The sequence below is a fragment of the Dipodomys merriami genome, unplaced genomic scaffold (assembly GCF_024711535.1).
Source record: "Dipodomys merriami isolate MVZ:Mamm:240054 unplaced genomic scaffold, mDipMer1.0.p SCAF_32, whole genome shotgun sequence".
In the NCBI taxonomy this organism is placed as follows: domain Eukaryota; kingdom Metazoa; phylum Chordata; class Mammalia; order Rodentia; family Heteromyidae; genus Dipodomys; species Dipodomys merriami.
Window position 1 is genome coordinate 4080099 of NW_027204715.1, and position 141665 is coordinate 4221763.

General features: G+C 49.0%; 3 protein-coding genes across 5 annotated transcripts; 2 read left to right on the top strand and 1 right to left on the bottom strand.

Moving 5' to 3' along the window:
• Positions 1 to 3917: 3917 nt before the first annotated feature.
• Nsun2 (NOP2/Sun RNA methyltransferase 2) lies at positions 3918 to 27523 on the bottom strand. 2 transcript variants are annotated; one of them, XM_070042156.1, is made up of 19 exons: positions 27390 to 27523; positions 27162 to 27319; positions 26395 to 26499; positions 24383 to 24488; positions 23845 to 23916; positions 23152 to 23236; positions 21843 to 22035; positions 19807 to 19881; positions 17558 to 17688; positions 14832 to 14905; positions 14167 to 14297; positions 13753 to 13849; positions 10732 to 10916; positions 10384 to 10476; positions 9448 to 9583; positions 8782 to 8862; positions 8385 to 8523; positions 6353 to 6392; positions 3918 to 4709 (listed from the first exon to the last, which is right to left on the bottom strand). In XM_070042156.1, the coding sequence occupies exons 1-19, from the start codon at positions 27483 to 27485 to the stop codon at positions 4430 to 4432; spliced, it is 2277 nt and encodes a 758-aa protein (XP_069898257.1). In that variant the 5' UTR covers positions 27486 to 27523; the 3' UTR covers positions 3918 to 4429. The 2 variants fall into 2 exon arrangements, with proteins under 2 accessions (XP_069898257.1, XP_069898258.1); XM_070042157.1 differs by lacking the exons at positions 26395 to 26499; positions 27162 to 27319; positions 27390 to 27523 and adding an exon at positions 26179 to 26261.
• A 466-nt stretch (positions 27524 to 27989) lies between these two features.
• Positions 27990 to 65346, top strand: Srd5a1 (steroid 5 alpha-reductase 1). Its single transcript, XM_070042158.1, has 5 exons — positions 27990 to 28503; positions 48781 to 48947; positions 49649 to 49750; positions 55343 to 55493; positions 62696 to 65346. The coding sequence occupies exons 1-5, from the start codon at positions 28223 to 28225 to the stop codon at positions 62760 to 62762; spliced, it is 768 nt and encodes a 255-aa protein (XP_069898259.1). The 5' UTR covers positions 27990 to 28222; the 3' UTR covers positions 62763 to 65346.
• A 33830-nt stretch (positions 65347 to 99176) lies between these two features.
• Positions 99177 to 137860, top strand: Tent4a (terminal nucleotidyltransferase 4A). 2 transcript variants are annotated; one of them, XM_070042160.1, is made up of 13 exons: positions 99177 to 99987; positions 118414 to 118537; positions 119473 to 119519; positions 120846 to 120966; positions 123413 to 123520; positions 124294 to 124422; positions 127204 to 127417; positions 129239 to 129365; positions 129578 to 129678; positions 130466 to 130638; positions 131074 to 131232; positions 133332 to 133496; positions 135616 to 137860. In XM_070042160.1, exons 1-13 carry the CDS (start codon positions 99227 to 99229, stop codon positions 135808 to 135810), a joined length of 2424 nt encoding a protein of 807 aa, XP_069898261.1. In that variant the 5' UTR covers positions 99177 to 99226; the 3' UTR covers positions 135811 to 137860. The 2 variants fall into 2 exon arrangements, with proteins under 2 accessions (XP_069898261.1, XP_069898262.1); XM_070042161.1 differs by having other exon boundaries at positions 135619 to 137860.
• The last annotated feature ends 3805 nt before the right edge of the window (positions 137861 to 141665 follow it).

Below are 141665 nucleotides of genomic sequence, written 5' to 3' on the forward strand. Positions count from 1 at the left end.
GGCTGGAGCCCTCTGGCCACACTTGCAGCAGTGAATGGCCAGGGACCAGGAGCCAAGGGGCAGGTCCTGACCCAGGAAGCTCAGCTGCCCTCCCGGGCCCCAGGCTGGAGAAGTAACAGATTGCTTCCATCTTAGAGCCAACTACAGAAAGCCCAACCTGACCACTAACCTCAACCTATAGGACACTGATTCTAGGCGCCTCGCCCACGGTGCCTGCTGGACTAGCTCTGCCCTTCTGGCCACGCGGAGAAGTTCTGCAGGAAAATCCACGGACGGGCGCTTGCCATTTCACCCAGCAGGGGCAAGGCCTCGGGAAGGGCCGCTCCAGTGTGGGACAGGAGGGCCGTGTGGCCCACGCTGCCCACCCAGTGCTGTCCCCTCCCCGCAGTTCCTCACCACCACACAAGGGGCAGGCAAGCGGGGCTTGGGAGATGCGGACCCCCGTGGTCACAGAAGCAGATCCTTGTATTTCCACTCCCTTTCAGCTTTTTTACGACTTACTTGACGTCAAACCAAGATGGTCCCCATCACTCCCAAGCTCTTATTCCCATGGTTCCACGGGGCAAATGCTGCCTTCCGAAGCAGTGTCTAGAATCGCATGGCAGCCAGTGCCTGCAGTGTTTGTCCACGCATCTGTCTCTGTACCTTCACAGTCCAGAGGATCCCTGTGAGGGGTCTCTGCTGTTGGGGCTCCCTATAGCAGGGCTTCTGGGGGTGCAGAGGAATGGGAGGAGGGGGCTGGAAGAAAAAAAACAGACAGACTCTACCACCCATGTCATCCGGGCAGCAGCAAGCAGTTGGTCCTGTGCGCATTTCACTCAGCCCTAGCGGAAGGCCAAACTGCCCTCTGCCACACAGGAGAGGGTCCGCCGGCCATCACACACGCTGGTCCTGGGTGTTGGACCCATGAGGTAGGGGCGTCATCTTCATGAGGTCCAGGGCATCGCCTTCGCTGGGGCAGCTTTTCCCCCGGTGCTGGCTGAAGCCCCGAGCAGCCGCACACCATGATGGTGCAGGCGAGCTGGGCTAAGCCCGGGCTGTGGAAGACACAGCACGCCCTTGCCCCAGGCACCCGGCAGGCTGTCCTGCACAGCTGCACGCAGAGGCAGCGCCTGCCACGGGCAGGCAGACATCTCCTTTCCCACCTTGAGGACCTGTCGCCTAGCCCCCAAGCTGTCTTTGACGGGAGCTCATGTGCCTTCCTTCTGACCACCTGACTTGTTTAGCCTCATGAATCTATCATTTTAAGTACTCTGAGCTTTTTTAAAAAAGCAAGACACAGGCACGGCACGGCACTGAAAAGCATGTGATGTATCCTGCGCCCCACGTGTACCCTCCTCCCCAGAAACCAGCACTGGGAGAGCCGGGCCGGTCCCCCTGGGGACCTGGAGTGGGCGGGGTCACTGCTGGTGTTCTGCAGCAAGGTGCACCATGCCTGTTGGCACTTACTGACACCGATTCTAGACACAAGTTAGGAATTACAGGGTGGCCTCACTCTTCCATGGTTTCATAGTATGGCTGTTCCATTTTGTGGATACCTAATTGCTATGCTTGGGAGAGTACTGGGGTTTGAACTTTGGGCCTTATACTTTCTGGGCAAGCACTCTACCACTTGAGCCATGCTCCCAGACCTGTGGGCTTTAGTTTCTTTTTCACATAGGGTTGGCACTTTGTTTTTTCTAACCCAGACTTGCTCAGGCCACAAGCCCCTGCCTGCACCTCCCACATAGCTAAGAGTACATGCATGCGTCATCATACCTCACACCTGATTGAATCCATTCTCTAGTGGCAGGTGATTTCCAGGCCTCCTTTTCCAAGGCTGTAGTGAATACTTTCTGTATCTGCCTGCTCACATTTATCAAAGGAAGTGCTGCTCACTTCCTGGAAGCACAACGTCTAAACTCAAGGGTGTGAGCGCTTTTAACTGGACAGGAGTCGTCAAATGGCCAGAGAGCTTTAATCAACATGCGCCTCTTCACTCCCGCCCGCGAGGTGCCAAGGGCCAGCACGTGACGGGGCCGAAAACCGCAAAGGAGTGTAGGGAAAGAGTCCATGCCAACTCCATGGAAACAGCATGGAGTCCACCTAAAAAAGGAGCTGGGGCACAGCTCAAGCAGTCCGGTGGCTGCTTAGCAAGCTAGCAGCCCTGAATTCCAACCCATCGGGTAGTAAGAAGATGAGGGCGGGGCCCTAGGAATGAGTCCGGGAGGCTCCAGCCTGCTGACACAGGACACAGCCGCAGCCACAGCCACCATCTGCCAACTGGACTCGGAGTCTGACACAGCTCTTGTCCCAGACGCGGCCTGCAGACCTGGGAGATGAGTTTCTGCAGAGCATCAGCTCCAGGGTGTGGCCCTGGTTCCAGCAAGCTGCGTGAGTGGCGCAGAGCATATTCCACGCTGAAATGAGCTACTCGGGCTCAACTGGTGGACAGGAGACGCCTGGCGGGGCACTGTCACCCACGTGGGACCTGACCTGACTACTCCAGTGGCTAGGATTCCTCAGGGAACAATGCTGGGAACTTGCACTCACCGGCTGTTTTCATTCCTTGCATGCCTTCCAGTGGATTGCTGTGAAAACAGGTTTAGTATGCTCCTGCAGGCTTCCGCCGTAGTTTCCCTCCCTCCTTCCATTTTGAGAACCTACCAAGCATTTGCTTCTGAGACTTCTCAGAATAAACTTTCAAATGATGGCTGGCCTCGACTGGACAAATGTTTTGCTCCATGGCTTCGTGCCTGGCCAGGCTTCCTCACAGAGCCGGCCCCAGCGCAGCACACTGCTCCACAGCTCCATCTGTCCATGCGGTTCTGCGGCACAGCACACACACATAGCACACGGCACAGCGGCACACACATTGACACACACACATACACATACAGAGCAGCACCGCAGGAAACGTTCTGCTCATCTGGACTCCTCATCTTTAATATTTGGAAATCTTTGTTTCTCATCTCTTTTTTTTGGTGCCAGTCCTAGGACCTGAACTCAGGGCCTCGGCACTATCCCTGAGCTTTTTTGCTCAAGGATAAGATTCTACCACTTTGAGCCATAGTGCCACTTCCTGCCTTTTGGTAATTAATTGGAGCTAAGAATCTCAGACTTTCCTGCTCGAGCTGGCTTTGTGCTGCAATCCTCAGATACAAGCCTCCTGCAGAGTTAGGATGACAGGTGTGAGCCACCAACGCCACACTTGGGAGATCTTGTTGCTGGAAAAATACTATTTGACCAAAATCCATTTGGAAAAGTAAATCCGACTTTTGGTTTATTAAATATAAAAAGTGGTCATTCTGATGGTCGCAAATATCTTAGGAATAACCTAATTGGTCAAATTTGCATACACACACTAACTGGGGATCCTAAGCGAAGGATATTGCTCAGTTTGAAAGCACCGCTACAACCTCAGCAAACAACTACTCACTGCACTGTGCCCTGGCCACATACCAGTGAAAACAGGCCAACAGCAAATCTTCAGCTGTCAGCTTGTAGTCTGAGGTTGTTGGGGACAGTGACACTGCTCTGCTTGTAGTTGGACGTTAGCCGAGAAGCTTCCCCTGGGAACGGCCAGCATGCACAACAGGAATGCGGTGCGGGGAGGAATACAGGGTCAGGGCAGACTGGACGGCCAAGGCTGAAGCTGGGCGCTGGGACACGAAGTCCCTTCGCCCTTTTCTACGTCTGCATTTTCAAACTTGGAAATCCTGCTCATGCTAAGCTGTCAGGGCAGACCGAATCCAGAAGGGCCAGGGCTGCCCAGCTCCACTTCTGCCGTGCCCGCCTGGGACACTATCACCCCACTCTGAGGGACAAGGCCAGCAGCCCCTAATGACAGGTCCTTGTTCCAGCAAAGACACGCATGGCTTCCATCTTGCCACTTCTGTTCAGTCTTTCTGCTTCCTAGAACCAAATGAGACACCCAATCATTAACACTCTTTATTGAGACACCCAAGGATGGCCACTCCAGTCAGGAGCACCCCTGAAGAAAAGCACAAAGCTTCCACGGCCTGCGTCACAGTTCCCGACAGAGTGCAAACCCAAGGAAGTTTACTCCACCCTCCATTACAAAAGGCACAAAGTCACCCGAGGCCCCAGACGCACGGTGCATGGCTAGCGTGCCACTCCACAGCATTGCGAAGGTGACAGCGGCGCCCGGTACCAGGAGCTGGGAACGCCCCCCCACAGCGGTCATCTTAAAGACAACACAGACACAGGGACCCGAACCCAGCAGAGCAGCTTTCTGCCCCCAAAGGGCCACGGGACCCAGCCCCACTCCAGATGTCACAAATCTTCCTCTGTCATCAGCGCGGTAAGAGCCGCACAGCTCCTCCCCGCACACCCGCCTGCAGGCTTTAGAAGTACGCTTTACAGTCAGAGGTGGCTCTGGACTCGGTTTCCAACACCAAGGGAAGCGGCGGGCTCGGCGTGCCAGTCCTCACCGGGGAGGCTCGGCTGCGGCTGAGTCACCGCCTGGGGTGCTGTCCGGGGCGTCAGCCTCTGCTCGGGGCTCGGCGCTCTCCTGGGCCCCCGTCTGCCCAGGCTCGGCCGCGTTCTCCCCCGTGAGAATGAGCCCCTCCTTCTTCTTCTCTCCCAGCACCTCCAGCCCCATCATCCGCAGGTAATGCAGCCGCTCGTTCTTGGGCACGAAAGTCCGAATGGAGGCTTTTCCCCGCCAGCCGCACAGCACGATGGGGCACTGAAGGGCGTCCGGACTCCTGCAAACAAGACAAGCAGGTGAGCGGGGAGCGCGCTCACTGCTGTCTGCAGACGGCTGACAGGCACGCTCACGACCCCAAACTACTGGGGGATCCTAGCATTAGCGTGTGCGACTCCACACCTGCACACCGCACTCAGCAGTGCTGCTATTCCACACCTGTGTCCTAACCTGGGACACCGTGTCCCCTGAACAAGGCCACTTCTTCCGGTGTCCTCGCAGCTCACCAAGCGTGTCACGGGTAGGCCGTGGCTCGGTGGAGGGGGCCGCTCGCCCCGGCCTGCGCGGTGATGTGTCTCCGGGCCCACCTTAGGACACGGCCTGGTTCCTGGGCTCCTGCAGTCTTTACTGACTTCCCACTCCTACAGGCAAACTCGCGAAAACCCCATTCCCACCTCCACTGTGGAGTCGTCCTCGCCCAGGGGCTGGCGTGGGGGCTATCACCTCCCCCCAGCTGCCCAGCCCGGCCCGCTCTGGGCACACTCCAGCATTTCAATTCCTATTTCAGGGAACAGCAGCAGCTCAGCTCCACTCCCACAACCCACCGGCAGGAGTTCACACGGCCCACCCCAACACACCCCACTGGGGCATCTACCAACGTCCAGCCTCTGGCGGCTGCCCCACCTCCCCGCGGGCCTCTTCACTGTTCTCCACCCCAGCCCTCCAGACCCCACAGTGCACGCTCAGGCTTGATGCCGGCTGCAGCGCCCCTGGTCCTCTCCCCTGCGGATCTCTGCTCTAACACGAACTCCTGGCACTGGCAGGCTCCCAGGCCCAGCTCAGTCCAGCCCCCACTTGCACTTCCCCTTTCACAAATGACTTTTTTTTTTTTTTTGGTCGGTTGTGGTGTAAACTGGGCCTGGGCGTTGTCCCTTAGCTCTTCAGCTCAAGGCAAGCGCTCTACCACTTGAGCCACAGCGCCACTTCCAGCTTTTTCTGCTTATGTGGTGCTGAGGAATGGAACCCAGGGCCTCAGGCATGCAAGGCAAGCGCTCTACCACTGAGCCACCTTCCCAGCCCACAAATGGTACTTTTTACTCTACGAGGAGGCAATTGGGCTGCTAGAGCTGAGGCCTGATCCTGCCCCACTGGCTAGCTGAGGAGCTCCAAGAAAGCGACCTGACTTGGTCCTGGTTGCCAATATGCCAAGTACTGCCTCTTCCGTTAAATCCTTCCATGTGACCCAAGCAATACTTGTGAACAGCAGAACAGTGGGCCGATGGCCACTGCGGATTTGAGCTCCAGTACTCGGCTTCTGCTTCCTCAGCCCTGCCCTGCCCTGCCCTGGCTCAACACTCGATGTGGAACAGATCACACGCACATCAACTGCATCAGTGACAGAGTTCACCATGAACCTCCTGTCAGGTGACTGCTCAATACTGTCCAAAATTAGCATCAGCAAGCAACAACTGTACATTTTATTCTGCACAAATACAAACCCATTTGCCTGAACTGGCTGCGCGACAAAAACTGTTTTTATAATGATATACAACGATAGGTTAGGTGTGGACTTTTCACAAGCCTAGTTTTAGGGGACCATTCTTCAGAGGCTCTGATGGGTCAGGAAGGTTTCCAGCACCAACAATCTGCTCACCCACAAGGACAGGACACAGCACAGCAAATTAGCAAGGGTGGACAACTTACGCAGAATCCGGCTCGTATTTCAGCACAACACTTCCTTTGGCTGGAAGAGAAAGGGACAATCTGTCAAGTATTTCAACCATTGGACACAAGGGCCGGGCACAGGATGTGCTGTTTTCAATAAAGAGAACGAATGTCTTGTTTTTTTGTTTTTTTGGGGGGGTCTGAACTCTGGGCCTGGGCGCCGTCCCTCAGCTCTTCAACTCAAGGCTAGTGCTCTACCACTTGATCCACAGCGCCACTTCTGGCCTTTTCTTTTTGCTTATGTGGTACTGAGGAATCGAACCCAGGGCCTCATGCATGCAAGGCAAGCGCTCTACCACCTTCCCATCCCCATGAATGTCGTGTTTTATGTCAGGGATCCAAACAGGAAGTGAGCCCAAGGGATGAGCAACATCTCCAGGCAGAGGCCTGAGGCAAACGCCATGGACAACCTACCACAACTAGGGGCTGTTAACCAGACCGCTTAGGAGGCCAGGGATAAAACCACTGGACAATCCTCCAAATTCAACATGAAATAAACTAAGCCTCCAGCTGCCAGACAGATATAAAATGGTAAGTAACAGTCATCAAAAAGTGGCTCACACCTGTAAACCTAGCTACTCGGGAGGAAGACATCTGAGGATCGAGGTTTAAGCCAGCCTGGGCAGAAGTCCATGAGGCTCTCATCTCGAACAAACTATTCAGAAAAAGCCAGAAATGGTGCAGTGGCTCAAGTGGTAGAATACTAGATTTGAGCACAAAGAGGCTCAGGGACAGCGCCCAAGCCCTTAGTTCAAGTCCCAGGACTGGCAAAAAAAAAAAAAAGTTATCAATGTAATCCCCCTTTTGTTTTTGGGGGGATCCGGTCATGGGGCCTGAACTCTGGGCCTGGTCACTGTCCCTCAGCTCTTCAGCTCAAGGCTAGCACTCTACCACTTGAGCCACAGTGCCACTTCCAGCTTTTTTCTTTTTGCTTCTGTGGTGCTGAGGAATCGAACCCAGGGCCTCAGGCATGCAAGGCAAGCGCTCTACCACTGAGCCACCTTCCCAGCCCTCAATGTAATCCCTAATGCAAGATTTAATAAAAAGACAGGTATACATAGCTCCTTATCCTTCAAACTAATCTCTCCTTTCAATGGTGGTTCTTGCACAAGGAGATGCTAGACTCTTTAAAAGAGGGTTTGGTTTTCTGCGCTCTGCAGGTTGTGGCTACCAGAGTAAGAGAAAGGACTAGACTGGAAAGGTCTGATTGTGCAGCTTCCACCGCAATGAGCTAGACACATGCAATAACCAACTGCAAAAATGAACACGAACGAGAACAAAGACAAACCACAACAGCTCAGCAAGATTATATATTAAGGGTAAAATTGTCACCAGAGTCCTAACGACTAAACTTATGACACATAAAACCAATGACACACCCTCGCATTTCAACTGGTGACCAGAACATCTGGTGGAAGGGTGTCTGTCCACCACTCTAACAAAGCTGGCCAAAAGCTCAAGTGAATCCTCCCTTGTGAGTTGGTCTCCTGTGCCCTCCACGGCTGAGACTGAGTTCCTGAGACCTGTCTCCACCGGGGCTACCTGTTACCTAGACACAGGGATGCTGGGTGGCACCAGAGGTTTCTGGGCCAGCATCGCAGAGGAAGCCTTCAACGAGGCCTTTAATCCTCCCCGCATTCCAGGAGGTGGCTACAGAGCCCCTCTGGTGTAACTGGCTGTGTGACTGGTACACCATGCAGCCGCCCCTCGGTGCGCACTGCGGCACAGGTTCGAGGATGTGCATGCCCTCCATATAGGACAGCACAGCACTGACCTGGAGCTCCTCCTCACCTCTAGATTACCACGTGAACTGTGGTTACACTGTACTTTCGAGAGTACTGACAATCATTCTTTCCTTGAACATTTTAAATTCATGCTTGGCTGGATCTAAGAATGTGGAATGCACAGGTATGGAGCAGCTAATAGCAATGAAATATTTGGGTCAGAAAAACACCTCCAAAAGAAAACACACCCACACCAGGTTATGCCTTTATACAGTTCAACTACTTACTTAGGTCCTTGGCTTGACTGTAGGTCTCACTGCTAAGTTTTCTAAAAAAAGGGTTTTCCTGGGTCAACAATATCTTGACATCTTCCATTGATATAGTTATAATTCTCGAATTAATGAATGGATACAATGTATATATTCCCTGTAAGAACAGGAAGATGACTGCGATTTCATCCCTGACAATCAAAGCAGCCCCTCCTGCCCAGATCTGGCTCTCCTTGTGGGGGGCCCTCACCACAGCCCGCCCTCCAGCCCAGCGCCACACCCAGAGGAGCTCAATAGCCTGCACAGATCCCACAGCTGCAGCAGCCTGCAGGCCGAGAGCTGGATGGAGAGCCCCTTCACTCGCCCCTGCTTCCTACTAACCCACACTTGAGCACCTCAAGTCTTCCCAAATTACCTCCTGTGCCAACCGGAAGGCACAGTCAAACTCTTCACCATTGTTATTTCGACACCACACCTTTATCCCCGTGTTAATAACCTGCAAGAAGAAAACAAGATGAAACACACGACGTCTGGAGAACCACCAGAACAAGTTCCGCTGGTACTGAAAGGGGGCAAACTAGGCTGGATGGCACAGCAACAGCAGGGAGAGAAAAGAGGAAGGCCACCGCACCGCAGGGCCTGACCGCCAGGTGCAAACTGCAGGCACATCCTCCTGGCACCAGACACGACCAGAAGAGAAAAGACCCAATACTTCAAAAATACAACAGGTCAGCAGACGCTATCACCCACCATGTCACGTGGCCCTGACAACCCTGGAAAGGGGAGAGGGAACAAGGGGGATCAGACCTCAGCACTGTCACGCAAACATACCTGACACGCAGACCCTCAGGGCAGGCTTGGTGCCGTGCCGCACAGCCAACGGGTGAGGGAAAATGCTAAGTGCGCCAAGGAGGGAAGGGAATGAAAAGGGCTGGACAGCATAAGTGTACAGACAATGTCTGAAAGGACAGAGCACAGGGCCCAAGGGAGAGCAGGCCTGCCACCACCCTGGCTGGGCAGGCCCAGAGAAGCGGCACAACAGCCCACGGGCGCTCACAGCCGAGCCGGAGCCAGGGCCTACCTTCATCTTCTCACTGTTGTTCAGCAGCACGTTGCGCAGCTCCTTAGAAACCATGTAGAGCTGCCGCTTCTTCCCTTCTGTAGTTCGAGTTAACAGATTCATCCTTGGGAATGAAGGATCCAAAGCATAAAACTTCCTGCAAAAGGAAGCATGCTGTTTCGGATCACAAGCCTCACCTCGCCCTCCCCTTTCAGAGCCGCCATCTCTAACTGCAGGTGTTCTGCAGCATTCATTACACCTGGACCCGCCCCACCCATGAGATAGCTTCTCTCCCCATGCGACTCCAGGGTCAAGGACCTGAAACACCGGATACCTCCAACACTCGCAAGACTTTTACAAATGTAAGCAGTAACAAAAAACAAACCATCTCTCCACCCACCCAAAAAGCAGTGGAGCAGCCACTGTGATTACATGCACACTTACGCTACCCTGACCATTTCCTCTATCCTTGTCTGAGTTGCCAACCCTACCCAGACCTCCTCTTCAGTTCCTGGGTAAGAACTAGATAGGGCAGCTTTGGCCACTGGCCTCTATAGTTAAGCAGAGTTTTCTAGCTCCATCTTCTTTTCCTCTTTCATTTTAAGTGAAAGGTTGGAGTAAACAACCTTTTGATTTCATCCAGCTCTAAAACACAGTTAAAGAGAAACAGGCTTTGCACAAGTTCACACCTATAATCCTGGCTAATCAGGAGGCTGAGATGTAAAGGCTCATGATTCACAGCCTACAGGCAGAAATGTTCAACAGATTCCATTTCAAAAATAACCAGCAAAAAGGCAGAGCTGGAAATGGTAGTCTAGCAAAAGGCCCTGAGTTCAAAGTATAGGAAGAAGAGAGGGAAAAGCAAGTTGCACAGAACTAATTGTCAGTCAAATGTAAACAGTCGTACATTGCTCTTTCTACGCTCCATTTTAACAGAGAGGCTGCATTAGTCCTTACTCAATAGGTGGAAATAATGGGTCATCTTCAGGAATAAATACAAATGGATCTTCTTTAAATCCAAATAACTTCATTTTCTTGGATGGAGGAGGACTAAAACGGGATGAGAATGCAGAGACCTGGTTAGAAGTCAATACCCAAAAGACTCATCCTTTCCCACCCAGTGCTGTGTGACGGGTTCTACGGGGACCTTGCACACAAAGCTAACGGGGACCCTTCTCACCCGCACTCAGGACACAGCAAGCAGCCCACCCTTTGTGCTGTTCCCTGTGTACCACATCCTCAACCCGTCCCAAAGGCCCGGGGCCATTTAATTTCCCGGGACTGTGAGGCCCCCCATCGCCTTACCCACACACTCCATCTTTCTTGGTCTCATTCTCTAAGCTGCTCACAGCTGTCTCGCTGATGTCTGCGTCCCCAGGTCCAGTCTCTGGCTGATTCTGCAGCTCACCGGACTCTGTGAGGTTTTCCTCTGTGGGAGGTGCAGGGCTTGGCTGTGAGGTTTCTCTGTTTTCTGCAGATCTGGCCTGCACCTGGCAAAGGGGCAAGGAATAATGCACTGTCTGCTGCTGAACCAATACCAAAACCACCACATTCACAAAGTCAGCTATATGTCCCTCTAACAATGGGTAAGACCACAACAGAATGTTTTTGTCAACGGGTATCACTTTAACTCTACTTGATTTTACAACAACAGAAGTTGTGGGCAGTCTCATGAAAAGAACAGAACACATGGTCCTCTGTAGATAGTGGTATACGGTGCCTGTTCTCATTTAAAAATGCTTAATGTGCATTTGATGTAAGAGACAATGGGAGACACAGTTATCAACACCAGCCCCACATGATCAGGCTGGAGCCAAAACCAAGCACAGGAGAGATGAAAGGTAAGAGAGAAGTGCGAATGGTTCCACATATCTCTGGGGCCCAAAGATTTGTCCAGGAAAGAATAAGCTGTTTCATTTGTGTAGAATTTACACTGACTCAAAATGCTTTATTAATATTAAAAACCTCCCTACCATGCAGCAGGGCCCTGAGATCAATCTCTAGCAAAACAAAAACACACAACTTTTAAAATCATGCATCCTTTCAAATCGGTTACAAGATCAGTGCCTTTGTTTGAAGTTTCAACTCAGAACAATTCCCCATAAAGTGGAAGAGCAGAGGGTCTGGCAATGCTGCTTCCCAGAACACCCCCCCACCCCATCCTAGACAAAGTGCACCCTCCTTTTGATTCCAGCCTCTTCAATTCAAATGAGCCTTATACTCAGGAGCCACATAAAAGGCACATTCTATCCATGTGGGTCTGTGTGGCCTCAATACTAACTGGTTGTTTAACCTGCCTCCCATTGATTTCAACTAGCTAATCATGCTTCTACCTCATGCAGCACAGGCTATACCCATGCACAGGGCTAACTAAAACTCAGCCTAACTAAAAAATGGACTTAACAGCTGAGCAACCAACAGCACACTGTGTTGTGCTGAGAACACATCTAGGGCAAACAGAAGTTACAACCCAACCACACAGGGAGGGAGGCGACCAAATGTCCAGGTAGCATCAGGTGCAAGTCAATAGAGAGCCCTGCAGAGCCCAATCCAACCCTCTGCCACGGCTGGCTGTGGACCCCGAGCACAGAACAAGCCACGAGTGCAGAGGTCAGATTACATCCTGTGAAAAGCACACTAAGGTGTGACAAGGCTGTGTGAGTGTGCCGACTGGCACATGAGAGCGCAGTGGATTCAACTTCAGGACCAAAACATCATATAAGCAGTGAAAGGCAGGTTATTGTTAAAACATAGTCCTAATGCTGGGCACTACTGGCTCACACCTACACTCACAGCCACTCAAGAGGCTGAGATGACAAGGTCACAATTCAAAGCCAGCCCAGCAGGAGTGGGACTGTGGCTCAAATGGTGAGAGCAAGAAGCCTCAACAAGAAGTTCAGGGACAGCAGCCAGACCTTGAGTTAAAGCCCTAGGACACAGACATACTCACACACACACACACACACAAAACACAGCATTAACACTGATTATCAACAAAATTATGCATTTACTACGTCAAATGTAACAGTACAACTAACGTCACTTCTTTAACTGAAGTCACTGGGCATGCAGCTTATGCACATGGCTTATACTCTATTTCTATTAGGAGCACAGTGCTAAGCACTCACAGCTTCATTCCAAAGAGTTGGAACTGCCCCGAGTTAGACTGGAAGTCTGAACCAGGCATATGTAAGTTGTGCATACAGTCACAGCTATTTGGGAGGCAGTGTAACTGGGGAGGATCATGACTCAAAGTCAGGTAATGGAAAAAGTAAGCCCCTCTATCTCAGCTAACCAGCCTGACGTGGTGTGTACCTATCGCTGCAACAGCAAGGTAGGCATTGGCACAAGGATAGATATCAGAGGTCAGCCCTGGGCAAAAACTGCAAGGTTCTATCTATCAGCCAAAGGGCTGAAGGCATGTCTCAACTGGTAGAGCCAGAGAGCAGGGCTCAGAGTTCAAACCCTAGTGCCACCAAAAAAGTTCCCAAGTGTGAGTTGCAGACGCAAAGTGAGGCCCTACCTAACCTACTGCAAACACCATGAAGTTCAACAGGAAGTGAAGGGTCTTCACCATTACCAGGGAGCAGGACATAAGGTTAACCAGGACCACCTGCTCCAGAAGATGCTGAAGCCTTGAGGAAACATCGCCTGCCTTTCTAAGGCGAAATGCCATGTGTCCTAATTTCCAAGCATCGACCCTCCAAGAAACATACGTTTTTCACACTGAGACTAAGACATCAACTATCACTACAGGGAGACTCATGCAGTAACAGTTTTGGGGAGACACAGGCATATGTAAGTGGAGCTGTGAGGCCGCACGTGGTGGCCCCCAGCAAGGGGAACCAGTGGGCAGTGTGCAGTCATTATGAATGGGTCCTTCTGGGACCTGATGGCCTGTGGCCAGCTGAGGGGACATGCAGAGAGGAGGACACAGCACAGATAGGATCTCCACACTCCTAGTCTCAAGAGCAGTTTTGCAGGGGAGTGGGGCACTACAGACTGGATTGGGGACCTTGTACACACTAGGTGAGGGCTCTACCATTTGGGCCATACCTCTCGTCCCACAGCAGTTTTCATGTCTTTTCCACTGCTATCAAATGACTGATTAAAGAGGTGGACAGAATGCATTCCCCTAACACTGAGAAAAAGGCGTGTTTTTGAGAAACTTAAAATTTAGATGAGATCCCCGTGCTCGGGCTCAACCCCTCCCCTCTCACCCCAAGCCCTCCTTATTACTTCTGTGTATCCTCCACTGAAGTTAAACTTCTGCCTCAAATGTACAAAACATCAAAAGTTCTATTATATTTTTGAAAAAAGCCTTACCTTTGGTTGCCGTTTATTCCATGGCATTGAAGATTTTTTGACCAGTACTGCCACAAAGAACCCTCCAGTATTCTGATGATGCGGTAATATTCTAAGGCTGAACACAAAGAAGGTAAGAAAAGAGATAAGAGCACTTAAGAAAAGAGATAAGGAGAGATAAGAAGGGTTAATAGGATAAATGTAATGGATTACATTGTATGCACCACAGAAATGGAAACCCATTTGCACAATTAATATACACTAACAAAACCTAAAATTCATGTTTCCAAAGATCTAACCAATTCCGTTTACAAACACTATGCCACTAACAGGCAGCGAGGGCATCTCAGCTGCTAGAAAGGAGGGCCCCACATATGGGATGGCCCCTGGACCAGCCACCCTCTTCCCCAAGCCCCGCTCTTCCCACAAACTGACCACCGCTCTAGGTGCATGGCCTGTAACTTCTCCAGGTCCTTCGGTGGGAACATGGTAGGTCGGATTTGGGTATGCCGACTGTGGGGGACCTCGTCCCAGTCGGCAAACCACTGCCCATCTCTTGTCATGACCTGCAAAGGAGCACAGCCACCACCGCTCAGCACACCAGGAGCAGTGCACGCCCCAAGCATACAAAGGGCGGGGCGGGAAGTCATCGCAAAGAAAGCAGCAAACAATCTTTAAAAACAACCAAGTTCAAATACTGTCATTCCAAAAACCAGGACGGCGGCTATAAAGGAACGCTTTTCACTCAAGTTTCTTTTCCTTGATTTAAAAAAGTCTCAAGACTGCTCAGTTTAACACAGCAAATTGTTTTTGAATCCCAGTCCACAAAAAATAAAGCAGAACAGTGCTAATGGGGAGACCAACACCAAAGCTGGTTTCCACAGAAGGGATGAAGGCCAGATGACTTCCCATTAAGAGGGAAGCAGGTAGAATCAAACCATCTGTCATTAAATATAATTTGCAAATGAATTCTGAGTTGCACAACCTGATGAGGTATTGATGCCTGTTATCCAAACACCAATGCTTTCTACTATTCTTGGCTCTTTGGCCTTTCAAGCTGTCCTTGCCCATTTAAGTCTGAGTCTTTGTAGCAGGATTACCTTCCACTGAGTGACTCCAGGCATCCACTTCAGTCCTGGCAGTTCACCAGATACATCAGCAAGCTCCAGAGCACCTACACAGAAAATTAAATAAGAGGAAAAGTTGAAGAAACCAGACACTAAAATATCACACAGTATGATTCCATTCCCAGGCGATGTTAGAGAAGGCAAACTCTCTGAGTTTGGGAGAGTGGGTCAGCAGCAGCTTGAGGCTGCAGTAGGACAGGAAGTGAATGTTAATGGGTACAAAGAACCTTCTTGAGATGGACAAAATGTCTAAAATCTGGGCTGAAGAGTACTCAACTTGGTGGTTTCTAAAAATCACATACCTGAACACTTAACTGAAAATGAATGGATGCTATGTAAATCAGAGCTCAGTAAGGGTACCAGAGAGCTCCAGTAAGAATGCAAGCAGATGCTACTCTGCAGGATCAACAGCAGGCATGAGACACTGCAGCTTGATTCAGAGAACATGGCCTAACTCTTTGTTCTAGACACATTGTCAGGACTTGGGTCTTCAGACCTTTTGTCAAAGAAGCACCCAGAACCAAACTGAAACTAAGTTTTAGGAAGTTCTGCTAAAACTTCCCATCAGGACACAGAGATACACTTTTAAAACACAGTGACCAAAAAATAAATAAAAATAAATAAAAAGTAAAATTAAAAAATTTAAAAAAAAAACACCACAGTGACCACAGTTTTGAACACATTACTGTCCCAAGGGTCTGCAAGTGATACCAGCAGCTAGCTGCAAGGAATCACGTGAACAAATCAAGCCAGTTACACCCTAAAAATCTGAAGTCTAAAAAGATCCTCAAACATTCACGCAGAAAACCAGCAGTTAGATCACAAATGCTCAGAGGAACAATCCAGACAGCGAGGAAGGCCACCAAAAAGCCACACTGAGAAGAGCTGGGTTCTCAGCCAGGATGTGGATGCACCTTCCAGGGCCATGGAACTTTTCTGTGGCTGCTCACCCCTCATGCTTGCTAAAGCTGCAACTTGGCCCCACTGGGCTTCCCTTCCCCAAGGCTCTTGCTTACTTGACCTTTACACAGATGCATTGTGTGCCAGACACTCACCCACCTCCCCAACTGTTTTAGAAACGTTCCCTCCTATTGCCAAAAAGATCCACAGCTTAAGCAGAACTTGGACTCCTCCACTCTCAGGTGGAGTCTTGCTGCTAAGGCTAGTCCTTCAAAGGCTGAAGCCAAGAACCTGACTACCCAACTCCAGACAAAGACAGGTTTGTCCTGCGCGAGGACAGTTCTGTAATAAGAACTGTGAATGGAGTCGGGCGCTGGTGGCTCACACCTGTCAGGAGGCTGAGATCTGAGGATCACAGTTCAAAGCTAGCCCAGGAAGGAACATCTATCTGTGAGACTCTTATTTCCAATTAACCACCGGAAAAACAGAAGTGGTGCTGTGGCTCAAGTGGTAGAGTGCTAGCCTTGAGCTGAAGAGCTCAGGGACAGCGCCCAGGCCCAGAGTTCAAGTCCCACGACTGATGAAAAAACAAAAGAAAAAAAAAAGAAAAAGAAAGAAATGTGAATGGAAAATAGCTCGAGTGTAAGGAAAGAGGAACTGGGTAGACATGAAGTGAACTGCAAGACCTGCAAGAGAAAATAAAGAATGCCAACCACAAATGGTCACAAACCACAAATGAAGGCAAGCCCTATTGTGAGAAGAATCCTTCCTACCTGGGCAGGGCCTGGCTTCTGGTCCCAGCCACAAGCATCAAACACAAGGACAATGACATAGAGTGCTCAGGCAACAAGAGATGAAAGTGACAAACAACATCCATAACTTTCTGTCATGCACAACCAGGCCTGGCCTCTCATTCCAGGTCAAGAAAACCCCACCCAGAACCAGGGATACCTGTCTCTTTACTTTGATATTACTGTATCATAGCAAAACTCACTATGTTTTGAGCCTATGAATCAACTGAGATTTTTTTTTGCATATGAATACACTATAGGGGTTTGTCTTGACATTTCCCTACATGTACACTGCATCTTCTCTTCTTCATTTGTTTTGGTTTGGCTTTTTGGTTTTTATTTTTGGTGCTATTGGGATTTGAACTTAAAGAACCTCACATTTGTTAAGCAGGTGTTCTACCATCTGGTGACATGACATGGTCCTATCCCTTTTTGCTTTAGTTTTTTTCCAAAAAGGTCTCTCACCCTTGCCCAGATTGGCTTCCATGGCGAACCTCCCACCTCTGCTTCCCAGAGAAAGCTTTATAGCTGTGTATCACCATGAGTAGCTTCCTCTGAACTCTGACAAATTACAACACAATGACCCACAACAGGCTAATCACAGAACATGACCGCGCCTGCGTAGAGTCCTAAGAGTCCCAGAGACAGGACAGAGGGTGGTCCTCAGGACTCATGGAGACTTTTTTTAATAAGGCCAGTTTCAATTTTGCAAAGCAATTCTGGAAATGTACAGTGGTTGTACAACAACATAAATCAAGCTAATTCTGTTGAACTGTATACTTAACAAATGATTAAGAGGATAAACACTTTGTTTTGTATATCCTGCAATCACTAACAAACACTGTATCTTAAAGCCCCCACATGCCAAATAATTCAATATACGATGATGGGCCCACTGCAGGAGGCTGTTTTAAGTAGGGCATCTCATTTTAGAGGCTGTGACTCCAGAAGCACACACGCCAATGTTTAGGAAAAGGTCTGCAGGAGCACACAACTCAGCACACTGACCTTCGCTCTTCTCCAGCAAGGATGCTATGACTGCTTCATCCTCGATGGGGTTCAGCGAGCACGTGGAGTACACCATCCTCCCCCCTTCTGCCAACTGCTCCGCGCCACGCGTGGCAATCCGCAGCTGTAGACTAAGGGGGACCCCAGGTTACCACAGACTGCACACATCCCCAGAGCACACAGGCGTAACGTACTGATCCACGATGTCACACGCTATAATAAAAACCTTTCAAAGTTGCAAGTGAAGTTAAGGCATAGTTATACAAGCTGTTCTGTATCAATAAATAGCATCCATTTACATGAATGTATTCTGTCCTATTAATCTTTTTCAGTACATCAACAGGCAAAACACAAACCTGGTTAAGGTCAACTCACTACAGGAATTTCTCTATTAAAAACTTCCATCTTTGGGTGGGTGCTGTTAGCCCATGCTTTTTAATCCTAACTACTCAGAAGGCTAAGATATGAGGACCACGGTTTCAAAGTCAGCCAGCGCAGGAACATCCATGACACTCTTATCTCCAATTAACCACCAGAAGACCGAAGTGGCACTGTGCTTCAAGCTAGCCTTGAGCTGTAGAGCTGGGGACAGTACCCAGGCCCAGAGTCAAAGCCCCACGACAGACCAAAAAACCCTCCATATTTGTACAAATGTGGTTTTTCTACAGAAAATTTGTGTCTATACATTGTAAAACTTAACCTGTACACAGGTGGACCCATTGCAACAATGAGATGTACAGGACATTATGTCGAAAATGAACCTTACAACTTTGGTGCGGGGATGGGGGAAGAGATGGAAGGGATGGTAATGGGAAACAGAGGAGGCAATAATGCTTTGTAAGAAATGTACTCATGAGGGGAGCCGGCGGCTCACGCCTGTAATCCTAACTACTCAGGAGGCTGAGATCTGAGGATTGCAGTTCAAAGCCAGCCCAGGCAGGAAAGACTGTGAGACTCCTATCTCCAATAAACCACTAGAAAACCAGAAGTGGTGCTGTAAGTGGTAGAGCGCTCACCTTGAGCTGAAGAGCGCAGGGACAGCGCCCAAGCCCAGAGTTCAAGCCTCACAACCAAAAAAAAAAAAAAAGTACTCATTACCTTGCTTATGTAATTGTAACCCCTCTGTACGGTATTTTCACAATAAAAAAAAAAAAATCTTAACCTGTGCCCTCACTTCAGAAGAGTAAGAAAAGTTTAGTAAGAAAAACTATGGCCAGAATTAGATGTCTATGAACATAAACATTAGATGTTTATGTTCATATCTAATGTTTATGTTCATAGACATCTAATTCATATTAAAGAAAAAAAGAATATGAAGTTCTACAGACAGAATAATTTCACCTGCTCCAAATGAAGATTAAAAAGAATATCCTACATGGAAAAACCTCATATTACACCCAACATTAACAGACATCATCTCAATGATTTTTTTTTTTTACTATTTTTAATTATCTTCCAAATTTTGAGTATTTTCCTTATCATAAAAAAGCTATATAGGACTGGGAAGGTGGCTCAGTGGTAAAGCGCTTGCCCTGCATGCATGAGGCAGGCCCTGGGTTCGATTCCTCAGCACCACATAAACAGAAAAGGCTGAAGTGGTGCTGTGGCTCAAGAAGTAGAGCGCTAGCCTTGAGCTGAAGAGCTAAGGGACAGTACCCAGGTCCAGAATTCAGGCCCCTCATCAACAACAAAAAGCCTCATGCCTATAATTCTAGCTACTCAAGAACCTGAGATCAGAGGATTGCTGTTCAAAGTCAGCCCAAGCAGGAAAGTCTATGAAACTCTTATCTTCAATTAACTACTAGAAAACCAGAGGTAGCACTGTGGGGCTCAAAGTGGTAGAGCACTAGCCTTAAGCAATATAGCTCAGGAACAGCGCCCCGCCCAGGCCCTGAGTTCAAGTTCAAGCCCCATAACCAAAAAGAAAAAAAAAGCCATTTTAAGTATATTAAAAGGTCAAAAAACAAAGAGCTTAAAAAAAAGCTGAGTTAAAACTTAAAGAAGGTAACGATCATTTTATGGAAGCATGTTTCAAAAGTCACTGGAATCGTTAGGAAGGCCTTCTGAATTAATGCACACACTGGCAGCACACAAGCTTGGACATGTAAGCAAACTATTAGGGCCTGTTATTAACTGTCAGCCAGACACTTACTGGAGACTAAGCCCCTATAGAACGCTCGGCCACACAGCTGAGCATTCACCTCCGTAACCTATGTGTTCCAGGTAGAACCAGCTATCCTGTCACTCACCCATGCAGCTGCAGGCTGTTTAGGGTGCTCCACTTCTTCCAAACGTCAATGTTTTTTCTCATGGTGCCATCTCCACTGAGAAGAAAGTATTTATGAACTTGCAATTTTGCACAGGTAGATGACCAACGTTTAATAGGCTTGTCACACACAAGGTGAACTGTATTACAAGTACTATTATAAATACCAATTCGAAAACAATCTAAATCCTCATCAACAAACCAACTTTCTATTTCAGTTTTCAGGACATACAAACATAATTTTTATTAAAGTTATACTTAGTTTAACTTTTAATTTAAAAGGGAAGTAATGGATCTGAACAGAAATCTATTCAGTTGTTAAAAAAATTACTTCTATTTTGGAGAAACAGTAGTACCAAGAATAAACTAGTAACAGTATCCTTATTCACAGTACTTAGGATTTTGCATTTCTTCAGATTTTTTAGTATTCATGCATATGACAGAAATCTGAGGAGATCCAAGACTGAATAGGAAATGCCTATTTTGTATGTATGTCATACATATTCCCTGACTTTAGGATCGAAGTTTTTACTGGTGGCATCAGGCCAGAATTCAAAAAGTTCCAGATTCTGGAACCCTTTCATGTTCAGATTAGGAACACTCAACCTATACTAGCAAACTCATTTGTAGATCTAGGAGTACCTTGAATATGCTAATGAGAAACCTGAGTTAGTCAATAGACACTTTAATCAGAATTACATGAACAATAAGTTTATCAAAGGGTTTAAGACAGCAAACTCAATTAAGCAATTTCATTCCATTACCAATTTTTTTCTATAGTAAAAAACACTTCTGACTTTCCATTATTCTCTAACAAAAATTATTTTCACATTTTCGTGACTAGACATTACTCCCATGTGCATCTTTTACACTGCAGGCTGTCCGTACCCAACTAGGGCTGACTTTCTGTCAAGTTTCATTTCCCTTGTTGGTGCAGTCACATGTGCTGTAGTGGGAGGGTCCACCAGACAGGAATGTCCTATAGCCCTGGCTGGATGCTGGTAGTTTGTAGAGTGGAAAGTGCATTGTAACTCCAGGGTGCTTCTTACAACTAACCACTCTTAAGAGTGCTTTATTCTCACAATATAAGCTACACGTTTTTTTTCTCATCAAAAGAACATAAAGTGTTTCTACCCTAGAGAAAAAAATTACCTAAGGGTAAACTAGCTATCTGTTACCTTAAAAAAAATTAGCACATGAGTAATATTTGTCTCAGAATGGAGTTACACTCTACTTACCACGTTGCAAGGTATTTGGGGGAGTGGGTTCATTTCAGGTTTTTTACTCAAGTGTAAACTTATTTTAAGCAGCATTTCTCAGGTTATGTTGACTCAGTGCTACTCAGTGGTACCAGCTGCAATGTTCAGTTTCTGCCAGTAGCTCTGCCACTGGTCTAAACAAAATGCAATCTTCACAACAGTGCTGACAGCACCTGGGCCATTTCTGAGCTCTGGTCTCCACACATCCAGCCACTCAGGTGCTAACCCTGGGGCCTGCCTGCATGCCTTGGCACAGGTGTCTGCACCAATACAGTCTTTCCTTGCTGGAGAGTTATTTAGTCATGCTAGGGGCTATGGAGTGTGTTTTATATATAAACGCTAAATTTCTGTCATTTACTACTTAAAAATTGAAGCTCAAAAGTCTTAACTCCTAAATTTCTTTTGTTACTAAATAAATTTAGCACAAAAGTTCAATATGATTATGCATTACTCTATGACATTTTCCCCCCCACACATATTGGAAGAAAAGATGCAAAATGGTCCCAGGCAATACTCTAAAATGTAACACAGTCATCATTTATGAGTCTGCACTTCTCCTGTGCTCCTTCTACCTTTGTTAGGACCAGTGCTGCTTCACTAACAGCTCAAGTCCGTCTCTGGGTTCAGGCTCATGACATCTCTCTCTACACTGGTATGAGAATCGCAGCTCTAGTCCTGTAGTCCTGTGTGGTTCAATTTCAGTCTACAATTGATTTCCTTGTGGATTGGGAGCTTTCTGGCCTCTGAGCAATATAAATACCTGCAAGGGACATCACACAAAATTCGATCATAGAAGAGAATCTCTTTCCTTCCGTCCATATCCACTGTGAGTCTAGGGATGCTGGACGCGTCATGGTTTACCACCATGATGCAGGGACTGCTTAACCTTTTGGCCTGATGAACGAGCAGATAGCAGCGCTTGTTGTCCACATCATTAGCGATAACAAATCCCTCTGGGAATATAAAATTGTAGTGTCAGGTGATGTGCACGAGTGGAACAATTTCCTGAAATTATGAGAGGCAGTCCACCAAACTTAAGACCTGAGGTCAAGGGTTTGTACAACAATGGAAGTGGTCCCCAAAGGGAGTCAGGAATTTGAACACCCCAAAATTCCTGAACCATTCATCATTTTGTACCGATTATTTTGTTAATGACTTCTTTCCCATGACTCAACTATTAGTTACAGAGGTGAATGAGGAGATCAGGTGTAACAAACACCACAATCACCTGACAAGTGTTACAGTATTGCCAGTATGTGAGGGCTCTGCCTACTGGCCCTGGTGCTCACTCCCCACTCCCCACACCTAGAACCAGTAGGAACTTTACTAGGTACTGCCTCTGCTCATTTCTGATTTTTCCCACACCCCAACAAAAAGGCAAATATACCCAGCAACATTTATAATCAGGATGCAAAACATAAGCATAAATAGAGGAGAGAAGCTGCCCCTGTGGGCATGTGGAGGTTTCTCATGACTACTTTGGAGACAACAATTCAAATTATCGAATAAACATATTAACAAAAATATAACCTTTGAATAATGTAAGAATATACGACTTAAAAAAAAATAACTCACTTCAGCTAATAAGTATGCCATTAACAGAAGCAAGGCTGCTGGCTTAAAGGAGACAAGGCGGGCTGCAGCAAACACAGGGCTATTACTGTCTTTCTCTTGGAGCACCCCGATAAGGGGCAACGGCAGTAACTGTGGGAAAGTGTTCTCTGCAGGCTCCTTGCACCTGCAAGGGAAGTGGCACGCCTCCTGCTTCAAGAAGTGTCCAACACTGCCCAGAACTTGCTTGTTTTTGCTGGAAACTCCAACTGTAAAATCTCTTAGTACACATGACCAAAACAAAAGGAAGAAAAAGAAAAAACCCTACCATTTGATTTTCCAGAAAAATAATTCTAAAGTAAAGGTTTCCCCCAAGTAGTCAATGTGTGTGCTCAAGAACCCTTGGTTCTAGCAGGCAAAAAACATCTGGTTCTACCTTCAATAAACAGAAAGCCTGTGGCTGTCACAGCCATGCTATTGTTAAGATTGTTCCCTGTCTATAGCCCACTCAACAATACCTGGAAAGGGGACGTTCATGTCTGCATGTAGCATTTCAATTAGCTGTGTGGTCTTCGATCCAGGGGCTGCACACATATCTAAGATCTAGACAAAACGAAACAAGTGATGCTAAAAAAAATAAATATTCTAGACTTAATTTTTAGCCATACTAGTATCTTGATTGCTATTCTAAGACTTAACCATACACTTCTGCATGGAGTCAATCTGTAACATGTCATTTGACTTGTACAAGGATCTCATCGTATCTAATGTCTAGCTACCTCCACCCCCAAAACTTACTGAATCAGGGTGCGTAGGGGATGGGAACAGAATGAAATTAGTGAAAACTGACATTAGACAAGGCTGTGAATGATACTAAAAGGCAGGACACTTCCAGTCAGCATTTGTCAGCTCTCGAGGTGTGCTTCCCTTTACCCATCTGGAAAATTCAGAGTGCTGGTCTAGTATCTGCCCCTCAGCCCTCATATAACAAGCTCTCTGATTTTCAGTGTTATCTGGCCAAATAATCTATAATGAACAAATTGAAAAACTCTGGAGGAGGAAAGTTATGAGAACTACAAAATTTAAATGGGACAGAAGTATAAAAGAGAATCTAAAATACAGAGTGGAACAAGAATTAACTATATTAAAAGGTTTCGTTTCACTCAACTGGTAGAGCCGCCCCATCCCCCCCCCTTCTTCCCAGCGACTACCTTATGATGTGGCCGGACACCAAGCAGCAGTGGCGGGATCATGCTGACGGCTTCCTGACGACTGATGTTCCCCTTAAGGGCGAAAACGCAGCAATGAGGAGAGTGGGGAAGAATTTCAATCTCAGGCATTATAACAAATGCAACAGAAAAATATCACGTTTTTATACAAAACAAAAGGATTGAGAGTATCACAAAAATCTGAATTTTACAACAGTGGGTAAACAGTTGCTATCTAAAGGCAACCATTAAGAACAACCTAAATCATTAGTTAGAAAATCACGCAGGACACTGAAATATCATGTCCAATTCCTCCTAAGCACAGGGCTAAATGAGCATGTCTCAAAGGCAATCTGCTATCTTAGACACCTTAGGCAGTAAAGGAGCACCAGAGCAGAGCAGACAGAAATGAAAGCTGGTGCATATCCTCACAGGAGTCTTAACATTGAGTGTGGTGTACCTATCACTCCCAGTGACTTAATATGATGCATGCCTTGTCTACAGCCTGAAGAACACGAACAATCCAAAGATGCCTACTTACAGATTCAGTCTCGCTGACCAGGAACTGATGAAACTTTTCCAACTGTGGAGACTTTCTCAAGATTTTCCGACTTAAGTTTGTGTGCCAGGCAAGTTCTTCAGGATACCTGACCAAAAAGAAAGTGTAGCTCTCACAGACTGTAGACACTGAAGTGCTCCTTTGATAACTTACTGCTTCTACAGATTGCATGCCAAGTGAGACACCTAATTCCCTTCTTGTTCATAGCCACACTGCTCTCAAATGTAGTCAGCAACACTGACTGATGTCCCTGCCCCAGAGTAATGTTCTAACCAGACCACAGGCCGGTAAAAAGCAGGCAAGCTGGGAGTAATGAACAAAATACATGCCTAATGTTACCACAAAATCAAAGTGATGGCGAGGAAAGAGTGGAGAGTGTCTGTTCCCTGCTACAGTGGAGGCATCAGTGGAAGAGACATCACTAGGATGATCTACTTCACGTCCCACGTGGCACAAAGATCAAAAGAACAGAGTAGTTTGATACTTTGCATATCTGGGATTTTGTTAATAGCAATATTGCAGTTGTTGAACATAGGCTAGGCAGGCATTTGCCAGGTAGACCTTCCACCAGTTGAGCCACACCCCTAAGCTCTCTTTTGCTTGTCATTTTTCTAGTAAGAATATCACACTTGATACCTGTTGAAACCCTAGCTTTGATCCTATTTATGCTTCCCACATAGCTCCAATAACAGGAACTCACCACACTCAGCTTCTTTCTGGCTAAGATATAATCTCAAGAACCTTTTCTCTTGGCTGACCTTGAACTGAGTTCTTCCCAATCTCTGACTCTTGAGTAGCTAGAATTACAGACATGAGCCAATACAAAGGATTCAGCAAAACAAGAGCATAACCACAGCTTGAGAGAACAGTTTAAAAAAAAAGTTCCAACGATGCCTAGATGCCTAGAAAGATGTGCTGCGGAGTATCTGTTTCCTACAGATGCATACTGAAACCTCCTACTGGCTTAGGTGTCCTCATCCTTCTCTAACCTATTACCATACTTCCAGATACAAGTCTTAAGGAGTAAATGTCCCCAGTTAAGAGCAATGCAGCCAGTCCAGGTAAAACTGAATGACAGTCTATCTCCAACTAAGCCTGAGTATCAGCACCACTAGTGATATTTTCAAACCAGGAACTCAGAAGATTAGCCAATTAACTAGCCACTAGAGAGGTTTTAGAATGGGTCTCATAAAGGTCACTTTCTCTCAGGAAGAGCATACAAACCACAGCAGCTGAAGACATCCTCTTCCACTAATGTCACTACAATGGACAGGGCTCACCAACAGCAACCTGATGTTCAATTCATTTTACTGCAATGGTCCTTTCAAGTTTTTAAAATCAAACAATGTAGCCCATGAGAGAGTGTGCACACACATATTTTCTCCCTTCACCCTCCCCGCCTCTCACCAAGTTTCACATTCACTCTTCTACCCCAAAAATGCATTTTGTGACAGTATCTGGCTTTGATCTCACCAGTACTAATTTTATTGAACACTCAGCATTCATTCAAAAGGCATATGCCATGCACAACTGTGTTATGGACCCTGAAAATCCAATGTCTGGTGACAGAAAAAGCAAAGCCACATACTTTATGGTTACAAAGTTTATAATCACTGAAAGTTGTCTAAAAATTAAAGACACAACCATTCATCTGTCAAAAGCTGCCAGAAAGCACTTGTTCAGTTCACATCATGTAAGAAATATTTAGGATTGCTTTTTTTCATGAGATATTTCAATAACTCAAAGTTATTTTGAAATATGAAGCCAAAACAACTTACATTAGCAACTGTTACAAGTTAATTCAGGGCTAGGCACCTCCAGTTTGTGCTCCAGGCATTTCCTAATAAAGCCTGGACCCAAGGTTCACCTTCACAAAGTAGAGAAGCTAGAGGACATACCCTGGACAGGGAAGGAAACAAAGGGCTAACTCTTGCTAGAAACAAATATTAAAATCCCAAAGAAAAGCCAACATGATCAAGGATGATGGTACCTACCAACTTAAGGGCTGTGGAACTTCAACTTTCTGACCATCCACCTCCAGATTCTCCAATTCCTTAAAATACTTGTTCTTCAAACAATGAAGAATTTCTTTTGCATGGCTGTTGAAAAATAAGCAAGTTTCCCAAGGATCTAAAAAGATATAATGCACAGCATCTTCTCCAAGTTTGCGAATTTTTTTTTGCCAGTCCCGAGGCTTGTAACTCCGGGCCTGGGCACTCTCCCTGAGCAATTCTTTTGCTCAAGGCTAGTACTCTTCACTTGAGCCATCGCGCCACTTCTGGCTTTTTCTGTTCATGTGGTACTGAGGAATCGAACCCAGGGCTTCCTGCGGTGCTAGGCAAGCACTCTACCCACAAAGCCCCATTCCGAGCCTTGGACGTTAGTTCATTCAAACCAACTCTACGAGAAAGGAAATGTTCTTTGGCCACTGCCTTCTCCGCTAAGATCCCTTTGAAAACCCCGTATAGTTCGGTCACTAAAGGATCAGGCAAACACAACATTAACTCCTTCGTTCCTTACTACGCCGGCAGCCTCATCTTCACTTACACTCGATGTCGGCAACGCTTCCTACGGGGGGGGGGGGGGGGGGGGGGTCGCGGGACCGCTCGGCTCGCCCAGGCCCCGGGAGCGTGCGCAACCCACCATGCCGGCCTCCCACCCGCAAGGCTCCCTCCAGCTACACCGGACCCCCTGGGACGCCCCGAACCCGCTCGAGGCTTCCAGAAGCCCCGGAGCCCGAGGCGCGGCGCCAGACCCCCACCTCTTGTAGCCCGTGATTCTCAGCGTGGCCGGCAGCGGCTCGCGGAGCGCAGTCATGAACTGGTCCCACTCGCCGTCGGGCACGATCCCGAGCTCGCGGTAGTAGTGCTCGAACAGCTGGTTCTCCTTGACGATCTCGGGGTAGCCGCCTTCCCAGCCCTGCGGGGAGAGCAGCGTGAGCCCGGCGCAGGCCTCGGCGCCCGCCGCCGCCGCACCGCGCCCGGCCTACCGCGTCGCCGCGCTTCCCGCCGCCCTCGGCGCCGTCCTCCGCGTCCTCGGGCCGCCGCCGCTGCGGCTGCCGCCGTCCCCGCGCCCGCCGCCCCATTCCCCACGCGGCCGCGCACGCTGCTCGCAGAAAGCGGCCCGCCACGGCCGCGACGCCCGCAGGACTTCCGCCCGGGGCCCGAGGCCCCCGCGAGGACCGGCCTGGCCGAGCAGAAGCCGTCGAGAAACGTGCCAAAACGCCACAACGCGTCTTTCGGGAAGACGGAACCCCAGAAAAGAACATGGCTCACCACAGAAGGAAATAATAACTGAGAGGAGCCCCGAAAGCTCCCGCCCGCAAAACATCCCGCTCTTCACGTCGACTCAGGCAATACCGTAGACGACCTAGACAGCGCGCGTGCGCAGATAGGAGCGGGTCAGCCGCTTCCCGGACTCTGCTGCCCAGAAGTGGGCTGAGGAGGCGGGGCTGGCGCGAGGGGGCGGGGCCTGCACCAGGCGGGCGTGGCCCTCCTGGGACTCGGGCTGGCCCCAGGCGCGTGCGGACGTGAGGGGGCGGGGCCTGTCCCAGACGCGGGCGCGGCCCGGGTCCGGGGCGCTCGGGCCCGGGCTGCGCGTGGCTCCACGCTCCCCCGGGTGGCGGGCTTGGTTCTGGTCCCGGCCCCGCCCGCAGCAGGTGTCAGCCCCACCCCCCGGGGCCTGATTTCACCGCCCGGGAGGAGCCAGGGTCGGTGGCGGCGCCCGGGGACCCGGTGGCCGAGCCTCCCGCCCCTTCCCCGCCACCCTATATGTGGCCCGCCACGGCGGCCCGGGCATGGAGCGCGCCGTCTGCCCGCGACGATGGAGCTGGCGGAGCCGCACCTGCTGGACGCGCTGGCCTACCTGGAGGGCTTCTTCGGTCTCCTGGCCTTCGTGGTCCTGCAGTGGGTGGGCTCGCCCTACGGCCGCTACTCGCCGCAGTGGTCGGGGCCGCGGGTGCCCGCGCGGGCCGCCTGGCTCCTGCAGGAGCTGCCGTCGCTGGCCTGGCCGCTGTACGAGTGCGTCCGCGCGCGCGCCCTGCGCCTCGCCAGCTGGCCCAACCGCATCCTCCTGGCCATGTTTGTGCTGCACTACATGCACAGGTAGCGCCCGCGACCCCCCGCGCCCGCGGGGCTTACGGGTCCCGCGCCCCTGCACCCTACGCCCCTGGGGTCTGCGTGCTCCGCGCCCCCCTGCTCTCCCGGGGCCTACGGGTCCCGCGCCCCAGCACCCTACGCCTCTGGGGTCTGCGTGCTCCGCGCCCCCGGGGTCTGCACGCTCCGCGCCCCGAGCCCCTGGGGTCTGCACGCCCCGCGCCTCTGGGGTCTGCACGCTGCGCGCCCCGCGCCCCGCGCCCCGCGCCCCTGGGGTCTGCACGCCCCGCGCGCCCGGGATCTGCACGCCCCGCGCCCCTGGGTCTGCGTGCCCCGCTCCCCTGCGCCCCGCGCCCCTAGGGTCTGCGGGTTCCGCGCCCTCCCTGCGCCCAGCGCCCTCGGGGGTCTGCGGGTCCCGCGCCCCTGTGCCCTGCGCCCCCGGAGTCTGAGGGTCTCGCGCCCCCTGCGCACCGGCCCTGCTCCCTCGCGCCCCACGTCTCCGGGGTCTGAGCGCCCCTGCCCCTCCTGCGCCTCCCGGATCTGCGAGTCCCGCCCTCCCTGTGCCCCAAGTCCCTGGGGTCTGCGCGCCCCGCGCCACCTTTGCGCTCCCGGGGTCTGCGGGTCTTGCTTCCCCTGCGCTCTGCGCTCTTGGGATCTGTGCGCCCCCTGCGCCCCGCATTCCCATGGTCTGCGCGTCCCGCGCTCTCCCAGTGCTCGGCGACGCCGGGGTTTGCGGGTCCCGCGCCCCTTGAGCCCCGGCCCTGCACCCCCACGCCTTGCGCCCTCGCACGCCGCGCTCCCGTGGTCTGCGCTCCGCGTGCCGCACCCTGCCCGCCACGCTAGACCTGACCGGCTGTGAGGTTTCATTCAGAAATACACTGGGCTTCGTCTGGAAAAAGCGGGAGACCAGTAGAAAGGACTGAGAGGGAAGTGATAAGAAAAGAAAAGAAATGAAAAGGATTTGGATCCGGATATAGTCTCGGCCATCCCCAAATCCTGGAATTTATTCTCTCCTCCCAAAGTGTAACCATGATCGCCTCAAATCACCCCGGTCCGGTGCGGTGCTTCCTTGGTCCCGCTTCCCCTTTGGGATGAGTTTGTCTCTGGTGCAGCTTTTCTCCGGAAAGGTGACCCTACTGCAACTTGGCAACCTGGCCTACGGAATACTCTGAATTCCCTTTGTTCAGTTTTAGGGACATTAGCCTTGGCAGTGCTAAGGCCACCGGAGTGGGGGGAGGGGGTTATTGTTGTTTTGTTTTAAGCAAAGACCTTAAAACACAAGTAAGTTTCTCAGGAGTGATTTATCTATCTTTTGGAGTCTTTTGTGCATTTGAAAAAGTAATTGTGTCTGAAGTTTTCAGATAGTCTACTAATTGAGGACACTTTCTTATCCTTTGACATCTGGCCAAGATTTTTAAGCCAAAACTTGAATATTCTTATGCAGACTGAAAAACTGTTTAATCAAAAAGAATGGGCTCAAGCCGGGCGCCAGTGACTGACGCCTGTCATCCTAGCTACTCAGGAGACTGAGATCTGAGGATCGCAGTTCAAAGCCAGCCCGGGCAGAAAAGTCGTGAAACTCCTATCTCCAATGAACACTCAGGAAAACGTAAGTGGCGCTGTAGCTCAAGTGGTGGAGCGCTCACCTTGAGCTGAAGAGCTGAGGGACAGCGCCCAGGCCCAGAGTTCAAGCCCCATAACTGACAAAAAAGGGGGGGAGCTCTCTGGGCACTGGGGGCTCACGCCTATAATCTTAGCTACTTGAGGCTGAGATCTGAGGATCTTGGTTTAAAGCCAGCCCTGGCAGGGAAGTCCATGAGAGTCTTACCTCCAATTAGCCACCAAAAAGCTAGAAGTGGACATGTAGCATAAGTGGTAGAGTGCAAATGTCCTTAAGAAAAAAGCTCAAGGACCGCACCTAGTTCTGGCACCACACGTGAGAGTAATCTATTAAGCCAAGTTACTATCGGACTGCTTGATCTGCAGTGGTAGCTTGAATATCAGTTGGATTCTTCTGTCTATATCTATGAGAACTTTGTTGGAACATAAGCTCTGGAATCAGATTGCTCCCTGTGTCAACCTAAGTAGAGAGAGGTTCTCCAAGTTTTGATACAATTATTTTGCAACAATAGTCTTTGATTATAGAAGTCAATAACAAATGCATCGGTCCAAGATTCAACAAGGAATTGTTGTATCAACATCCTTCCAGATGTTATTTTTGTGTAAGGTTGCCATGCCATCCTGCATGGCTGTCATTCTGGAAAGATCTTCTGTGATAATTTTTGTTATCAGACACATGTGCACAACACTGTCTTTTCATGAACTTTATGAAACTTTATTTTTTTTGTCCCTATTAGGACTTGACAAAATGACTGCATTTTTAATCCAGAAACTTTGACCCTTCTCCTTCAGCTGAAGTCTGCTCTTTCTCTGAAAGCGCTTGATCTATCATCCTGGAGTTGGGGTTGACTGACACTTAGTTCCAGGATGGACCTGTCCCAGTGGTGGGTCTGGTCTGGTCCCAGGTTTGTGGGAAGAGGTGTGTGTGAAGTGGAGTGGTGACTGGGAATCATTGTCAACAGTTTATTACATCTTAGTCATGTTTGAAGAACACGGAAGTTTAGAAAGAGAAGTTCTCAGGCTGTTTACCTAGAGGTCATTACTAAGCTCAATTTTTTTTGTTGCATAGGTGTTGGCTACCATTTTAAAGTTTTGGGTCTGGGTTAGCATTGTTTTGTTTGTTAGGAGATATACTTCTGCATCTGGCAACAGGTACAAAGTCCAAAAGGAAGTAATATAAAACAAAACCACAGAGTGTGTAAAGAATGTACTTTGCATGACACAAAGCTCTGAAAGAAACAACTGAATTGGAGCTGGTGAGTTAACCTGCTGTACCTGAACGAGTCCAGTGAGAAGGCGGACTGTTGAGGCCTCTTGTGACCCCTGACCTGTTATCTTCTCTCAGTGAAATTGGATCGCACTTTCTTCTGAGGGATTTATGCAGGTGCAATGTATCAAATTAAATCTAACACAAACATTTCCTTATAGATTATTTAAATCAAATGTTTCATTTAGTACCCTATGACTCAGTTGAATTAAGAGGGTATTATCAAAAAGAACCATAAGAATAATTTGAATGAAAAAGTTTATGTTGGGAATGTTGCCAAATGTATCCTACTTGATGAGAGATACTATTTCTTAAGTTCTCTCAAGTTAATTGCAGTAACCACCATTTGCAAAATTTTAATTACACCTGAACCCTATAATTTAAAGAAAAATTAAGAAGGGTGAGAGTTTCATTAAGAAAAGGAATGTTGTTCCATCTTGTTGCCCTTAGCATGAAGTTGGTAAACTTTTTGTCCTGATTTGAAAATTAAAACTTTCTGTGTGGCCTGCACATCAGCCTAAGGCTTGTCCCTTGAAATTCATGTCAGGCTATTCCATTTCAGCCTTTAGGGCTTTAAGAAAAAGCTGTTCCCATTCTGAGTTGGAGAGTTGCTCTGGCACAGGGCACACGCCTGTGGACCCAGATACTTGGGAGGCAGACATAGGAAAATCTTGATTTGAGGCCACTGGATCAAGTTATTTCAAAATCCTGCTTGAAAACAAATTAATAGCGAAGCAAAAGGACTGGTAGAACACTTGCCTAGCAAGCAGGAGGCCCTGAGTTGGATTGGAGGGGGGGTGGGGGGTGGGAAGGTATGGAGAGGAGATCTCCTCCAGTTGACAGGTAAATAATAAAAGCCTGAAAACAAAGGCCAGAGGTACATTCTAATACAGCTATACGCTAGCTTTTTCCTGAAACAATGCCTATTTCTAGCAAGGTTATCAAGGAAAAGATTTTTGTTGTTGTTGTTATGGTTTTCTTTATGAACTGAGTTTGACTTGGTTACTTACATCTGTCAGCAGGGAAAAGGCTTTGTCTGTATCATGATCTTGATTCAGAATCCTTCTAGTTTTCTATGTGGTACCTAATATATCTAGAGACCTTGGTTTTACTATTCAAAAACTGGGAATTCTATACGCATTTCCAAAGAAGGCATCCAAAGCCAGTGCTTACAATTTTTATTCCAGTAAGACAAGAATAGATTCTTCTTGAATTTAGGCAAATAACCATATTAGCATAAAAAATAAAATACAGGTAATTTTTGGATATTTGAGGAACTAAGTAGAGGGGAAGGAAGCAAATGTTTCTCCCTCTGGCCACAAAAATATGTTTTACCAAATTACCAGAAACTACCGCTAGCATAAGAAAGAATTTTATATAAATCTCAAAGACAAAACATCGGTGTAAAAATAATGTTTTTAAAGAAAAAGGCACAAAGACCTGTAAATTTTAGCATATGGTAGACCTTTGTTCATGCTAGTCTTAATTAGTGGATTCTTAAGCCTTCAGCTCTTCTCTCACCTGGAACTTTCCAAGTGTTCCACTGACTTTGAGTTCTTTTTAGAACCTTACCCATGGTCTTACTCAAATGGGTTTATTGAGGGTGATGAGCATCTTAGAATACCCCTGCCTCAAGTTCTGTGAGGGGTCAGTAGTTAATGAGGGAGTTGAGTGATTTCCCACTGCCTGTAGCCTTTTCTAAGAGTGTTATCATGACTTGACATCACACCAGTAACATCAGACTTAGATACATTTTATATCCACAATATGGCCATAGCTGGGCACAGTGGAACACACCTGTAATCCCAATGACTGCTAGCAGAGGCAGGAAGATGACAAATCTGAAGCCAGCATGGACAGCCTCACACAGATAGTGTGAGACTCTACTTGTGGCTCACGTGGAACAGTGCTTGCCTAATTCAATCTTTAATACCATGAGGTAAATGAATACATAAGTAATATGTGCATGAGAATACAGTTTCTCAAAGATGTATAATCATAGGGGAAAAACAAAGGAGGAGGCAACCATACTCGATAGGAAATGGACCCATTACCTTGCTCATGTAACTGTCACCCCTCTGTACAGTATTTTTACAGTAAAAAAAGTACAAAAAAATTAAAGATGTATAATCAAAACTAGGCATTGTTGGCTTATGTCTATAATCTTAGCTACTTGGGAGGCTAAGAGCTGAAGATTGTGTTTGAAGTCAGCCTAGACAAGAAAGTTTGTAAATCTATTATCTTCAATCAACTACCCAAAAGCTGGAAGTGAAGCTGTGACTCAAAGTGGTAGAATGCTAACCTTGAACAAAAAGTGCTCCCAAGATCGGTACCCAGACCCTGAGTTGAAGCCCCAGAACTGCGTAATTTTTTTTTTTGGCGGGGGTGGGGGTAGTCAGTCATAGGGCTTGAACTCTGGGCCTGGGCACTGTCCCTGAGCTTTTCAGCTCAAGGGTATCATTCTACCACTTGAGCCACAGCTCCACTTCCAGTTTTCTAGTGGTTAAATTTAGAGTCTCATGGACTTTCCTGCCCAGGCTGGCTTTGAACCGCTATCCTCAGATCTCAGCCTCCTGAGTAGCTAGGATAATAGGTATGAGCCACTGGTGCCTGGCACGTAAGATTTTTTTTTTTAAGATGTATAATCAGACAGGCACTGGTGGTTCACTCCTATAATCCTTGCTACTCAGGAGGTCAAGTTCTGAGGATGGCGATTTGGAGCCAGCTTGGGCAGGAAAGTCTTATCTCCAGTTAACCACAAAAAAAGCTGGAAGTGGAATTATGGTTCAAGTAGTAGAGTGCTAGTTTTGAGTATAAACCTTAGGGACAGTGACCAGGCTCTGAGATCAAGCCCCAGGACTGGTGTGTGCGTGCATGCACACACACACACACACACACACACACACACACACACACACACACACAAGATGTACTGTTACTTTGTTACTTAAATTTTTTCCCTATGTAACTCATCCTACCAAACAAGTCTATCTGATTGACCAAAGGTAAGAGATGCAGCCTTTGAGAACCTGTAGTGCTTATCTTAGCTATTACCATGCCAGAATACCTAAGGCAAGTCACTGACCAGGCAAAGCTCATTGAAACTCATGGAAGCCAAGGCCTCAGGCCACGGCCAGGCTGTGTGCCTGTGGAAGTGCTCATTGTGGTGGAACAGGCACTGTGCTCCCCCAGGGCAGTGGGAAGGGAGAGAAAGCCATACACACCGGCATGTCTCAACGACAGCACAGTCCAAATGGCAAACTTGAAAGTTAATTCTAAGACATAAGGATGTCTTTAGAACTTTGGCCTGTGAACACTGCCAGTCAGTGAAATTGGATCATGGATCATTATGAAATAAGTCATTTTGTTGTTGGTGGTGGTGGTCGTCGTCATGGGGCTTGAACTCTGGGCCTGGGCGCTGTCCGTCAGCTCTTGAGCTCAAGGCTAGCACTCTACCACTTGAGCTACAGCGCCACTTCCAGTTTTTTGGTGGTTCATTGGAGATAAGGGTCTCCCGGACTTTCCTACCTCGGCTGGCTTTGAACCGCGATCCTCAGATCTCAGCCTTCTGAGTAGCTAGGACTTTAGGCATGAGCTACTGGCACCCAGCTGAAATATGTCATTTCTTTAACCAGAGTGATAACAAGAAATGAGTAGAGGAGGAGGAGGAGGGGGAAGAAGGGAGGAAGGGGTAGGCTTCCTTTTCTATTCAGAATCCTAATAATAAGAAATAACCTTGATAAAACATAAAACCCTGTCTGCCAGCCTAGTGTCCAGAAGGTAAAGAAGAAGGTTCTTCTCCACTGTAGAGGTGGAAGGCTGCTGGCACGGCTGGAAGGGAAGCATCGTAAGAGGTAATGGAGTTGGATTTGACAGAAGTATAGGTGGCCCAGATAGGGAGTGACTTTGTTAAAATCACAAAGAAGAAAGCCAGTGCCGCAAACAGGCGGACAATACGAGATTGGCTGATGATCTGCACCAACCAGACTCACCCAAGTAGCTATCTGAAGCCTTTCAAACAAAATGTTTTAATACCTTATCTAACAATAGCTGAGTCAGGACTAGAAAGTTTCAGTCTTCCAGGAGCCATTGAGAGCTGTGAAGTAGACTGCAGTGCTAGAGAGGGTAGACATGCTGAAGAAACGGATCTCACATTGAAAATAAACACCTCAGGCCAGGGGAGCAGCTTAGTGGTAGAGGTGTTTGTGGCTAGTCTTTAGGTCTGAAAAATTTTGAAACCTCTTGTATGATCACACTGAGAACAGTGTTTCTAGAAAACCTAATGGTTTAAATATGAAAGACTGCATTCTGGCATTGCATCAGTGTTCATGTTCCATTTCCAGATAAACTTGTAAATATATTTTTCTTCTAATCATAGCAAACTGATCGTGCAGTCTCTTTGCATAAGAATCATTCTTCACAGACCACCTTCCACCTGCTCAGACCCCTGGCATCCTTTTCCCCCTGCATGTTGTTCTCCATGTTCTTAACTGTCCACTCCTGCTTGGCAAAAATTTCATCCTTCCAGAAAACTTGTTTTTCATACACATACAAACAAATACATAAAGCCAAACAAAACCAAATCAAACCAACAAACTTTTCTTAGCAGAAATGCATTGTTTTTCCTCTCAGGCTCTTCACAGCTTTCCTTTCTGCTTAGTTCCTTTCGCCTTATTCCCGTCTCCTTTCTTGAATACATGGGATTTTGTCATACTCTTTGCATGTGATATTAATAAAATGAACATAGCTACCTTCTTTGCTAGTGAGGAGTCTGGAAGGAAGTGATCAGTTCTAAGTTGCTTGTGTTTTAGGTCTGTAAACATATTCTTCCTTATGGGACAGATTTTTTATGTGGAATAGAACATATGTATTAATGCACATAAACTCTGTGTGTGTGTGTATGTGTGTGTGTGTGTGTGTGTGTGTGTGTGAAGGGTGTTAAGTGAGGACTCAGGGTGGGGAGGAGCCCTCATGCACTGTTGGTAGAAAAGTGAACCAGTATAGGCATTATGGAAAACAATATGGAAGTTCCTCAAAAAATTAAAAATAGAACTATCCTATGATCCAGCAATACCATTCTTGGGCATCTATTTAGAGAAATCTAAGTCAAGATACAATAAGTACACCTGCACACCCTTATTTACAGAGCACTGTTCACAATAGCCAACCTATAAAATCATCCTCGCTGCCATTTAACTAATGAATGGGTAAAGAATATGTGGTATATATACACAATGCATATTATTCAGCTAGGAAGAAGAATGAAACTGTGGCATGTACGGCTTAATAGATGGAACTAGAGGTCATGTGAAGCACAACAAGCCAGAGCAAGAAGGACAATGATCACATTTTCTTCCATGAAGAATCTAGGTCTAAAAATACACACACACACACACACACACACACACACACACACACACACACACACACACACACACACACACAATTGTAATCAAGAGAGTGCCTGAGTAGAAGAGAAGGAAGAATTAAGGGAGAAAGAACGGTAGAAAATGAACAGTGCCAAAATACATTGTGTCTGCATGAAGATGGCACAAGAGAACCCATTGAAAGTGGTTGAAAAGTGCAGTGAGAGGAGACGGAAAGGTGGAGCCGTGAGGGGCCCCTCGGGTCCATGTGGCTGTGTGGACCACTGTGGTAACCTTTGCACCATCAGTACACATTGATAAAGGTGAAGGTGTCTATGTCTGTATATGGTTTATATGGAATTGGAGGAACCAAGCGTACTTGAATTTGTATTTAGTCATCAGTGTTTTCATTTTTTAACTTGTTCAGAAATGAGGACAGGGCTGGAGGCACCAAGCGCTTGCCTAGCCTGAGCTGGTGTCCTGCACACAATCCCCAGCACTAAGAGGGAGGCTGAGAGAAAGAGGTGGGACCCAGACATTTTATCATGAATCTCACATGGTACAGTTCTATTACATGAGGAGCTCATCTTTAAATAGCTCAATTCCATTCACCTAACCTGTTGAATGATTGTATCTAGACAGCGTATAAAAATGAGGTGTTAGGACAATGTAGTCATCATTTTGTAAAGCTACTCTTCTCTGTCAGAGAAAAGCTGTAAGAAACCAGTCATGGTTTTCCCCGGGACAGGCAGAATGGCACAAGGGAATCCCAGACTTACAGCCAGCCTGGCTGCGTCGTGAACGGAAGAAGCATCCTGCAAGGGGAGCTCAGGGGCCCTGGCCTTCTCTTTGTAGGTCTGTTTATTTTGTTCTTGGATGAGGTTTACATATCAAAGACATCTAGCAGATGATCTTAGACATCTCACAGATGTCTCTGTTAGACTGTCAGAACAGCAATCCAGGCAAAAATAATGGCTTAATCATTTTGAAGATGTCTTCATTTTATTTTACCAACAAATTTAAAACTAGGTGATTTCTCTGATTTACTAAGCCACGTGAACTCAGGAGATTTGAGCTCACTAATTTTCAGAGTTGTCGTTTATTTGAGATCTCACTGATCTCTAAACCAATTCTAATGGAATTCTTAAAGAATTATGCAGAGTCAGCACAGCCCACAGCCTGCACACGTGTGTGACACACATAAACATGCCCATAAATACCTTATGTCTCTCATCTTAGAATTTTAGTCCCAGAACAGTTTAGTTTGTTAAAAGGATTTGAATCTGAACTATATAACTGGCAAAATGGGCCAATTTAAAGTAAAGTTTTCATTTTCCCTAATACATAATTTTAAAGGCTATTGTCCAAAGTTTGGGGCAAACTAGTTCCTGTCAGAGTTTGGTCTTTCAACCCCTCTTTTGCCATTTCCCCCTCCTTTCTGTCCTTCAGGTTAACACCTAGATGTTTACATTTTAGCCAGCTGTGTGGAAAACCAACCCCAAGCCAGCTTGAATTTACTAATGTCTACCTCTTGTTTCCAACAGGAAATGGGAAATGATATTTGGAAGGATTTTTTTTTGGGGGGGGGAGCAATAACTGCAATTTTTCAGCTTTTCTTTCCCGTGTGGTACACGAAGCATTGTTTGTGCCAAAGGGACATTATTATTATTTATTATTACTATTATTACTCTGAGTTCTCAGGGTTCTTGAACACAGCTCCACATAAAGGCTGAACTGTTTCCTCATCCAGGCAAATGTTGACTCTGCATTCTGGTGTTTGCAATCAGTAATTGAAAAAGGCTTTCTGAAGTGCAGGAAGGTTATTTGGGGAGTCCCAGCATGTAGACAGAGGGAGGATTTTTAAAGCTAAGATGAGAATTGCACAAGGCATTTTGTAACAATGATTCTTGATCTGTAAGCATCAATAACACAGCAAGGTTGTGTCTGCCCCAGATAAGACATGACTCCTCCCCCCACAACTCTTGGGCAAATTTCCCTGCAGAAGTTTCATTGTGAGGTGGAGTGTCTGGTCATTGTGTCTAGCTCTGGGGAGCTAGAGAGGCCTGTGGGGAGGATGCACAGGGAGGCCTGCGTGGACCCATTGGTTGTAGCCCCCTGGCTTTTGTCAGTGTGTGTTTGTAGAGCTTGACAACTTGTTCTCATTCCCCTCCCCATCAAGACCTCAAGGTATTTGTGCCCTTCTCCCTAGCAGAGTACAGCACGGTGCACTGCGCTGGGACCAGCGGGTGTGGGAGTCACCAGCTCCCCGCGCTGCCCACACGGCACAGGACCACTCTGCCTGGCTGTGTCCCAGGTGATTGACAGGCTCTGCACAGCCTCCAGTGCCACGCCTGTGCGCGTGCTGTTGGAAACGAAGGGAGTGCTTCCCAGCCTTGTGTGTAGTTGTGCTCAATCCCTCACTCAAATGAAAGGATGACAGCAGCCCCATGCCAAGGGCCAGCATTGCCACCAGGGTGCGAGAACCTGAATTAGTCATTTGTCCTCAGAGCTCTGAGGTGTAGTACGCGGGGCCTTGGCCCAGGCTGCTGGGTGAAGGACTAATTGGCCAAACCCTATGTTCTGAGATGTGTGTGCGTGTGTGTGTGTGTGTGTGTGTGTGTGTGTGTGTGTTTATTAGCATCCAGTGGGGCTTTCTTGGTGACATTTCCACACATGCAAACAATGTCTCCCTATCATCCTCATCCCCATCACTCTTCAATGGGTTTTCATCATTCTCTTCCTGTAGGTAAAACCTGTAGATAAACCTGTTTATCCTCATTCACCCTCTCCCAGTTCTCCTCCTCCCACTGACGCCCAACCCCTAACAGAGCCTGTTTTACTTTCTTGTAATTCAATTTTAAGTGTGTATTAATTGTACCAAGATATTTCACTGTGATGTTTTAAACTGTATGCATTGTATTTTGATCAGAGTTAATAGAGAGGATTACTCTATTGCTTTTTCTTCTTCCACTCCTGACCAAACCCCTATTGATCAACAGATTTCATTGAGATTTCTTACGCTATTTTCATATGTAATTGTGCTATATTTCAAAATTCCTTGCTTTTCATCTTTCTTCCTCTCTCCATTGCCCTTCAGTCTCCCACATGGTCTCAGAATTATGTTCAATGTATATATACATATATATACACAGAGATATACAAATACATATGTGTACATATATGAACATATGTGTGTGTACATATGCGGATGACCATAAATATTAAATATGTCTTTTAGGATCTCACATCCTATATGATACTTGGCTTTTTTAGTTCTACTTTTTTTTTTTTTTTTTTGGTAAGTCATTGGGCTTGAATTCTGGGCCTGGGTGCTGTCCCTCAGCTCTTCAGCTCAAGGTTAGCACTCTACCACTTGAGCCACAGTGCCACTTCCAGTTTTCTGATGGTTTATTGGAGATAAGAGTTTCACAGCCTTTCCTGCCCAGGCTGGCTTTGAACCATGATCCTCAGATCTCAGCCTCCTGAGTAGCTAGGATTACAGGTGTGAGCCACCAGCACCTGGCTAGTTCTACTTTTATCTTGCTCCAATTCCATAGTGTTCTCCAGTTCCATCCATTTTCCTGCAAATGACATGTTTTTTTTTACAGTCCTGTAGTAGTCCATGGTGTGTGTGTGTGTGTGTGTGTGTGTGTGTGTGTGTGTGTGTGTGTGTGTGTATGCCAAATCTTTATTCATTCATCTATTATTGGGCACCTCAGCTGGTTCCACTATTTGACTGATGTTAATAGTGTTGCAATAAACATGAGTATTCCAGTATCTTTATAATTTGATTTAATCTCCTTCAGTTATATACTCAACAGTGGTACACAGGGTTATGAAATAGGTTGTTTTTGCTTGCTTTTTTTTCTTCTTTTTTTTTTATTTTTATTTATTTATTTATTTATTTTTTTGGTCCGGTCGTGGGGCCTGAACTCTGGGCCTGGGCACTGTCCCTCAGCTCTTCAGCTCAAGGCTAGCGCTCTACCACTTGAGCCACAGTGCCACTTCCGGCTTTTTTCTTTTTGCTTATGTGGTGCTGAGGAATCGAACCCAGGGCCTTGAGCATGCAAGGCAAGCGCTCTACCACTGAGCCACCTTCCCAGCCCCTCTTCTTTTTTTTGTTAATGGTGGTAACTAGAGTTTGAACTCAGTACCACCAGCACAAAGTGGAGAATTACGCATCAAGAAGAGGTGGCCTTTCCTACTAGAAAATAAGGTCTATTGTATGAAGTGATAGGGCAGCGATGTAGCCCTGGGTGGGAGGCTAGGAGAGTGCTACTGCAGTGACATGAGGATTCCTAGACAGACAAGGATGGGGGCAGGGGGCGAGGAGCCAGCAAGCACAGCTGTGTGTGTGGCTGAGCAGGACACACCGGTGGCATCCACCCGGGTAGTTACTGACTAACACTAATCAGGTGAATAGTTAATCAAATGTAAAAAGCCAAGGACATAAAAATCTAGAAGTAGACAAAGGTAAATATTTAGCGGCCTGTATATGAGGCCGCAGGATAAAAGATAAAATGTGAGGAAGAAATGCTGACGTGGATACTGGAACTTCCAAACTGGCAGAAAGAGAAACAAAGCTGAAAAGGCTCATCACGAACTGGGAAAATACAGAGATTGCTGGGCGCCGGTGGCTCATGCCTGTCAATCTAGTGACTCCGACTGAGATCTGAAGATCACTGTTCCAACCCAGCCTGGGCAGGAAAGTCCATGAGACTCTTATCCCTAATTAAGTGCCAAAAAAAAGCCAAAAGTGGAGCTGTGGTTCAAGGGTAGAGCATTAGACTTGAGCTAAAAAGCTCAGGGACAGTGCCTAGGCCCTGAGTTTAAGCCCCAAGATGAGCACCAAGAAAAAAAAAATATCTTAGATAAGGCTTCTACTGCTTTATGTCTGTCTCTGCCTGTCTGTCTCTTTCAAACACACACACACACACACACACACACACACACACACACACACGCACACACACACACACACACACCTATTTTTACTTTCTTGTAGAACCTCCAAGCTGGTTTTCACCATGATAGCACTAGTCTATACTCCCACCAGCAGGCAGGGTAGGAAGGGTGCTCCCCCGCTCCTGCTCCCCTCCCCCAACCCCTCTCAAGCATGTTGGTCTTCTGATGGCTGTCCTACTTGGATGAGATGGAATCTTCAGGTCATTTTGGTGTGACATTCCCTTTCTTCATGGATTTATTGGCTATTTGAATTTCTTGTGAGAACTGTCTGTTCAATTTGTCTGCTTGTTGACTCATTGGAATAATTTGTTCTTTTGCTGTTTAGTTTTATGGCAGTCCTGGGCCTTGAACTCAGAGTCTGAGCACTGTCCCTGAGCTTCTTTTGCTCAAGGCTAGCACTCTATCATTTGAAAGCCACAGTGCCACTTCTGCTTTCTCTGTTTATATGGTACGGAGGAATGGAACCCAGGGCACTCTACCACTACCACTACCAGGCAAGCACTCTACCACTAATCCACATTCCCAGCCCCAGTTTTTTGAGTTCTTTACCTTGATATTAATCTTTTATCTCTTGAATAGCTGGCAGACACTTTCTCCCATCTTATGAATTGTGACTTGGTTTTTGGTTGTTTCGTTTTTGTGCTGTGCAAAACTTTAACTTAAGGTACCCCCATTTACCAATTTTTGCTCCCATCCTCTGGGAAGCTGGACTCCTTTTTAGGAAAAAAAAAAGCATATGAGCCTATAACTTCCAGGGTTTTCCCTGTTTTTCTATATTAGCTTTAAGGTTTCAGGTCTTAAATTTTAGCTCTTTGATCCAGTTGGAGTTGATGTGTACAGGATGAGAGATAGTGATGTAGGTTCAATCTCCTGCCAGTGGTACCTACTTTCCAGCACATTTGTTGAAGAGGTTCTCTTTTCTCCATTGGCCCTGTTGTCAAACGTGAGTTGACTGTGGCTGTGTCTCCCAGACCAGTGCTTTTTGACTTGCTGCAGCACGCGTGGTGTGTGTTTGCTTAACTGCTAGACTCACCGGGTTATCCAACAGAGTCCTTGTAGTTCAGAGACAATGATGTTTCCTATGTAGAAGAGAGCAGCAGTTTCCACTGTGCTTCGGTGACTAATTTATTAAGCAGCCATTTGATCCGAGTTGCCAGTATTCAGAACAGAACCAGAGTGGAACCGCACTTAGCACCAGCGGTAAGCTTGCCGGCCAGCCTGGCACACATCACCGTGTTCCTGGTATGCACAGGGCACTGGGGCAGTGCAGGCCTGAGCAGGTGCAAGGGAAGATGGGCATGGGAAGTCCAAGGCACTGGGAGAGGGGAGTGCTCTCAGCGCAGTCACAGTCCCATTGGCCCTGTGTCAAGCTAGGAGAATGCCCAGGAACGAGACTGAGCCATGCCCTGGCAACCAGGAGCCTGCAGTGTTCATGCTGAGGACAGAGGCCAGGGCCAGAGGCAGTTCACCTTCTATGGGATGGATGGCGTTCCTAGAACCATCTTCATCTGCCCTCCTGGTTGCTGGGTCTGAGCCTATGGTTAGTGAAGTGTACCCCTGCCTCTCCTTGTTCATTCTGGTCATCGTGGGGGGGGGGGCGCATCCCTGCCCTCTTCCCAGTGTCTCGGTGGCTCACTCCTGTGCCTGTCCCCTTACTCAGCCCAGTGCCGGTACAGTCCTCTGTCCTCAGGGGCCTGCTCAGAATTGCCAGGCAGGTGTGGGAGTTCCTGGATGTGGCTTCCCAGCTCATGCTCTACTTTCTCTCCTGCTAAGCAGGTTTGTTCAGTGTTTGCATGAGCCTGAGCCTCACCTTTTACCACATATGAGGTAACAGAGGGTGTGAGTGCAGGTGCTACTTACCCCAGGGCCTTCTCCATGACCCTTGACTTTGACTGGCTGGGACCATAGAGAGAGACTGTTGAATGGAGCCATAGTGCAGGAGTTCAAATGCTCAAGGCCTCTACTTCCTTTCATCCACCCCAAGTTTACACTCTGTCTAAGGAGTAACCTTTGGCCTCTTGATTGTGTCTCATCCCTGATAAAGATCCTCAGAGCCTCTCCCCTAATCACGGTCTCTCAAGGGGACCTCCCCCTTTATTCCACATAAACTAGTCTATGAGGGAGATTTCATTTTAACATATCACATATGCAATATCTGGCTAACGTTTATTCATTTAGTTCCAGTATTGATGCCTGGACACTGTCCCTTAGCATTTTCAATCAAAACTGGTGCTCTACCAGTTGAGCCACAGCTCCACTTCTGGCTTGGTGCTTAATTGGAAACAAGAATCTCATGGACTTTCCTGCCCAGGCTAGCTTCAAACTATGATCCTCAGATCTCAGCCCCAGATAGCTAAGATTATAGGCGTGAGCCACCAGCACTCTGCTGCAGCCTCACTTTTTAAAAAATTTCTTTTTAATTTACTTTGCTATTATTATAGAGGTGATATACAGAGGGATTACAGTTACATGAGTGAGGTCAGGAGTATATTTCCTCATGTACAGTGTCTGCTGTTCCATCACTTTCTCCCTGTCCCTCCCTCCTATCTTGTTCATCAGTGTTCGAGACATTGTGATAATTAAAATATAGTGGGGGCTGTGAAGGTGAAGGAATTGGCGCACTAGGAGGTGTCAGAATTGTGAAGTCGATTGAAGGAGTGATTTATAAATTAGGCCTCCCGGGCTACCAAGCTATTGGGGCTCACTGAGTGAGTGAGAGGGAGAAACATTTTTTTTCTTATTTTTAAATTACTTTTGGCATATGTGCATGGAACAAAAATGAGCTTCATTGTGACATGTTCACATATGTCCAGTGCATATAGGACATTAAACATATTGAAAACACTTTCTATATGGTGTTTGCAGGCGTGGAATACTTGATTTGTTAGAGTGGGAGGTGCAATGTGAGTTCAGAGGTATTTGACAGTTTTGGATTGGTCACATCTCTGGAGAGTTGGTGGTGTTTTCTGATTGGTCAAGTCTCCAGTTAGAGGATAGCTGGTGGTTTCTGATTGGCTGATGATGATTTGACCGTGCTGGTTTGGGTTTGCTTTCTGGTGACCCAAGTGCAGCAACAAGCCCAGGGACAGGCTTCTGTGTGACCCTGCCCTGTCCAGGGCTTAGGCTGCTGGTTTGGTTGGTAGAGAACCCGCATTGGCCCTGTGGTTTCCAGCAGCCCCAGAAGATATCTCAGTGCTGCACTGGAGAAGTTCAAACCTCTCCATCCTTCCATGGGGATACCCATTGTCCTGAATAATTCTGATGACCATGGGGTTCGTTTGTTTATCTGTGGGAGAGTTGTTTAGGGTTTTTTTTCTTCTGATTTTTATTATTTATTTTTTTGTAAGTCACCCTCCTTAGGACATTTGGTTTTTCTTAGATTCAGAAACCTCCCCTCAGAGCTGAGTGCTTCTTTGTCCCCGAGACTTTGCAATCAGCAGTTGTAGATCTTCAACCCAGGAAACCTATTAGAAACACTATTGGAAAGTATTGGACACATTTTTATGTGATGTCTATGCTTGCAAATGCAAACAGAACATTAATGCCACAGGTGATCCTGGCCATGGATGCCCCAGGGTCATCTGGCCCCTGGGTGCTGGTGGCTGAGCTCCACCATTTCACCTGCCCAGTGTTCTAGGCCCAGGACGGGTTGCAATTTCCCTAGGGAATAAAAATAACTTTGGGAGATGTGAGCCTTGGTTCTTCCCATGGAAAGGAGAGAATATAAAATAGTAAAGTTGTAACATTAACAGAGAACACAGTGTCAAATTGAATGTTATACTTCATCTCATTAGCTGGAAATAGAATCTTTTTGTAGCACCCTGAGAACTGCCGATTTTGTATCCTTTTGCTATATTCAGGACAGAAAATAGATTTGTGACACAGTAGCTGAATAAAACATTTGTTGGTCCAAGTGCTTCATAGTTTCTCTTAACGATACTATCTCTCAAGGGATTTGCAGATCAAGATTGGATGCTTTCCTTTCTCACAAGCCTAGCAGTAGCAGGTGTCTCCCTCTGCTCTATGGAAAAGTGACTGCGAATGAGGCAGTTTATGGAGAGCTTGTGAATACTGGTGCATCTAGCAGAGGAAGGCTGGACCACAGCACTGCACTGTGTGGGTCTCTGGATGTCTGTGTCCACCTTCCTTCCTGTCTGGAACAGTCCTACATTTACCACTACAGACTAGAGAAAACTCAGACAAAGATGGGCCCCAGAGCCTCTTGCCCTGCCTTCGTGCTGGAACTTCTCCAGCCTCCCTCAGAGCACAGGCTGAATCAGAAGTCTTGGTAGTGACAAGACCCACATGAGCCAAAGCTAGTCCCCAAAGCAGAAGCAGACTCCAGCTGCAGAGCCTGAGAAAAGCAGAGTAATGTGTCCAGAATCTCATACTGATTAAATCCAGACTGATGATCAGCAGAGTTTCTAGAAAGAACCAGACAGGCAGGCTGTAAGCTTTGTGCCAGAGTATTTATAATGAGAGAAAATAAGTTGGGTACAAAGTGACACTTGCCTGTAATCTCCTGTGCTTGTGAAGATCAGGAAGAGAAGCAGGAGAAGGGGGGATGTCAGGACAGGAAGAGCAGCAGGAGACGTGGGATATTAGGGATAGGAGAAGTAGAAAACACCATGAGCAGAGTGAGAGACGTATATAGTTGCCCACCAGTAGGTTCTGTTATCTAGAATTTTGCCTTGAGCGTAGGAGAAGTTGATGAAAATCTGCTGTACTTGCTTTGTGTTTCTTAGAACCCAAAGTATCCTCATATAGAAACAGCTTTTCCTCAGTTGCTTTGAAACCTTAGATATCCATTTCTCAAAACTCTGTGACAGATTTCTGTTAGATTTCTCTAGTTAGACATTTAGTGCCTATTCAAAATATTGTAATCTTCCTAATGTCTTCTTTTTGCCTCTTCCTTCTTAGTATCCCATGTTGAATGTAGGGTGGGTTTTGCCCAAATCTCACAGGACCTGGGATCAGTTGGTCCTCTGAGTATTCATGTCTCATGTCTGAATTCAAGTCATGTAGTGAAAATATGCAGAGAAAAATTATATTTGTACTGAATGGGGAAACTTGTTGTTGTTGGTTGTGGGACTTGAACTCTGGGCTTGGGCACCGTCCCTGCACTCTTCAGCTCAAGGCGTGCACTCTACTGCTTGAGCCACAGCGCCACTTCCAGTTTTCTAGTGGTTTTTATTGGAGATAAGAGTCTCACGGACTTTCCTGCCTGGGCTGGCTTTGAACTGAGATCCTCAGATCTCAGCCTTCTGAGTAGCTAGGATTACAGGCGTGAGCCACCAGTGCCCGGCTGAATGAGGAAACTTTTATCTGATCATACCCATAATAATAGCTCGCCTAGCATCTGCCAGGTCCTGGATTCTGTTCCAGAACCCGAAAATAACAAAACAAAACAAAAAATGTCATGGAGAATGGCCAGCATCGTATCACTGTCAGCCTGCTGTTACTTTGAAGCATAGGGCTGGTACTTAGACTGGGTGTGGTGGCTTGTGGCTGTAATCCTAGCTACTAATGAACTAGACATCAAGAGAAACTGGGCTCAAAACTAGCTCTAAAAAAAAGTTTACAAGATTACATCTCATCCAGTAAAATCCCAGATGTATATCGGGTGCCTGTCATCCCATTTAGGCAAGAAGCATAAATAAGTAGTTCAAGCCAACACTGAACATAAATGCAAGACCTTATAAATAATAATAATAATAAATAACAGAAACCAAAAGGGCTGGTGGCATGGCTCATGTGGTAGTATTAGAGCACCAAGTGCAACGCCCTAAGGTCAAACCTTGGTGCCATAACAGAAACAAAAACAAAAACAAACATTCTATTAGACCCATTTCTAGATGTTGTAAGCCTGGACTATTTCAAATCAAGGTGTCCTGCAGGAGTGTGTCCCGAAGGTTCCCTCGTGCCTGTTTTCTAGACTTTGTAAGTCAGGAGTGCTTCATAGACCAGGGGCGGAGCAGGGGTGTACCCCAGAGCTTCTTTCTTGTGTCTTTGCAGCTAATTCTCAGAGTCCAGTTCTGCCTTTTCTAAATTTTACGTCTAAATTCAGTTTATTTCCTAGACACGTCTGTCGGTCGAATGCTTCTTGGGTCAACTGGTTCACTGCGTCTTTCAAGGACTGTGTTTCATCAGTCTGTGGAATTTAGTGGAACAAAGTTGCTCGTTAGAGTTACTTTCTACCTTCTTCAGGCATTCCCTCTTTCACTATGTGACTATACATTGATATGTACATGAAAATTCAAGTGCAAAATAAGTTTTGCATCCTCTTTTTCTTACAAGTTTTAAATTTTGTGTTTTCTCTCTTTAAATGGTTGACCAGGCATACCTAAAGCAGGGCAGAAAAATGTACTCTTTGATGGACACTTAAACACAGTGCCACTCAGCCCTGTGGCCTGGGCCGGAGCTCCAGCCTCCACAGGTCTTCATTCTGTCCTTTGTGAAGTGTGGGTTACAGTCCTCCCGCCCAGGGTGGAGCTCCGGTAAAGGTGCTGGATGGATCTGGAGGGGTGGGAACACTATACTGATAATGGGTGACGTGACCATGTACCCCAAATCCTGTTGTGCAGACTGGAATGGGTTAATGGTTTCAGGACAGCCTGAAAAAGCCTCCAGTTTTCTCAGCAGACTTGGTGTATGTTTCACGTTCTGTACAATTACAGTCTTGGATCTGAATATGATGACTGCTGTCTATTATTAGAGCATGTTTCATTCTACATAAAAAATCCTGGCTTTTAGCATAGAGTAAATCAGTAAGAGTGTAAACTAAGGATGATACTTGTATCTGAAAGGAAGATTAGAGAGAGAGACAAAATTGGACACTAGTAATCCTACCCACTCAGGAGATCATAGGTCAAAGCCAGCCTGAGTAGAAAAGTCCAAGAACTCCATCTCCAAAATACCCCGCAAAATGCCAAGCTAGAAGTGTGACTTACTTGCCCCCAGCCAAGCAAACAAACCAAGCAACTACAAAGCCCTGAATCCAGACCTCTGTTCAGAGTGGGAATGTATTAAACACTTCTTTCCGTGTGTTTCTATGTCTTGTTTTCTAAGGACCTTGATTTTCCCATTACTCATCCGAGGAGGGAAGCCGACACTGCTGTTCTCCTATGTGTTGGCGTTCATCTTCTGTACCTATAATGGCTACTTGCAGAGCCGGTACCTCAGCCAGTACGCGGTATATCCTGAGCCCTGGGTGACCCACCCCTGGTTTCTAGCAGGTGAGTGTCTTCAGCCATGCGCTCTCTGCCTCTCACAGACTCTGACTGTCATGCCCAGCACGTTCTAGTTAGAAACCCCAAACCATCCAAGGGAGAGAGTAGCAGGGGTCCTGGACAGCCAGCACCAGCATCAGGCTGCTCTGCTGCAGGGGTCTCCTACACCAGGCACCTTCACACACACCGACTCAGAAGTAGGTCCTGTGCCTGCCCAGGTGGCAGTGAGTGCCACCAGCAGGAGTGGCCAGCTGGAATGGAAAGGCTGCCTTCACCCAGTGCACTTGGGCACCTGTCCACCATGTAATCGAAGAGCCCTTTGGCTTCCTGAACTGCCTTCTGTAACCTGAGAATGAGTAGGTATGGCTCACCCACCAGCAAGGCAGGTAAACTTCTGTGGAAAAGAAATAATACATTTCTGCAAAGTTGTGATTTTTTTAAAAAACCACACCAACGAAGGTAAATTGATATACATTCTCAGGTTCTAACTGTAACCTTGCAGAACACAGTGTTCTTCTGTCCATGGGATCTGAAGAGAAAGAACAGACTTCTGAGTTCTCTGGAGTGCATACTTTGGCCTCACCTTGGTCCTGGAGGGCAGGCCTGGTGCCCTCATTATCATCCTCTGAAAGATTGCACTGACTCTTTGGACCTAGCGTCTTAGACCTCATAGCTCATTATTCGTCATCATCTTTATTTGCCTTTAGGTTTTGTCTTGTGGTTATTGGGCATGGTGATAAACATCCACTCAGACCACATCCTGAGGAATCTCAGAAAACCAGGGGAGACTGGATATAAAATACCCAGGGGTACGTACTGAAAATGAGCACTGTCTGTGTTGCATTGCATTGTGCCAGGCTTTGTCAGTTCTCTCAAAGCACAGTACAGTAGTCATTAGTACAAGTGTTCAGGGTGAGTCAGTCTTGTAATTGTTTTCTCAGAATAGAGAAGAACCATTTCTGATGATGGGTAGTTATATATTAAGCACAAAGGCGAATCTGGGTTAGGACATAAATGTTGCACGAGGCACTGCTACTTCTGTTAACAATGTTGTGATAGAAGAAGGTCCTTCCCCCTAACAAGTACAGGAAAATGTTGGGCTGAGTTTTATTTAGGACTTCAGTGTACTATCAAGAAATGAAGTTATTCCTCAGGAGACAAACCATGAGTGAGTGCTAGATACCACCTTCCCTTGTAGAATGTGTGAGCAGTAGAACAAACACATGATGTCTCTTCATTTGGAAACCTCCGTGCAAAAACCACAGCAAAAACAAGTGAACAGAAGCCCTATAAACATCAAGTTATTTCATGTGTGGCTCAGATGGCCTGGAGTCCACAGAGCCATCTCAGAAGTCAGTCCTGCCCCGATGGAGGGGCCAGAAAAGAGGAGAGCCAAGGACTTCCAGATGGGCTGCTGATGGCCCATCCAGCCCTAGGAGGTGGAAGAGATGCCCCTCAGGTGCTGGGCCTGTGTGCAGACCTCAGCCTCCTGCAGCTGTCAAGGGAGCCTGATCTCTCGGCACTAGCAGAGTGAGCCATGGTACAATGGGGCAGGGCATGAACCCTGAGAGAAGAATGGAAGGATCCTGAAAGTTCCAGAAGCTATAGAAGTGGTGGAGTGAGGAATGCCACATCTGAGACTGAGTGCATGCCAGAAAAGGGAGGAGGGGGTCAGGAGTGGTGACAGGCCCAGGACCCTGTGTGCGGGAACCTCTGTGCTGGACAGCAGCCAGCAACAGCCAGACCTCCAGCCCTTTCCCTCCACTCTCTGCTGCCAGGGGCTGATCAGCCTCCTAATTTGACATGTTCAACCTGGTGAACAAGAAAGAACACATACAAACATACATAGAGAACATGCAAGCATACAGCGAGAAAGGACAGATTAGCAGCAAAACAAACATTCCTATCTGAGTACAAAGCAGACGAAAATGGGGATCCAACATCCAAACTAAAATGTGAATGGGGTGATCACAGCATTGATACTCAGCTGCAGAACACCAGCAAGAGCCTGCTGCCTGCTGCACCCAGGAAGACTGCGCCAGGGGCCTGGCCACAAACAGCCCCAGCCTGCAGTAAGGGATCCACCACCTCCCCAGGCAGCACCTCCTCATGATGGCCCCTGCTGGTGGTGTCCAGTCTGAGCAGATTGAACAGAGATGCATAGGCTGCATGGCTCCCAGACAGCAGGAGATGCCACTGTGGGGAAAAAAGGGGAACCTATAAAGCATAGGGAAGAAACTGTTTCCAAAATTCTTTTTTTTTTTTTTGTCAGTCATGAGGCTTGGACTCTAGGCCTGGGCACTGTCCCTCAGCTCTTCAGCTCAAAGCAAGTGCTCTACCACTTGAGCCACAGCATCACTTCCAGATTTTCTGTTTATGTGGTGCTGAGAAATTGAACCCAGGGCCTCATGCATGCAAGGCAAGCACTCTACCACTGAGCCACCTTCCCACCCCCTTTTCTTTTTCATTTTTTGTTTTTCTTTTTCTTTTCTTTTTTTTTTTTTTGCCAGTCCTGGGGCTTGACCTCTGCACCCGGGCACTGTCCCTGAGCTTCTTTTGCTCAAGGCTAGCACTCCACCACTTGAGCCATGGTTTCACATCTGGCTTTTTCTGTTTATGTGGAACTGAGGAATTGAACCCAGGGCTTCATGCATGCTAGGTGAGCATTCCATCACTAAGCTACATTCCCAGTCCTGTTTGCAAAATTCTTGATCAGTAATGCTTCAATAGCACATACACTCACATATACACAAAAACACCAGCCACCTCAGAAAGTGCATGAAAGACAGAAGAAACCTGAGACTTTTTTTAGTGATGGCTACATAGGCCTGGAAATCTATCTTGTATATTAAAGTGCTGAAGGAAAAATCTAAAAATGGGAACAGAACACATAAAAAAACAAAACGAAGCAATTTAAAGCTTTAGAGACATAAACCAGGACTCAAGGCTGCCTTTCAGAAAGGCATCGCATCACATACCATCAGACACTGACACGCAGGGAGCGAGTGGCCAGCCCAGAGGATCTGTAGATTCCATGAAGCCCAGATGGAGGGTGGAACCAGGACTTTTGCCTTTCCTTTTAAGCTTGCCCTTGATTTCAGAGATGCCAGAGAGCATTTGGGCCACATGCTCTGTGAGTGCTCTGCTGAGTTGGGTTTTGAGCTGAACTTCTGAAGATTTCCAGTCAATGTAGTCACATTTTTCTAATGTACAAGCATGCCATCTATGCCTGAGACTCTTGAAGAACCACTGCTCAGATCTCCATTCATGATGGAAGTGTTAGTACACAAGGCTAAAGGAATGCAGTTGCCAAAGGAATAGCTAAAAATCCTGGAGAGACAAAGATGGGCATGAGGTGTGCAACTGGCAGTATGTAGACATGCTGATACAACCTTCAGCCCTCAGGGTGTGGAAGTTGCATAAGGCAGAAGACATGTGCCAGGAGCTCTGGGTCACAACTCTGTTCACTATTTGGGGTATTGGGGGTTTTTTGTATAATTAAGATCATTATTTTTTATAAAAGGAGTATGGAAAGGACAAGAAAGCTGTTTAAAAGGAAATGCCTGCTGAAGTCTTGGGTGTCCTTAAGTCAAAGGAAAAGATTTATTTGATTGGAGTGGTAGAATTTCTTTTCTTTTTTCTCTTTCTTTCCTTTCCTCCCTCCCTTCCTCCTTTCTTCCCTCTCTCCTATCCTACTTCCCTTCCTTTCTGTGCCAATGCTGGGGCTTGAACTCAGAGCCTGGGCTCTCTTGTTTATCTTTTCCCCTCAAGGCTGTCTTAGCACTTAAGCCATACCTCTACTTTCAGCTTTTTAACTGGTTTATTGGAGATAAGAGTCTCAGACTTTTCTGCTTAGGCTGGCTTCAAACTTCTCAGATGTCAGTTTTCTGAGTATCTAGAATTACAGATGTGTGCAACCTGCCTTTGAATGTCTCTTTTTAGACACCATCTCTAGTTTTGGGGGGCAGAAGTAATGTACAGGGAGAATGACTGCTGGAAAGTATGCTGGCTCATCAGAAACCACCTCTGTTCCCTCTCCTACACATCACTGAGTGAGGCAGCCGAAGACCATGGAAATGGTCCTGGGTCCAATTGAGATATATGATAGGCCCAGGGAGATACCTACATGTGATGGTCCTGGTACCCTTGAGTAGGGGTTGGTGGTCAGAACTCTTATCTGTGGGATAAGAGTTCACCAAGTTCTGGCACTCATTTCCTGTTTCATTTTCAAACTAGCAAATGGTCATTGCTGGATTGGTGTACAGATGAGGCCTGGGGGTTAGGGAAGGTCCTGTCCACTGTGGATTGGTGATCAGATGAAGCATGGGAGTTACGGAGGGTCCTGACAGATGTGATGACAGTAGGGCTCATGAGGATGAAGCTGGGTTGTCACATTCACACAGCTAAGTTAAACTCAAGGATTGTTTTTACACCATTTCAATGTGCTTCATTCAGCGTACATTCTATAAATAATGAGCTTTATTGTGACATTTCCATGCATATGTATTACAGTCTGGTGATGTACCTGTGTGTTGTAATGGGTCTTTTAGGAGATTGTTGACTATGGCTTTTATTAGGTCATGACATGCTTACCACCCTCCCTATGTTTCCAACCAAACACTCTGCCCCCATACAGCTGAGGGGACAGGCCCAGGCAGTGGGGACAGAGGTGTCCCATCGCAGCCTCCATTGCCTCCTGTTCTGGGCTGTGTGCCTTAAGGAGACATGGCATTTGTACAGACAGTGCAGAGGCCTTCTTGAGATTCAGCGCCGGGATCCTGAGAGACAGATGATAATGATAATGAAATGTTTTGAGCCCTGGCAGCAATAGAAAAATAAAGACATGTACCTAGCCGGCCACTGGTGGCTCATGCCTGTAATCCTAGCTACTCAGGAGGCTGAGATCTGAGGATCACAGTTCAAAGCCAGCCTGGGCAGAAAAGTCCCTGTGAGATACTTTATCTCCAAGAAAACCACCAGAAAACTGAAAGTGGTGCTGTGGCTCATGTGGTAGAGTGCTAGCCTTGAGCTGAAGAGCTGAGGGACAGCACCCAGGCCCAGAGTTCAAGCCCCACAACAGACCCCAAAAAAAGAAGTGTACCTTTCTTAAACCCCATAGCCCAGGAAGTACTTGGCCTTCGGTGTTTGGGGGATATTCCTGAGGGCACAGGTAGCACACCTTTTATAAGAATGATACATTTATTATGCAATATATGTGATGTTTTTATAGCGTATCTGATTATAAGTTAACTTGTCAGTGAACACTGGCATTGTGTTTTGATTATGCATTACTTGAAGCTCATAGAAAAGAAAAGGACATGATAGGACTGCTCACCTCCTTCACATGATAAAAAGCAAAACAGCTTCTTATCCTTTCCCTCCCCTTTCCTTTTCTGTTTCTTGTGATTAGTCAACCACCTCACCTCTGGCCAGAGCCCTTGTGTGCTTGGGTTGCCGTGAGACTAGAGATAGAAGCTCTGCACACTGCAGGAGTTGGTCTTGAAACTGTGTTTATTATACCTTGAACAATGACCACTTTTATACCTTTAAGAGTGATCACTTTTATACCTTGAAGGATAGTCACTTTTATACTTTGAAGAGTGATCACTTTTATACACTGAAGGCTAATCAACTTTTATAACTTGAAGGATGATCACTTTTATACCTTGCAGGGTTATCACTTTTATACCTTGAAGGGTTATCACTTTTATACCTTAATGGGTGATCACTTTTATAACTTGCCAGTTCTCAGCTGGGCAGACCAAGGCGAGTTGGAACTCAAAGACCTCATGCTGACCATTGCTGTTCAGCCTCTGCATTTCTGATACCCATTCAAGATGCTCACCTGAAACCTGGACTGGCCCCTCACCCTCTCAGTGAGCCCTGTTCCCTGCCTAGGATCTCCTCCCTGTGCCCCACCCCAATCCTGTTCTGCCCCTCCCCCCTCCACACTTGTTTGTTACTCTGGAATTTATTGTTCTAGATAGGGAGTGGTCTGTCAGAGTACCTACAGCATTGATGAGCTTTGATTAGTGAACAAATGAATTCACATTTGAGAAAGGGCATTTTCTTTCCGGTTGGATTGTGTGACTAAGCTAAGTGATTGTTTCTGCTTGCTGGAGTTCCCCCATGCCTACTTAGTTATGTCCACCCAACCCATAACCAGCGAAGTGGCTCAAACTGCAGATGTGTGTATCTGATAAACAGATGGCATTGGCACAGCGCCCCCTGGGGTTGTGCTCTGAAGTCATAATGGGGTATATATGGCATTGATGAACATTTCCATTGTTTTTCCATAGTTGGATTTAGGTTTTCCAAGTAGATACTACTGTGTCTCAAGTCAGAATTAATTTGGGTGTTGCCTTATAATAAATGCACTGTCTTGCTCTATTTTTGTCTAGGAGGCTTGTTTGAATATGTCACTGCAGCCAATTATTTTGGGGAAGTCATAGAGTGGAGCGGCTTTGCACTGGCCAGCTGGTCTCTCCAAGGCGGGGTGTTTGCTCTCTTCACATTTTGTATTCTAATCACCAGAGCAAAACAGCATCACCAGTAAGTTGCAAAACTCTTAAACTTTATTCTTTGACTTTAGAATAACATTTTCCAGGGTTTTTAGTTTTGTTTTTGTCAGTCATGGGGCTTGAACTCAAGGCCTAGAATAGTCCCTGAACTTTCTGCTCAATGCTAGCACTTTACTACTTTGAGCCACAGCTCTATTTCTGGTTTTCTGGTGATTCATTGGAGATAAGTGTCTCACAGACTTTCCTGCTGGGCTGGCTTTGAACCATGATCCTCAGATCTCAGCCTTCTGAATAGGTAGGATTACAGGCATGAGCCACCAGCACCAGACTGTAAAATGTTGACGTTAATATTAACTTGATTTGCTGAATCCCAATGTATGTCTTGCTTTAGCAAAAGCCAAGTGATACATCATAGATTCCTCCCTGTATGGTGCCAGAAAGGGTACCCTCCATGCTGCTTTTCTCTACCACATCTCTGGCAGTGAGCGTGGGCTGCAGGAGGCTGTGGCCAAATTCACCACTGAGCAGGGGTTTGGGCTGTGTAGTGGGAACAGTAACTAAAACTGAGAGTACTGGAGCAGCCACAGCAAGGTTGTGAACACTGTGCACAGTGGATGCTGGGATGGGAGTGAATCCCAGAGTCACATTGGGCTCCTCCCTCTCTAGCATCATCCACACATGTCTTCCACACGTCACCACAGCTGTGGATGCTGTAAACATACAGAAATACATGAAGCCACTGCAGGAAACAGTCAGAGAGAAAGCTAAAAGGGGGACATGCTGATGTCATGATACAGAAATGTCTAGCAGTCAGAACACCCACACAGCTTCCTATACTGAGAGATTTCATGGATTACTGTTGATGGTGAGGGGAAAGACTGGGGCTGCCATGTCCAGGTGGCTACTCTTGGGAGGAGCTGTGCACAGTGTGGTAACTGCTGAGATTTGTAGGAGGAGCACCTGCATCTGTTGCCATTTTGCCAGTGAGCTTGATGTCTTCACACATACAGATGTTAGAAAGCTGAGCTCCTGGGAGAGATGGAGATGTACAAAGAAAGATGAGTATGGGCCTAGGACAAGGATGATGCAGAAAAGGACCTGTACTGTTGAGAGCGCATGGCTGGGAATTGTACAGCAGTTTCTGAATTGTCTCTCCCAGAAGGAAAGGCTAAAGTTCTAATCCCTGGTCCTGGTGCCTGGCCCTTACTCAAAGTGGGATTGTTCTCTCAAGTTAGCAACCAGCTAACTTGAGGTCATAGGGATGTAGAATGGGCTGGATCCAATATGACTGACAGCTTATAGAAAAGAGTAGCTCACTCCTGCAACCCTAGCTACTCAGGAGACAGAGATCTAAGGATCGTGGTTCAAAGCCAGCCTGGGCAGAAAAGTCCATAAGACTCTTCTCTCCAATTGACCAGCAAAAAGCTGCAAATAGAGGTATGGCTCATGTGGTAAAGGATCAGCCTTGAGCATAAAACCTAATGGGTAGCACTCAGGCCCTGAGTTCAAGCCCCTGTAAAGAGGAAAATGAAAGGTGCACATCCACAGAGAAGAAGGCCTTGGGAGACACAGAAATGGAGAAGGCAGAATCTAGAGAGGTACAGCCTCAAGCCAGAAATGCCTGGCAGGAGCCAGAGGAGATTCCCCAAGTCTTCAGGGGCGTGGCTCTGCTGTGCCTGTAAACAAGATCCATTGCAATTGTGTTCCCACACCCAATTCATGAAGCTTTCTCCAGATTTCTGCTGATTTCAATTGACTTCACCTTTAAAAGTAATACAGTGAGTTTGACTTTTGAAAACCTCTGATTTTTCCTTCGCCCAATGATTTTGTAGAAAATTTGGTTGAAATAATGCCTTGCTACTTTGAACTAAACATAGACAACCAAGTGTTCTAAAATGAACAGCGCCATGCTGGGTTGCATGCTGTGTCGGTGCTGAGAGCAAAGCCAGGTGTCGGGACTCCTGTATTCCAAGGTATCCAGATTCTCCCTCCAGCCTTGAGCCAGCCCCAGGCCTCTCCTGTACAAGGACCTGGTCCCTTCTGTGTCTGTCATCACCTTCAGGAAGATAATGGTCTTAACATTTGCTTGCAGTATTTGATATGGAAAAGCAAATAATGGCCTGTTTCTAGTAAAAGAGAAATAAAAAAACATAGGCTTTTTTAGTATTTGGATTCGAGGAAAACTGAATGAGAGCCCACAAATCTGTTGTAAAGCTATTTTCTCTAACAGAAACAGGGAACAGGAAAATCCCTTTCAATATTGGCATATGAAACATTCAGAAATAGAAATAAGTAATTTCATTTTCCAAGTGCAAGTCTTTGTTGATGAAAACTCAAAGATATATTTCCAAGATTCATGAGTTAAAAGGCTGTTTGTCATTCACTTACTATTTAAATTACTATGAATGTGAAACAGATTTGAAATCTTGAAGAATTTGGTTTTGTGGAAATATTTTCAGGAATGTTGGGAGTATATTCTGAGAACAAAATTAAAAACTTCTTTTTTTAGAGTTTCTTTTTTTCTCTTCTCTTTTCTCCTTTTTTTTTTTTGTTCTTTTTGTTTAAGATGAGGTTTCACAGTTACCTAGAATGGCCTCAAACTCACCATCCTCCTCCCTCAGCCTCCCCAGTAGCTAAGATTCTAGACATGAGCATTGCCCCTGGCTTGTCCTGGTTTTCATCCAGTAAACCCAACTAATTAAACAATCAAATAAGTTGATTATAAAGAGGACATCCCACGGAACCATTTCTAGACCTATATTTATTGTAATATCCTTAAAAACAATACTGCATGCCAATGGCATTTTTTTCCATAATCATTGGTGCTTAAATTCCTAAGTGGCTATTGGTAGTTAAGCTGGAGGCTGGAAAGACTGGAGCAGCTGTGAGGGCTGCTGAAACATGTTCTCTCAGAGAGCAGAATTCTGAGGCAGTGTGGCTGTCACCTGGAGCAGCCACACTTACCACTTGGAGCAGTGTGTGGTATGGCCGTGCAGCTCTGTGGGAAGTGGCAGACTGGCATAGCTGTGGGCATGCTCCCAGTGTGGGCTTGAACCAGGAAGCCAGCCACAGAAGTATAAATCTATGTAAAGCATGCATGTATATGTGTGTGCACACACGTGTGTGTGGAGTAATGCTCACCTATTAAGTTTAAGGTCATTTGAAAAATGAATTGGTGTAACTTCTAGACACTATAACTTGCCTGGGTTATGAGCATGGAGTATGTTTGTGGAATGCTTTAGGTTCCCAGCCCCTGTTCCTGATCTCTGATGGTTTATGACATGGAAAACACTGACTTGGTCTGGTCAGTGACCAATGAGGTCACAGATAAGCCCATGAGGAAGACAGGTCAGAGAACGTGGGAGTGCTGGGCTGTCTGGGAGTCATAAAGCAACAATGCCTTCAGGAATGGAAGCACAATCCCAGCATAGTCCAAATGTGAAGAGAAGCAGTGGAACACAAGCTCGGGCTTGTAGGTCATAAAACCTAGACAAAAATGAGTTACAGAGTCAGCCTTGTGCAGGCCACATAAGTGAGAACTTCCACTCTAGGAGAGAAAAAGAAGATAAAGCATGTTGTTTTCCCTTTCAAAATGGGTTCCTTTTGTTGTTGGTGGTAGTGGTGGTGGTCGTGGGTTGTGGGTCTTGAACTCTGGTCCTGGGTGCTGTCCCTTAGCTCTTCAGCTCAGGGCAAGCACTCTACCACTTGAGCCACAGTACAACTCCCAGTTTCTGGTGATTTATTGGAGATAAGAGTCTCACCGACTTTCCTGCCCAGGCTGGCTTTGAACCGAGATCCTCAGATATCAGCCTCCTGAGTAGCTAGGATGACAGGTGTGAGTCACCAACACCTGGCTAAAATGGATTCCTATTAATCTTAAAACATAACTTTTAGAGGTGATGCCGATCAAGATGTATTGCACACATAAGTTGTGTTGAGTTGAAGCCCTTTTAAGATTTTAAAGATAAAAACATACACATGCACATATATATGTATTGTGTGTGTGTCTGTGTATGTGTGTGTGTGTGTGTGTTTTCTAGGCTTGAATTCAGTGCCTGCACACTGTTACTGAGTTTTTATTCTCAGGGCCAGCACTCTACCCCTTGAGCCACACCTCCATTTTGGCTATTTGGGGTAGTTAAAGATAAGACTCTATGGACTTTCCCATCCCTGATGGCTGTGATCCTCAGATCTCAGCCTCCTGAATAACTAGGATTACAGGTATGAGCCACTAGTGGCTGGCTTTGTTTTTTAATTTTTATTCTTTATTGTCATCATAAAGGTGATGTATAGAGGGGTTACAGTTATTGGTTATTTTTTAAACAAATACTAGAAGGCTTTATTGACTTGAGAAACATATAGGTTAAATATAGTTATATAATTTTTATTAATAAATATTTTATTGTAAAGATACTGCACAGAGGGGTTACGGTTACATGAGTAAGGTAATGAGTACATTTCCTATCGAGCATTGTTACTCCCCACTTTGTTTTTCCACTACCATCCCTTCCCTCCCCACCTCCCTAAATCCTCCCTCGCCCTCCCAAGTTGTAAAGTTTGTTTTCAACATAGTGTCTTGTAAATCTCATTGTTACAGTGGGTCAGCCAATGAAATGAACCCCAAGATAGGGATAAAGAGGTTTTATCTGTCTTCTGTTGTTTTTAATATATTTATAATGTGCCACATGATATTTATATTTTTGTTTCTTTTGTGTGTTCTTCCCCCATAGTATAACCCCTGTTGTCACTGTATTTGATTCTGATGTCATGCATCTTGTATATACATTTTTCTAATTTAGGGAGGGGGAGGGTTATTTTTCTTTTTAAGGTGACTTTTCAGAGCCGAAGATCAAACTCCATATCTTGCACGGGCAAGGCAATCTCTGAGTCCCTGAACCCCAGCCCCAGACCTTAAAACACCAGTCACTGGGGTGGATGTGCAATTGTAGCAACCCCACAAGAAAATTTTGATGACTTAACAAATTCCATTTCATTCGTATACAATGGTGGCTGTGAAATTCAACCCACTGGGTGAACCATGCCTTTCCCAGAGAGCCCAGCTGCTCTCTAGAGCTGCGTGAGAAAAGTTCCAGGGGACCCCACGCGATGCCGGCCATGCAGCTTCCCATGTGCTCTGTCTTGGCTGACCCCACTGTCTGCTGGGCTCTGCCTCTACTCTTCCAGGGCTATAGTTTCATTTTCCATGGGCAGCTAGCTCATCGGAGAGAGACACCGACCTACCCCTGCAGGTGCCTGCCCGGCTGCCTGTGCGCAGCTCTTAGCAAGGTGCTGTGCTGACTGGCTGGGCGTCCCGCAGGGCTGCAGCAACTTTCAGTACCTGCCCATTAAACATGATCACGGCACACGTCCTCCTACCCAGCCCCGCGACTGACCTCACTGTCCCTGGGCCACCCTCACCTGGCCCGTCATGCCCGACCCAGGGGCCCTCGCTTCTTGGGGAGGAAGGGGTGGGATTTTTCCTGGGTCTTAGTGCTACACAGACCAGCAGAAGGAAAGAAGAATGGTTCTAAGAGTCTGCCGTGACGTAGTTCTGTGCGTGTGGGTTGCAGTGCTAAACCCATCCAGTATCGGCAGGATTTTAGAGCTGCTTCTTCTGTTTGTGGTCCTCATGTGTTTCTTCCCCATGAACAAGCAGCTGCTTGTTTTCTGTTGTGGTTTTTAGTCTCATAGCTGTCATTCGTGGCCTATGGACACTCCTTATTTGTTTTATTTTATTCTCTTTTGAGCTGGGGATCTGATCATGGGACTGCACTGAGCACTTCCGTGTCTGACCTCAGAGTACTTTTGGTATTTATCTCACCAACTTAGTTGCCAGCCTTTTCAACTGGCAGATTGAACTCCAGATTGAATGTACCATCTTTTTTTTTTGTCGTCAGTTATGGGGCTTGAACTCTGGACCTGGGCACTGTCCCTGCGCTCTTCAGCTCAAGACAAGTGCTATACTACTTGAGCCACAGCACCGCTTCTGGTTTTCTGGTGGTTTATTGGAGATAAGAGTCTCATGGATAAGCTGAGTGCCAGTGGCTCACGCCTGTAATCCTAGCTACTCAGGAGGCTGAGATCTGAGGATCACAGTTCCAAGCCAGCCCAGGCAGGAAAGTCCATGAGACTCTTATCTCCAATAAACCACTAGAAAACCAGAAGTGGCACAGTGGCTTAAGTGGTAGAGCACTTTCCTTGAGCTGAAGAGTGCAGGGACAGCGCCCAGGCCCAGAGTTCAAGCCCCATCACTGACCCAAAAAAAAAAAATCTCATGGACTGCTGCCCAGACTGGCTTTGAACTGCGATCCTCAGATCTCAGCCTCCTGAATAGCTGGGATGACAGGCGTGAGCCACTGGCACCAACCTGAATGTAAGCATCTTTATTAATATAATTCATCAAAATTGAAAATTTTGTCCATTTTGAGCTAAGGGTTGAATTCTGGGTGGCACCAGATTACACTGAGCCGGTCCTTAGGGGTGCCCATGAGCCTGGTACCCCGCCGGCCATCCTCCCGATGACAGCTGAGCTTCTCCATGGGGCTTGGTGAGGACTTGCAGGGTCATCAGAAGGCATTCAAGACACATCTGCCCATCTCATTCGGCCCCATCTTCATCCTGTACTTCCAGAGGAGGGCCTGGCCTGTGCTGACCGATGATTTTTATCATGTCAGCAACGTCCCTTCCCAGTGGAAAGCGAATCACCGGATTGCCCCTTTTCTGTTTCATTTTAGGTGTGTGGAGTTATTCATGATACAAATGAAACTAACGCCCGCATGAAATGTCAAAGCCCTTAATACTGCACTTAAAAACCTAAAAGGCCAGGTGCAGTGGCGCAAGCCTGTAGGACAAGATCCATGGGGCTGTGGTGGTTCGAGGCCAGCATAAAAGTTTGTGAGACTCCCATCTCAACCAGTGGCCAGACGTGGTGGTGCATGCCTGTTGTCTCAGCTATGGGGGGCCTAGAGGGCTGGGGTGGCGGCTGGCTTGCTCCCGTCACCCAGCAACACGGAGGAAGTGCTGCTACGTATATCCCAGACATAAAGCGAACCGGACCTAGAAGACAAGCAGCGCCAAGAGGGACTTGAGAAATGACTCAGGCGGCTGCCCGGCAAGGGCAGGGCCCTGAGTCCAATCGCAGCACCACAAGAACACAAACACCTCCTCATCACCTTATAATGGAAAATACATTAGGTAAACGTGTGCCTTACTGAGTTTCTTTTCTTATTTCAGGTGGTACCTGGAGAAGTTTGAAGATTACCCGAAGTCTAGAAAAATCATGATTCCCTTTCTGTATTAGGTTGGCTGTGGGCAAGATGGCCTTCAGCTGGGAGCTGTGCGGGGCAGCCCCCCACTTCCCTCACCCCCTTCTCTGCCCCCCACTTCCCTCTCCCCCTTCCCTGCTGTTTTCAGGACTCCCTGCTGCAGGGTGGTTTCTTCCTAGTAAATTTACAAGCCACTTAGTTAGAGGCTAATCAGACTGCACTTCAGGTGGAGGATGCCCGCCAGGTCAGGCAGGCTTCTCCAGCTCTCTAGGTTAAAACTCACCTCTGAGCTGTGACGGCTGGCTCTGTAGGACTGGGATCTATGGCGGAAGGACACATTCCACGTCCACTGTCCTGAGGCAGTCCTGTCTGCAAGGTCAATGGCAGCACACCCCTCCCCCAGGACTCCCTAGAGGCCCTGCCTGGCCCGGGCTGGCCCCAGCCGGCCCCAGCTGTCTTGTTCTATACCTGCTATGCTGGGTGAACTTGCTGATACGGAAGGGAGCTGCTGCTCATGGGGGCTGGGCGAAGGTGTCTAGCTGTTGCCTCTCCCAGCTTTTGCCCAGCCCAGCTTGCTAGATGAGCTGCAGGACAGAGAGGGGCCACTGACTGCCTCTAAAGAACAGGGGCCCTATCCCTTTCCACCCCAAGATTTTTGAGATTAGATAGCTGGAGGCGGGGCAGATGGAGAGGGGAGGAGCAGGAGCGCACGCCCGCGGTGGTGCTTTCCTTTGTGAGCTGTGAGGTTTTCTCAAGGCTTTTCTTATTTCTCTTAATCTAAGCTGCTTTGCATTGTGAGGATTTCCTGGTTCTCAGTTTTTAAATTCCTACTTTTTCTTTACTTTTATTCTTCTGACCTTGGTTATTCCTTTTTGTTTATCACTGCTTGAAAAGAAAGCTGAATTCGTTTGTTCTTAGCAAGTACGAGTTCAGGTGTAAGGCCAGGTGTTCCTTAACTTTAATAATGAGCTTATAATTATCTGAATTATCTCTTAGGCTTTCTTTGAGCTAGAGATTTTGAGGAAAATAATTTATCTTTAAGATGATGTTTTCTACTTTTCACCCACTTGGAAGATCTTATTGAAAGGTTTTATTGTTCTACTTCTGATGTGTGGATAGAGATTATTTTCTAAGAATTTTCTTTCCTGTGGATTTTAAGTTTTCTCAAAATCCTAGAGAATGGTCATCTTGGACAAGTATGGTGGGTCATGCCTGTAACCCCAGCTACTTGGGAGGCAGAATAGGAATCTATCGTGAGCTGAAGCCAGCTGGGGTGACTCAAAAACCAAACTGGAGTGGACCAGTTATGAGGGAGGCTGAGGGAGGAGGATCACAATCTGAGGCTAATCCTGGTCTCAGGCAAGAAAATGAGAACCCCTAAAACACAAAAACCAAAGGCCTAAGAGTATGTGGCTCAAGTAGCAGAGCAGTTCAGTATAATTCCTCAGTTCACTTCTCAGTACCACAAAACAAAGAAGAAAAAGGAAGAGGGAACACGTTTTATAACCTTAACAAGACCACTCTTTGTGTGTGTGTGTGTGTGTGTGTGTGCGCGCACGCGCGACAGTCCTAGGGCTCTATCCCTGAGCCTCTTTGTATTCGAGGCTAGTGCTCTACAACTTGAGCCACAGTGCCACTTCCAGCTTTTTTGTGTGTGTAGTTTATTGGAAATAAGAGTCTTACAGACTTTCCTGCCTGGGCAGGCTCTGAACTATGATCCTCAGAGCTCAACCTCCTGAGTAGCTGGGATTACAGGTGTGAGTAGTAGAATCCTCTTCTGTTAAGTTCCTTATCTGCCTTCCTCCTCCCCTTTTACCTTATTGGAACCAGTTTCACTATTCTGGTCTCATACATGTGTATAAAGTACTTGATCATTTTCATCCCTCTTTGCCCTCTCCTACCCCCCACCCCCACCCCCACACACCTTACACAGCTGTCATTCAGGCTTTAAGAGTCTACTTCCCACTTGACAACATGCCATGTTTGTCTTTTTCAATCTGGGGTACTTTACTGAATACGATGATCTCCAGTTCCACCTATGTTTCCTTCAAGCAAATCAATGTCATTCTTCCTTGTGTACATGATCCACATTTTCTTTATTCATTTACCAGTTGATAGGCACCTGGGATGATGCCTCAGTTTGGCTATTGGGAATAATGCTGCAATAAACATAGCTGTTATTTTAAAATTCTGTGCAGTGTTACTTTTCTTTTGTATGTAATTTTTATTGTATTTCTAAGAGTTCTTGCCTCGTTTGATGCTGTTACTTGTAAAACTTCACGCCTTATCATTGGTACTAGCTCTCAAAATCATTTTCCTGTTGGCTAATTTGAATTTTACTTCGATGAGAATATTGGCATACTGCTTATTTTTGGTTTGTATTTTGAGACCATGTCTCAAAAGGTGCTTGTCAGAGGCAGCCCTGCAACTCGATATGCAGTCCAAGCTGACCTCTGGCCACTGAACCTCCTGCTGAGATTACCAGCATTGGTACCACACCCAGCTGCAGTTTTATTTTTGTCCGTCTGACAATCATTTTCTGTTTCTTTGCCTTTGAATATTTTAATGACATTTATTCTGGTTGTCTTTAACAACATAATAAATAGATTTTTCAATTTAGTGAGTTGGTGTGAATTATTTTTCTAATCGTTATTGTGAATTTGGGTTTTTTCTTTGTTGGGTTGGTTTGGGGTTTATCTGGCGGGGAGGCACAGTCTTGCTATGTAGTCCAGGATGGCCTTGAACTCAAGATCTCCAGAGTGATGGAATTACAGGGGTGTGTGTGTGTGTGTGTGTGTGTGTGTGTGTGTGTGTGTGTGTGTGTGTGTGTGTGTGTGTGTGTGTGTGACTTCACTTGGCTGTGAAATGTTCTTTATCCTTTTGGTTATTTTTGAAACTTCTTTCCTTTACTATCTCAAGTGATTTGAGAAGGAAACTTGTGCTCTAAAAGTAAAACTTCCTGAAACTGGAGCCTGTGGTTTTAGGTGTGCCACTGAAAGCAGGTAGCTCGTGTTGGACTTGCCGTATGTGTCCAGTGACCACGTGTTCCCACTACGCTCCTTCCCAGTCCCTGCGGAAGGTACGGAAAGGGAGCTAGGCAGAGGATGAGAGTGGGGCCCTTGCAGGTGAGCCTTGGTGGGGCGGTGTCGGGCCATGGAGCAGGGCCGGGAGCCAGCAGGCCCTGACTAGGAGACAGGGTGCACTGAGCCTCTCAGCACGACAACTGCGTGTTCACTGGTGCACAGAGCAGGAGACGGTGCTTCTCATTCCTGCCCCCTGCAGGGGCTCAGAGAACCACAGACCTGTGGTGGTCTAACTTGCAGGGAAAAGCCAGAAGAGGAATATGGGCATCTTTCTTAAAAAGCAGCAAGATCTCAGGACAAGACAGACACCTGCATATCGACTTTGGGGAGTTCTGTGGCTCAAAAGCAGGGCTGCTTGGGATTTGCCTGGTGGCCCAGAATTGAGGGAGCTACTCCTTTTGAACAGTCCCTTTCCGAAAGCCTGAACTGAGACCAAGAATCACTGGATCCCTCAACATCCAGAAGAAAATGAACGCCTCTGGGGGAAGCTGCACTCTAAGATGAGATGGAGTTGGTTTTTGCTCTTTATTTAATTTGGCTCCACGGGGTTGGAGTGCTGACAGCTGATTCCCATGTCCCGAGCAGTGGGTGAAGCGGGAATACTCAGCACACAGAGACATGGGGCAGGGCGGCCACGTCTCTCTACAACTCTATCCAATGAAGATTTGCTATCTGTGATAGCCAAAGAACACTGAAAGTTCAAAAAATAGTAGATTTAATAGCCAAAAGACCTGAGTAGACACTTCATCAGAGTCCTCCCTCCCAAGTGGCAAATGAGCACACACCAGGATACTTCGTGTCTTTTAGTTGTCCAAGAAATACCCAACTAAGCCAGGAGCCACCAGTTCACACCAGGCAGCCCTTCACAAAACTCTGGGTGCTGTTTTAAAACCTACCAAAACTTGTCCTGCCAAATAGTCAACTGAGACCCAATAAAAAGGTACAGAGTTTATTTAAGCAACCAGCAGTTCCCGAGTTGGGCAGTGCTGGACCAGAAGTGCGGCTCAGGCAGTCCACAGAGGGGGAAAGGTGGCTGGACACAAAAGCAAGGCAGATGGGTGTGTCATGTCATGGCTGCCTTGCGCAGACACCCCATTGGGAAGTCCCTGCTGTGGGAGCCCGCGTAGATGAAAGAAATCAAGTGGCATTCCACTGATGTGTGCAGATAGAGCTAGGCTGAGGTCACCTGGACTTAGCTGGCTTGTGTGCCCAGGGTTCTCCGATTCTAGATGTCAACAGAAGAGCCTACTGCCCACTGCACCCATGGAGAAACTGCACACTCAGATGCTGGAACTTCACACTGCACTGCAGGTGCTGGCACCGTTTTCCCCAGACCACCACCCAACTTCCACTAAAGACAACGCACATTTCACTTGGGCTCTTGAGTTGAGCTTTTGGAGACACTGAGAGGATCACCATCTCATCGACCTTGCTTTGTGAACACTGTTTGCTTTTGGGAGACAGAGTTTCACAACACGAAGGGCAGGGGAGCTCTTAGCAGGTCATGTGATTGTGACACAACTGATGTGAACAGGCACGGAACAAGGTGTTTTTGAAATGCCCTTTGGGGTTTTATTTGTTTGGTTGTTTAGACCACAAACTATGTGCAAGGAAAGCAAGCTTGCGGTAGTCTCCATTTTCCAAACAATACTCAGGCAAAACTTCCTTCTTGCCACTATTACAATAAATTCACTCATAATAGCCTAAAACCCCTAGAAGTACTGGCTTGCTCAAAACCATGGTCCTCCAGAAAAACCTCATACCTGGTTGGCAAAACAAAACAAAAAACAAACAACAAACACCCTGGTAACTGGGAATACAACGTTTACTCAATAAAATATGATAAATGTGGGTTGTCCCTCTTATCCATGCTTTTGCTTTTCCAGAGTTTCAGTGAACCACCATCCACTGTGGCAATTCCAAAGACGATTCACAAGTCGGAGGTTGTGTGTGAGGAAATGTCTCTCCCTCCTCGGACATGGGTTTCCCCTTTGTCCGGCAGTCTTGTCTTGTAAGCTACCCACCACGTGTCATCTGGCAGTCCCCCGCCCCGTTCATCAGCTCAGTCGTAGTGGTATGGCCTCAGTGCCATGTTCAGATATCCCCTATTTTACTTAATCATGTCCCCAGACACAAGATGATGCTGGCAATTGTCTTACCACTATTGTCAGAACTGACCAGCTATTCTACTATGTCTAGAGACGTAGCGAGTCACGCGGGCTCTGTGGGGTTTAGTTCTCCCATGGTTTCAGGCAACCTCAAGTACCCCGCGTTGTTAAGGAGCGGCTGTTTAAAAAAAAAAAAAGATCTTCAAGGATGTATGCCTTCCCATCATCACAGCAGAAGACAGTTGAGCAATTTTCTATTTCAGATTTCCTCACAAAATTGCCACCTGACACCCAAGAACAAAGTCTGCAGGAATAAAAATCACCACGGTCTCAGGCTAAGCAGCAGGTTCGTCTTTAGCAAACACAGGTGGCTGGAGTCAGCAAATCAAACTGTTTGGGTATGAACTGGTTGTATGCTAAGTATGTACGTGGACTTTGTGATTCATTCATACAGGAAATAAATGGCCGTCATGAGACTTCAATCGGTGTTCAAAGGTTTATTCCTTCCATTTTTGGCAGCAAATCCTTCTCTGTTTAGAAGCTCTAGCATTTTCCATGGTGACACCAGAATAGTGTGCTCATGGTGTTGCAAGTGGCACATGCTCCACCCGGGCCGGCTGGCTCTTCGGGAGCCTGGGCCAGGGTTCCATGCTGCGGATTCTCTATGAGCAGGGGAGTGCTCAGGAAGCTGCCATGGTTCATGCTGTATTTCTGCTGGGTGGCACTTCCTCAGCTCCAGTTGGCGGGAGACCAGCAGCATGTTGACACACAGCATGGCAGACCTGGTAGAGCATGTTGTAAGACCTGCTAGGGAGCCCAGGACCCGGCCAGGGCTCAGAACACCTTTGCTCAATAATCACAGTACAAGCCCCGGCTTCTCACTCACAACCAGAAAACAAGATGAGAAGGGAGCTCTGTGCTTCAGGGAAACTCTTCCAGAGAGAGAGCCTGGGGTTTGGACCTGGGGAAGAAGCCTGCAATGTGTGCACGCGGGCAGGAGAGGCTGGATGAGCAAGCACTTGGCTCCTAGCGTCTCCGGCAAGGGCTGTTCATGTCCACATGCCTAATGCAGTTGGCCTGTGTGCTATCAGATCCGGAACACTGCTGTAACCGTCTCACTGGGAGGGATGAGTGGGTGCCCAAGGCAGCCCATGGAGGTTCCCTTCAGGAGGTAAAAGCAACTTCCAACAACCGAAGCCCCCCCCCAGGTCAGTTTGGGGTGCTGCTCTCAGAGACCACCACGTGGGCTACACTTTGTCCCCAGCCTTCCAGACCTGCGTCTACTGTCCTCGGCAGGAAGACCACAGACAGCAGCCGCCCTGGCCACAACTCAAATCCAAGGGGATCGTTTCTTGTTCCGCCTGTCTCCTCCTCGAAGTCGGCCGGGGGCCACCTGCTTCCCATATCCCGTGAGCGCTGGCAGCACATGGAGCAGCTGTGAGTTCCAAACAGCCCCTGCCCAGAGATGGTGACAGCAAGGGATCATTAGGGAGCTGGGGGGGGCGGGGGGGGGGGCGCGAGGAAACAGGGCGGGCAGAGCAGACAGCGCTCTTCGCCGGCGTCCGGTTCAGCTACGTCCACTAGAGGCCGCTGCTGCAAGCCCGCCCTGTGCCCCGCGCAGGTGTGGTCTGTGCGTGCCTGAGCTCTCCACGCCACCCAGCCCCACGGACAGCATGCAGTCCTCCTCGGAGTCCTCCAGAAGCTTCCATCCTCCGCGGGTCCAGGCCTAGAGTCCCCCGACTTCAGGGCCCCGCAGGCTGGATCGTGTGTCAGCTCTCTGTTACTGTAATCCATCACCAGCCGACACAGAGACAAGTGGTTTGGGCTGACTGTTTCGGAGGGGAGGAGACCCACTGCCTCTGGGACCCCGTGAGGGTGGGGCAGAGGTGGAACACACCGAAGTGGGAACTCATGACACGGAAAATCCCATTTGCCTTCAGGATGCAAAGGCCCCGGGGGGAGGGGCTGGGACCCCGCTTCCAGGGCTCACCTCAGCCAGAGGTCCCCCTGTAAAACTCTCCGCAGTGCCAGGCTGCGGACCAAGCCTTCCAAACACCTGTAGCTCACTCCACGCTGCTCGCTGCACCTGTGGCTCCTACCCCGCCTCCTAGAAGCCTGGGGGGGGGAGGGGGCTCCCTTTGACCCAACTCCCCACAGGCCAGCTCCCATCCCGGCCCCAAGATCTGCAGTCCAGCTGGAAGCCAGAGGAAGGATTTGCCTCTAAGGCTCCCTGAACTCGAGCCCTCCCAAAATTCACCTTCCAAAAGCAATGAAATCCAGTCATTTTGAAAGCCTCACATTTTAGAACAATGGAGAAGAAGGGAGAAGACATACATCGATATCACGCAAATAAAAAGGTGAATTTAGAGAAGATAACCTCGCACCTTGATTTCCCCTCGACGGCTAGCTGGATTGATTTGAAGGACCCAGCGGAGCGGCCTAACCCAGAACCTTTATCTGAAATCATCAAGGCCACCAAGACAACAATGCAAGTACCAGAATGTCCAGCCAACCACTGTCAGTTCCAAACCCAGGTGTGGATGAGGTGCTGGCACCTTCTCCTACAGCCTTTAGATCATTTCAAAGCCCAGTGTGTCTGAAGGAAGTCAGTGAAACTGCAAGGTCAGCAAAATCGTTCTTCCGAATGTCTAGAACCTTCTCCACAGTGGTGAAATCTAGTTAATACTATCCATCAACCACAACCAGCTTAAAAAACTATGGCAAGCAGACCACTTTCTCAGCTATTTTTAAAATGACATTCCTCACTTTTTTTCTGTAGAGTCGTATTTCTATTAATGCTGACTAATGGGATTGAAGGGTAATATTTTAGAATTCTCAGCCTTCATTGATAAAAAACCTCATCTGTTGAATACAATATAGATGAAATCATATTATTACTTCTTCAATTCCTGATTCTCTTAGAGCCATCATTTTTTGCATCAAATGCACACATTTATATCTTAAAGGGGAAATATAAATACTCCTTAGCATTTAGTAGTCTGTCTGTATATCTGTTGGCAAAAAGAGCAGTTGTCTGCCAATCCAGCAGAATAGAAGAAGCTAGCTCCGTTCTCCTGAATTCTAGAAGAGCATTCTGTTTCTCTGTTCCATATTAAAAGACGAGGGAAGGAGTCAGATGAGGCACAGCAAGGCTGGAATGGCTGCACTGGGAGGAGGGCAGGAGGAGGGCTGCAGGGCCAGGGGGAGGGCAGGAGGAGGGCTGCAGGGCCGGGGAAGGGCAGGAGGAGGGCTGCAGGGCCGGGGAAGGGCAGGAGGAGGGCTGCAGGGCTGAGGGGAGGGCAGGAGGAGGGCTGCAGGGCTGAGGGGAGGGCAGGAGAAGGGCTGAGGGGAGGGCAGGGGGAGGGCTGCAGGGCCAGGGGGAGGGCAGGAGGAGGGCTGCAGGGCTGAGGGGAGGGCAGGAGAAGGGCTGAGGGGAGGGCAGGGGGAGGGCTGCAGGGCCAGGGGGAGGGCAGGAGGAGGGCTGCAGGGCCGGGGGGAGGGCAGGAGGAGGGCTGCAGGGCTGAGGGGAGGGCAGGAGGAGGGCTGCAGGGCTGAGGGGAGGGCAGGAGGAGGGCTGCAGGGCCGGGGGGAGGGCAGGAGGAGGGCTGCAGGGCCGGGGGGAGGGCAGGAGAAGGGCTGCAGGGCCGGGGGAGGGCAGGAGGAGGGCTGCAGGGCCAGGGGGAGGGCAGGAGGAGGGCTGCAGGGCTGAGGGGAGGGCAGGAGAAGGGCTGAGGGGAGGGCAGGGGGAGGGCTGCAGGGCCGGGGGGAGGGCAGGAGGAGGACTGCAGGGCCAGGGGGAGGGCAGGAGGAGGGCTGCAGGGCCGGGGGGAGGGCAGGAGAAGGGCTGCAGGGCCGGGGGAGGGCAGGAGGAGGGCTGCAGGGCCAGGGGGAGGGCAGGAGGAGGGCTGCAGGGCCGGGGGGAGGGCAGGAGAAGGGCTGCAGGGCCGGGGGGAGGGCGGGAGGAGGGCTGCAGGGCCGGGGGGAGGGCAGGAGGAGGGCTGCAGGGCCGGGGGGAGGGCAGGAGGAGGGCTGCAGGGCCGGGGGGAGGGCAGGAGGAGGGCTGCAGGGCTGAGGGGAGGGCAGGAGGAGGGCTGCAGGGCTGAGGGGAGGGCAGGAGAAGGGCTGAGGGGAGGGCAGGGGGAGGGCTGCAGGGCCAGGGGGAGGGCAGGAGGAGGGCTGCAGGGCCGGGGGGAGGGCAGGAGGAGGGCTGCAGGGCCGGGGGGAGGGCAGGAGGAGGGCTGCAGGGCTGAGGGGAGGGCAGGAGGAGGGCTGCAGGGCTGAGGGGAGGGCAGGAGAAGGGCTGAGGGGAGGGCAGGGGGAGGGCTGCAGGGCCAGGGGGAGGGCAGGAGGAGGGCTGCAGGGCCGGGGGAGGGCAGGAGGAGGGCTGCAGGGCTGAGGGGAGGGCAGGAGAAGGGCTGAGGGGAGGGCAGGAGGAGGACTGCAGGGCCGGGGGGAGGGCAGGAGGAGGGCTGCAGGGCCAGGGGGAGGGCAGGAGGAGGGCTGCAGGGCCGGGGGAGGGCAGGAGGAGGGCTGCAGGGCCGGGGAAGGGCAGGAGGAGGGCTGCAGGGCTGAGGGGAGGGCAGGAGGAGAGCTGCAGGGCTGAGGGGAGGGCAGGAGAAGGGCTGAGGGGAGGGCAGGAGGAGGACTGCAGGGCCGGGGGGAGGGCAGGAGGAGGGCTGCAGGGCCAGGGGGAAGGCAGGAGAAGGGCTGCAGGGCCGGGGGGAGGGCAGGAGGAGGGCTGCAGGGCTGGGGGGAGGGCAGGAGGAGGGCTGCAGGGCTGGGAGGAGGGCAGGAGGAGGGCTGCAGGGCTGGGAGGAGGGCAGGAGGAGGGCTGCAGGGCTGGGAGGAAGGCAGGAGGAGGGCTGCAGGGCTGGTTGTCCACGCAGCCGCTGCTGAGGAGCTGTCACCTCTGCTGTGAGTGGGAAGAGATTGCCTTCTGCTTCTCGCAGGGACTGAGTCTGGGCCCGCTGGGGAGAAGAACCTGGTCACAGATGGCCCTTTCCAGCAAGCCCCCCGAACGGTACATTCACTCAACACAAGATTATCGCATGGGTCCTATTGGAAGAATGAGTCCTTCACTATTTACAAACAGCTTCTTAAGAAAGAGTGCCTCAAGCCCAGCTCTGTAGAAGTGCCTGTTACACCAGCTGCTCAGGAGGCTAAGGTATGGGAGACCGAAGTTCAAGGCTAGCACGGATAAAATCTTTATAAGACTCCATCTCAACCAAAACAAACCAAAAAAACAAAAAAAGCTGGGTGTGGTGATGCATGCCTACCCTCAAAGCTATAGAAGGTCTACAATCCAGGCTGGCCTGTATAATTGTGAAACTTATTTTAAAGAGAATGAAACCACGAAGGGCTGGGGAAAGGCTCAAGTGGTAGAGTGCTTGCCTGAGTTCAAATCCCATTATGAAAGAAAAAGGAAGGAAGGAAAGAAGGAAGGGAGGGAGGAAAGGAAGGGTGAGATTGTTAAAAATGTATGTTTTAGAGGAAATATTTGGAAAGGTCTATGTAACAGTAAGAACTGAGTGAATACAGCAGATGAAAGTCTTTGTTCAAACAAGCCTAGACAAAGTCATGGCATTTCACTCCCATCTCATTTCTCATTGGCCTAACACAGAGTGCGGTTGCCGGCGTGGGTGTCTGTGGGTGTGATGCTGGTGGTTTCAACAGCCTCCATCCTGTGGAACAGTGCTGGAAATGAGCATTACCCCAGCGGTAGGGAAAAGGCCAACAAACAGCCCAAAGAAAGTTTGGGAGATAGACTTTTATTGTGAAAAGCAAGAGGATCTTTTTAAGAGTGATCGTCAACTCCTAAAGAGATACAGGGCAGAAAGTCCCAGCAAAAGAAACCTAAAGGATGACAGCAAACTGGTGGCGTGGAGCAGATGGCTTAGGCAAGGACTGGCCACCCAGAGCTGTTGTTGCCCAAGGCCTAGTTCAGTGGCTGTGCAAAAAATCCACTGGTGAAGACTCTTAGTGCTTGCTTCACTCTGCCACATGCCCGCATGCTTTGCATTGTGGGGCTTTTGTTGGAGGGTGCTGGCTAATCATAAACTCAGGGTGCTTGCTACTTGTGAGGTGTCTTAGAAGTGGGCATGGTGGCTATTTCCTTTCCTGCTCGACATGCCAATCCTAAACTGGAATGAGGTTGAGAGAAACAAAATTCGGCATTGGGCTCCACAAATCTGGGTGGATTTAGGAAGAATCTGACCTGGATTCCTATACATCACTTAAAGAGACTCTCCAGAGATGTGAATAATGCAATCACTACTGTTTAGAAGAAAAGTCACCAAAGCTGTAAGCCAGGGGGACTCGATGGCTGGTGCTGTCCAATCCCTGACCACAGCCGGCTGGCTGGCTTCGGGTCTGGACTCAGCTCACTGACTTCCCAGGGGCCTCAGTTAAGCGCCCTCTAGGGGCAGTTTTGTTTTCCAGAGGAAGCTCTTCCAAGCACCATTCTCAACAACATCCAACTACAACCCAAGGGCACAGTCCAGCGGGACGCTGCGGCTCCCGGCTGTGGCAAGGTCCGCAGCTGCAGACCACATGCTGGCCTGCAGGTTGATCCTGCCTCACCAGCGAGACTATCCCGTGAGACCCGAGCTGCTGTCGGCTGCATGCACGTCTCGCCGAGGCTCTGTGCCTTCAGACGCAATACAGAGCAACTCCTAAGCTCAACTTCTTCAGTTTCACACAATTAAAAAACAAGCTGGTTATCTCATTATGTCCTTCATTAACCATTTCCTTTCAAATGATCAATTAGAATGAGAGCTAGCCAGTCCGCTCAGCTCATTAAATTTGCATGACTGTTTCCTTTGAGCATCCTTCTATACAAAGCGTAGGTTTTTCACTGACGCTCCCACTACACCAGGCAACCTTCCTTAAGATGCCATGTATTTAAGCAGAAAAGCTCATGTCTAAGAGGCATTTATGCTCCTTTAGCAAGTTCTTTTTTCAGTCCAGGGATGAGATTTACCAGTTTTTCTCAATGTGTTTACCCAGAATGTGCTTATCTAGAGCTCTGGGCAAATCTTACCACGAGGTTCAAATGTGATTAGCTGCTATCGCCTAATGGCGATGGAGAAATGTACTTATTGATACAATGCTCTTCCTTAGCTTCGGGCTCTTATCTCTGGTTTTTATGCCCTTGACTTTAGCTTGCTTCCTGTGCTTTTTATATGATATAAAATGTTTAATTTGTCCCTACATTTACCTCCTTTAATGTGGCATTACAAACTGTACATTAAAGCAATAGTGATATGCCAGGACCCGTGTTTTAGGTTGATCCCAGTCCATAGCACTGACTGAAGCAAATGCTGGCATAGATATAAGCAATGGGATTTTCCTTCTTTGCTGCTGGGAATACAAAATGATGTTGCCACTTGGGAAGCCAGTCTGGAGTTGTGCAATTTATAACAAAAGTAAACCTTCCATTATCATTGATCCAACACTGAGTTCCTACATGTTTTCTCAAAGGAGCTAAAAACTTACATTCTGACAAAAATTTATACTACAAGGTTAAATGTTTACTAAAACATTAAAATATGATTAGCTGTCAGCAATCATCAGGAGCAATTTCGTTATGTGTCTGTAAGTGAATGGTTAAAGAAACTGTGGTATATCCATGCCCAATGAAACAGTAACCAAAGATTAGGTAGAATGAGCCACGGAGCCAGGAAAAGACAAGGAAGGTCCTCGGGCACACATTGCTAAGTGAAAGAAATGTAGTGCACATTGTAGGGTCCTGGCAGGATGATGCTCTGGGCAAGGTACAGGTAGGAATGGCAAAAAGCAGATGTCCAAGGTCTGGAAGGAAGAATGAACAGGACAGCACAGAGGAATGTGAAACTTCTGTTTGGTGCTGTGATGGCAGATACAGGACAGAACATATTTGCCAAACTATAGAGCACCAAGAGTTAACCCTTAACCGTGGTAACGTATTATTAACTACTATCCAGTTAATACTCATGTATTATTATTCTAGTGAAAGTATTTCACTGTACTTCAATGACATTAAGTATATTAATTATTTAATGGCTATATTTATATGTTAGTTTTCACTTAAATGGTTATTAAGTTGTTTTACTTTATTGTAAAGGTGCTGCACAAAGGGGTTACGGTTACATGAGTAAGGAAATGAGTACATTTCTTGTCGAGCATTGTTACCCATTCATTCTTATTAAGTTGTTAATATCACCAATCGTAACAACTGTATCTGCCACTCTAATGCAAGATGTTAATAGTAGGTACAACTGTTGGGGGAAGGGAGGTCTTCTGCTCGCATTTTCTGTAAATCTACAATTGCTCTAAAAGTGAAATGACTAGTTAAGGAAATGATAAGCAGGCGGAAAGAGGAAGCTCTGTCGCTCTGTCTCCCTCAGCAGAGGTGTCAATCGTCTGTCCCTGCAGTAAGTGGCTGGTGGGTGTGGAGATGTCCCGGCGTTACCCCCTCCTGCCCTGGCTTCCCGGTGCCCGGCGGCTCCGCCTCCTGTCCACTGTGGCCAGTAACTCAGTGGGCTTCTGGGTATAGCACTGCCTTTGCTGGGCTGAGTTCTCAAAGGCAGGTGTGCCTCGCTGCTAGCAGAGCCCAGTTTCCTAGCAGTCAGCTTAATCCCCTCCTACAGAGGAGCTGCGGGAGGGCGGTCCTTGGAACTCCATGAGGTGAGGTGGGGCCACGGGACAAATGACAACATGGCTCTCTTCTTCAAGACATTTCACATTTCTCTCAAGACATTTCACATCTACACCGTGTGTCTGTGTGTGTGCGTGCGTGTGCATGTGTGTGCATGTGTGTGTGTGTGTGCATGTGCATATGTGTGTGTGTGTGCACACATATATATTGGACAAGACGCTCCCACCTGGACAACATACAAAGCTGCAAAGCTGTAACTAGATGGCATCACCTAACTGTGGTGTGACGCACCCGCAGACCTGCCAGCAGGTGGCGTGTGTGAGCTGGTGGCAGGTTCCCTCCAGCCTCAAGGCAGGCCGGCCGCGTCCCAGAAAAGCCTCCTCCTCACTCACAGGCCAGCTCTAGGGGCCAGACACATCTTGTGTGCAGCTCAGAATCCCTCAAGGAAGCCCTTTGTGTCCTAGAGTAATGACAAACAAATGGGCTATTGTTCCTTGTTTCTATTACCACCACCATTTAATTAGAAATGGCTCTGTCTGAATAGAAAAGTTTTCTGTTGGTTCCTTGAGCAGACAAGCCTGGGAGCAAAAATCCTAAACCTTCGGAGGACAGACACCTGTGCAACGCCCTCCGAACATCTCCAGCCAGTGCTGAATGCCATTGCTGTCCTCAAATATTCCAGCGCCCATACCTTGACCTCTCATTGTCTATTTCAAGCAGCAACCTCATTAATACAAAAAGTCTCATTTAAAAATATAAATACAGTCTCTCTGAGACTTTTCATGGTGTAGAGATTCCTTGGTAAACTACTGTGTGTGAATGCCAAGAGCAGGGGCCAGACAGACAGTTGTTCCTGCAAATAAATGAAATGTTCACTCGAGTAAATGAAAAAAAAAAAAAATGGCTCCATGACACCTTCACTGTTACTAGAAAAATCTCCTTACTAATATGTAAAAAAGTCCTATTCTCCAAAAGGGAGAGGTTCTTCAAGATCTCTTTAGCTTGGTCTTTCTCCATCTCAGTCACTGGACAAGCACTCGTTCAACATGGAGCCACAGAGAGCAGCAAAGCCCAGATCTCAACGTGTGCAGGCTCCTTACCCAGCAGGTCCAGAGATGACACAATCATGTTTTAGGTGTAGGTATGTGACATGCAGAGAGTAGGAGACGGCGAGTGTAGGAAAGCTCTGCACGGGATGGGAGGGTTCAAAGAACCCCATCATTGTCATGGAAACAACTCACTCTTGTCATTGCTGAATTCGCTTCCTCATCATCCAGGACAAAGGCTTTTTACCAGTCTTGGAATCAAGTGGAGCCATGAAACTAACTCTAGCCCATGTGGACAGCTATGATGTGTCAGTGGTGGTTTACTTCCGGTTCAGCCAGTAAAACAACTCTCATGCCAGACCCTTTGTTCTCCTATGGCAAATACAGAACCACACATGGGGGGGGGTAATTGCCCAATAAAGGGGTCGGTCTCCATCATAGTCACTGCCCGCCGCAGGACACTCACCCCAGTGGATCATCTTCACTGGACATCAGGCGGGTGTGAAATAAACTTTTATTTGGTTGAATCAGTGAAACAATGTGTGCAATGTTATGGAAATTGGTGTTTTGAAGTAGGTTGCTGCTATAACAACAACAACAAAAAAAAACTTTCTTAGAAACTGGCAAAAAGTGGGGAAAGGACACATAGAATGCAGGCGGCTGGACACCTGTTACACTGTGACTGCCCATCGGGAAGTGAGCATGGGCAGAGACTCTGAGGCTGATTCTAAGAGCAAAGGCACAGAGGAATGTCACTGGGCATCAGAATGGGAGGAGTGTGTTGGCATTGCAAACGATTGTTTGGAAAGGCAAGGAACGGGCTGTGGCTTCTCCAGTGACAGGTGTCTGGGCTCACTTCCTGTGGCAGAAGCAGAGCACGTTTACTCCATGGGAAGGAAAACAATGCAAAGCAAGGACCAGAAGTGTGGCCAACAGCAGAAACAATGCTATGCTTACATTGCATGTTTTTGTTTCCCCTCCACCATAAAAATAAATCCGAATCCTGTTCTGTATGGGTATGTTAGGTGATTCGTTTTGACTTGTATACTATAGGTAAAAATTAGATAATCCTGTAATGGCTGTGTTGTTAAAAAAAAAATACTTTGCTGTGCATTCTTTCTGCTGTGATGGTAGAGGCCTGGCGGTAGACAGCAGGATGCAGGCGCAGAGAGAGCCTACTTCCCCAAATGACCACCCAGAGAGCTATCCAAGAGAACCAACCAGAAACATCCACAGAAGATTCTGAGGGAATAAAAAAAATGAACTGCTAGTGGGTTGAGGTCTACAACGTGTTCAGGAGTCCACAGCAGACAAGAGAAGGGAAGCAGAGGAAGGCAGAGGAAGGCCTAAGACGCATGAATTTACCAGACGCAGCTCCGACTGGCCATGGGCCCTGGCCATTCCAGCAGCAATGTGGGAATGAGGGAAAGAACAGAAGGATGAGTGATTAGGAGTCCACAAGTCCCATTCGGAAGCTGAAGACAATAGCACTCTGTAAGCAATATGGAGAGACCGATTATAAGCTGGAATTGATAACGGTATAATATTGCCATTTAACGTACTTGACAGCTTGCACATGGAAATGCATTTTAAACTTCCTAACCTGTATTCTTCAAAACTATGGAGGTGAGGAAAGATGAGTCAAGCAGAGCGGTCAGACCAGAGGAAGACAACTACTCACACTGTGCAAGTCTTGACTTCATACCAAGACAGAAAAGGGGTGGGGAAACCTGCAACTCCACCAAGATCTGTGGTTTAGCTCGGTGTCCTGTGTCCATTGCAGTTTTTCTCGCCTGACAATTGTACTCAAGTCATGTGAGAACTCTGTACTATTTTCAACATTTCCACAACCATCTACAGCTATCAGCAAATAACAGTTCATGAACTACATAACTGGAGAGTAGGGATGGGAGGAGAAAGGAGGAGAAGAAAAGAAGGCGTGACATTGATCAAGAAGCATTGTACTCATAATCTGACTTACGGAATTGCAACCTCTTTGTACAATGACATCATCATCATAAAAGAAGTTAAACAACCCCTCTCAAAAGAAAAAACAAAACACTATTGCAAGGGATCAGATCGGAAATCTGAAAGAACCACAGCAAGAATAGAATGGGGCAGAGAGGTTTGCTAAGATGGATAGGTAGACGGAGGTGGCACATAAAATTCTAGTCATTCGTGTCCCTAAAGCAAGGTCCCCAGGCTTTAGGCATCAGATGCCTATGTACACGTAGCAAATGTCAAGTTCAATGGCTTTCACCCCTAGACATCAGCCTGTTGCTTCTCCAAGCTTTCTTATATTGAATCCAAATTCATCCTTGAAGTTAAGAGATGGCAAAGTGTAAAGAAGGCAGAGACCAGTTTAGGTTGGTAGAAGAGCTGAGTCTGTCTAGATCCCAGAAAGTTGTGTGATGGCTAAAACTTAGTATTCTAAACACCTGTCATCTGATCCTGACATGCTATCACCACCTGGGGACGCAGAAGAAGAAAGCAGAGGTTTGGGTGCAAGACAACGCTTACGAACAATAGGGTTCTCAGCCTCAGCTGGGCCCAACCCCGAGAGCAATCCTTTCCCTCTGCCTGAGCTAATTCAGACACGCAGGAAGTATTCGTGTGCCCAGCTACGTCTGGCACCCTGTTCAAATCTGGGAATATGGGAATGAGCCAGACAGACATGCCCTCTGTTGATGGAGCTTCGATTCCAGAGGGAAGACAGCCATTGAACAAACAATTACACAACCAATGGCACCGAACACTGCCAAATATATATTCTGTTGAATCTTTCTCCTAGCCTTCTCCAAAAGGCCAGAATCTATTTAGAAGAACAGATGTGCAGTGGGAAAGAGAAACACTCAGACTTTTGAGGATGACTAGACAATGGCTTTGAAGTGATGCTAATGTGTAGAAATAATAATGCCACTGTTTCATGAGACACAGGGAGGTTTATGTCAAGACAATGGTAAATACGGTCTGGCCTGAGTCCTACAATGGGTCCTGTGGGCCGTAGACTCACTTTGGTGCTATTTGCCCAGTGCCTCACAATATTAATTAGACTGCACACAGTCAGCAACTGGAAAATTATGCATGTTGCTTCCCAAAGTGATCAGGATAGGATAATGAAAGGGGACAAGAAGTCTAAGAACATTTCCTTCTTTTGAGATCAATAAGCCAAAACCCAATACTGCCTCTCTGGCTGGAGTGCAGTTTGGTATGATCTTCAAAAGCTTGAATGATATGAAGTATCTTAGAAGTATTTCTGCAGTAAACTCTGACCGGCTTTCCTAATAATCTGAATGTACATCGGTAAAAAGAGAAGGTAACTGTACTGTGGATTCCTATAAACGTACAAAAGTGCTAATTCCAACAGCAGCTGCTCTTCTGTGCAGACTGCCTTTATCAGAGACTATCAGCACAGTGACTGGTACCTTATATGTCATGATTTATTGTGGAAAATACTTTTCCAATTTGCAAGGACCAGAAATGGCCTGTGTCCTCTAAAGGTCGCAGCGTTCACTTCCTCTGCAGGAGGTGTCAGCGTTGGGAAGTGTAGTTTAGGATGCCCATCTCATCCCTCTCCTCCGTACTAGCTGACTCTTCTCATGGTCTTTGTGGCTCAGAAAAGATCATCTTCAATTGGGTTTTTACTATCTTTCAGTAGTCCTACAAAGGGGTTGCAGTCCCCAGTCAGTGCATGAGTACATGCATCTTGATCAATGTCCCTTCCGTCTTCCTCCCCTTCCCTCCCGACCCAAGAGCAGCACAGACCTGCTCTCCCCCTCAGCCAAGCTGTGGGGACTGCCATGCCAGAGCTTTGGCTTTACCCGCTTTGATCTGCTGTTACCGCCAAGTTCCAGGCTAGTGGCAGAGGAGGCTTCTCACTCCTTTCTGGCTGGAGTTCTTCCTTCAAGGGACGACCTCCCTTGGGAACAGCCTCCTCCCCCCCGCCCCCCCACGACTTCTCTTTCACACAGAGCAGAGAGGAGGAGACCACGGCACAGCTGTCTGGCATTCCCGCCCCAGGGCTGTGTTCAGGCCTCGAGACACTCTCAGGAGCTCCCCGAACTCCTGACCCGGGGCAGATGGCACTCATCAAGGAGTCTGTGCTCCGAGGGGGGAGGGCGGCTATTCTAGAATTTTCCCCACCGCTGCCCCACCCTACCCAGCTCTGGGCCTTCAGGGTCTCTGTGCAGGTGCCCATTGCGGCCTTCATTTCCCAGGAAGACTTAAAATGAACGTCCCTGCCCCCCGAATTTGGATAGCGCCAACAGACCACAGAATGAGTGGAACAAGCCCAGCTTGACGAGCACCCCAGTTTTCTTAGGGTCGGGTGAGATTGCCACCCCAGCTCCCACCTTTTCCTACTTTATGTAAGTGTAGGTGGCATCCAGCAGAGGGCAGCCCAGAGTCAGCCCAGACAGTTGCTGTGCGCCTGAGCGTGAGCTTTCTTCCAGTCCTCACTGGGTCCTTCAAAGGTCTCTATGAGCCGCTGTCCTGCCGAGGCTGGCTGAGTCTCGCTGCAGTCTGGCCCCAAGCCTCGGCGCATGGAACTGCCTAGTCTGGCTCTGCCTTGCATTTGGAGAACTGGTTGTTTTTCTTTTTCTCTTTGGAGTGGGGGAGGGTAAGAGGTTTGAACTTGGGGCGTGCAGCTTGCTTGGCTTTCTTGTTCAGCTGGATCTCTATCCACTAGCTACACCCAGTGTTTAAATAGTCACGTTTGGAGTAGTCTCAAGGACTTTTCTACCTGGGCTGGTTTTGAAGCACAATCCTCTTATCTCAGCCTCCATAGTCGTTAGGGTTACAAGCTTGGGAAACTGACACTCAGCCCCGCCCACCCCACCCCTTAAAACAATTCCGGCATGTTTCATTGTTCTATGTTCACACATGCATGTAAACTACTTGGACCATATGCATCCTCCTGTTAGTACCCCCTCAGCACAGCCTGTTTTACTTTCTTGAAACATACCAGATTTTGATAAGTTCATCCTTGTTACCTGCACTTGTTCTATCCAGTGAAAGGCACTGCAAAGAGGGGATTCATGAATGCTGGAGCATCTTAGAGGAAATGTAGAGCTAGGTTCCTGCCAGTATCTGGTGACAGGTTCATCAATTGATTGATGAATAAATAACCTTGCTTTATTGTTAACTAACTAATAGTTTATTAAAGACATTTTAGAATATTTTATCACCCAATTAACATTGAACTCACCCAACCAACACATTGCAATTCATGTGTGAATGAAGTGGACCTAGCACATGTATGTCTCCATAGCCACAGCACTGAAGCAGGGTCATTAGGCAGCACTTTCTTTCACAGTCAGTGTACTTGGGCCCTACATTAAACAGTGAAATGGCCAATTAAAGGCACAAAAAATGTGAATACCATGGTACCTAGATGAATCACAGGAAGCAAGGTGTTAATAGTCTGTGAGCAGAACAGACAGAATGACAGTCTGCTCAGCCTTGATCAGAAATACACACTGTGGAGGACTCACAACTTTTTTTAAAATTGCTTTATAAAAGTGTCATGACTTGCTAGATGCTAGTGTGCATGCCTCTAATCCTTGCTACTCAGGAGGCTGAGGATTAAGGTAGGACAGTAGCCTCGTCCCTTAAGAAGGGATACCAATGGAATATATGTCCCTAAAAAATAATCTTTCTGTAGATGACTTGTGAAGATCTTAAATCAGAAACAGGGAAGGGAGAGAGGTAGGCAGCTGGGGTTTAAGATTTGGTGATACTGGGCTTAGACTATTTCTATGATGCACTATGTGGAAAGGAACTGGTGTCTTTTTTCAGAGAACAGACTTTTCTATCAATCATCTTGAATGTATCCAGATATATTTAATGAGCACCTATTGGGTACCAACCATGGGGCTTCTGGGAAGCAAGGATGAGTAGGCCTCTCCCTCCTGGGGACTTGGGCAGGCTATAGGTTCTGTTCCAAGAGAATGCTCAGGCAAACTGGGAGAGGACCAAACCCCAGGCATCACTCTTGGCAGGGTGATCATCTCTGGGGGGAGAGGTCTGAGGTTGAGGAGGAAATACATTCCCAATGAAGTCAGAGAAGGCTTCCAGAAGGAGGCCACCTTTGGGAAGTCTTGAAAATCCTTCACCAATTTTATAAACATCAAACCACAAATACCCCAAGACGGTTCCAGTTGAAAATGCATGGCCTTCTACTGCTAATCTGTCTGTTACCACTCCACTGCAGTGAAACTTCCATGGGAGAGGAGGACATTCATCCAATCATGCTATACGGTACCAAAGGGAAGAGCTGGCCACCACTAACCCACGAATGGCTTATTTTCCTGAGGACACATGCTGCTCTGCTGGGTAGGGTTGGGCATTTACAGTGTTGGCTTGTTCAAGTGGTTTGCATAGGAATTCTCATCTGTTCTCAAGACCATCCCCTGAGGCTCTCTCTTCACATTACCTCCCAAACCCAGGTTATCGGGACAAGGATACTGACCTTTCTGGGTCCAACTTTTCTCACCATATGAACTTCCTAGCTGGGAGTGGAGTGGGGGGTGGACACTATGTCTTTCTGGTGTTTCTACTTCTTGCTCTCAGCCAGAGTAGAGCCAGACCTGTTAGAGGCAAGAGAAGTGGATTCCTAGTACTCTATAGCAAAACCACTACAGACAAGAAAACAGTCCTACACAGGGCCAGGGCCCCAGCAAACTTTTCAGGCCTTTGGACATTAAAAAAACAATCTAAGGCCAACCGAAATTATTCCAGCTATTGGCCAGATTTCTTTTAGGACAATAGACAACTTATTTTCTAGTGTGTGTGTGTGAGAGAGAGAGAGAGAGCGAGACAGACAGACAGACAGACAGACAGAGACAGAGACAGAATGAGAGAGGAGAGACAAACAGACAGAGTTCCTGAATGCAACCTGGAACCTAGCTTCCAGGGTAATGTGCAGGCCATTCTGACAAGCAGCATGTCCTCAGGTATGCAGCGGAGGTGACGGTACCACCATGGACAGCGCCCCGAGGTTCTCCACCAGGATTGGCTGCCCAATAAAACAGCACTGCGGATCTAAGAGCACTGCAGGCAAACCGGTCAGAAAAAAAATCAGAAGAATTGCTATGCGTGTGAATATAGTTTAAAGCAGATCACACAGTTTAACTACTGACATTTAGAGAAGAGATGAGAATGTGTCTGCTACAGTGTAAGTGTCTGTCCATGACCAGCATTTGCCTGTGGACTGGGTACAGCAGACCCGGTGGCCCTGGGGACAGACAGCACCTGGGAGAGTGGCAAGGCTGGGACCTGGGAACTAAGCAGCCCACAGACCACACGGGGCGGGGGGAGGGCCACAGAACTAGCTTTGGGCTCAGACTGCCCTTCTCACAGTATTGGCTTCTCTCTGTTCCATAAAGATGAAACTCCTCTCCTGATTTATAGTTTCCAGTGTAAAGATCTTTCACCCTTTTGATGTATCTATTTCTGGGTATTTTATTGTAAGTAGTGGCGGAGATGGTGGTGGTGGTGGCATGTGTGTGTGTGTGTGTGTGTGTGTGTGTGTGTGTGTGTGTGTGTAATGAACTACTTTGGATTGCAACCTTCCTATTTACAGTTCCTGCATAGCTAGGATGGCAAGTGTATACCACCACACTAGCTTTCTTGGTTGAGATGGGATCTCATGAAATTTTGTTTTGCTCCTGCGACCCTGGAGTAGTGAGCCTCCTGATCTCCATCTCCTAAGTCATTAAGATTAAAGGTGTCGGCCACAGGCACCGGGTTTCTTCTGCTATTCATATCCTGATGATTACAGCACAGCTTATTTTATTTTTATTAAACATCCTTAACCTGAAGATTAGAAAAAATACATTTAAATACCTCCCAAAATACCTCCCAAAACATACTGGGAAAACATATGACAAACATGACAACTACAAATTAATAGAAAAATTGTGATTCAATGTATGTTGTTTTAAGACACATGCTTAGTGAAAAAACGTATTTCTCCAGAAATATGGTCTGATTTGAGTTGGCCAAAGAAATACATAATGTTTGGAAGGTATAAGTAATCATTGGTCTTAAAAATAAGAAGGTACCAATCAGAGAAGGTTGTCAGGGTCAGAAATAATAACAGAGGAGGGGTTGGGAAGGTGGTTCAGTGGTAGAGTGCTTGCCTTGCATGCCTGAGGCCCTGGGTTCAATTCCTCAGCACCACATAAGCAAAAAGAAAAAAGCCGGAAGTGGTGCTGTGGCTCAAGTGGCAGAGTGCTAGCCTTGAGCTGAAGAGCTGAGGGACAGCGCCCAGGCCCAGAGTTCAGGCCCCATGATCAGACCCCCCCAAATAATAATAATAATAATAATAATAATAATAATAATAATAATAATAATAGCAGAGGAATACACAGACAACTGGTAGACCTTAACTCAGCTTTGTTTTTCTCCAGTTCAGGATCCAGTTTGTCGTACTTGCTAATAGTCCTGCTTGGAAACTGTGCCTCCAGTCCAGCACCAGGCGTGTGGCTGTGGGCCTGGACAGGCAGCAGTCACATGACAGCAGTGCTTTCTCCACATGAACTTGCCCTCTGTGGCCCCACTCTCTATACCCACAGATCCCACCATGCCCCACCCCGGGTGCCCCAGGTGAGCAGACGAATGTCCCCTTCTTTTACCTCCACCACCCTACCCCCCATGGTCACAGAAAGCATCTGTCTTTCTGACACAGTTATGACTCACAGAATTGAATGGTGCACAGAGGAGATTTTATATTGTTAGATTGTTCAGTTCAGAATTAATACGCAATGAATGAATCTTCAGTTACCAGAAGAGTACTTTAAAAAAAAAAAAAGCAAAAATGATTTAGACAGAAAGAAAATTGGCAGAAACAGAACTTTATGTTACAGAAATTTGAGGACCTAATGAAATTAGTGTTCTGTTAGAAAGAGACAAAGAACTCCGAGAGATGTGATTTGAAATAGAGTGCCAGGGAGGAGCTCTTGAAAATCTGTCTTCAATGCTGTGGTGGCCAGACAGTTGTACAAATCATTGTCATGATACATGCACTTATTATTCAATATGTATATTACATGTACATGCATGCGTACTACATCTATATGTAATTTTATGGTTGCTAAGGAGAGAAGCCAGAGGCTTTCACATGCTAGGTAAATACTCTATCACTGAGCTATGCCTTTAGTCTACCAATTATCATGAAATCATAAAGGTCATGATCATGACATCTTTGTGCCTAAGTATACTACAGGCACAAAAATGTTAAAATATGTTTATTGACCAGTAGTATATTCCAGAAATAATGTACCAGGCCTAAGTAGATATTATTGCTGGAGAGTGAGGATCATACAACATGAATGAATCTGTTCTGTTGTTTTTGTTTTGCTTTGTCTTCATGAAGCTGGGATTGAAGCCAGGGTCGTGCACAGAATAGATAAGCACTCAACCACTGAGTTACATCCTCAGCTGGTCCTATGATGCTTTCATTTTGTTTTTGCAATAAGTTTAACAAGGATGTGCAAAGTTCCTGAAAAGTCATACTCCATTTCAAGACCAAATATTCTTCTTATAAATATTTAATTATAATTTCATAAAATTATTTATAGAAACTAAAAATTTCATATAATCCAGCAATTTCAAATACATAACAACTCCATTCAAGCTTCACTTTGTCCTTACCAAAAGTATGCTATGATTTCCCTGGAACAATACATTTTTGCTGGAATACATAATCTTAAAGGTAACAAAATTCAGAAGGATGTCCTCTGTGTGTGTGTGTGTGTGTGTGTGTGTGTGTGCACGCGTGCGTGCGCACGTGCATGTATGTGTGCCAATAGAAGGGCTTGAACTCAGAGCCTGGGCACTGTCCCTTAAATTTTTTTCACTCAAAGTTAACTTTACTACTTGAGCAACCACTCCATTCCTTGCTTTTTGCTGGTTATTTGGACATAAGAGTTTCAAGGACTTTCCTGCCCTGGCTGGCTTTAAACTGTGATCCTCAGCTCTCAGTCTCCTTAGTGGTTAGGATCACAGGTGTGAGCCAATGGTGCCTGGCTGTGGAAGGTGTCTGTCTTACTAGTTATGAAATGGACAGATTTTTATCAGTATGTTATATAAATGTAATCTAATAATTAAATGTGATTTTTGGTCAAAGAGTAAGCAAGCCAATCATTGGATTAGAATACAGCCTTTAGAAACATATCAAAGTGTTTGCAGGAATTTACTACATCATAATCTTGATCACTGCAGAAATAGTGTATTGGAACAAATGACCAATAATTTAGGAACAACCATTTCTTATCTAGTGTTTTCCACAAAAATAAAGTTTTAAATGTAAAATATAAAAGCTGTTGGAAATTACTCAATGTCCTTGATTGGGTGAGAAAAGCCTGGCATGACTCACTATCAGAAGCAAGCATTCTACCTGAACTTCTTCCCGGTTTGTTGGCCAGTATTCTTAAAATATGATACTTGAAAGTTATCAGAATCAAAAAAGTTATCAGAATCAAAAAGGAATGTCTTGTGTCAAGCCCAACAGAAAAGAAAAGAAGGAAGGAGGGGAGGATGGATGTGAAGGTAAGGAAGAAATGGAAGAAGAGAAGAAATAGGGAAGGAAAGGAAGGAAAGTGGAAGGAAGGAAGGGAGGAAGGAAGGAAGGAAGGAAGGAAGGAAGGAAGGAAGGAAGGAAGGAAGGAAGGAAGGAAGAGCAAGTGAGCAGGCAAGCAGGGGAGTTGTAAAGTTCTTATAGTTATCTGGTAGTTACTGTGTACTATCACAAGAAATTGCTTAATCCACCATGTTGGACAATGGCCATTGTAACTACACAGAAAGAGTTCTACAAGAACTTTGTGGCAGGCATCATCTGTGATTTTGATCCTTGTAGTCAAGGATTATTGTTTCAAAATGGCTTTTGTAACTATCCTTCTTTCTTGTTGAAAATCTTCCTCTTGTCTCAACCTTTTCCAATTTGCAGTTTTCTATGGCGCATGAAATCCTTCTGCAATGAGACTCCACAATAAACTTACTTTCTCTACTTGTTATTTAATTGGACAATACTAACCTGCTGAACCATTGTTTTATGTTTCAAATCTATCAGATAGAAATCATGTGTACAAGCCATGCACCGGTGGCTCACACCTGTAATCCTAACTACGCAGGAGGCTGAGATCTGAGGACCATGGTTCAAAGCCAGCCCTGGCAGGAAAGTCTGTGAGACTCTTATCTCAAATACACCACCAGAAAACTGGAAATGGCAATGTGGCTCAATTGGTAGAGCACTCACATTGAGCTGAAGAGCTGAGGACAGCGCCCAGACCCAGAGCTCAAGCTCCACAACAGGAAGAGAGAGAGAGAGAGAGAGAGAGAGAGAGAGAGAGAGAGAGAGAGAGAGAGAGAGAGAGAGAGAGAGAGAGAGAGAGAGAGAGAGAGGAAAGAAAGAAATGCTGTGTACATTTGGCCCTGAAATCCATTCTCTCCCCCCTCAAACTTAGAAATTTAGAAGATTTTGCCAGTAATGGGCTTTATCATGGGCATTTTTTTCTATCACAAAATTATATCACATTTTACACATCAGGAGACTTTAGGTTCTAAGAGGTTGCAATTCAAATTTAAAATGTATATTATGCAATGTTACTGTCATAAAGAAAAATGGAATCATATCATTTGCAGGAAAATGGATGGAACTGGAGTTCATGTTGAGTGACATAAAGCCAAGTTCAAAAAGCCAAATATCTGTGTTTGCATTCATCAACTTAAAATGCCTATGATGATGATGATGATGATGATGAAGATGATGATGATGATGATGATGACGATGACAACAATTATGATGATGGAAAACAAATGTAAGAGGGGGATGAATGTGGGGGGGGTCAGCAGGAGAGGAAGAGGAAAGAGAAGGTCGATAAGATGGATGGAAGCATCTCATACTGTAGGTCTATGTCTAGCCATATCTATACCTACATGGAAACGGCATATTGAAATTCACCAAGCACTGCTGAAAAAAACAAACAAAAAAGCTCAAGGAGGAGCATGTTGGGTTTCCTTCTGGCATTTTGTAAATGTGGTATGTTTGGCCTAGAGCTTTCTGATTTGTGAACCATCCCATAGTTTGTCATTTCATTGTTTAGACTGGAAACAGATGCATCCATCTGCCACTCACCTCGCTCCATGAATAGCCTTGTCACAGTATTTATGCACACATTTCTTCTAATGCTCCAGATGTTACAAGGCCTTCCTTAAAATTGCTGGTAGAAGAAAGAGGGGAAAGTTCTCCCCTCTCCCTGCCATAGCCTGTGCCTTGGAAGACTTGTGCTCTGACCCCTGTCTCTAAATTATGCTGAGAGCATTGATCGAGAGGAGTAAGCTCCTCTGGGGGGAAAAAAGCTCAGCTAAAAATCACTCCCTGTAACTTGATTTTAAAAAATAGCATTGTAGCCAAAATGCAAATGTTCCATTGCAAAAGCAATAGGAGTAAATTTTAGGATGATTTTTTTGATGGAGCCCAAGATGAAGGCAAAGTCAATTGAACATAATTTCTTCTGACAGTTTCCTTGAAATGTTTAAGCTTCTCACTATGACTGTCCTAATAAGCAACCAGTTTCAAACTTTCGACACGGACTAAGTAACTGCTTGCCACTTTAGCCATGTGTAAACACTTGTGCCTCTCATCCTCTAGGAAATGTCTTCCTGGAAGTGGGTGGGTTCAGGGTTTGGCACCCTTGGCTGAATATTCCTTAAATATTTATGGACATCAATGCTTTTCTGGACCACCTACAAAGGAACCGTGCTTCTCTCCCTCTCGTTTTGACAGACATAATGGCTGTTAGGACACTCCCCTGGGATTCTGGGGACACCTGCTGCAATCTCTGTTCCCCCTCCCCCCATCCAAGGGTAGCAGAGGACTGGAGAGGTGTGTGGACAAATTCAAACCACATGACCAAGTGTGAATTGAGTACAGACCACAGACTGCGGCCCGGCAAAGGGCTCAGACTCCTGGAAGCCAGGCTCCGCAGTCCTCTTGGAATATTCAGTAAGAAAGTGAAACATTAAACACGGCAGCTCTCTAATTACACAGCTAAGTAAATCATTTATTTGAGGTAATAAGAGTTAATATAGTTCAATGCAATAAAAGAAGCCATATCACTCATTTCCAAAATCATGGCAGTAATAATAAAAAAAATGACTATAAATCTCTACCTCCAATTCTCCCGCTTAGGGGAAGGGGCTTCCTGGGCCAGGGTCTGCAGGCTTGGGCTGTACTGGGAGAGGTGGCCATGAAGTGGGGAGAGTCTTCAGGAAATGGAAATGCCCTGAACCATGGGGAGAAGCAAACAAGCCTGTGGCTCCATGGTGGGGTGGTGGGGGGGACTGTGAGCAGTCAAACCTTACACTTCAGGCTCCAGCAATTTAGTGGGTGGCTAATAGGAGACTGGGAAGGAGCTGTGGCCAGAGTGAAGATCTCACATGCTAGTTCGTTACTGAATTCAGCCAAGGCCACACAGCAACACTTTGCCTCAAAACAAAACAGAAGACCAATGCAGTAGCTCTCACCTTTAATCCCAGCTCCTCGGAGATTAAATGCCAGCCCAGCACAAAGTGAGATCCTCTCTCTACCAGTAACAGCTGGGCATGGTGAGGCACATCTGTCATCCCAGGAGGATCACACGTAGGTCAGCATCAAGATAAACCTGAGACCTGTTTGGAAAATAATTGGAGCAAAAAGGGTTGAGAATGTGACTCAGGTAGTCGAGCGCCTGCCTAGTAAGTGTGAGGCCCTGAGTTAAAATCCAGTACTGCCAGACAGACAAAACCACCACAACAAAACAGGGCAGAGTTGGCATTGTGCTTCCAATGTAAACGAGCAAACTCGCACGCACAACCCGGCCCTGTGTGAAAGGGGAAGAAGAGGGCTTCTCCCAGGTCATCTGAGCCAGGCCCCAGGGGCAAGGGGGGGGGGCAGGGTCGTCAGGCAGCAGGGATGGCGGCGGGCGCAAGCCAGGCGTCTGCAGGGATAGAACCTTCTGGTGGGAAGTTCTGCGGGTGCGGGAAGGGTGCGGGGAAGGCGTGGGATGAGGAACACAACCCCGCCCCCAGCACGAGGCTAAGGCTCCCTCCATTTCCAGACACCCTGGGTCAGAACATCCACAAATCTTAAACTTTTTTTTTTTTTTTGACAAAGCAAGCAGTGGACTTTCTATTGGCTATTTTTTAGGCAGCCGCACGAGGGCAGGAAGCAGCACCCCATTTACTAGCTCGGCCTCCCCGGGGTGGACGCAGGCACCACGCAGAGCATCGTCCACCCGGATGGATTTCCCGTTATCCACCTGGGTCCCCGGCCTCTCCTCCCTCCCAGAGGCCCACGCGGGGCAGGGCAGGGGTTCCCTGGCCCTGGGACCGAGGGGCACACTGCTGCAGCCCAGGTCTCTGAAGGAAGTTCTGTAGGGAGAGAAGCCATCTGTATGGGAGAGGGGAAGCTAGGTAAAAGATGGCGGCTGGGGCAGGCTCGGACACGGGGTGGGGTGGGGGTGGGACGCGGGGGCGGGGCTCTGCCAAGTGCCTGTGGAGGGACCCCCGTCCCCCCCCCCCCCCGCAGTGCAAGTGCAGCCCTTAACCAATTGGATCAGGAGCACGCCCTAAGGGGCAGGAGACAAGGGGCCCTCCAGGATATAGACCAAAGGGGCAGAGGAGGGGAGGAGGAGGGGGAGGGGGAGGGAAAAGGCGAGGGAGAGATTGTGGACATTTGGCTCCGGACCCGTGCTTGTACAAGGACTCTATTTTGCTGTCTCTTTTTCTTTCTTTCTTTCTTTTTTTTGGGGGTAGGGGGGTCCGGTCGTGGGGCCTGAACTCTGGGCCTGGACACTGTCCCTCAACTCTTCAGCTCAAGGCTAGCGCTCTACCACTTGAGCCACAGTGCCACTTCGGGCTTTTTTCTTTTTGCTTATATGGTGCTGAGGGCTGTTCCTTTTGATAGCACTTGTGAGCAAAAGCTAACTATGAAGACACTTAAAAAAAAAAAAAACTTTCACGCAATGTTGTGTGGGTTGGATAAAGCCCGCCTTGGGCTGGGCGTACTGGATTATAGATACTCACCCTCTCCCTGCCTCCAGGGCGGGAGTGACCTCTGGTGCTGCCAGGAGGTCGATCTCTTACCCCAGAAACGATGCTCTGCTTCAAGAAGTGAGTGTGCAAGGGCAGACCGATGGCCCACAGCCCTGGCAGCCACCCTCCCCCCCACTTCACATCAAGCAGGGGCAGTGTCTCCTCGGCCTCCCCAGACTTCCAAAATGGTGACTACCCCTGAGATCAGCACTCAGATCTGGAGGGGAGGTCTCTAACAGCCCTCCAGGAAACCACCATGCTCTGATGCCAAGCTGAGGCCCAGCAGAGCCAACACAAAACACTCCTCCAATCGCACGCACATCCTCTGGCGGAGTGAACGCATCCAGGCTGCTCAGCCGGTGCTAATGCCATTGCCACAGCGAGGAGGCCTGAGCGCCTGGACAGGGGACTTCAGAATGTGGCCATCCTATGTCCCCCCCCCCCCCCCCCCCGTCAATGGTGATTAGTGGCTGGAGCCATCATGTGTGGAGTGACCACAACTCGGAGGGTGGCATTCAGAAGGAATGGTCCAGAAGGTAGGAGTCTCTTATTCACAATAAGCAACCAGTTGGAAGGATATAGTGAGTGTGGTCATCTCCTACTGCTGAGGGCACACGAGTCTCTGGAAAGGTCTGGGCTGGTCAGGCACTGGGCCCAGCCTCTATCTGTCTGTGTCTGGAAGTAGGGCCTGAGCCTTCCAGGCTGCTAGCGGGCGGGCGGGCGGGCGGGCGCATGCACAAAGCCTTGCTGTCATGAGGAAAGAATGTGCAGGTCTGTAAACTTGCTATTTTTAGACCTCTGTGGACTTAGGCCAGTCCCCTAGTGTAGTAATGCCCACATATTTCATTGAATAGGGCTTTGAAAAATTACAACACATGCTTCAAGCATACTCAGAAAGACAAGCAGGTTGAAAATGTCATACGAGTAATTCACAAAGACAGACGACCAAGCCCCAAACTCCCCGTGTCTACTCATGCTCTCAGGCTGGTCATGTGCCCGGTCTGCCCTGGGACGCAGGAACTGGTGTGGCTTTCCTCCTCTCTAAGAGGCGCAGGAGCCTGCCCTTGTCTCTGCTCTGATATGCTTTGTATAGAAACAGGTAACAGAGGTAAAGATACCTCAATTCAAGCCTTGGCTTGAACAACAGAATGAACACCAAAGGGTTGAGTAGACACTAGAGAAATAGGAAAAATGATTAGTTCCTCAGAGCTGGGGAGAGGAGAGCTCTTTTCTTCCATTAATGGGAAAACTGGAACTTGAACCAGGACCAGAAAGCAGCGAGAAGCTCCACTGATTGCCTTTCTACCACATTAGAAGAAGACATGACCAGAGGCTTGGCAGTGGGGAGTCAAGGAGAAATGAGTTGCTAAGACACCTAGAGGCTGGCTACTATGAGCAGTCACTCTTGAAGCATGCCGTGTGAATCCACTTCACCTTTACACAGTCCTAGAGGAGCTGGAGGACCACCACATCCTACAGATGAGGGACGTGAGGTTAATTAGCTTGTCAGGGCCACAGAACCAGGAAGAGTCACCTGACTACAGCGCAGGCAACAGGCTCAGAGGAAGAGAAGTGCAAGTGGGGGGGGCTGCCCCACCAGCGCTGGGGGGGTGGCAGTGTGGGGGGGATCGGTGGGGGGGCTGCCCCACCAGCGCTGGGGGGGCGGCAGCATGGGGGGTTTGTGGGGGGGCGACAGCGTGGGGCGTCCCTGCACAGCCTCAGCACTTGTGACCTGTGCTCAGGTAGCAGCTCCTAGGTGCTGGCAGGTGAGCAGAGCGAGAGTTGGTCTGCTCCTGGGCTTCCCTGTCTCCCCTCTCTCCCTCCGCCCTGCTGATTTGTTCACTGATGGAACCCTGGCCGATGGTTTTATCTCCTACTAAACATTTCGTGGCAGAGCCAACACTCTGTTTGCCAGACCCCATCCTTTAGTTCTGGGCTCGCTACTAGACGGCGTGTTTTCAACCTTCCTCATTCTAGGGAGGACACAGTGAGGTGCAAAGGAAGTGTAGACCTTCCTGGGGCCTGATCCAGACTGGCCTGTGGGATCCACCACCCTGCTCCTTCCCGCCCCTGCACAGCTGCCAGGGAAGCCCAGGACCCAGGGAGTAGCCACTTCCACAGAAGTTCATGACTCAGTGCAGCCCAGCCCTCCTTTCACACCTTTGGCCTATTTCAAACCTACAGGCATGTGGCATGTGAATAAGAAATTCAGTGTGTTTCACCCCACTATCGCAATGCCAGTGCTGACTCTCATTTACATTCTTTTGAATTTTCTCTGTGGCCACTCTTGATCTTCAAGTTCTGCAACAGGTCAGGCCCATTCGTTCACCCTCACCTTCAAAACACCTCCTCTCAGGCCCAGTTGGTGAGGCAGAGTATAATTCTTAAAGCACAGCCCTTGGTGCGACCTTTGAATGGCTTGCAAAGTGTTACCACATGACGCTCAGTCTTCCTATACCTGGCCACCATCGCCTGCCTCATTAGAGGTCTGCTGCTGCACACCAGCCTCAGCCACTGAAAAACCAGGGACCACACATGGGCCACACACACACAGCCTGGCTGCCGAGAAGCCTGGGGCCAGAGCCAGGGCTTCATGAGTCAGAGGGCACGGAATCACAGACAGGTCAGCGTGGACATCCTAAGCACTGGCAGCCATGTACATACCCCCCTCCCCCGATCTTTTATAACTAGGCTAAAATAACCTGTTTTTCTTTAGGCTTCTTTAGTAGGTTGAAAAATACTCTTCTCTAATCTACAGCCACCCAAAACCTCAGGCCATGACATTACTTGGAAATGGTCTTTACAGATATAACTAGGATCTTAGATGAAATGGTCCTAGATTTAGGATGGGCTGTAACTCCAATGACTGGTGTCCATGTAAGAAGAGGACAGGTCTCAGAGGACACACAAAAGATGGAGGTTGGAGCAAGGCAGCCCCAGGCAACCCTGTCTAGTATCCATGCCCGGGCCTTGTACATGTGATCAGATCCTTCCATCAAAGAAGCTGGGCACTAGTGGTGGATATGGGTAATCCCAGCTATTCTGGAGGCTGAGATCTAGTGGAATGTGGTTATAACTCAGCCTGGGCAGAAAGATCAGTGAGACTCTCCCAAAATAACCAGTAAAAAGCAGGTTCATGTGCTGGGTGCTGGTAGCTCACACTTGTAATCCTAGCTACTCAGGAGGATCTGAGGATTGAGGTTTGAGGCCAGCTTGGGCAAGAAAGTCTGTAAGACTCTTACCTCTAATATACTAATCAGAAAAGGCTGGAAATGGCATTGTGGCTCAAGCCTTGAGCAAAATGAAGGTCAGGGATGAAGCTCAGGTCCTGAGTTCAAGCCCCATGCCCAGCAAAAACAAAAAGTACCACTCCCCTGTCACCCCTCCCTCCCGCCCCCAAGACTTCAAAGCAGGCTCAAGTGGTAGAATGCCAGCTAAAAGCAAGCAAGCTGAGCAAGTGTGAAGCCAGGAGTTCAAACAGCAGTACAACATATACGTCGTTATATCTATATACTGTTTGGGCCAGGTACAGTGGTGAACACTTGTAATCTCAATAGGTGGGAGGCCAAAGCTACAGCCGGTTCCATAGCAAGACCCCATATATTTCTATTTAAAACACTTCACATACATAAATAAGGAAGCCCTCACCCTACTGAGCAAATGTTGGCCGGCGGGTCAGAGGCTGAAGCAGTAGAACACAGGGCTGGAAGACGTGAACAAGGACAAACTGTGTCTTGTCCCAGAGGGGGACTGTATACTTGTGCCCACTGGGCCAATCAGCCTTTGGTCAGTCTGCCACTGTTCGCTGACCATTCACCACAAGGGCCACCTAGGCCTGGAGCTGGTACAGCGGAGGACAGACACTTCTCTGTGGACTTTCCACTCAAATGGGGCTCACGGGCGCCCACAGGGACTAAGATCAATAGATATTAGGGAGCCTAGTGGCAGAATTCCGTCTGCTCAGAAGATGACCATGTCCTTGTCCTGGGTGCTTGTGGCAGTGGCATTATTTGTAAAGTGTCTGCACAGCTGTCACCAGGTTAGGACAGAGTTGTCTGGGTGTGCCCTCATTTATTACAATCCTTACAAGAGGAGGCAGAGACACGGGAAAGCCTGTAACCACAGAAGTAGAGACAAGGGTGGTGTGTCCACAAACCAAGAAATGCCAAGACCAGAAACTCAGAGAAATATAAGAAGTGGTGCCCCCTCCCCTCAAAGCCTTCTGAGAGAACAAGGCTGGGCTCACTGGGAGCCACGAGGAAAAGGGTGTGGCCTTCGAGCCACCCGGCTCCTGGAATTCTATAACATACCCCCCCCCCCCCAAGAATAGACACAGAGATACGGGATATTTAGAAGAAAGTCTCCAACTCCAAGAGAGCCACTCAAATGCGGGACTGGGTCCAAAGGCAGCCATGCCGGGTGTCTGGACAAAGAGCAAGTCCGGCAGCTAGAACAGAAAGTGCAAAGGTCCTGGGAGTAGCAGTAAGGCCCGGTCTGTGGCTGGTTCAGGTTGGGTTAGGAACTGGGAGAGGAGCTGGGAGAAGGGAACAGAGCCAGGAAAGGTCTTAGAGCCAGCGCAAGGTGACTTCTACTTTTCTGGTTTAGAAGGCAGCCACCCAGAGCGGGGCGCAGCCGACTGGGAGGATCTGATTTCGTGTTTTTAAAATAACATTTCAAGAAAAATTTAAGGGTTCCTCCACGCTGACGTGGGCAAGAACGGATCGCAAGGACCCAGGTGCGGGGCAAGACGTGAAGACCGGCTAGGCACGGGGCTGGCAGGAGGCGGGGCGGGGACGGGGGACGGGGGGGGGAGGGGGGAGGAGGGGGTGGCTAGCGTTTCTGGCCGCACAGCCTAGACGAGCCAGGCCTGAGCATAAAGAAGCAGAGAGGAGGTTTCCCCAAAATAAAGACGGGTCGATCTGCGCTAAACGTCCGGCGCCGGATGCACGTGTGCGGGCACTCGGTGCCGGACACAGGCGCTCCAACCCTACCGAAGTGGACACGTTCTTGTTACTGAAAAACGGTGGCGAGCTGCGGGGACCTGGGGGTGCAGGGGGGGGGTGGGGCGCCGGGCACCCAGGGCGGTGAGCTGCGGGGACCTGGGGGTGCAACGGGGGGTGGGGGGCGCCGGGCACCCAAGGGTGGTGAGCTGCGAGGACCTGGGGGGCCACAGTGGGGGGGCGCCGGGCACCCAAGGGCGGTGAGCTGCGGGGACCTGGGGGTGCAACGGGGGGGGGCGCCGGGCACCCAGGGCGGTGAGCTGCGGGGACCTGGGGGGGTGACACCGGGGGAGGGGGGGCGCCGGGCACCCAGGGCGGCGAGCTGCGGGGACCTGGGGGGGTGCGACACGGGGGGGGCGTCGGGCACCCAGCGAGGCCTGCTCCGCGGGGGTGCGGCCCGGGAGGGTCGCTTTCCAGGCCTCGTTCCCCGGTGCGGACCAAGAATGGGGCCCGGACCGCCCCCCGCCCCGCATCCCCGGCGCCCGCAGGTGTCCGCCGCGGAGCGCGCGGCGGCGGCCAGCCCGGCGTGGCGAGCCCCGGGTCCCGGCCCTGGGGACTGACTCCACCGATGTTGCAGGAAGGAGAAGAATCACAAATCAAAAGGAAACGAAACGAACGCGAGCGGAGGGGGGGGGGGGGTCCGGGCACCGGCGCTCTCGGGCGGGCGGGCGGACGCGGGAGAGCGCCGCGGGCCCCGCCGACTGCCGGGGCAAGTCAGGACAGTCTCGCCTTTTCCGGAGCCCGGCCCTTCCCAACCCGCCGGCGTCCAACGCCCGCGCCCGGCGCGCCGCGGAAACTTCCACCCGGCGGCTCCCGGGGCCGTGCGCACGCGCGGCGCGGCGCGGCCGGGACCCCGGCCCACAGCGCGCATGCCCGCACGCCAGACTTCCCATTCCCTCCCACTCCACCCCCTCCCCCGCCGGCCCAGCCCTGTCTGGTCTGGAAGGGTCCCCCGCCGCGGCGGACGGCGCGCAGTGCGCAGGCGCGGTCACCAAGGCGGCGCTGTCGATGGAGGATTTGAAATCGCCGCGCGTGCGCAGTGCGCCGCGGCCCGCGAGGGAGGCCGCGCCTCCTCCCCGCCGCCCCCGCCCGCGGCCTCCCCGCCCCTCATTGGAGCGGAGGCGGCGGCCCCTCCTTCCCCCGCGCCCTGTCGCCGCCGAGGGTGTCTTTTCGCCGCCGCCGCCGCCGCCGCTGCAAGAGCCCCGGAGCGCGGGGTGCGGGCGTGGCGGAGGGCGCTGCGCTCGGGCCCCTGGGCCCGCCCCCTCGGCCGGTCGCCGCCCCTCCGATGGCCTCTCCCGGCGGCCCGAGTGCAAGCCCGCGGCCCCCGCGCCCGCCCCGCGCCGCGTGAGCCGTCCGGAGCCGTCCGCGGGCCGTGCCCAGCGCCCGAGCCGCGCCGCGGCCTGCCCGGCCCGACACCGACGCCGACGCCGCGCGGCCCAGCTCCGCTCGTCCGCCGGTCCGTCCGCCGGTCCGTCCGCCGGTCCGTCCGGCCCGGGGCGCGGCGGGGGCGGGGCGCGGCGGGCGGCGCGGGCCCCGCGGGGGCGGCGCGTGGATGGATCCGCGCGTGGCCTGGATCCAGCCCGAGCAGAAGGGGCCGGCCAATGCCCTGTGGATGCAGATCTGGGAGACCTCGCAGGGCGTGGGCCGCGGCGGCCCGGGCTTCGCCTCCTACTTCTGCCTCAACTCGCCGGCGCTGGACACGGCGGCCGCGGCGGGGGCGGCGGGGGCGGCCGGGCGCGGCGGCGGCGGCGGTGGTGGCCCGGGCCCCGCGCTGCCCGCCGCGTCGCCCCCGCCGCCCGCGCCCGGCCCCGCCGCGCTGCCCCCGGCGCTCCTGACGGCGCTCGGGCCCGCGGCCGAGGGCGCGCGGCGCCTGCACAAGTCCCCGTCGCGGTCGTCCTCGTCGTCGTCCTCGTCCAACGCCGAGTCGGGCACCGAGAGCCCCGGCTGCTCCTCGTCGTCCTCGAGCAGCGCCTCGCTCGGCCGGGCGGCCGCGGGCGGCGGCGGCGGCCCCGCCGGCCCCGGCACCACCGGCCCCGCCGCCTTCTTCAGCTTCGCCGACGGCTCGCCCGGCACCCCCGGCCCGGCCAACGGGCACCCCGGGCCGCACGGCCCCGCGCCCGCCGGGTCGCCGCCGCAGCACCAGTTCCACCCGGGCCGGCGGAAACGCGAGAACAAGGCCAGCACCTACGGCCTCAACTACCTGCTATCCGGCAGCCGCGCGGCCGCCCTGAACGGAGGGGGCGGCCCCGGGGCCCAGGCGCCGCGGCCCGGCACGCCGTGGAAGAGCCGCGCCTACAGCCCGGGCATCCAGGGGTGAGTGCGCGCGCAGGCCGCGGGCCCGGGGTGGGGGGGCCCGGGCGGGTCCGCGGGGAGACCCCCCGCCCCCTCCCCCCGCCGGAGCGTCACCACGCTCTCCGCCGCCCTCCTCCCCACCGGGCGGGGGGCTAACGCGGGGACCCCGGGTCCGACGGGGCTGCAGATCAGGTGTGCCCCTTCCTGTAAGTTAACTGTACCTAGCGTGTCAGTATGGCCGGGAACCCATCCGTCACGTCGGAGGGAGCTGCGTGGATTTATTACTATTATCGTTTAAAGCGAAAGCCCTTTTCGAAGGGAGAGTGGGGTTTTGTTCACGATGCAGCCCTGGCGAATTTAGAAGGAGCGGTGTGCGCGGCTGCACGGCACTACCGAGATTAAAGTCTGAAGGCGCATTCGAGGGTCAATCACGCACACGCACACGCAGATTGCTCTGTATGCGTGTTCTTTGGAAGTACACATTGAAGTATGTCCTCAGAGCCTAAAGGACCTTAGAAGTTCCGGGTGAGCTTAGGGCACCCCCAGATCAGACAGGAGTGGACAGGAAGGCGGAGGCGTGGCCTAGGGTTGTCCCTGGTAAGGCTGCTCACAGGCTGTGTGATGCCGTTTATTCAGCCCCTTTTTTGCCATTTTTTTTTTTTGTTGTTGTTGATTGTGTGTTTTCTGAGCTTCTAGAAACACATGTTCAGGTTGTGTGTCATTATTTTGAGACTTAAATCATGTGCCATGCCTGTGTGGATTCTTAGTGGAGGAATTCCCAGGGCATCCAGTAAGGTGGGGGCAGACCCTTCTAATCTTAAAAACCCTCCTGATCGCCGGCCTTACGATTCCTTTGGAAAGTTAACTTTTCCTCTTTAGAACTGTTACATTTCGCTTGAAATGTGTTGGAAACACTTAGGTTGATACTGTTTTAAAGTGTTTGCTACATGGTAACAATCCATCTTGCAACTTGTTTCATTTGGTCTGGGTTAGGAGTGTTACTTTGTCAGAGTTCTAGCCTGAGGGAGGGGGTGCGCGCTGCAGACCCCGGAGGAACCAGCCCAGTCTCCTCTGCCCTTTCTCCTTCCAGTTCTTGATTGCAAAGCCCTCTGAGGCTGGCGGTGGGGTGCAGGTTCTTGTAGACATATGGCAGTGAACTTAAGGCACCGTTGGCTGGAACCTTCAGGTTGCCAGCCTGTTACATAACTGGAATGGATGCTATGTCTCTTGAAGTAGAAAAATATAGGAAGAGCCTGTTTTACCCCCGTTTGTGCAGCGTTATACTTCTGTCCTTCCTGAGCAGTGGTGGCATTATGCCCTTGGGCTCTTGAGACTTCCTCATCAGTCACCCACAGGCGTCTGCGACGTTGCTCATGGGACACTGTGGGGAAGATGCAGTGCTAGGATCTGGGGCAGAATTGGCCTTCAAGTCATATCCCATGATTTTGACCCTCTTCTGAGTGCCCCATGCTTGGTAAGCCTGGCACCAGCTGTTCAGAATTGCAGTCTCGGTTTCTGTGACCCCTTCTGTGAAGTTGTCATTGATTAGTTGTCCTTTTGGCCCCCGTGTCTCTCATCCTTACCCTTAGAGTAGGCTGTAGCCATTTCTGTGGAGTCTGGGCAGCCAGGCTCCTGTCTTTCATGCACGCTGGCCCTTTGCTTGCACTGCTACTGGGCCAGGGCCTCTGCAGTGGGCTTGATTCAAATTCTGCCTCCTAACCCACTGATGATCCCTCCCTGCCTCTTGTCCCTTTGGTTAAATACCAAGGCCTGAAAACCATTGCCGCCTCAGGGCCCTGCCACGGCTTCCCTGGAACCCACCTCCATTCTTCTCTGTCCAGTTGTCCCCTGACCCTGCCATCCCCCTTTAAAACCCAGCTCAAAGACAACATAGTATAGAGCTTAAGCATGAGCTCCGAGGCCAGCCAAGGGGACTAGTTTGGTCATTATGTAAGCAGGAGGGACAGTCCTCATGGGTTTTGAACCATGCTTTTTTATTTGCCTGGTTATCCTGCCTTAGCAGTGTAGGTGTCTTGTGCCACGCCTCTGATAGGGGCTTGGAGGAGAATCCACTTCCTACTGTCTCAGCCTAGATGAGGGACCAAGAGCTGGGGAGGAGGGGGGAGGAAGAGATTCCACCTGGTACCATTAATGAGAGGACGGGAGGTGGCCCTAACTATTGTTTCCATGTGGCCTGTTGGTTTTATGTGAACTGACCTCCACTATCAAGAAAGGTTCCTATCTGGAACTGAGCACATGTACCAGCTCACCCAGAGTGCCAGGCAGGGCCAGCACCAACCTTTCCATGTGGCTTAACCTGCTGGGGTCCCAGGGTCTACTTACTCACTGCAGCGAGGGACCTTGATGATAGCTGCTCACAGTTCTTTTGTTGTTGTTGTTGTTGGTTGTGGGCCTTGAATTCTGGGCCTAGGCACTGTCCCTTGGCTCTTCAGCTCTACCACATGAGCCACAGCGCCACTTCGGGTTTTCTGGTGGTTTATTGGAGATAAGTGTCTCATGGAATTTCCTGCCTGAGCTGGCTTTGAACTGTGATCCTCAGATCTCAACCTCCTGAGTAGCTAGGATTACTAGGCATGAGCCACCAGTGCCTGACCTGCTCAGATGGGCCCAGATACACATACCTGAAAAGACCGAGTCTTCAGACCCCAATAAAGGGTGGGCTGGTGGGGTGGGAGTTTGTCAGCTGCTCAACCCAGTGGGTTGAGCCTGTGTCATTTGTCCTTTTCTGGGGATGAGTTTTGTGTCCTTGGAAACTGCTGGGGGACTGGGCTTATGAGTTTGCTAGATTGATTGTTTTCAACTTCAGTTAGGATGAAGAATAAAAACAGGTGAACGGGGACAGTGAGCTATCATTGGCTCTGGTGCTTAGGCAGTTTTTGACTTGAACTCCCAAGAACTCTTGCTTTGGGAATGGAGTATAAATTGTGAGAAAGATGGTCAGGTGTGTGAACAGGCTGTCTGGTTTTCTGCACCACTTTTGTACTGTCACCTCTGACCCCTCACCTGCTGATCCAGCATTGTAGTTAGTTCCTGCCCTAGTCAAGTCTAGCAGCTTTAGGACTTCCTTTATCTTTAATCAGGATTATGTGTAGGTGGGAAGCTGGCCCTGCTGGACTTGGTTTTACCCCTACTGGTTGTGACAGAGCCCCCAGAAGAATTCACTTGAACTTTGGGAAGTCTTCCCAGTCCTGCATGCACACAGGCCGCAGCTCCAGGTCACTGGCATCATGAAGGTTGTGTTGGCTCTGGGTGCCTGGGATGTGCTGCAGCAGCTTCCTTTTTGCAGGTCTGTTGGCAGTAGTTACTCGTGTGTGTGTGTGTGTGTGTGTGTGTGTGTGTGTGTGTGTGTGTGTGTGTGTGTGTTGGTCCATGGGCTTGAACTCAGTGTCTGAGTCCTTTTTGCAGGTCTGTTGGCAGTAGTTACTCGTGTGTGTGTGTGTGTGTGTGTGTGTGTGTGTCCATGGGCTTGAACTCAGTGTCTGAGTGCTGTCCCTGAGCTTTTTTTACTCAAGGCTAGCACTCTACTTCTTGAGCCACAGCTCCACTTTTGGCCTTTTTTTTTTTTTTTTTTGGTAGTTGATTAGAAATAAGAGTCTCATGGACTTTGCAGGCGGCTTCAAACCACAGTCCTCAGATACCAGTCTCTTGAGTCGCTAGGAGTATGAGTGTGAGCCACTGGTGCCCATCAGTAGTTAACTCCTTATTGTCTTCTTTGTGCCTTGTGGAGCTTCTGGTCCCACTCTGGATGTCAGCATTGGCAGGGCCGGCCAGCAGCACCCCAGGGCTTCAGTGGTTGCTTCCAGCTTGATGCGTGTAGTCTTTACTCCGTATGAGGGGGCCACAGCTTGATGAAGCCCCTCCTTTGCCTCCAAGGCTGGCTTAACAAGATTCCAGTAGAGCCCTGGGCTCTTCCCAGAAGCCACCCTGGAGGCCCCAATGACAGGGCTCAGGTGAAGGCCCTGGCCCAGGTGTGATTATTCTCTCTTCCCGTTCTGCTGTGTGTATCAGGCCTGCAAGAGAAAGGTGATTCCTGGCCTGTCTCAAAGGGTGATGGTGGCACCAGAGGGTTGCCTTAGTGGGTTTCAGCCTCTGAGACTCTGAAAGTAGAAGGCTGGGAGCTGCACGGCCTAGAGGCTGCAGGGGAGTGGGCCTTCATGGCATGTGTGGAGGCGCCCTGCTCTGTGACCACGGTCTCAGAGAGACAGCAGGTGATTTCATCCCCCAAAACTGCCTGGGGATATGTACCTTACTCTTGAGCTTTCTGTGCTGAACTAGGTCTCTGCTGCTGTGTGGCAGTTTGTCACACACTTCAGGTTAGACTGCTATCTGGCCATTTCTTTGGTCATGTCAGAGATGGTTTGCCTGGGTTTTCTGCTCACTCTTGAAAAGTTGAGGTATCATCTGGTTGTGTTCTTATCTGGCTCGAGGGTCCACTCAGTCCCATTCTTCTTACTGGCAGAGTCAAATTGGCAGAATTTGACTTCTTGCCTTGGCTCATGTCTCCCCCCCCCCCCCCAATCTAGCAAGGTGCTTTGAATCTCTTCTGATGTCCCCTGTCAGTTGGAGGAAGGCTCGCTGGATTGAGTCAGTCTGCTGTGCCTGCCCATAGGCCCGAGTTGGTTTGTGAATGAGGTGCAGGCCTTCCACGTGGAGATGACCCTGTGTGGAAAGAAGGGAGGAGGCAGTGGGTGTCTCGTTCTGTGCTTCTTGCTCTACACTTCTCCTGATTGGATGGACCTTAGCCTGTGATGGTGACTACATCCTGTCCTCTGGCATGACTGTCACTCTTGGAACTGAGTTACCAAACAGACCGTGAGAGAAATAAGAACTTTCTTGTGCTTCTCTTTGATGACCTGTTCTTTAAAATACGCCAGCTAAGGAAAGGTTGCAGGGAAACCACAGGGCTACATGAAAACGGTGATTGCAAAGTGTGATTTGTGAGGTGTTCTGCACTGGCCTCCTCAGGAGAGCTGTCCTCCTGTGCGGGTGGTGTTGGCCTGTCTCAAGTTATGCCCACTAGGGAGGGGCTGCCTCCCAGCTCCCACTTCCAGTGTGGGTTCCTACTAGCCACTGAGAGAGTGCCCATCGCAAGGCTGGCAGCTGAGGAGGGGCAGGTCTGCATCCTAGTCAGAGCCAAGAATATTTTTGTTGTTGTCCTAGACATTTTGAAGATTTGGTTGTCAGTTCTGAAGTGAATTACATACAGGACAGTCTGCAATTGGTCAGGCTTTCTGAAGAGTAATTAAATCAGTACTATGCCTCAAAACACCAGAACATTCATAAAAATTATAAACTAAGGATTGGGAAGGTGGCTCAGTGGTAGAGCGCTTGTCTAGCATGCATGAATCTCTGGGTTTGATTCCTCAGTACCACATACACAGAAAAAGCCAGAAGTGGTGCTGTGGCTCAAGTGAAGAGTACTAGCTTTGAGCAAATGAAGCTCAGAAACTGTGCCCAGGCCCTGAGTTCAAGCCCCAGGATGGGCAAAATAATAAAAATTAAAAAAAAGCCTAAACTATATTTGAAAGATGTTCCTCTTTAATTTTAACTTGTTTCTTTCTGCAAAACTAATGCCAGAATAAGAAAACTCACTGGGCCACTGGGTAGGTGTCCATGGTCAGTGTGTTCTGACTTGGGTGGTGTGCATCCATTTACTGCCAGCCATTGGGGTCTGATTGGCACCTGAGCTTATATGCCATCTCCATGCAGGGCTTGATCTGTCTCTTAACTGATAGGGCAGGCTGGATGGGAGCCCTCTGAGGGCCCCTGGCCGGGATACCCTGGGTTATGAGTCACACCCTTTCTTTGTGGGCTTGTGCTCTTTTTCTTTCCCAGTCAGCTGCTTTGGGTAACCACTTGGCTCTGCTGTACTTGAGATTGTCTTGATTTCCTACATAGTAGCCTGTGGGTGGGGGTAGTTTCTATTTCCCATGCATGGAAGGCTTCCCATGGTCCTCATCTTTTCTGTAGTCCTTGACACCTAAGTGAAGGATGGCTAGGGTGCAGTAGGTTAAGGAAAGTAGACAGTGGGATTGCTTATGTTCTTAACCCCCTCTCCCACATTGGAAGCACACATTTGGCTATGAGGGCCTGTCTGCTTCCACCTTGATTCTCACATCTGAAACCAATCTCTTTCCATATGTGGAAAGCAGAGCCCGGGGCATCTACCTCGAAGCAGCTCAAATGGGGGCATGGAAGCAGTGGGGCTGTGGGGTGAGTGCTGGACAGGCCGTCCTTCCTGCCCTTTTCTTCTCCCTTTTCTAAGGAAATGGAAACCAAAAGTTAGGCTTTTGTTGCCAACAGGAAAAGCTTAACCCTTAGATTTTGAAACTATAGCTAACATTTTCTCAGCCTAAGATTTATGTTGTGTTTTTGTTTTTGTTTTCTTGTAGTAACTAAAGTTTGGAATCCTGTGTTGTTGAGGGTGTCAGAGACAAAAGCTGGAGACCAGAAGTTGATGTGTGGGAATTTTTCCTCCCATTGCACTGAAAGATGTCCTTGTGTTTTTTTAAAACTGTAAAGTGTCCTAGTAGTGAGTGTTCTTCAGCCTTGAAGAATCTTATATCCCCTGCCTGGGCTTCCAAACACTTTATCTGCTATGCGTGTGGGCTGGGCATACCTTGTTTAAGGTTGGTTATGACCTCTCGTAGTGTGGTTGGTGAAAGGAGTAAGTGAAAGGAGATGAAGTGTTACTTCTCTGATTTCTAAAATAGTGTTCAATAGGTGTCCAAGAAAGACACAAAGGGGGGCCCAGAGCAGTGAACGGGCAGCTAGCATAGCACCGTCCTGCAGTGTGCCCGTGAGGAGGGGCGTTTGGTGTCTGCCATTGTGTGCAGTGGCTCCTGGCTCTGTCTAGCTGGCACTTGTAGGGTGACTGATGCAACTGGAAAATGGAACTCACATTTGTTGCTGTGGCTAAAACAAGGGGCCTTGCATGCACTAGGCAGGTGCAGGATCACAGGTATTACCTTGCCCTTTCTTGATTTTAGTCAAGATGTAAATGACCATATTTGGACATTGCTGACCTGGTGTAACATGAGGTCTTATTTGAAATGCTGAGTTTCATTCAGTAACAATTTTATTCAGAAATAAATTAAAACTAAAGTTGGGTGCCAGTGGCTAACCCCTAATCCTAGTAACCATGGAGGCTGAGATCCAGAGGATTTTTGTTTGAAGACAACCAGGGAGACTCCACCTCCAAAATAACCATGAAAAAGCCAGGTTGGAGGTCTATTTCACGTAGTAGAGCACCAGAAAAGCAAGTTGAGCATATACAAGTCTCTGAGTTCAAACTTTGTTACCAAAGAACCCAAAACAAATCCCAAACAACTCAAACAGCAGTAAAAGTGTTACCAATGGGAAAGCTCTAGAAATTGGGTTTTGAGTTGCCAATGCAAATCCTTTTCAAAAGGCTACTGTTTTATGTTTTGTGTGTGCTATCCTGTGCACAGAATATAGGAAATATACAAAAGGGTCATAGGCAGAGTTGTTTCTTTGTTTTTTGTTTTTTTTTTTTGGTTCGGTCGTGGGGCCTGAACTCTGGGCCTGGGCGCTGTCCCTCAGCTCTTCAGCTCAAGGCTAGCGCTCTACCACTTGAGCCACAGTGCCACTTCTGGCTTTTTCTTTTTGCTTATGTGGTATTGAGGAATTGAACCCAGGGCCTCAGGCATGTAAGGCAAGCGCTCTACCACTGAGCCACCTTCCCAGCCCTCATAGACAGAGTTTTCTGGAACAACGTTTAAGGCTGTTTGTGCCTGCCTGATACTGACAGTAATGCCCCATGGAGTCTCTTTTCTTGTTCACACAGCTTTGCCTATCACCAGTGCTGCTTTTCTGGGCTCTGGGCTCGGCAGGACTTTGAGTTTCCCAGCACAGCTGTGAAATGAGCCTGCCCTGGATGTGTCTGGTAAAAGGTGTTGGGCTGTTTCTCCACACCCTGTTGAGTGAGGGAGACATGTGATGCCAGGGGTGAATCTAGAGGCACTGGAGACCTGGTAAGATGGTAGAGGGTCTTTTGTCCTCCCAGACTTCCCTTTTCCTAAAGAGAGAGACAGAGACTTGGAGGACCTCTTGTGCCCAAGGAGGAAGATGCCTGGCTGGAAGGGGGAGTCATGGGGCTGGAGCTTCCCCGTGCTGCCAGAGCTGCCTGGAAGGAAAGCTGTCCAGGGAGGCGAGAACTAGGGAGGCATCTACATATGGAATTCTTGGTAAAGAGGGTCTTTTAAGGATCAGCTGCAAGTGAAGGGCCTGTAATTGGAGAAGATGATGCTCACAGAGCCTCCCTTGACAGGTGGGTGCTGGCCTCTCCCCTTTTGTTCTGGTGCTGTCCAGACCAGCACTGACCTTCGGTACTGGCGAGCTGCAGTACTAATCATTTCCCATCCCCCATCCTGCTAAAGCTGCCTAAGGTCAGGCCCTGCCCTCGCCCCTTTATGCAGCGGCTTCTCCATACTTGTCCCCGCTTTTCTTATGAAAGAGTGCATGAGGTGTATGTGTGCAGCAAAGCGGCTCCCCATGATCACAGAGCTGGGAGGGGCAGAGCTGGTGCTGAGGCAGGCCGACTCCAGGCCCTGATCTTTGCTTTTCAACCATTGGAAGCAGCAGAGGGGCTCGGGCAGGGGGAGGGTGGAGACTCTGAATTCCATCTGCTCCTTAGTGAGGTTACAGATGCTCTTGTGAAGTTTGTCCGGTGTCTGGAGTGGTCAGCTGCCCCAGGTGGACAGCTAGTACCTGCCTTTCCCCCAAGGGAATCTTGAGAGTAACATCTTACAAACTGAACTGGAGGGCCTGACTTCCCCCTCCTTCCCCCACCCCCCTCTCACCCCATTCCAGGCCTAGAGAGTGTCTTTCTTTTCTTAATTGACTTCATAGTTCAGGCTACTTGGTGTACTCCCTATATTCCAGGCTTGTGTTAAAAATCTAGATCCTTCTACCTGTACCTACTGAATGCTGGGATTATAGGCATGTACCACCTCTGCGCTTTGAGTGGTTTCACAATGTGAGTGAATACTGGTGACAATACTGCTGTGACACATGATTTAGAAATCGTTCTAATCGCTTCAGAGTTAGAACTTATTTTTAAAAGTAGTCTACACTAATGTTTAAAAAAAGGCATTGTAGCCGGGCGCTGGTGGCTCACTCCTGTAATCCTAGCTACTCAGGAGGCTGAGATCTGAGGATCGCGATTCAAAGCCAGCCCGGGCAGGAGAGACCGTGAGACTTCTATCTCCAATAAACCACCAGAAAACCGGAAGTGGCGCTGTAGCTCAAGTGGTAGAGCACTCGCCTTGAGCTGAAGAGCTGAGGGACAGCGCCCAGGCCCAGAGTTCAAGTCCCACAACCGACAAAAAAAAAGGCATTGTTTTTTGGAAACTATTGTCTCAATGTGGAAGTTTTAAAGTCTTCCCGTCCCTCCATCTAGAAATAACCAAGGTATAATTAGATGACCGAAGTTTTTAATCTTTTACTCTAAGTGCACATGATCCCTCAATAGAAAAGAAACCACTAAAATCATGTTATCTTCATTGTAAATTTGATAAGCTATGTTGTTTAAGAAAGACAGATGTGCAGCTTCTGAGGGAAAGAGGAGTTTTTAAGATATTCCAGAGGCCTGAGAACATAAACACGAGAGCCCTGAGTGGCCAGGAGCGCAGCACCAATGGGAAGAAACACTGGCTGCTGGCTGCTCTGCGGATACTCACGGTTCACATCACGTTGCATGTGTTGCCATGTAGTTTGGCCTTGTGCATTTTGTTCTGTACTTCTATTCACTGGCATTTCTGAGTGCCAGGCCCCATTTTCTGTCCCTTATCTGTGTGGATGGCTGAGTTGTAGCAGCACCAGGTGGGGTGCCAGAGTCCCACTTCCACGCAAAGAGACTGAGGCACTGCACAGGCCAGGTTTCTGGCTGCACAGGTGATCTCTGGCCGCCAAGCAGTCTGGGCGCTGGCTGGAGGAAACAGTCTGCAGCTGACCGGCTTCGGGCTCACCTGGGAATCCTTACTTTTCTGGGGACTCACAAAGGTAGTCTGCATCTTTATGCTGCTTGTGTGCTTTAACTGATTTTGCTGAGCCCTTCCATTTTCCTCACAAGATGTCACAGTGTCCGATGGCTGTGACCTTCTTTGCTCTGCTGTGACCCTTCCCTGCCTTCCCTGTCTCTACAGGAGCCCCAGTTTGTATTGTTTTATGGGTCTTTTAAATGGCCAAGTTTTCAAAGAAGAGCTGATAGGAGGTGGGGGCCCTGTATGGAGTATGACTGGCCTTTCAGCCTTAGAACTGTGCTGGACATGGTCTCTCACTTGCAGCATTGTGGGGGAATCTGAGGCAGCACTAGTTTCCCTCCAAGTAGACAGTTGGCTGGTTTTCCATCTGTCCAGCATACTCCTCCAGCCAGGGGGTCCCCCCTGTTGCAGTGTGGATTGCCTCTCAGAGATCCTCTGGTGTTCTGATACCAGCATACCCACAGGCCCTTGGTGTAGGGAGAGCCCCCTCCTGCTTGGCTTCATGGTTCCTGGGTCAGCCGTGGCGCTCCTTTCATCCCGCTGGGGCTGGGAGTCAGGATGGCCGGCTGGCCCCCGCCCTTGGCTCTGTCAGCCCTCTGTGCCTCTCGCTCTGCTGTCTTCTCTCACTATGCTGATCTGACATGTCCTTCCTCAGCTCTTTCTATAGAACCAGAATTTTTAAAATCCTCTCATCCTTTGTGTAGCGTTTTTTTTTTTTTTTCATTGTTCTGTGTTGTGTTGGCTTCACCCCTCCCTCTCTTCCTTGCCTCCTTCTTACAGTTTCCGCGATGGCTTGTCTTTATTCTGATGTGCCATGGGGTGTTTTTACTGCCACCCCTCCCCTGTGCCCTAGAACATTCTCTCTGCTCAGGCTGCATCTGAAAGTCTGGCCATATCTGCCTGAACTTTTCTGAGGTGTGGTGCCCAGCAGTGGCTAGCAGTGTTAAGGGCCAGGTTGATGTTCCGCTTTTGTTGGGGTCTACACTGTTCTCTTGCATGCCACTGGGTTTTCCCAGTACCTCTCTCACCTTGTAGTCGGCCTTGGCGCAAACCTTGCATGCTGGGCTCTAGCACTGTCTGTTGCTTCCTGAAGCTCACCCTCACCTTGGAATCCTGCCTGCTTTTCAGGTCTCCCTAAGTAATTCTGCCCCAGCCTCCCCATCAACTCTGTGGGAGCTCCCCCCCCGCCCCCCCCCCAGCCTCAAGTAGCCTCCCAGAGCTTGGATTTCCTCACAGCTCCTTTTTGCTTTCTTTGCTTATTTGCTTTTTTCTCCTGCACCATGGGTGGTTCCTTCTCAGCAGGACTATGCGTGCATGCTCACACACACCAGTGCTGGAGCTTGTCCTGGGGCCTCTTGCTCTCACTAAGCTTTTTTGCTCAGGGCTGGTGAACCACTAGTTAAGCCCTGCCTCCAGTTTCCCCTTGTTTTTGATGGTTAGAGTCTCAGATTTGTCTGCCTGGGCTGGCTCTGAACCATGATCCTCCAATCTTGGCTTCCTGAGTAGCTGGGATTCTAGGATGAGCCAGGGGTGCCCCACTTCACAGTATAACCTCAGTGCAAACATAGGCCTTACCTTGTCTGTCTTCCTCGTTGCCTATCCTTCCTCTGCCCCCCCCCCCCCCCCCCACCGCACAGAGCAGGCTGCGCTGTGTGAGTAAGAGAGGAGTGAATTACATCTGAGTGCTGTCCCTTTTCCCTTCTTCCTTTTCTTTTGTTCTTAGGGTTTTCCAGTGATTTCAGTTTGTCCCTTACTGTACTTTTTTCCCCTTTGTTGGTCGAGGGGCTTGAATGTCCTTTTCTTATAATTTCCTCCCGCCTTTTTTCGGTGGGCCTCAGGCACGTGAGTACCTGGAAGGCAGGGCCATACTGTCCTGCTAGCTGTGTGGCTGAGGCAGGTTTTGGACCTTTGGGCTGTATGCAGAACAGATGTCAGTGTAGTCTTCAGGTTTGTGCCAGGGACATTTGTCATGCAGGCCTGGACAGAACAAGCAGGTAGCAAGGAGAGCTGGACAGAACGGTGACAAGACACCATTACTAGTAAATGCACACCTCTTTCTCATGAGTGTGGGCGCCACCTTCGGCCTGGCTTGGCACAGCCCTCTGAGCTTCTCACCAACAGGGCTGAGTAGGTGGCGGTGCTCCCCGCTCACCAGCTGCCCTCGGCTGCCGTCCACACCAGCACAGGTCTCCAGGGCTCACAGATCACTTTTCAGGGGCGCAGGCTTTGCAGGAGGATGGATTGGCTGACGGCGGACATCCGGACGGACTTCCTATGCCAGTGACCAGAGACGCCCTGCCTGAACCTCAGCGCTCCAGACGTGTCCTGCTGTTAGGGAGTTGGGTGGAGAGTCTTGAGGACAGGGAGCTTGATGGCTGGGAGAGACTCAGACATGCTGGCCTGTATGCGCAGGGCCTCGGGATCCAGTCCTGCAAGCTTGAGGCAAGGCGCCGTGGGGTCTGTTCCCAGCACTTTGGGATCAGGTTAGTGGGAGTTTGTGAAGCTGAAGCAGTAGCAGTTTAGGCAAGGAATTGCTTAATAAAAGCAACATTGTATTTACTGAAGACACTTTGGAAAAAAGCAAGAAAGAAGCAAATTATTTGCCACTGTTAACATTGGAAGATATTTGTTTCCATTGTTAAATGCTGCTCTGATTATGTAGCAAATGCATCACTTTGTATTTGTTTCAACCTAATCCTGGAAAAATGTTAGGAACACACTTCTGGATGAAAGAAGCCAGTTACAAGAGGACACTTGCTGTAATTCCACTCTTGTGGAGACCAAAAGTGGCAGCATTAAATTAACCTGTGTCATCGGAAGTCAGGAAGGTGCCGAGAGAGGTTTATGGGTGGGAGAGGGGACAAGGGGGGCTCCTTTGAATAATGGTACTGGAATGCTGGTGTGTGGCACCCAGGGCAATGTTTTTAGGGGTCAGATGGTGAATTTTTTAGGCCCTACAGTCTGTCACAACTGCTCAGTGCTGCTGTGATAGTGCCAAAGCAGCAGTGGAGAACCTGTGTAATAGTGGGTTATGTATGGTTCCAACACAGTTTATCCTGCAGAAAGACAGGGCTGGTTCTGGCTTACGGGGACTAGATTTGGTTATGTTTGTGCATGTCTTTGTGAAAATGCACCCAGCTGCACCCTCGTGATTTATAAACTTTTACCATTGTATATTATAATTCAGGAAATTACATATTTTAAAGTATTAAAGCAGAGAATAATACAGAAAATAAAAAGCAAGAACAAAAGCAAGCAGTTAAGAGTTCACTGGTCTGCCTGACCCTTCTCATGACTGTAGGGCAGAGATAGTGTAGTGTTTGGAATACTAGCATTGCTTTTTAAACGTTTCTATTGTTTCCTAAATAATTGGAGAATTATACTCCCAGTTGTGAAAGGACTCAGGGACTGCTTCGCTAGGTCAGGTCACTCCCTGGGACAGCCCTCAGCTTGAGGTACGAGCATCTGTGGAAGGGCCTCTTAGCTGAAGACTCCAGTGACTTAGGCAGTTCAGCAAATGCTCACTTAGCTTTCTCCTCTATGAAATGCACAAAACACAAGTGTTTGCTTCAAGAACTGGGAAGAGCTGCTGTAAACGATGGCATGTTGATTTTGTCGAATATCCCAGAATCCTAGTGTTCTCACTCTCCCTCCTCTTAATTGTATGTACTGTCTCACAGTGACCCTGGTGTATCATCAAGCATCCAGGGTGAGGATATCTGCAAAGATAAGAGAACATTTAGCGATTTCAATTTTGAACAAGGTCCGAGTACCTGAACTAGCAAACTAGACCTGGGGCCCGGGCTGCCTCCCACAGTGGGCTTGGTTTCTTCCGTGGCTCCTAGAGGAGTGGAGTGGTGCAAGGCTGGGTGACAGGCAGCCCTGAGGTAGCCAGGAACGGAGTGGGCATGTGGCTTGGCGAGTTCCTTCTTGTCCCTTCCGAGCCTCTGCTCCCATAGTGTGTGCAGGTCTCCTTGGCATAGTGCTTCTTGTCCTGCTGAAGATGTGCTAAGCAAGAGGGCTGCTTGCGCCTGAGTTCTCCCGAACCCACCCCCGGGAAGCACAGTTCCCAGGCTTGCCGTGAAGAGTGGCGTGGGGTGATACTGGTTCTGGGTGGATCAGTGCACTAGGGTTCTGGAGCGTTGGTGCTTGCTTCGCCCCCATACCATGGCTCACCTAGTTTGCTTGTAGGTATCTGGTCACAGGTATTTTCCTCACTAGCTCTGGGGTTACCAGGAGTACGAATTTCTAGTTTGCATACTTTTGTCCTGGTTTAGCTACTGGAAACACACATCTAAGTTCTTGCTTTCTGAAGCCTGCTGTGGTTTTCTCTCCTAGATTGATTGGTCTCTGCCTTTGCTCGCATTTGCTGTGTGCTTGGGTTTGCTTTGCCTGGGTAGTAGTGTTGTGTCTTGTATTGTGCACAAAGGTACCTTTGCTGACTTTGAGATTGGGTACTGAAGGACCCTTGGAACTGCTCCACGGTCCCTATGTCTGATCTCAGAGGAATCTGGGAGGGAAAAAAGGGAAGGCTTGTGTTATGACGAGCTGAATTTGAATGAACTGCGGTTCCCACATTGGTTTCTAAACGGCAGGCTGTTATGTGTACTTGTTTGGCCTTAACCTTTCTAACCACAGTTGGCCTTGTCTGCCCTGGGGAGCTGGCCCCACCTCTCCACCTGGCTCCTGCCCGGTTCTCAAGGCTCCTCCTCGAGGGGCTGTGTGCCCTCTCTGCCGCTGGCTGGGCTGCCAGCCTTCCCCAGCAACAGGCTCTCCCAGGACCTCGCCCGGCTCTCCATTCACATTTGAAAACCACATGCCTGCAGCTTCATTCAGAGCCCGGTGTGGAAAGCGCCAGAGAGGCCCCTGCCCTGGTGGGGAGGAGCTAGGGCTGGCACTGGCAGCAGCTCCCCGGAGTTCCGGAAACGTGGACCGTTCCCACTTACGGTTCCAGGCCACGTCTTTCCACTTGTTTTAAAAGCCATCATGGTTGAAGGTCTGATTCAAGTTTTTCTAATTGTGCAGATACTATTTGGCACGTAACATAGTTAAAAAAGAAACAGATAAAACAATTTATAATTGGCGCATTAGCCTCAGTAGAGGGCTGCTTTGAAGAGGCAGCTCCAACCTTCAGCATAGTGGAGCAGTTAACTCACTCCCTTGTGGTCCTCACGTGTCCATTTGCTTAGCAGCCCATTCTGCTAGTTAGTAAAGAGGGGAACACTAATCCCGCCCTCCTGTGCAGCCCTGGGAAGTTGGAATCAGTTATTGTACTGTAATTGCATCAAAGCATGTGGAAATCTACAAAGTGAAAGTGATGTCCAGCTGTATTGACTGACCAGTGTATGTATTGTTTTCTGGAAGAATACAGACTGTGAATACTGGGACTGAAGGGAGGGAGGTCTGGTTTCAGGGAAACCACTGGTCCTGAAGCATCTGAAGAAAGAGTTGGAGGAGGGGAAAAAGAGAATGAAGTCACAATTGAGCACAGGCGCCAGTGTTTTCTATTGCATTTTATATTATAATGCAAAGCACTGTGAACAGTTGAATCCAGCTTATAAATCACTTTTGCCTGAGCATTTGGAATCCACCAGATTAATGAGAGGAGTTCTAAGCATTGACCAAGGCAGGCGGTTAACCGTAGGCAGACCTGAGTGTTGACTGGAAACCTTGATGGTTCAGGGGTTGTGAAAAATGGCAGGGACTGGGCAGTGACAGCCTACAGAGGGCAGCTCTTTGTGGAGAGAGGATTCCAGAACATGACAGAATGGCACGTACAGAATCCAAGGTTACCCTTAAAACAAGAGGAGGGGTACTCCTTCTTACTGGCTTTGCTTTTTTTCCTTAAGAAAATGCTGAATGAAATCTGACCATCCACTGCTTAGAAGAAAGTAGATCTGAAATCTAGAGGAACTGTCTTGGTCGCAGCGCTGGGGTGTGTTTCTCCTACAAGTGCTGGCACACTCGATCACTCAGGGATTGTTTTGTGCCTTGTTGCTTGCACAGTTATTTTAAGGTTCCCTTGCTTCATCAGGCTGTGGGCTCTGCACTCGGCCCTTTGTTTCTGTGTCCTTCACAGCTGTTACCTGTCCATCCGGGTCCTCCTTGAATGCTGTACGTGACATCTTTTCATCCTCTTACCACAAAGAATGAAACAGCCCAACAATCATACTACAGGAGGGAACAGAGCCAGAGGGAATGTGGGGGTGCACACAGAGGGTCCAGCAAACAGGGCTGGTAGATGCGGAGCCCCAGCCCACATCTTCAGGACCAGCATGTCCTCCCTGGCTCTGAGTCAACTTTAGACAAATGGGAACCATCTTAACTTCTGAATGGATTTGGACTCTCAGGAAGTAATCTTTCAGTAGAAAAGTGCCAGAACGTAGTGCTTTTGTGTTCTCTTCTCTAATAGTTTTGTGACGAATGGCAAAACTCAGTTTCCCTCGCTCTTAGAATAGGAAGCGTGTTCCACATAGTGTGTCTGAGAACCCACCTTCTGGATGCAACCCAGGTTGCCCTCATCTATAGGCCAGATTCCCCCTTTCTGCATACTCCAAACCTAAACTGAGGCTAATGCCTCACTGTGGGGTGGTGGGAGGCTCTGCTCATGAGACCTCTCCTGGCATGCCTGCAGCAGAGTGCTGCAGTGAAGGAGGCATGTGTGCAGCGTAGAAGCTTCCAGCTCACTCACTCTACCTTGGGGACAGGCAGCCGTGGGGTATCAAGACAGGGCTCCCTACAGTTAACAGTAGCAGTGGTCGGGACACATGGGGCTGGCTTACCTTTCCTCCCAAGCTGTGCTCTGGCTCCCTGGGTGATCCAGTTCTGACACTGGAGCCCAGGCTGCCTCTCAGAGGGCTCCTCAGAGCCTCACTGAAAGTGAAGGACACCTGTCCGGCCACCCTGGCTAACTAAAAGGCTGTGTGGGACTCGTGCCTGGCTTGGCGCTTGGCTGGTGGACTCAATGTGTAGCTCTACTTAGGAATGTTAAATGGCAGAACTTAGGAACTCTGCAGGTTAACATGGCCTGTAGAACTTCTGGGAATGGTAGACGTGTGGCTGGTGTTCAGTAATTGTTGAAAAGAGGCAGAGGCTTTATTACGCAAATCTTGCAGCTGGATCTGTATTTTGCAAAAGTACTTCATTTAATGCCTCATAGTTAGCACCATTTTGGATCTATGGAAAACAGATTATGGCTGTTTGCTTCAGAAATGTGTGCATGGCTTGGGGCTAACTTCAGAATCCCATGCTATAGAATTAGGTTGTGGAGACAGGCGAATGCTGAGCTTCCAGTGAGTGGCGGCCCTCAGGTCCCACCTGTGGGGTGCTGTTGCTGCCCTTGGCACTTGATGCACCTTTAGTCTTCCTGTGGGGACTATGCAGCACTGACCCAGGTGATTCTCTGGCGGGGGAGGAGGGGTGGAGGGTGATGATGGTCAAGCTGCAGATTAATCTCAAACAAAAGCCAAAGTGTGAAATAACATCACTTACCTTTTAAATTTCAATAAGTTCCGTTAAAAAGATGTGCCCTGCACTATGCAACCTATTTTAGAATAGTCCTGACCATGTTTTTTTTTTTTTTGGTCCCGTTGTGGGGCCTGAACTCTGGGCCTGGGCGCTGTCCCTCAGCTCTTCATCTTAAGGCTAGCGCTCTACCACTTGAGCCACAGCGTCACTTCCGGCTTTTTTCTTTTTGCTTATGTGGTGCTGAGGAATTGAACCAGGGCCTCAGGCATGCAAGGCAAGTGCTCTACCATTGAGCCACCTTCCCAGCCCCACCATGTTTTATTTTTGTCTTGACTACTTGCTGTATTATCCAAATTACCATGGAAGTAGCCAGAGTAGATTTGTTGTATGTTCTAGGATTGAGCTGTGTATGATTGTGTGTGCACCTGTGCACCATGCATGCTGGTGTTAGTACTGGGTCTTGAGCTCAGGATCTGAGCAGTTCTCCTAGCTTTTCACTCCAGGCTAGGACTCTACTAGAATCTACTTGAATCATAACTCCACTTATGGCTTTTTGATGGTTAATTGTAAGTCAGAGTCTCAAAGGCTTTCCTGACCAGGCTGTCTTCAAACCTCAATCTTTAGATCTCAGACTCCTGAGTGGCTAGGCTTACAAGTGTGAGCCACCAGCTCTTAGCTTCATTCTCTTAATGTAAAGTTCCTGAGTATGACTTCAACTGTGTATTTGTATTTGATCTTGGTAATGTTCACCTTTGTATGTGTGTGGTGCTAAGCCATAAAGAATAATATAGTTCACTATACAGTCTTCCTTTCATTGTACATTTTCTGAGAGAAAAAGAGGGATCTTAGTGGCAGAAATGTGTTTTTTTTTAAACTGATAACTGATCTATGAACAGAATGGACAGTATGGATCTACTTAATTGTAACTCTTGTGTTTTTCTCTTGTATCCACTAGGCTTCATGAGGAAATAATTGACTTTTATAACTTCATGTCCCCATGTCCCGAAGAAGCAGCCATGAGAAGGGAGGTGGTGAAACGGATCGAAACTGTGGTTAAAGACCTCTGGCCAACGGCGGATGTGGGTACCGTCTGTATGCACAGCTCACACATGTCCATGGAAATGCCTTGTGATTGTCTGTGTCAGTCAGACACACTGTCTTTTTTTCTGGCTCTCGCGTTAGAGGTGCACTTTCCCTATTCCATGTTCCTGCCGAACGGTCAGCCCTGTGTGTTCGGCCCTGTGTCTCACGTGCTGATGCTGGGCCATGGGCCTCAGGGCCTTGTATTTGAGTGGTGTGAGAATTCTTGTTTTAAATTCACCTTCAGATCAAACATTTTATCCTCATTCCTACCTCCTCTGCTTGTCACCACACCAGGAAGTGTACAATGTGGTGTGATCGCTTCATGAAAATTGGGAGAGTTTCCTTGCCCTGCACTTTCATGTGCACGAATACATGTTTATTGAGATGAGGTGCATGAACATTTTGTTGTGCACAGCATCAGGAGCCGTGCCCTCTGACCAGGCTGCTGACTACCTGGAGTTCCTGGTCTCGCCAGTCCACCTTCCTACCAGTGACCTCCTGGGACGCTGGATAAGTGATGGTAGCCGTGGGCCCTGGCTGCAGGGCCCTGTACTTTCAGCACCTCCACTCACAACATGAATGCACTTTTGCCTTTACACTTCAGTGCCTAGGACAAAGTTTTGCCCTAATCGCTTAGCTAGGGGCTGCAGACATTGCTGAAATATCAGAGACAGGCTCTGAGAATTGCTGATGTTTGAGTTGATATAGGTGAGGATGTTAGTTTTATCAGTTAATTTTGAAGTTAAACATTTTTCTTTGTGTTTAATGTACTGTAAGGATGGAAGACATTTTTTACTTGGCTGTAGACTTACCTGTCCCCTTCAAACTTCCAAAGTGACTTGACCTGTTACCCAGGGATTTATTAGGTGTAGAGGAAGTATGCCTGCTGGATCTGTGGGACATGTTTAAAGACAGTCTTGCTTTCTTTCAGGTGCAGATATTTGGCAGCTTTAGTACAGGTCTCTATCTTCCAACGAGGTAAGTATCAGATATCGCTGTGTGAGCTAGTGCTTGTGCATACTGAGGTGGGCGGTTCTGTGAGCTCATTAAGGGCTAAAAGCATGTTTCTTGTAACCGGATATGAGGCTGGAAATGCCAGCTGAGGAGAAAGATTGGGTGGCACAGAGGGAATTGGCAGTACATGAAATGTGATGTGGTCTTATGGCAGGGTATTGGTGGCCTGGCAATTTTTCCTCTTTAACAGTTTGCTGAAGAGCAAAAATGCTGGGCGCTAGAAACAGCAAGATGAATGAGAAGACTTAGACTGGCTCCACTGTTGTAACAGAACAGACTTGAGTAAATTATAAACAATAGAAGCTGATTTGGCTCTCAGTTCTGGAGGGCCAGGTCTGGTTCGGCCTTGCTATGTCATAACCTGGTAGAGGACATCATATAGAGAGGAAAAAAGGGGGCCTCTTCACAAGTAGCCCCATCCTGGGTGGCGGCCCCTGTGCCCTGACTAGTCACCTCTTAAAGGCCTTCCTTCTCAGCACTGTTGTATTGTCAGCCTTGTTTCAGGTTAGCTTTGAAGAACAGATCATAGTGGACCTGGTAGTGAGTACAGCGGAAGATGCTCTGATTTATACACATTTTGGAGCAAGTGACTATCGAAGTTTTGTTTTTGTTTTTGTTATTTTTTGGGTCTGGTCATGGGGCCTGAACTCTGGGCCTGGGCGCTGTCCCTCAGCTCTTCAGCTCAAGGCTAGCGCTCTACCACTTGAGCCACAGCGCCACTTCCAGCTTTTTTCTTTTTGCTTATTTGGTGCTGAGGAATCGAACCCAGGGCCTCATGCATGCAAGGCAAGCGCTCTACCGCTGAGCCACCTTCCCAGCCCCCTATCGAAGTTTTGATGAGGATTCAATTATATTTAAACAGTATTTTGTGAGGATTTTTGCATGGTCACAAATGGCAAATTCACTTTTAATCATGAAGGATTTTTGATTATAAATGTGCACTGTTTCATCAGAAGCTGCTGTTAACCCACTGCTAGTTAGCATTTGGAGGTGGAAGTGGAGATGACTAGAATTTGGGGACTAGAGGGAGCTGCTCAGGGACCTGGGCCAGCAGGCATGGGTCAGGCAGACAGCACAGGTGTTGCATGTCTGGAACATGGGCCATTGCTTGGTTTGGACAGCAGCATTTCCATAATAGCTGGCCGGCCGCATCTTGTGGCCTTCCTGCTTTCTGCCTCTCTCATGATAACAGCTCACCTCCCTGAGGGCAGGCAGCTTTGGTGGGCTGGGTGGTATCTGTGGGAGTCAGGGAAGTGAGCAGCGGCTGATGTGCATCTTCCTTCTGTCCAGTGACATAGACCTGGTGGTCTTTGGAAAGTGGGAGCGTCCTCCACTGCAGCTCCTGGAGCAGGCCCTGCGGAAGCACAATGTGGCTGAGCCGTGCTCCATCAAAGTCCTTGACAAAGCCACCGTGAGTGTCCACCCGGGCCTTGGGCACGTAGGGGGCCCTGCACCCTGCACAGCTGCTTTGTTGAGCACAACTGCTTGACAGCAGCTACTCCTTGGCATAGCACATGTTCATGATTACTAGCTGAGAAGTGTTCAGTGACCACGCGGTGGATATCTGTAAGATCTTCAGACTACTTCTGCCCCCAAACCCACAGTGTGTGGTCTATGCAGGAGGAAGGAATAAAGGAGAAGAGTGAAGAGGGGAGCAGCTGGCCTGCACTTAGTGCTGCCTGTCCTGGGACATACAGCTCAGGTTATCATGTGAGAAAAGATGATTGTTTGCCAAGTTCTAATCAGGAAAAGAAGCCAGGTGCCAGTGGTTCACATCTGTAGTCCTAGCCACTCAGGAAGCTGAAGAGCACAGTTTGAAGCCAGCCTGGGCAGGAAAGTTTGTGAGTCTCTTATCTCCCAATAACCAGCAAAAAAGCTGAAAGTGGCACTGTGGCTCAAAGTGGTAGATTGCCAGCCTTGAGAAAAGAAACTCAGGAACAGTGCCTAGATCCTGAGTTCAAGTCCCAGGACAGGTAAAGAAAAAGGAAAAAAAAAAACGTACTGCTTTTCTTCCTGCTCAGAGACTGTATCTGCAAGCGAAAAAGGACTCAGGGAAAGCTGGAGAGAACCTGAATAATTCAACTGCTTCTGATATGCACTTGTTTAGGTTTAGAGAAATTAGTGATTTCAGATTGGTGCAGACTGAACACGTAATTTCATGTGCTTGGGAGGCGGAGATAGGAAGATGATGGTTTGAGGCCAGCTTAGGTAAAAAGTAAGTGAAACCACATCTCATATCATGGAAAGGTAGAGCAGTAGTGATTCATGTCTAAAACCCCTATTTTGCAGGAGGCATAGGTGGAATGATGTAGTCCAAGGTCAGCCCTGAGTTGACATGCAAGATCCTACCTGAAAAACAAAGTAGACGGGAATGGAAGCATACGTAGTTCAAGTGGTAAAGCACTTGCTAGGTAGGCATGAGCCTAGGAGCCCTGTCTTCTGCTCCCCCAGAGGTTAGATTGATGCAGCTCAGGACTTGCACGTTGCTTCCCTCCTAGGGGACAGCCACCAGCTCAGCAGCGCCTGGTCTGTCATCTCAGCTTCCGGCTGGTGCGAGTTGAAGGGATTGAGCTCGCCCACTGGAGAGCCAGGGAGTCGGGCGCACTCTCTCCTCTTTCCAGTGCCTGCTTTCCGCTGGGTGCTTTTGGTGGAGATGGGAGGGTGTTCACGCGAAGCCCGTGCTCTGAGGAGCAGCGGTCCCCCCCCTGTGGCCGCACAGAGCGCTTGCACTACTCTCTGCTCTGGCAGCACCCAGGCGCTGTCTCCCTCCAGGTCAGCTCCAGGGGAGCCTGTGTGCTCATCTGACCTCTGCTCTGGAGGAGCGTTGTCCACCTTCTGAGGTGCTGAAGGTCGTACACACCTAGCGCTCCCGGCCATTCTCAATGGCAGACTCTGTTGTCTTTCACATTTTATAGGTGAGGAAACTGAGGCATGCAGAGCGAGGTAATTAGCCCAAGGTGGGATAAACAGCCAGAGCCTATGCCTGGTGAGACTGTGGCCTCCACAGGGGCCCGTCGGCTCTGAGCCATGTCCCTGTCCATTTTCCCACACCGGGGAGGGGCCTAGCTGTCCCTGGCCCTCTGGCTTCCTCTTTTTTGGCCATCATGTTTGTGCAGTTGAAGAAGATGAAGCCCTCTGAAAAGCAAAGCAGGTGGGAATTTCTGTCTGTTTTACTATTTCAAGGTAAAGGATCTAAAGTGGGGCTCATTTTCCTGAATTCCAGAACATTCTGGAGGACAGATGGTACCTGAGTAGTGTTGCAGTAACTGCTTAGTCCCTGTGACCTTGCTGGTATAGCACACTGGGCGGAGTTGCTTCCCCGCAGGTGTTCCCGGGCCAGTCCAGCTGCCGACCCTGTGCTCACTGCCTGTCCTCTCAGTCATCCTGGGCTCAGGAACTCAGGGCTAGAGCTCTCTCTGAGAGAGATGAGGGGGAGTAGGTAGGAAAGGAGAGAGAGAGAGAGAGAGAGAGAGACAGACAGACAGACAGACAGACAGACAGTCAGACAGACAAACAATATGAATATGGTGTTTCTTCCAAACCCTCACCAACAGAAAGAGGACTCATCAGCAGGCAAAGGTGGTGTGGCTTCTCAGGACACACAGGGGTCGGGCCTTGCCACCTGTTTCCTTGCCCTCTGCTTTGGACCACTTTGGCTGCCCCTCTTTCCTCCAGCAGGGGTGGGGGGCTTGAATACACCAGACCCCACTAGTCTGACTCCTGACAAAATGCCTTCTCATGAAAATCCAGGCTTCATGATCTCTCAGTCCTCTTTCGAAAATGAGAAAGAAAACAATCTCTGTGCAATGTTGGAGACCTTGTCAGGACTGATGGTTTTCTGAATTGAATCTTTCTAGGTACCGATAATAAAGCTCACAGATCAGGAGACTGAAGTTAAAGTGGACATCAGTTTTAACATGGAGACTGGTGTCCGGGCAGCAGAGTTCATCAAGAATTACATGAAGGTACTGCTGTAGGCTCGGGAACGACAGGGACTTGAGATTATGCTGCATGCATTTACTTCTGTTAGAATTGTTAAAAACTTCAGCTTAAGAGGAGTCACTAATGATACTGACTGTATGCTGAGACCATTTATCCTATAATACTGTTTCTAAAGATTCTTTGGAATCCATAGCTGTCTTTCTGATTTGTTTAGTCATTTCCTGAAGTTGAGTCTTAATGTCCTTCCCCCTTATCACAGTGATGCCCAGCTCTGGGTAGCACACTGCAGGTCTAGTCGAGGGCCTGGGAAGCTGCAGGAGTCACCATGTAGTTTAGCTTGGTTTGGGGCTCTCAGTAAAGGTAGGCTCAGCAAGTGTGAGGTAGGCTTAGCTCTTCAGCACCAAGCAGGTTTAGTTTCGGGAGATTGCAGGCACACCCAACTCCATGACCTGGGTCCTGTCTCCCACCCCCTCAAGGATCTTGTGCCCTTGATTTCCCCCTTCCTTCTGCATCAGCCTCTTCCCTGAGGAGTGCTTCTGACCTCTCCTGGTCATGTCCAGTTGCTCTGCCTTTCAGTGCCCCTCACAGGGTGAGTGCCCTGCTTGTTGCCCCCAAGCATCTGTGCTTGGAGCCTCGTGGCTGCTGGAAGGGTACGTCACCTGGGTTCTCAACTGACATTCGGGAAACGGATGCCTTGGTCTCCCAGAGCCTGAAAGTGGGCAAGAGGATTGCTGTCTTAATGTTCTTCACAAATGTTTTAACTAATCAGTAAATCATTTTCTTTTGAAATTTGCAGAAGTACTCATTGCTGCCTTACTTGATTTTAGTATTGAAACAGTTCCTCCTGCAGAGGGACCTGAATGAGGTCTTTACAGGCGGAATCAGCTCGTACAGCCTCATTTTAATGGCTATCAGCTTCCTACAGGTATGTGCGTGTTCTAATGTTCGGGTTGAAGTATGCAAGGTGCTATCTTCCTGATGCTCTTCCCTCTACAGCCTTGCTGTCCTCCCCTCCTGGATTCTCTGGGTGGACAGAGCTGGACTCCTCATCTTTCATGCAACCAACCTGCATGTGCTGCTTTTGCTTTGTCCTATGACTTGGGCTGGTGGCTGACTTACTGTCTGATGTAGCACTCACCTGGGAGTTACATGATGTCTGTCAATGCTCAGAGATGGTCTTTTTACATTGGGAGAGTTTCCATTTCTTTATGGACAATAAAAAGTTATTTGTCGGCTACTTATCTGTGACTTACATTGAAAAAAAAGTTTTAGAAAAAGTTGGGTGTCTCATTTGTGTATAATTTAAACCTTGTGAGATTGATGGAACATCGATTTTTTTCCTTAAGTCATCTATGATCTGTGCTTCGTTGATATTCGGGAAAATCATGGTAGCAGATCTACCTAAGTATGGAATACTACAGGGTTCAATACATAGCTGTACCTGTTCTTTTTAAAACATATAAAATAAGCCAGGTGCCGGTGGCTCACACCTGTAATCCTAGCTACTCAGGAGGCTGAGATCTGAGGATCGTTGTTCAAAGCCAGCCTGGGCAGGAAAGTCTGTGAGACTCGTATCTCCAATAAACCACTAGAAAACTGGAAGTGGTGCTGTGGCTCAAGTGGTAGAGTGCTCGCCTTGAGCTGAAGAGCACAGGGATAGCGCCCAAGCCCAGAGTTCAAGCCCTATGAATGACCAAAAAAACCAAAAACCAAAACAAAACAAAAAACCATATAAAATAGTGGCTGAGTTAATTAAAACATGGAATGATTGTTTCTATTTTCTAGAACAGGTTCCCCATTCTTTACAAAACCTTGTCCATCTATTTTAGCGACACAACTGTATTCCTCTCTCTCATCAGTTTTGTATGTGGGCTTGTGTAGGGAGGCTTCTATGTCCAGACCTAGTCAGTCTCCCAGCACATGGCAGTTGTGGACAGAGCTGTAGCCTGCATGGGTGGGCATGTACCATCCTCACACAGGTTTTTCTTTTTTTTTTTTTGTCGGTCATGGGGCTTGAACTCTGGGCTTGGGCGCTGTCCTTGTGCTCTTCAGCTCAAGGCGAACACTCTACCACTTGAGCCACAGCACCACTTCTGGTTTTCTAGCGGTTTATTGGAGATAAGAGTCTCATGAACTTTCCTGCCTGGGCTGGCTTTGAACCGCAATCCTCAGATCTCAGCCTCCTGAGTAGCTAGGATTACAGGAGTGACCCACCGGCACCCAGCTTATACAATTTCTTTCTTTATTTTTTTTGGGGGGGGTGTCTGGTCGTGGGGCCTGAACTCTGGGTCTGGGCACTGTCCCTCAGCTCTTCAGCTCAAGGCTAGCACTCTACCACTTGAGCCACAGTACCACTTCTTTCTGGCTTTTTTGTTTTTGCTTAAGGTGCTGAGGAATCGAACCCAGGGCCTCATGCATGACAAGTGCTCTACCACTGAGCCACCTTTCCAGCCCTCACACAGGTTTTTCATACATAGAAACTAAAAGTAGCCTTCTGTTCTTCATTGTCTGGTTTGGGGTATTTTAGTAGCACATTGGCAACTACAACCATGACATACTCACGCTGTGAATGTACCATTTGTGTCCTGTGTCAGTGATTTTTAAGGTCCTTGCAGCTGGCCTAGGAGCCCACGGAGGCCACACTGAGCCCGGGCGGGATTAGCACCTCCCTCCCACATCCCCATGCTTTGTCTCTGCTCAGGGCAGGACTAATTGTGGCACCCATGCTCATTTTATGGCTGAGTGAAGGAGATGGCCAGGCTCTGCCCTTGGCTGACTTTCAGATGCTTGATTATGACTAAACAGTAAGGAAGGCAATAAAGGTGAGACAAAACTAAGAACACTCAGCTTGTATGTACTGTGGAAATGAGCAAATCCTCAAAAGCCCAAACCTCCCGAGCTCTCGAAGTAACTTCCAGCTCCTTGGGGCATTGTGTGTTCACAGGTGTCCAGTCAGGACTTGGGCATCTGTCAGGAATCTGCCAGGATTCCGCGTTGACACAGTCCAATAGAAAGGCGACGCACCCCGCATTCCTGAGGTCCGGGTCTATAGCAAGTGAGATTGACAGAGGCTGCTCTTTGAATTCACTTTAAGAGCAAGAACTGCATGTGGGCAGCAGCATGTGGGCTTCTGAGGATTATGTGAGAAGAATCACACTATCAGTGACACAGGACTTGTTCAGGAACTGCCGCTCAGGGTCAGCATGAGGCCATTACTTGCTCGATGAAAGGGTAGCACTGATGAGCAGGATATGAGTTTGTTACAAATGTTGTCAGGCAATGCTAATTACCTCTAGGCACAGATAAGGGGATCGCTTCACTGTTGAAGTGATTGGTAGTGCTATTCAGTGTAATGTTGCCCCCTACTGGTTACATTTCAGAACGGTGCTCTTCAGGTGGCTGCGTAAAATTACATCCAACCATCCAGATGACTAAATTATGCTGAGTGTAGTCAGCAAGTGTGCCAGCATTTGGCAGCTTTTGGCGAATTAGATGTATGTGTGTAGGCCTCCCTGTATGGACTGCCAGTTGAAGCGATGAAGTGTAAGACTGCCATCTAGACATAGGCTTTCTTTGGAGCACTTTGTTCCACAGAGGCCCTGTGCAGCTGCTCAGGTCTCTCTGTGCTGGAGTCTGCTGGATATATGTCATTTTCTTTAGACTATGACTTGAGTCCATATGAATTGTGACTGCATTGCTTTTACAGTTGCATCCAAGAATTGATGCCCGGAGAGCTGATGAGAACCTTGGAATGCTTCTTGTAGAATTTTTTGAACTCTACGGAAGAAATTTTAATTACTTGAAGACTGGTATTAGAATAAAAGAAGGAGGTGCCTATATCGCCAAAGAAGAGATCATGAAAGCCATGACCAGTGGGTACAGACCGTCGATGCTGTGCATTGAGGACCCCTTGCTGCCAGGTGAGGCTCCGAGCTCCCCTGGCAGGGATGGAGGCCTCTCAGCCCCCTCTTCTGACAGGAGAGCACCCAGCATCACCCTCAGAATGCCTCATTCTTCTAACGAGATGGCTCTCTTTACAAGTGTTCATGTTCTATAACCAACCAGGATTAAGACTAAAAGACCCAGCATTTTCAGATTACAGAGGTGTTCGATACTCATTGTAAACTTGTCCCTCCCAGGAAGAAGTTATGAAGATAGAAAGCAAAGTGTTTTAGAATCTTCTTTTGGGGTATTTTTTCATTTTTTCCTATGGGGATATTGATATTTGTTACTGTCATCTTTTATTTAAACAATGTCTACAACACAGATTACCAGCTTGCTTTTTGACTTAACAGTCCATCCTAGCCCCTTCCTTGGGTAGATGGGCAGGTTCCATTCCGGGATAAGGATAACCAAATGGAAGAGTCCAAGGCAGGGCTCCTGGCTTCATCCACTGGTGCTGACATGTAAGTCAGTGCTTATACATCCAGACCCTTGGCAAGAGTCCTTTTGAGTCTTTGCCAACCCAATGAAGATCTTTGATATAAATTTAAATTTTAACTTACATTTAAAAAAACAGAATTAAACACATTGTTATTTATCAATGCCACACATGTTTATTGAGCAGTTATTAGGTGAGACACTGGTCTTACTGTTGGTGATAGTATTGAGGGACAGGTGACAGAAAAGGTGGAGGCCAGCTCCAGGTACTCTGCCCCTCCGTGTTGCTTCCCGGTGTGACTTCCTGTGCTGTCCATTTGTCTGCCCTCTGTCTTCTTGCGGGCTGTGTGTTAGGAAAACCATATGCTGCACACAGAATACTCTCTCTTCCTCACTTTAAGTTTTCATTGCAGTTGGTTTCTTGTTATTATGCTGCTCCTATAGGCTTTGTTTTAATATGTTCAAATTCAGTGCTATTTTTTAGTCTTATGGCTTCTTGGGTGAGATCATTTTCCTAAAAATATCCTTCAAGATAACGTGCTGGCTGTTGGTGTCATGGTATGGGAGCATCTATTTCCTGGCTGCACTGGGTGCAGTGTCTCACCCATCTGTGTGTTTATGTTGTATTCTCAAACTAGAGACTTCCACTGTCCTCAATTGTCTGCTTAATTGTACTTGAAAAGTGAAGAACTGTGTTATCGCTGGGTTATCTTTAAATTTAGAAAAGATAAAGTGCTGATACTTAGGCTATTCCTCCTTAAAAAAAGAAAAAAGAAAAAAACCAGCCATACTACCCTGTTTTGTGCAGGATGACACAAGTGGATCCCTTATAAAAATGAAGCTGACTGGCTTACTTGGTGATGGCCTCGTTTTGTTTGCTGTGAATCCAGTTTTAGCACCTGAGGGTTCGCATCTAGGGCTTTCTTCCTCAAAGGGCTAACTTCCTGCAGGTTCCACAATCATGAGTTAAATGGCAGCGTACTCAGGGTCAGCTATCAGCTCTATCTGCAGTTATTCCGAACTCACAATTATGCAGGTCAGCACACTGCTGGCTTCCTGTGATCATGGCAGTCTGGGGCGTTAGCAGATTTTCCATGTGGCTCACACCTCCCTGGTGATGGTGACAGACCAGAGCCACATAGAATCTGATGCACACTGAGCCTGCAGGCACTAGCTGTGTGTGCCGTGATGCGTGGTGTGTTCACAGGTGCTGCTTTCCATGCATACTTGTTGTGCTGGCCTGGCTAGGCTCTGCTGGTGGAGCCTGGGAGCATCTTGGTGGTGAGAGCTGGACTCCCAGTAACTTGCGGGATAACAGCTCAGGCCTGCCGCCAGGTTTGACAGCTGCCTTTCCATTTCAGGGAATGACGTTGGCCGGAGCTCCTATGGGGCCATGCAGGTGAAGCAGGTGTTTGACTACGCCTACATTGTGCTCAGCCATGCTGTGTCGCCGCTTGCCAGATCCTATCCCAACAGGGATTCTGAAAGGTAATGGAGGTCCTGCATCTGCGTTCTGGGCTCCCCGCTGTTTCCTTGGGCCACGGGCTCCCATGGTGCTTCTGACGCCCTGCCGTGGAGGCTGTCTGCGCTCCTTAGTAACACGACACAGTGTTCTCTAAGTACAAACAGCTACTCTAGAGGGGTTTTCAGCTCCTTCCACCTGTCAAGTGGTGTTGATGTCCTACCTTGTTCTTTCCTAGTACTTTAGGAAGAATCATCAAAGTCACTCAGGAGGTGATTGACTACCGGAGGTGGATCAAAGAGAAGTGGGGTGGCAGGACCCACCTGTCTCCAGAGCTCGGTGAGAGGCGTGCGCAGCCGGGGACCCAGCCTCTGTGGTCTGCTTCCCGCCAGCTGCGAAAACACCTAGGTTTCCCGATGAGCAACAATTCAATACTGTAGGCTGTAGAGCGGCACAGTCCAGTGGCACTGGGTGCATGCTCTCCACCCGTGGGTTGTGAAGTTTCTAGTGGCTGTATTAGTAATGTGGAGAAGATGAGCACATGTATTTTATTCAGTTTCACTCAAGGTAAAACATGTCAGCAGGTAGTCGGCTTAAGAAATTGCGTAGCTAGTTTATATCCTTTTGTGTTACTCTGTCTTTGAAATCAGTATGTACTCGTGTTTATAGAACCTCGTTTTTAGGGCACTAAATTTTTATGAGAAATGCTTTCTTATTTCTTAAAAGCTACAGGAGATGATGTTTTCATTTATTTTAATTTTTATTTTTTGGGTCCGGTCGTGGGGCCTGAACTCTGGGCCTGGGCGCTGTCCCTCAGCTCTTCAGCTCAAGGCTAGCGCTCTACCACTTGAGCCACAGCGCCACTTCTGGCTTTTTTTCTTTTTGCTTATGTGGTGCTGAGGAATCGAACCCAGGGCCTCAGGCATGCAAGGCAAGCGCTCTACCACTGAGCCCCCTTCCCAGCCCAGGAGATGTTGTTGTTGTAAGCATAATCTGATGTTTTTCAGTGAATGAGGTGAATATTGTTCTACAATCAGACAAGTTGAATGTAACATTCTGTTTGCCCCTTGTACTGGCTGTGCTGGGAGCTCCTCTCAGTGATCTGTGCTGTGTTCTCTCACCCCAGACAACAGGATTAAGACAAAGGAGCGAATCAGCACGTGCAATGGGGAGCAGGCACAGAGCCGGGAGCCCGGCTCACCCTACAGTCAGCGCCTGACTTTGTCCCTGTCCAGTCCCCAGCTCCTCTCCTCGGGCTCCTCCGCTTCTTCCGTGTCCTCACTTTCAGGGAGCGATATTGTGAGTACCCCTGCGTCCCCTGGGTCGTCAGCCGGGGGTGCGGGCCTGGTAGGCCTCCATAGCAGTTTCACCAGCCTTGGTTTCAGTGTGTGGCGTGTGTGCGTGCACCCCCCACAGCCTGCGCTGGGCTGCCCCTCTGGCCTTGGCTTGAGAGTCCCAGTCTTAGTTGCTCATGTGACCTTTTGGTTGGGAGCAGCGGAAGCACATGGTTGAGCTGTGGACTGTTAATAACCGATTTGGATGTTAAAAAGACAAGTTAGGTCCAGGTGTCTCTCCAGTATTTCTTTGACGTACTCTCACGTTGCAGTGACTGGCAGGCAGTGTGGTGGGGTGTTCAGACAGGAGCATGGTTCCAACCAGCTCTCAGAGTGGCCTCGGTGCGGTGCTCCTCGGAGCTGAAGCGCTGCTCTTTTGGTTGTTTGTGCTGGATTCTAGGACTCGGACACGCCGCCCTGCAGCACACCCAGCGTTTACCAGTTCAGCCTACAAGCACCGACCGCACTGGTGGCCACCCTGCCCACTGCCTTGCCGATGCCCAGCGGCAAGGCTCAGCCCAGCACTTCCAGAACACTGATCATGACAGCCAACAATCAGGTACAGCTCTTCTCCCTGATCATGACAGCCAGCAATCAGGTTCAGGTCTTCTCCCTGATCATACAACCAGCAGCCAGGTACAGGTCTCTTACTGATCATGACAACCAGCAGCCAGGTACAGGACTTCTCAGAGGACAAGCCCAGGCTACGGCTTTTGACTACAGAGCTCAGGACGGGAGAGGAGTGCTGGCTTAGAATTAGAAAAAGAATCTTTCGCATCTGTGATAGGCCAAGCATTTTTATCTCACTATGTGTTTTTTCTAGGGTAGAATTCACTTCCCATCGTTCTATAAATGATAGTCTTTGAGGCTGTTGGTGGAGGCCCATGGTGTCTGATCGTAGCATTCAGAACACTGTTGGGTTCTTGAGTATTGAAATGCTACTTGACGAGGGCCAAGGTGATCATCTTTCTAGCTGCTCCCTCAGTATCCAAAAGGAGACTGCTGCTGTCCTGGAGAGATTGATGCTGGCTACTGCTTTGATCTCAGTATCCCAGTGTTTAGGCTTTTAGCATTTTAATATGAATTGAGACTTTTCCTGTTATTATTTTGGAGACTATTCCTATTAGACTATGCTGTACTTTGAAATTTGGATTAAAGTTAGAAGTCTAAATGAGAATGTTGCAAATACTAAACTTGGCGTTAGTATCTCCATTATACATGAATTAAATGTGAATGAACACAGCACGTTCATTTACTTGAAAGTGAATGAAACTAGCTTTAGAGCTGTGGGCTGAGTTGAAACAGCTCCCACAGACTGGTCTCTTGAGTAGCTTGGCTTGCTGGGATCCATCCATTCGCAGAGTCAGACGAGCTCCCCAAATGCAGAGCTTCAGACTGCGAGGTTGACATGTGAGTGCTGACGGAGTTTGTAGTCACACCCAGGAAGTGCAACACAACCCACACACCTTGTTGGTGCATATACGTAACATTCTCAGGCGGTTGTTTAAATTATTAAATTTTGTCCAGATAAACTTACTTGCCACATCTGCCATGGCATTGGGCAGCTACCTAACTGGTGCCAAGTTCAGTGTCTCAGAGAGCTGCAGCATGCCCATCTCTTCCGTCTCCTGCTGTGACTACTTGTGGTCCTTGCAGACTCTAGGGATGTTGGGGAGTCTTAAGTCAAGTGGGTGCTGTGGCCGAGTGTCTCACTTAGTATTTACACAAATCTGTTGTCTGATGTGAGGCATGCTAAGGTATTTATGTCAGTAGAAAGTGGTTCCTTCCACTGGAACAATTCAGTGAACTCCATCCTGAAATACGGAGCTTGCAGAATGATGGCTACCCATGTGGGACATGATTTCTGAGTCTTACAGGGATGCAGTTGGGGATCCTTGATTGGTGGTCACTAAGGGGCGTTGGAGATCCCAGAGAACGGAGCATGCTTTTCTGGAGATCCACTTCCCTAGAGAGCAGAGGAGAGGCTGAGATTTCCCTAGCACAAGATTCTAGCAGAGTGTAACAAAGGGGACGTTCTACTGTTGCCCCTGCTCTTTATTCCCTGGAGTGCTTTTGATGGTGGCCAGCCACTGCGCACCATCCCCGGGCGTCTCCCTCCAGAGGTGTTTGTGGTGGACAACAGGATGCCCAGATGGGACGGGGCATTCGTGGCCTCATGTCAGAGAACTGGTGCTCACCAGCACTCCTCCGCTGTGGCGGGAATGGGCGCTTTGGGAAGGAGCAGCCCAGGAGCAAGAGAAGAGGCAAGAAGGACTGCTCCTGGCTCCCACCTTCCCCTCCGTGTGGACCTCGAGTTCCCTTGGGTCAGAAGCGGGGGGGGGGGGGCGGGGGGGAGTGTTTACTCAGGGGCTCTTCCCACAGATCCAAGTGGTACTTGCTATTTTGATGGCTTGAATTGTGGTTTGGTCTTCAGTGAGTTTTAGAATTGGGTTCTGGGTTGACTGAATATTGTATTGCTCTTCCAGAAGTTGAGTTATTTCCAATTCAAGGGCAGTACTGCTCGGTCATGAGAAAACACTGAGGCTTTACCAAGCACACGAGCGGGTGGGTTGTTCATAGGCAGGCCTGGCTTGTAGTGACCTTGGGCTTTGGGCCTTTGCTGTGGACAGGTGTGAATGTTTCTTTCTTTGTTCCTAGACCAGGTTTGCGATCCCTCCGCCCACCCTCGGGGTGTCCCCGGTTCCCTGCAGACAGGCTGGCGTTGAAGGAACCACCTCCTTGAAGGCTGTCCATCATGTGTCCTCCCCAGCCATCCCCTCCACGTCCCCCAACCCGCTGTCCAGTCCTCACGTGTACCACAAGGTGTGTGTCACCCGCCGCTGCCCTCCAGCAATGCATCCGGGCGTGTGGGGAACACACGTGTTCACACCTCTAGCTGTGGGGGACACACGTGTTCACACCTCCAGCTGTGGGGGACACACGTGTTCACACCCCCAGCTGTGGAGGACACACGTGTTCACACCCCCAGCTGTGGGGACACACGTGTTCACACCCCCAGCTGTGGGGACACACGTGTTCACCCCCAGCTGTGGGGACACACGTGTTCACACCGCCAGCTGTGGGGACACACATGTTCACACCGCCAGCTGTGGGGACACACATGTTCACACCCCCAGCTGTGGGGACACACATGTTCACACCGCCAGCTGTGGGGACACACGCGTTCACCCCCAGCTGTGGGGACACACGTGTTCACACCCCCAGCTGTGGGGACACACGTGTTTGCCCCCAGCTGTCGGGACACATGTGTTCACACCTCCAGTTGTGTGGGGACACATGTGTTCACACCCCCAGCTGTGGGGGACACATGTGTTCACACCCCCAGAAGTGGTTTTAAAGGGGGTGGGGGTCACTTTCTGGTTACTCAACTTTCTCTTTGTGTTGAACTATTTTAAAATGGAATATACTTGCATTGTCCCAAGACGTCTCAGTTCTTCTGCTGAGCTGGTTCACATACAGCTGAAATTTGAAGCAGGCTTTTGTTTTCCCATTTACTCGTTCTTTTCATGCTGAGGTATTTACATTAGTTTTCCAGAAGCAGAGGGTAAGACCAGGAACACACTTGTCCCTGGCGCTGTATTTGCCAGCCTCTTGCCTCCCTGCCTGCATGGGTGAAGGGCCGCATGGCCAGGCCCCGTTCACTGTCCTCCAGCTCTCCCGGGAGCCCTGAGGGGCCTGCAGCTTCCGTGATGAAGTCCCTGTGCTCTTCATGTGCATGGAGAATTGTGACCTGGGTTTTCTAGCAAGATTGCTCTGCAGGGTTTGATGTTTTCCCTTGGGATTCAATAAATTGGTATATCTGTTAGTGTTCGCATCTTATGCCAGATAGTCCTTAAGTCAGGCACTGATGGCTCACACCTGTAATCCTAGCCAGCTCAGACAGAAAAGCCTGTGAGGTGCCCGCTGATTTGGAATTAACCACCAAAAAAGCTAGAAGTGGAGCTGTGGCTCAAGTGGTAGAGTGCCAGCCCTAAGTGAAAAAAGTAAGCAATAGTAAGAGAACCAGAGGTTTAGCTCCAGTACTGGCATGCTAAAAAAAAAAAAAGTCTAATCTAGTTATGCCAGTGCATTTTTATTCTAGAGGGTTTGTCCTTAGCTCTCTGTGGCTAATTTCTAGTATATAACAGAAGACTCTTGCCATCCTTTAGCAGTAGGGCTTTTGTCAAAGTCCCATGCTCATCTGTCAGAAATAGGTTATAACTGGTGGAGTGTTTCTTGATTTTTATCCTCTACTTCTGGAAACTGAGTAATGAAATCAACTTGACCAATAAATTGGAAAACAAAATAGTCTTCATTTTCAAGCTAGCTTATTTCAAATTTTAGTTTTTATGCTAATCGAGCAGGAGAATGGAGAGATGTCTTGTGCCACTCCACTTCTTAGCGGAGCGTCTTCATCCCGTTAGCTTATGCTTTCCTTTCTGCCTTTCTGCTGTTTGGTTGCTCTGAGTCTTACTCCGCCTGTGCAGAGAGCATCCCCAGCCCGTGTGCTGCCCCTGACAGTGGCCAGGGCACACGCCACCCACTTGCGTGGTTCCGAGTCATAGTCTGGGCGAGGCCTGACAGGGAGCTTCTCATCCCTGTGGGGTGCAGAAGAAACCAGACAGGAGAGTGGAGCAGCTGTGTGGTGAGACCTGGCCCGCCCGGCTTCCCGGGAGTGGCTGCAAGGAGGTGACATCATTAACCTGGAGAATTCGGTGCCCTGCTGTGCTCTGCCTCCAGCCGTGCACGTGGCAGCGCCCGCCCGCACCTGCCAGTCGTCCTCAGGCCTCTTCCTGTCGCTCCGGCCTTGCCGGTGGAGGGCAGTGCGCCAGGGCGGCCAGGCACGCTGCCTGTCTCAGCGAGTGCTCTCCAGTAGATGGGGTGGCTGGTGTGGGGTCCACGTGTCCGTGTCGTACTCTGACACTTCTCCCCATCTCTCCAGCAGCACAACGGCATGAAACTTTCCATGAAAGGCTCCCACAGCCACGCCCAGAGCGGTGGCTACAGCTCTGTGGGCAGCGGAGGCGTGCGGCCCCCGGTGGGCAACCGGGGGCACCATCAGTACAACCGCACCGGCTGGAGGAGGAAAAAGCACGCGCACACGAGGGACAGCCTGCCCGTGAGTCTGAGCAGATAATGGCTCCTGCCTGTGTCCGTCCTGGACTGCCCCCGCCCTGGGCACTGCAGGGAACTAAGACCAGCATCCAGCACCTCAGCGGTGGGCCAGAGCGCCCGCCCCGCCCGCCCGCCCGCCCGCCCGCCCGCCGCTGATCACTCTGCATGTTTCTCTGTGTGGTGGTCGCGTCCATCTTCCAGAACAGCTCCCCGTGCTCATCTGTGAAGCCTTATTCAACAGGGACATGCGTCTGCCCGCCTGCCGGGGGCCGCGCCGTCCGGCGTCCGGGCGGAGCGGGTTTGGGAGCACAGGGTGCGTGCTCTGTGGCCCTGCCGTGGCCCTGTGCGTGTCCGCGCCCGGGGCGTGGAGCTTCCGTGGCGGGCCTGTCGCGGGAGTCGGCCCCTCCTGGCGCTCTTGCGCTCTTGCTGGGGAGGCCGGTCGGAGGCCATCGTTTTACTGCCCTCACATCTTGTTTGAAACTCTGGAACTGTTTTTCTATGTAAATATTGAAAACTTATGATTTGTGCAATAACTCAGATATTTTTTATTTAATTTCATATTTTCACATAAGTTATATTTAAGGGAGGAGGGAATTTTTTTTTTAAACAAGCGTAGATCCTTTCCCAAGTTGCATTTTCTAAGTTGGGTTCATCATGTTGGCTGGTTGTCTGACGGGCATCATCGCAAACACCGTAACGCGAGGGTCTGGGCTTTATTTTGTGTCTTTTCTTTTGGTCAGATGTGCGGAAGGAGCGGCGTGGCCTGGGTGGGTCTCGGAGCCCCGAGGCAGGCCGCCGGCGGAGGGGCTGTTCTGACCAGGAGTTCTGCTGTTTTGGTTCTTTTAAACTAGACAACAAATCCAGCATTTAAAGTGCCAGAAGTATAACTCTCTAAGGGGAGAAAAGGTTGTTAGATCTTTAAGCAAAATGTGAACTTGGAAGCGCTCGGCTCCGCGGAGTCGCGTGGCCTGGAGTGGCGTGGCGTGGCGTGGCGGGCCGGCGTGGCGCCCAGAAGGCGCGCCCAGTTTTAGGAATGTGGAGAAAGGAATTCCTTTGATTCCGTGGAGGAATCTGCATAGCAGTATGCATTCGTTCTGTTAAGAGCAACTATTCCCGAAGTACCTCCACTGCTCGGGGCAGGCGGGGAGTATCTTCACGTATCGCAGGAGAGCACAGCCCCACGTGGGCCCAGGAGCGTCCGAAGCATACCGGTATCCTATGCAAGTGTATTCTGCCACAACAACCACTGTCTTTCTTACCTTTTTCTGAACAAGAATATATATCCATCCTGCCGAACCCTGAATGTTCAGAGCACTATGGTTGTCCCGGGAGTTGGTTGCATCTTGCAGGCCCTCTGACATCCTGTTTTGAAAAGGGGGGGGTCTGGCCCTGCTAAACACTACAGGTAGGTTGGTGTTGGAAGTCCGCTAGCGGAGAGCGCGGAGATCAGAGGCTGGAGGCCCTGCCCCCGAACGGCGTGCGGCAGTGGCTGTCCTCGCCGGGCGCGGAGGGGCTGTGGCCACCGGCACAGCAAGCTGTGCGCGGGGCCGCCCCTCCAAGCGGGGCCGTCCATCTTCTACCCGAGCGGTCCGGCTGTTTACCGACCTCGGGTGCCTGGAGGCCTCGCGGAGTGGAGCCTCACGCACGCACACATGCGGGGTCTGTAGTTGAGAGGATTAGAGTCATCCAAAATATTTAAAAATATTTAAATTGTGAACCTATTGATAAAGCATATTTATCAACACTGATCCTTAGGCCTGTACTAATCTCTACACATTAGCAATATTGACTGTAAACCTGCGAAAGGAAGCCACTGCGGGCCCAGGCGCGTGCCCGCAGCATGTAGGTGTGCGTTTTAAAGCTTGTTCCCTAGACACAGGTACCATGTCCATTCCTGTCACGGTGAACCAAATGAATTGGCCTGGCTACCACGGTAGTGTGTGCTGCAGGTTTCACAGTTACCATGTTCCGATTTATGTGTGAGTGTGTGGACAACAATGTGGAAGCTAAAATTGACATATTTTTATGTAAAGTTTTTCTATTCTTTGATTTTTAATAAACTTTGAAAACCAGCTTTGTGCGTGAGCAGGCGCTTTCCTCGTCGCCCGAGGCGGCTTGCAGGTCGTGGGTTGGGGTGTCACAGGCTCGCGAGGGAGCGGGTGCTGGGCCGGGCGCACGATGGCTCCGGGCTTCACGAGCCCCGCGTGCCAAAGAGCAGCAAGCAGGTCCCCAAGAGTGAGCTGGCCAGGGACCCGCAGCGCGGTCCGGCGCCTCGCAGGCCGACACCCTCCAGCGAACCCTTCCCAGCGCCCATCCGGTGTACCTGGAAACAGCTCACGTCTGAGCAAGCGTGGTGAGAGTGCTTACAAGCCCGTCAGTGACGGCTCCGAGTCCGGGCTGCGTGGCATCTTCATGTGTGCTTGCAGTTTCCATGGTGCCTTCAGCATCGCCAAGGTGGGTGTTTTGGCCAAGTAACTCACGCCTCTCCACAGATGGTTTGCGTTGTCCAAGACCGGGATTCGAATTCAGTACGTGACACTTCATTTTGTTCATTGGCTGGTGCTCCACCCCCTGAGCCACGCCCCAACCCCCCTCTTACAAGTGCTCTGAGCAGGTCCAGCCTGGACAACAGTCCAGTGCTCAACACTGTTCAGTTCTTAGGGCGTGTCAGGAAAATACACCTGGGGGAGGTCCAAGCCCAGGGCCAGGAGCGCCTCTTGCAGCCACACTCGCGGCCCAGGCCTCACTCCCGAGGGAGCAGCAAGGGATGCTGGGAGCTGAGCCGGGCCCTGGCAGCCATAACGTTTGTGTCAGGGGCTTAGCACGCAGTATGCGTTGACTTCTGATCCAGGCCTCCATGCCTGGGGAGACAGCCAGCCCAGAGGCCCCATGGAGGTGTGATCTCCCCCCACCCTGGTAGTGCTGGCCTTCCACAGCCAAAGCAAGTGACGGACACAGCCAGTTGCAGAGTACACATCCTGAGCCCCGCCCGTCAGACTACCAACGGCTCAGGTGCGTTCCACCTGCTGCGGCAGAGGTGGCTTCCACTGGCACCAGCCTTCCTTCCAGGCACGATCTAGTCCTAGGAAAGAACCGGTTCATTACACCAAGGGCCTTGGCAGGTTCTGGGTAAGGTAAACCCAGACCTAAAGGGACTCCTGGGGGCAAGGGGAGCTGAGTGCCCGGTGGGCCCCAGGCCGTGGGTGCAGGCCTTCCAGGACACTTCTGCACGGTGCATGAGGTCTGCACATGTCGGATCTCTGATGTGGATGTGTAGGATTGATGCCGCAGTCACACATGGGACCAGAGTGAAGTGTGTGTGCGGGTTGCTTGGACTGGGAAGTAGATGGGATCGTTACTCTTGTGTATGTGTCGGTCTGCTATCAGCAGAGTGCTAAAAACCAAGTCCACGCTTCCTCAGCTGTGTGGCTCAGGCTCAGTGCTCAGCTCGAAGCAGCTCTGTCCTGTAGGAGGAGCTCGCAGGCGCTGCGAAGCATCTTCTCTGGGCAGACGGCAGAGCAGAGACATGGTTGCTCCGCGCTCTTCTGCAGGGCATGGAGGGAAAGGCTCCGTGATGGCCTGTTCCCCCAGCTCCATGCTCTGCTTCACCATGGGCTGCTTGAAGGTGGAATTGTCCTCAGCCAGGGTGAGTTGCCTCTGCCTGGGCTGATGAAACTGCCCAGGCTCACATGGGGCCTTGGGCTTCTACTGGGCCGGGCTGTAAGCCAGCGCTGTGCTTACCAGATGGAAAAGCTGCCTCTGGGGCGGTTAGCTTTGGCGGTTACACATACTCGAATGCCACACTAGCCTTTAGCTTGCCACTCATTTCTCCCCAGTGCCAGCTCCCCAGTGCCCTGGGTTTGCCTGCCTCCTTTTCCTTCCCTCCCTCCCCTCCCTTCCCCTCCCTCCTCCCCTCCACTCCTTTCCTTCCTTTCCTGCCAGCTCCTTTCCCACCTGCTTCAAGGAGACCAGGACCCGTGTGCTAGAGTCTCAGCCATTGTTGTGTGCTCAGGATAAGGAGAGCTTCAGGGTTTCACAGGGTACTACTGCAGGTGAGGGACTGTGTGTGTGTGGAGGGGGAGGGGGATTCAGGCAGCCTTGGCCCTTCCAATGATGGAGCCGTCCCTTGGTCCAGCGGGCAATCCCAGGACACCTGTGCAGCCTGTGGCGGTCACCTCCGGGGCTCTCCCCGCTCCCCATCCTGGCGCCAATCTCAGCCTGGGCCTGCGCTGAGGTGCTGCTCTCGGGCTAAATACTGGCCTCTCAGCTGATCTGTATCTAGTGCTGGTGATTGCTGTTTAAGCTTTCCCCAGACACGTGACAACAGTTGTGTGAAATTCAGAAAATAGAGAATTGCTGGAAGAATGACGTGGAAGAGGAAAGCTCTGAAAACATCCACATAAAAGCCAGCTGGGTGATGTGGTTTCTGTCCTGGCTTCTACAGACAGGCGCGGTCAGCCGAGGGGCTGGGGGCTGGCCACCGGCCTCAGTGTCTGCGCTCACCTACGGCAGCTGTGCTGCAGGGAGAGCCTCAAACCCACCTCTGCCTACAGGCCAGCCTCTGTGACCCAGCACTCTACCACCCCCGGGAGCAGTGACCTTTCTGTCCTTGGAGGATTGGGTTTCGTCATGGTCCCAGGATGCCTCTGGTACTCACTGCTCTGATTGGGTGTGTGTATGTATGTATGTGTGTACACACTCATAGTGGGGCTGGAGCTGACGGCCTCTCTTGCTCAGCTTTTCCATTCATATCTGGTGTTCTACCACTTGAGCCATGCCTCTACTTCCAGCCTTTTGCTGGAGAATTGAAGACAAGCCTCTCAAGAATTTGCCGGGCTGGTTTTGACTTTGATCCTCAGATCGCAGCCTTCTGGGTAGTTAATAATATGGCCTGGTTTTTCTCTTTCTTTTTTTTTGCTCATGGGTGACATACGGATGCACCGTGTGCCTTTCTCTTAAGGAAATGTGGAGCAGGGTGAAGCTGCTCCATGCAGGCCTGCTGCCTCCAGTGTCCACCTGGCAGCGAGGTGGATCCTGGGCTGAGAGCACCCAGCACCCAGCACCCAGGAGCCTCTGGAATCAACCAGCTGAGTCTACATCCTGGGCCCTGTCTTGCCAAAGGAGCGCGCCTTGCCTCCAGGTGTTCACACCGGCATGAGCTGAACGAGCCGGAGTCTGCAGTAGTATTCCATCCACCCCCACCCTTCCTGACATCGCCCCCTGGTGGTCAGGACCCATCATGACAGGCATGGCCAATCCCAAGCCACAACCCCAAATCTGCCCCAAATGAGGGACTTACCCCCAAAGGCAAAAGGGGCAGGCCCACAGTGTGTGGCTTCACGTGGCTGGCTTCTCTGGGCACAGAAGAAGGTGTTTTGACCTTTTCTTTCCCCGGCTGTGTCGTCTAGCTTCATCCTCATGGGGCAAAAAGGCCTGAGATCCCCTGAGCACAGAAGGAAGTAGGTCTGCCTGTAGGAGGGGGCCGGACACCCTGCCCTCCCCGGGGACAGGGTGGCCTCTGGCTGTTGTCTCAGCGTCCTTCTGGAGACTGCCCCCCTCCCCACTGTCTCTGCAGAGTTCTTGGCCTGAGCACACTACCCCTTGTGCCCCGGAGGCTTCCCTCTGACGGTGCCCCATCCACCTCTGTGTAATGAAGAACTGCTTTTCTACGTTCAAGGTTTACCTTCCTTACCCCCCCCCCCCCCCCACTGCGAGCACGCAGTCTGTTCCACACACCTCCTCACTGGGCGGGATACTTCAAGGTTGCAGGTAGAATTTCAGTGCCTGCGGCTGCTAGCTTCTGCTCTTCGAGGCCAAAGAATATTGTGGGGGGGGGGGGGGGGGAGGGAAAGCACAGCTTTAGGGAGGAAAATTAGT

Coding starts and splice junctions, on each gene's coding strand:
- Tent4a (XM_070042160.1), top strand. CDS start 99,227: ATGGATCCGCGCGTGGCCTGGATCCAGCCCGAGCAGAAGGGGCCGGCC. Junction 99,988..118,413: donor TACAGCCCGGGCATCCAGGG/GTGAGTGCGCGC, acceptor TGTATCCACTAG/GCTTCATGAGGAAATAATTG. Junction 130,639..131,073: donor CACTTTCAGGGAGCGATATT/GTGAGTACCCCT, acceptor GCTGGATTCTAG/GACTCGGACACGCCGCCCTG.
- Nsun2 (XM_070042156.1), bottom strand. CDS start 27,485: ATGGGGCGGCGGGCGCGGGGACGGCGGCAGCCGCAGCGGCGGCGGCCC. Junction 26,500..27,161: donor AGAATCACGGGCTACAAGAG/GTGGGGGTCTGG, acceptor ATTTTTCAACAG/CCATGCAAAAGAAATTCTTC. Junction 8,524..8,781: donor CCTTCCGGTTGGCACAGGAG/GTAATTTGGGAA, acceptor CTGTTCTTACAG/GGAATATATACATTGTATCC.
- Srd5a1 (XM_070042158.1), top strand. CDS start 28,223: ATGGAGCTGGCGGAGCCGCACCTGCTGGACGCGCTGGCCTACCTGGAG. Junction 28,504..48,780: donor GTGCTGCACTACATGCACAG/GTAGCGCCCGCG, acceptor TTGTTTTCTAAG/GACCTTGATTTTCCCATTAC. Junction 55,494..62,695: donor AGAGCAAAACAGCATCACCA/GTAAGTTGCAAA, acceptor TTCTTATTTCAG/GTGGTACCTGGAGAAGTTTG.